Raw genomic sequence first — 144,179 nt, forward strand, 5'->3', positions numbered from 1 at the left:
TCCGTCCGATGCCGGGCTGGGCCGGGGAATAGAGGGCAAAAGGGAAGGATGGGCATTCATCACAAAGCAGCCCGCTCCAGGGCGGACAAGTAAGCGGATTCGCCTCGATGTAGGAAACTACCTGAATGCGTCCTGCGTTCCTTTCCTTCTTTTTCCAAACTATTTACCTACGCAACCGTACGAATTTTATTCTCTTTCGCCAAACGAAAGTCTTGCTACGTTACGTGCTTCCTTCGTTTTCTCGCTCCCGCTACGCATTTCGCTTTCACGCTCTACCTACGTGTCCGTGTTGTACCGCATATATAGGTTAACCTCACTTTTGCGAGAAACCACGACGAAGAGAAATTTGAAAACGCGTCGATGGAGACAAAGTTAGAAATATTATTAATTGATTTAATCTGTAGAATATAAGTGGTAAGTGATCAAGTATGTGATAACTTTGTGGATTTTATTTTATTTTATTTCTTCGATACGATGCGAGTATTTCGTACACGTGGAATAGCACGAATCAACTATTGTACGTAAATTTTATACCAAGACACGAAGTTTTAACTTTAATTAAGCTAGATTTACACAAAGTGGAGTGTGAATTAATAATATTATGAAAATTCGATTATTATATTCGATTTTTCGTTCTCAAAAATATTCTTTCTATTTTTTCTCTTTTTTTTTATATATCAGTGAGATCTTCGTCTTACATTTGCTTGCGTCATCCGTTCTGAAAAATACTTTATACAAGAATAAAAGAAAAATTATTCGAAATATCATACGCTTTCTTTCATTTCTTATTCCCTTCTTCGTATTTTAGAAAAAAATAAATAATACCTAATTATGAATTTATGTAGTGTTATAAATTTTTTATAAAATAGAGGCAGATTAAAATAAAAGTAAATTTTATATATAGATACTTATGCACAAACGTTAACAAGCTTACTTTATAATTAGAATTATTATATATTTTTCAACATTTGTATATATGTAGTAGAAATTTCTTCTGTTTATATATCTAAATATAATTAATAATTACAATACGTTCATTAATATTTATTAACGAACGTAATTCTTATCATAATTAATGTTACATTACTTTTATATAAATAGTACAAAAATATAGACAAGAATATTATCGTAACTGTTTTATTATCGTAACGTAATAAATATTGTTTACATTTTACATATTTGTTTTTATAAAGCTATTTAAAAAATTTGGAAACTATTTTTTTATTTTAATCGAATATCGCGAAATTGCGGGGAAAAAATTGAAATCGGCGAAACAAATGCGCGGAATTGCTCGAAATAAAAATTAAATAATTGTGACGCAATGACACGAACGTAAAGATATCGGTTATATAAGAATTTTTTTAAAGAATTGTAGCGAAGAGGCTCGTCTTCTTTCTACTTTAGTTCGGTCGAGCTACTAGCACCCCGATCCTGCGCCGGCACAACTCTTTCCCGGGCCTACAGACTTCTACTTCGCGTTGGTAGGTTAGATACCTCTTTTTGCTTCATTGTACGTTCGTCAGTACGTTTTTGTGCACATCTTTCCCACTCCCTAGTTCTTCCCTCAAGCCGTCCTCTCTTCAGCTCTCACCCTGTACCTGAGCGCTCGCTTTTTCCTATTTTTTAACATTTTCTTTTCTTCAATGCCTTAAAATGCAAAAATAAACGAGACCTTACGGACCGGCATGGAATTGACCATCCACGAACGTAGCGGTATTTTTTTAAAATTTCCATCGCGTCTTGTAAAAATGAAACTTTTCTCTGGAAATATCTCGTGTAACGAGTAACGTCGAATCAGAGGAAAAAGTTTTTTATCCGAACTTTCTGTAAATTCCGAGAACTATTTATTCGAAAGAATCCATGGACAATAGGAAATCCGCTGGTAGCTCAGAGCCATCGTCTCTGCTTGTTCGGTTATCTTCCTCTTCGTTCCTCGCTCTCTCTCCTTTTCTCTCTCTCTTCCTCTCTCCGTTCTACCCTTCCGCCCTCGCTCTCTCGTTCCCTCAGTCTCGTATTTTCCTTCTCTCTCGTCGTTCGTGGCTTTCGCTCGTGCCGTGACTCTCTTCGTCTTTCCAACGTTAAAATGTAAAATTATTGGTCGATTCGTTAACAAAAAGCTCGCGACTCTTTCTCACGCGAAAAGCCACGAATTCTGAGAATCTAAAGTTTCGCATTAGCGAGGTAAACATTTCCAAAAATTATGTTTTTCGCGACGAATAAAAAGCGTTGAAATTTATGAAAAAACCCGGCAATATCGAACCGTTGGTCAATATATTCCCGATCATTTATCGTCTCTCTCTCTCTCTCTCTCGAACGAGGCCTCCTCCTGCCGTCTCTTATATTCCTCTCGTCTCCCACCAACGCCGTTGCTCCCTCTCTTTTTCCTTCTTGCTCTCCATCCTTTTCCGTCTCGTGTACGCGCGCCCCTAACTCACACCCCACGCACGACTCCTCTTTACCCCAGTCCCTTCCATGCCGCGGCAACTCCACCTCTTTCTCCTCTTCCTCCTCCTCCTCCTCCTCCTCCACCTCCTCCTCCTCCTCCTCCACCTCCCGTGACTCACCCCACGCACACCATCCTTCAGCTCTTTTTCTCTTCGACTCTCTCATTTGCGCGCACACGTTCACTCGCACACTAACTCGCTTCCATTCTCCCACTCCTCCTAGTCGCTTTATTCGTCGTGAAACTTTTTATGTTGTATATGTATATTAAAGGGAACGTATCAACCGCCTTTCCATTAAAGCTGATATCGTCAAATTAAGGGAATCAACGGTACTCGTCGTTGCACTTGCGACTTCCGCTGTTTGAGCAAGTGTAACGAGCGTCTGCGTAAACTTCTCTCGCTCCTCTCGCGTATATTTTTGAACCCTTAAGGGCCAGCAGGTGAAAGTGCCCCGTCGAGCCACCGAGACTTCCTTTCTTTCCTTATCTTTTCTCTCTCCTTCTCTTCTCTCTCTCTCTCTCTCTCTCTCTCTCTCTCTCTCTCTCTCTCTCCTTCGTTTACTCGTTCGCACGCCTCCTCTCCCCTCCCCTCTCCCTCCCCCCTCTCCTTCTCTTTTCCCCGCATCTATCATCTTCTTTCCTGCGTCCTCTTTTTTTCTCCACAATACAAAACATATGTATGATCGAAAATACGAAGAGGACAAGAAAGTTGGCGACTCGTGCCATTCGTTCTCGTCCGATTCGTCCGATTTATTTACTAGATGAGATCATTCTCATTTCTATCTTTTAATTAAAAGCATAATAATCTATATGAATATAAAATTGAACAAAATTTGAAACGAGACTATCGATAAATATTTCGAAAATAATTTTTTTCATTTATCTTACCTTAATTCTATATTTTTTATTTTCTCTTCTGAGTATTACTTGTATATACATATCTTTCCATTAGATATAGTTTCTGCATATCTTAATATTGCATATATGTACTGATAAATTTTTCAAATATGATTTTTATAGAAAGATTTGTAAAATAGCAATTTTGTGATATTTTGAAAATTATTGAATATTTTATAATAATATTTTTAATTCGTTTTAAAAGGATACTGATATTTAAAATTTTTTTTTTTTATATACAATATTTTCGATATTAATTATTATTATTTAATTAAATTTGAATTATTATTTGTAGATTCTTCGAAAACGTTTATTCTATATATATATATATATATATATATATACTGATAATAAAGTTTTCAAGTATGATCGACGATTTCGATGACAAACAGTTTTATATCTTGAAACATTGTAGACAATGCTTAATCTGTCAATGCTTAATTATTATAAATCTATTCTGTAAATTAAATTTTAGAATTAACTTTTCCTTTGAATTGGAATAATTGCATATTATTATTTAAAGACGTGTTCATAGTTTAAATCGTTTCATTATTCATAAAACACACGCATACGTGTACGCATGTATTGTTATTTTAGAATTCTAAAATTTTTAATAAACGTTAAATTGTCGAGCCAGAATCTGTTTAGAAATTCAACGGCATATACTATGTTGATTGTTAGCAATCAACCTAGAATAATAATATTTTGTATGTTTCTTTTCGTTGAAAAACGACTTGAGATTGAGATTTTTTATCTTCAAATAATAATTAAGTGTAATTAAGAGAGAGAAAGAGAGAGAAAAAAAAAATACGCCTGGCAATGAATAAATTGAAAAACATCGTATCGATGACTTTACACGTATAACGTAAAAAAAAAAAAGTGGATTTGTGATACTGTATTAAAAAATGTATAGTTTCATATTGATAATAAATTTAATTCTTTCTTTTCTCTCTCTCTCTCTCTCCCTCTCTCTTTAATAAAATGAAAATTGGAGAAAATTAAATTGTCAATTATATTTTGGCAGATTGTACTTTTTTTTCGATCGTGTTAATGTTTTTTCTCCGTCTATTATATTATTATTCATTTTCGATTTCTGAATCGTACATATGGTACGTCAATTATTACTATATTCAGCATGCGTTGAAACAGCAGCTTATGCAAAGCTTTAATAGTCCACGTAACAATTATATACGTTGAATTAAATAGAATCCTGTTTGCCGACGTTTCGCTACTCCCCACGAATCACGATATATTTTCAATTATATCCATTCAAATAGTGACAAATAATTTATCAATTGTTCTTTCCTTATGATTCTATCATTTTATATTTATTTTATCTTTTATACGTACATATTGTTAGTTTCTCTCGATTCGAAACATTCTGAGAATACCAACAGTAAAAACTCTCTTCGTCTTTCTTATTTATAATTAGTTAAGATACGAATATGAAATGAAAATATTCATTTAAAATAAATAGATATTTGATTCTATGATATTTATATATATATGTGTATATACATATATATATATGTATAAAACGTACTAAATATTGATACAACAAGGAATATTTTAAGTTTAAAGTAAGTATATAAATTTTCTACGAGAATAAAATTATCATTATCCGTTTCATTAAAAATTATATTTTTAACTAAAATAACTGATCGATTTTGCACGTAATGTAACCCTATATATTATCTTCGAACGATGCACGGGGGTGCCTTGAGATTTTCAATTGAATGCGTCACAGGACGTCCTTCTGGTCTTGCCGTACGTTCTCCCTTGCCTATACCGGAGAGACTGTAAAGTTACTGACTCATTAGTCTCGTTGAAATATTTTATAGAATTATATTAGCAAAATTGTCACGAATATTTTCAATGTTATTCGTACGATCGCAACAAGAAGCGTCAATTTAGAGATAAGTTTTTATTTTTATGACAACCGTTAATCTATCATCGGATATTATTCCATATATGTTGTGACAAGAATTTTCCTACAATTCGAACAAACATCGTGACGGAAAATATTTTGTCAGGAAAGCCGCGTCCCGTACAACTAGTAGCGCCATCTAACGTGACTTGTTTGAAATTTTACGTAGTAAGAAAATCCGACAAAACTAATCGATGACAATGTCGTTGATCGATTTTGAATTCAATGTTAACCATCGCGAATATCGATCGTTTTGATGATGCAATTTATACCATTATTTTACCGGCGTGGCACATTGTATATATATATATATATATATATATATATATGATATATTAGGATTAAAGTATATTTCATGTTGTGCTTCGTTCGTTGGTATAAAGGGAATGTCACAATATTAAAGCCTAAATACAAAGCTGCAGTACTCCATGCGCTTATATCTTCGATACTGCGCGCCTCCTCTTTTCTGTTCCCTATTCGATCGACACTCCTATTTCCACTTCCACTTCACTCATTTTAATTTTAACTATAAGTTTTCTACTTTTTCCTTTCCAACGCATCATCGTTAAAAATATTCATTATCTCTGTGCACAAATTATTATTTATAAAAGTTAGTTTTTATTTATAAAAGTTTTAAAAAAAACCAGACCAAATTTGTTAAATCAGAAAATAATCAGAAATGCTTTTAGAAAAGAGATTAAGAAATTTAAAAATAAATCGTTTGAAGTACGAAATAATTACCCGCAATAAAATAAGAAAGATAATATGTTCGCGATTAAATCAACAAAATAATCAATAATGATATCAAGTTGGAAAAATTTCAATTAATCGTATTTTAAGAATATTATATTATCAAAGGAAAGAGAGAGACAGAGAGGGAGACAGAGAGAGACAGACGGATAGACAGACAGACAGAGAGAACGAGAAGTGGAGAAAAAAGTGAGGAGAACAGCGTGGATTGGCTTACATGCCACCTGTAGCACGATGCCAGAATAGCAGGGGAATGCGGTCGACTCGATCGCTGCGATATCGCTTAAAGGTCGGAAGGGATTCATCAATAAAGTTTACTATTTTTCCGATATCGCTTTTCCAATTCTATAAATCGGCGTGTAGAGAAGGTTTGCGTATACGTAGGCGGTCCGGGGCGCGCACGGACGGAAAGAGAGGCCAGTTATGAATGGGCTACGTCGGTTGACGTTAATCTACCACTTCATCTCTCTCATCCAACTCCGTGCTGCTGCTGGTGTAGCACGCACGGCAATCTCACCACTCTCCCGCCAACCAACCCATTTCCAGCCTCCACCCCCGTCCCGTCCGTGCTATCCGTGCCCGTGCTATACGTGTGTGGGTGCGCTGGTACGTGTGTGTGCCGCTTCTCGCGCTCACCCCTGACCAATTGTTTCGTCGGCCAAAGAGAAGAAAAAAAAAAGTGTGCTTCGGGTAGAGAGAACGTGAAGCGCGCGAATGCGAACCTTTGACGAAAAAATGCTTCAGCCATCGCGTTGTATACAACTGGCTGCCTACTAAATTAAATCGCTCGTTTTCGACGCATCCGTCCATTTACGCGCGAACAAAAAGAAGAATAACCAACGAAAGAGAAAGTTTTTTAAAACGAACGATAAAACCACGTGTTTACACCGACACCTATCAACTCGATTAACCTGTTATACGGCCAACTTTCCGTGTAGTGGTTCTGCACTATTTCTGATCGCATAATATGATTACATTTAATGATCTAAGTTATTCTAAGCAATTGTGGATAGAAATAGATAGATGGAGATATTAATTGACGATAAGTTTTTCTTTTCCTTTTTTTTTCTTTTTAATTAATACGCGTAAATAAGGATGCAAATTTTCTCGAATAAAATTATTGTTGTTTATTATTATGTAAAATTATTATTGTTTTAGAAACATGTTTTCGTTTCGAAAATAATTTATTTGTTATTCGTGAAAAAACAAGAAATATGATATATCAAAGTATTACGTTCTAATTTCTAAGATTTTTATAATTTTTCATTTTCATTATTTAAAATTTTATAATTTATTAATTTTTCTATACAATATCAGCAAATGATTCAATGCATATTTCATATGTAAATATCGTACTTGAGAAACAAATCAGTTGATCTAACAAAGTTAATCAATTGATTAGATAAGATTGTTAATTATCATTTAATAATATTAGATTACGATTGTCTGCTATTTTTTTTTCTATTTTTTTCTTCTATATGTATTATATAAAATGCTATAACTATAGAAATTTTATTACTCTGAAAAAATTTTAAAAACAATTAAAAAATTTGCTTTCAGTGCATAGTTAGAAAGGTAAGTATAAGATACTACATAAGATAAGATTAGAAATAAAATTTTAACATATTGATGCGCAAGGAATAATATAATGATATTAATAATAAAAAATAGATAATATAAAAAAGTTTATTGGATACAATATTTAAATTATACAATTGTCAAATTTACAAATATGATTATAAAATGCGAATACATAAAATTTTACATAATAAAAATTTATTTTACATTTCTTATCTTTCCTTTTTTATATTAATCGTTCTTATTCTTTTTCATTTGGCAAATTAACAAAATTTTGCATAAAATAAAAGATATTCAATTATAAAAAGTGCAATTTCTGATGTTTGAAAAAAAGAATTTCATACATATTTTTATATTTATATAATAGCTAATCATACTAATATTAAATATATAAATAAAAATATAGCTGCAACTGGAATGTTAAAATAATACATAGAAATCACATGTAAAATGGTAAATTATTTAAAAAATTATTTTTTCATAAACTATGAAATTAATAAATGGAGTTTGGAATGTATGTATAATTTGACTATTATTTTAATTAGGTATTTCTAGATTTGAATATAATAATAATAATTTCTAATTTCTTTTTTTTTATAAAAAAAATATAATTCTTATTTTGTCAAATTCAAAATATAGATATATTATTTTCACTAGATCTTATTTTAATCTATCAATAAGACTATTTTTCATAAATCATACAATAATAAAAACATAAAAACTTTTAATATTAAATTATTTAATATGAAAAATTTACCAAAAATATAGTGTAGCAAATAATATGTTTAGAAAACATTAAAAAATAATTAAGATGATTATAGGAAATAGAATTTATTTTCTATTATGAATTTAATGTTGTTTTATCATATTTTTTAGCACAAGAATTTGTTTCTGACTTTTTTAAATATTTATAAAATATAAATTTGACCAGAGAAGTTTTGAGCATCATATACCATAAGACTAACAATTTATTTCTAATTTTTCTTAAAAAATAATTTACTATTTGTATATATTAATACAAGTGTATTTAATATAATACAGTGTAAGAAATATATTTTTATGTTTAATATATTACATATTTTTATTTTTCTTAATCACTATAGCATCACGATTTTGATGTTTATTTAAATATAGATTGTAAATCACAACAATTATTATTATTAATATAATATTATTACTCATAAAATCGAAATAAAAATAAAAATGCAAGATATGGAATGTTATAAAGATATAATAAATCTAAAATTTCAGAATATGATACTGATCAAATTAAAGAATTAAAAATAATTATTTACAAAATGATTGTGTTCAATGATTTCAATGACCTTCATATATGATATTACATCTATATATGATCTATTTGTTATATTATTATATTATATATAAATTATATCTAATTTATATATAATTTCATAGACGCACCGTATATTTTTAAAAAAATAGCAAAATGAAAATTTCAAATATCAAATAAAATAAAAATAAGTAGAAGAAAGATTTTAAATAATCTTAATGATCGATATTTATAATAAAATTAAAATAAATCACGGGAAAAACTTTGTCATGGAAAATATCCATCAGAAAAATATAAAAAAATAATTATTATAATCGATTGTTAAGAAAAAATTATTTCGTTCGTCAGATATGAATATACTAAAAAAATAAATTAAGGTTAAAAATTTAGTAATATTAAAAATAAAAAATGATCGAAAAAGATGTTATAAATTAAAAAATACTTTAAAAGAATTTTTAAAAAACACATTAAACAATTAATAAAATCAAATAATAACATTGTTTTGAATAATATTAGAAAATTTTACAAAATATGAAATATAAATAAAATCTTTTGTTCAAATTATTTCTATATAATTAGATTGAATAATTTTCATTGTGAGATTCATTTTTATATACCTACAATGTAGTCTTTATTTTGCAAAACTTTGTACTTTTAGGTTGTAATACATATTACAAGCAAAATATGAGTTTTATACTCATAATAAATGTATTTCACTTATTACATTTTGTGTTTCTTATAAACTAGGATTTTAAACTATAACACGATTTATTAATTATTTTATTTGAATGTAAAAATGAAATTACTCAAAACATTGATCTAACATTATAACAAGGCCATTGAAATCTTTCTTATTTATTATTCAAAATTAATCTACTTAGTATACTTAAAATAACCTACACATGCCAGAATCTAACTCGAATTTATTTCAAATTTTAAAATTATGATTAATACTATTATATAAAATACTTTTCCTAATAAAAATAATTATAATTTTTATAATAAAAGCTTTGCAGCACTTATATTTATGGACGAAATTGTTTAAATGATCTTAATGATATATTTAAAGATCAATGAAATCAATGAAGTTGGACACTTTATAAATATTTTTTTAACTGAATTAAATTTTCATTGAATTATACGATTATTAGAAAAAAAAATTATTTGTTGATATATCAAGAAAAAAAAAAAAAGAACTTATAGAAAAAATATAAAATTATTTAATATAAAATTTTTATATTAATATAATTTAATATAAAATTATAATCAAATTCATTATAAATTTTTGTTTTCAAATCTTATAGAAAATTAAAATTGTAAATTGAAATTTAATTTTAAAATTTTGTTCATTAACAATTTTTGTAAAATTGCAGAATTAATTTCATTAAAATGAGAATATTTTATTACTAAAAATTTGATAAAATCTAAAAAATTAGATTATTTATTCCAAGATATTAATTTGTTTGTTTTTAATAATAAAAATATTATAATAATTTTTACTATAAAAAAATTACTAAAATTTTTATATTTTACCGTTATATATATTTTTATATATTTTCTAGAATTAATTCTTGAATTATTATTCTTAGAATTAGATCTCTTTAATCAATATTTTAACATGTATGATCATTAATATATAAATTAATGATCATATCAAAAATATAATATAAATATAAAAAATGAGAAATTAACTATTTAAATACATTTTTTATAATATAAGAAGAATTTTTTTTTACATTAATTTGATATGTTAAAAAATTCTTGCTTATTTTTCATTATGTAAAATTGCAAGAAAATACTTTTTGAAAAAAAAAAGAAACATTTGAAAAAATAGTTTTGTGTTTATTGTTATTATTATTATTATTTCTAAAAAATCATAATTTTTGATTCTTTAATAAAAATGATAATCAATAATTCAAAAATACAATTAATTAATTACTTAATACTTCTGATAATATTAAAATTAAAACATTATAATTTAAATAATTAAGAAATATTTTAAAATAAATTTTTAAATTATGATAATGTATATTAAACGTACTTAAATATATATAATGATAAATTTATCAATACAAACTATAACATATAATTTTTTCCCAAATATTTATGAATAATAAAATAAAGAAGAATTAAATTTTAAATATATAATTAAAATATACCTATTTTATGTATTCCATTAGATAATTTAGATAAAAACAATATATATAATTTTTTCGAATGTTTCTTTTGCAAATTGAATTTTTTTCCCATCACACATTATGAATTTTTTATTTTTACTCCTTCCATGTCGATGACTTAACATTTTTTAATTCCCGATTTTCTGATAGATCAATTGTTGTTTCGTGTAAAAGTTTATTGCCGTTTTGTTTTGTCTCATAATCAATATTAACTTGTCCATTTTCACAGTAGATTTGTGAGATTTTTCGATTTATATGAAACTTACAACACAGTACGTTAACAATTACTGTGCCACAAATAAAACCCATAATGATGCCTGCGAGTACATCCCACCAGTGGTGTCTATTGTCAACAAGTCTGGTTAATGAGCATACTACGGTCCACATGCACATCAACAATTGTAACCATGGTTTTAGCATAATCGAGCGATCTGGCAAACGGCGCTGTATATAACACTATAACAGAAAAATATTTTTTTTCTAATAAAAAAAAAAGTTTCGAAGAAGAAACCAAACCAGTATTTTTATATCTATTTCCAAAAATATTTTTTTCTAATAAAAAAAAAAAATTTCGAAGAAGAAACCAATGAGTATTTTTATATTTTTATTTCCAAAAATAAAAATAATAATTGCAAAATAATTTTATCTTGCGTTCAAGCAAAAATGAATAAAATACTTTATAATAGAATAAATATATCATCCAAAATGATATTCATGATAAAATAATAAGAGATCATCTAGAAAATATCGAATGTCACATTTAATGTAAATCATACGAGATAACGTACATTTATATAAATATATATATATACTTACTTAGTGACTCATATCATACATACGTGAGATCTGCAAATAATTACTAATAACAAAAAAGTTCTATATATATATATGTGATGTGCAAGTGTTAATTTAAAAAAACTACATGAAAAAACTTTGAAAAGAAAATTGTTTTAATGAGTTGACAATATTATTAATTGTAAAAAAAAGTTATTTTTTTAATTCCCATTATTTTTTATATAAAATTAATTAAACGTTGTTTAATACAAATATTTCAAACTTGATTGAATGATTTCTATTCTATTGAAAACAAAAAATATTCCAGAATCCTTTTTACTATTTCATATTAATAAATATTAAAAATAAACGCATTCGAAATTTTGACAAAATGCAAACAATTAATTTTTATTTTAACAGCGAATTCAAAAAGTTGAATAAAAATGATAAAAAAAATTGTATTAAAACACTTATAAATGTAGATAATATAAAATATGCAAATTGGTATACATATATATATATTTTAAATACTTACTATAATAAAAATAGTTGTATGCATGGAAAGACAAGAATGACCAGATGGAAATGATCTACTAGAATCTAAGATACTCCAGTCTGAAACATTTGTATTTGTACATGTATATTTTTCCACGTATCTGAAACAAAACACAAAGATGACATTAGATAATAATTTATTTTGTAATAATTATTTGCTTTTATTTATAATATATACTTGTATATGATATCATCTCATAATATTTTAAATCTAATTCTTATTATATATATATATATATATATATATATATATATATATATATATATATGTGTGTGTATATAACTTTGTATTGTTATGAAAAAAAAAAATTCTTACCCATCAGTACAATTCTCAGCCTCTCGTGGCTTACAGGTATCCAAAAAGTGCGGCCTTGGTTCGCCAATTACAGTTTTTATAACTTCACATGTAAACAATAAACTAACAGATCCAATTAAAAATTGTCTATACCACAACCATATTTGTTTTGCTCTCGAACCAACATATCCTAATTCAGTTGCATAACTACTTGCAGGATAACATAAAAATTCAGCTATCCACATCTAAAAATAAATGAAATAAAACGTTATTTACATTTTTTAAATTGTATATATTTAAAAACAGAAATATTATCAAAGAATTATGCAATTATGTAATTGCATTTATAATTTGTTATGAGTAATCGATAGTTATGATATAAACGCTTAATATTTTTTTATAAAAATATATTAAAAAATAATTATTATTATCAATTATATGTTTATTGTTTAAAAACAATTTTCATCTTTACGATAATTTATTTTATAAATTTTAATAATGAGATTAATGAAATTCACAATCATATTTTAATTCAGAATCTTTAATTGCGATTATTTTCGCATACGCGGAAATGCAACCGATAAAATAATTTGAATAATTAAATAATTCCTTCACCTCTAAACTATTTTTATTTCCTATTAATTATATTTTATATTTATATTTAATATGTTACTATTATTATTCGTATAAATTATTTACATATCGAGTTATTTACATATTTTCATATATATATATATATATATATATATATATTTAACTCTCATGCTCCATTCAATCCATTGTGATTCGATTTAGTATACGTATAAATAATTACTTAAATCAAAAATAAATATATCTGTTTGATAAATGCCAAAATTTTTTGACAATAAAAAATTCGACGATATAAATTTAGCTTGATTTACATACCACTATAATTGGTATTAAAAGACATCCAAATATTAAAAATGAATTAGAAATTGTATCTCCTTTGAACTTGAAAGAAATTTTTGGATCATTACAATAAAAGCCAATATGTTGTCGCGGAACTGCTCTGAATTCCAATACTCCTAGAAGTACGATAACTGAAATACATAATGAAATACATAAATATAATTAAAAATTAGAAATGACTAGAAAAATAAAAAAATTATAAAGTCTAACAATATGAGAAAATTCCACAGAAAAAATTTTTGATAAACAATTTATAATTTTTCGAAATATATTTTTTATGTAATAAATATACACTTACGAATAATTGCGCGAAAGAAAAGTGATGATAAATTGGATAAATTATATTTAAATTTTAAATATAATACAAAATATAAAATATAAATTAAAATAGATATAAAGATTTAAATATATATTTTTTTTAATTTTAATCATTATTAAAATTATTAGAAATATATTTTTATCATAAATAATATCATAAATAAATAATTTGTTAGAATAACTTGATCATTATTTGCATAATATACGCATAATAAACAAATGTCGTCAAATGAAATTATTCATTTATTCATTAACAATTCTAATTTTAAAATGCTTAGTTTTTTTATTTTTTACAATTCAAATTTATGCATGTATAAATGTTAAATAATATTAATATTTATAATTTCGATGTTATTTTTAATTACAAAAAAAATAAATTTTAATTCGATAAATTTATAATCTAATATTAGAAATTATATAATAATATAGGAATGTAACAGATAGAGATAAGAAATATTACTAATATAAATATTACTAATATAAAATGCAATATATTTTAATTTATTTCAATTATATTTCAATTTTTTTTATTTTTATAAATTGAAAAATTATTTATTACATATTTTTAATTTAGTGTTTTATTTTATCACAGCATCCGCATTATTAATAATCTTTAATTTAAAAAATTATGAAAATCCACGAATATTTTTAATAATCTTTAAAGAAAGAAAAAAAAAAGAAAGAATAATAAAGAATAATTTTTTTATATATGTTTAATTGTATATTTTTTAATTGTATAAATTTAAAAAAATATAATATTTAGAAAATTATTATATAATAAAAAAATTTTGTTGATATTATGATTATAATTTATTCATAATTAAAAGAAATTTTATTATAAAATTTTAAATATTTCAATTGCAAAATTTTAATAAAATAATAATAATAATAATAAAATAAATTTTAAAATATAATCCTTAATTATGTAATTTTTTTTCTTTAATATAAAAATCTTTTTAGATGAATTTTTTTAATATTTTTTAAATATATTTAGATAAATATATTATACATCTTTATGATTTTTAATTTTTACAGTATAGATACAAAGAAATTTTAAACATAAAATCCTTGCCAAATTAAAAGAGAAAATCCTTAATTAGGAAATTCAAAAAATTATAAAATTTTGGGGTGTATTTAGAATACATATTAATTTCTTTTTACAGTTCAAATTCTTTTTTTAATTTAATTTATTATTTGCTAAAACATATTTCAATTATTTATATAATTAGAAATAATAACAAATAATAATAGAAATTATTTCATATATATATAGAAAAACATTGTAATTAAAAAATATTATATAATATTATTATTAAAGTTACATAATTTTTTAAATTTCCTACGAATTTGGAAATCTCTTTCGTAAGTTTTTAAATGTCTATCTAGAAATATATACCTATCTATCTAGAAAAATACACGTATCACGATATGTTTTGTTTTAGTTTCGTTTACTTACTGAGACAATATAAATTTCGTTTAATTAGCAGCATTCGTTTAAAATTTCTCCATCGTGAAGCTACTTTTCTCTCACGTTTACTCTTGTCCATGTTACGCAAATTTGATGAATTAGAATTAGCGTTAAATTTAATGAAAATAAAAAATAAAAAAAAAAAAAGGAAAAATAAGAATAATAGAGAAAGAAGAAATGAATGAATGAACGAAGAAGGGGAAGGGGGGAGGAATAAAGAAAAAGAAGGAAGAGAAATAAGGAAGGATAATAATAGAAGAGGGGGAGAAAATAAAGAGAAAGAAGAAGAGGAATCCTCTCACTCCGAATACCGGTACATTCAATGTCACACACGGTACTGTGCCCTTGTTACGTGAAGCAATACACTAAGTATACATTCAACTGAAACGCATGCGTATAAGAGACGATATTGTATCACTTCTCACGATGATCAAGCAATTGTTCTCTCAATATAAAAATTTAGATGGCAATATAATTGATATTTAAATTATATTTTTTTTGAATTTTTTCTTCTTAAGTTTAATCGATATTAATGTGTAAAAAAAAGAAACGAATACTTTCTTGATAAATTAACAAATTATATCGATATATTGTCAATATACTATATAATTATCGTAGAAAGAAATTGATAAATAAATTTATTAGATAAGATAGAAAAAGAGATACAAACACGTGTACGATAATAATATATCGATTTTTCAACAGATTATTATAGCGTTAATTTTAAAAATCAATTTTTAATACGCATGCATGCTCAACTGGTATGCGTAAATCGTTACGACATCTATGAATCTGTTTTATCATTAGAATAATCAAAGCAATTAATTAATTATTGTATATCGTGAAAAAATTATCACGCAAATATTTCAATAAATAATTCAGATAATTCGATGATAAATTTTTGAGAGAATTTAAAAAGAAAAATTTTAAAATTAATACGTAAACGAAATTATTCTTTCCTTCATATTCCTATCCAGAAAAATCTAATTCTATTTAACCATTCTACATTCCTGCAATTCAAGGATGGATTGAATTAGGTTATTTATTTTTTTTTTTTTTTTTAGATAAAGATGCAGAGGGAGAGTTTACGTCTACGCATTGAATTCACTATTTATGTGAAGTTTTCTTTAAACAGAAAATCCTTGGGGAGGTATTTTTTTCGACAAGTTTAGAACAACTTTTACATCTGGAAAAATAAAACCTATCGTCCGATATATCTATAAGACAAACTTCATTTGAAACGTGTATCTTTGAATACATTATTTCAAAATCATCCATCATGTTAATTAATCTCATTGATCGCTCGGTTCGTTGAAAAAAAATTTTATACATATTTTTTAATAATACAACGCGATTCATTTATTATTGCGACACAGTTCATTAACCACTGTGTGTATATATATATGTATTAAGTTATTTAATGCGACACGCCCGGAAAAATTCTAAGCAGACAGTCGACTCATATAGTATTATATTACATGGTTCGTGGTTTTCTTTCCAGCCAACTCTCGTTGCATGCACGATTCGTTTCTAGCGCGCGTATAATCGGATGATGTATTATATTTAAATATATTAAATATAATAATGTTGACGTATCAGCAATATTATTCTTAATGTTATTTTTCAAAAATAGCATTGTTAATGATAAATTTTAAAAATCGATACAATCGTTTAACGTTCTAATCTATTACCTTAAATAATTAAATGTATAACGAAAAAGAATAATAGAAATGTGTTCAAACCTGATAAAGCGAGGAACACATCGAAAACTAATATCCAACGCGTAGTGTTTTTACAGATACTCATGATCTTTTCAGACACAGTTCGGGTTGTTATTCCGTTTGAATTATCCAAAATATCTTCTAACGTTCCTGTACTGCAACGAGTCAACTGCTCCGTTGACCTCTGCAAAAATATAAACACAATGATATTTTTTTCATGATTATAAATTATATATTCGTTTCATTCGTACATCGAATTGCATACAAAATAATATATAATTTTAAAATTTATCTATTATTTTCGAATATTAAAGAGATAATCGAAAAACATATGGACAAAAAGTTGGTATAATTTTTCATTTTTTAATAATATTGTAACAATTTTTTCTATTGAATTGTACTATACTATATATTCACTATTTTTCAATGTTTATTTCATTATTATTTCAATGAATCTTTAAAATATTTTTATAACGTGACTTTTTTAAAAATTAAACTTTAAAAAGATATATAATTATATATTTTTATATCAAAATAGAATTGTTTCTGTTTGAATTTAAATATTTTAATTTAAACAAAGATTAAAATAAATATTCACTATAAAATATATAAATACGAATAATAAGTTATAAATGAATAAATAAAAAAACCGATAATTGATCAATTTCAGAAATTAATAATTATTCAATATTTATAATTTTTACTTAAAGTTTTTTTTAATTAGTAATAAACTACTCTTAAAAAATAATGAAAAGTTTGTTCAACAGTGACGAATTACAACGAACTACTGAATTTTATGAAAGTATAAAAACAATTAATAATTGTTATCTTCTAGAACATTACTGAACTTAATTGAACAGATGATAACAATTTAAGATATAATCTTTTTGAATACGTATTTGCCTCATATAGCTACGTGTAATGACATGATATGCTGTGTGTAATGAAAATGAAGTTGGATTATTAAATTTACATCAATTCAAATTCATTTAAATACTAATTTACATAATTTTTAATAATTTCAGCTATTAATAACTCTTATTAATAATTATCAATATGGAATACAAATTATATTGATTATTATTAAAAAAAACTTATTTAAATATATCTATAAAAATATAAGAAATATTCAATATATGTTTAATGTTGAAATAAAAAGGAAATAAAATAAGAAATAATGAAGAGAAACATCATGTGAATATAATTATACCTGGGAAATATACACAATATTATACATGATGAGGAAATATTGGATGATCTCATTTATAAAGGAATCTTGATTTTTTTGCATATATTTTCGATTCAGTTTTGTGTGATCTGTATTTTAAAATCTTATTCTACAAACAAAATTTTTTTAAAAAGAAACAAAGATATTTCAGTGAATTTATTTCTTGGAAGTATATATGTATATATATATGATTTAATTTTATGGAATTCATGTCATGTAGGGGAGCTCGTTTTTAAAAGAATATCCAAAAATGTAAGGTTATATTAAATATTCTACTTGTAAATAAAATATAAGGAATTTTTCATCTTAAAAGTTTTTTATAAAAATAAAAAATTTGTTATTTATAATTTTATTCTATATTTAAAAAATTTTTAAAATTATTCAAAATTATTAATTGGAGAAAATTTTTAATTAAATTTTGCAAAGGGAAAAAAAAATATAAGAACATAAAGGGTTATTATTAATTAGGTCGAGGCTTCAAAAACGTCGATTAATGGAACTTGATTGAAAAACATGATAGCACATCCGCATTTTCAAAGGGGAACATAAGCATTTTTTAACCCAACCACTACTATTAAATTAATTAAGAGGAAAAGTGAAACTTAGCAGGCAGGAAAATATTATAGTTTATGATGTACTATTCAATATATTAATGATATATTTAAAATGTATCTTTTTTAAAATTTAACATATTTAAAAACTGTATATATATATTAAATGATATAAAATATATGATGTTATCTTTCTTATATTTTTTCTCATCATACATTTTCAATCTTTTTATCTTAATGAAAATGAAAGGAAAAAAGAGTAAATAAAAAAAATTTTATATAAATACATGACAGCACGAGCCATTAGATTCTAACTTACGAACCTTTATCTTTGAGACAATATTTTATTCCTATATGAAGCACGTTCAGCCGGTCATGAAAATATTCAAACACTGAGACATAATCAATCTTCACGCTTCGTATATTCAATATTCATCAGTAATAATTGTATCAGTAGTAGAAGGAAGTAAACAGATAAAAGTGAAAGATAAAAATTTTATCAATAATACGTTATCAACGTATACAATATACATTGGTTATTAGAAAAAACAAATGACAAATATTTAAGGTAAAAAAATCGATTAAAATCGAAAGATAATCGATAAAAATATCCAATAATATTGGAAATTATTCAAATTAAGAAAAGAGAAAATATTAGGATTATATATTTTATTATCTATTATCTATCTTTTTTGAAAAGTAAGAAGCGATTTATACGTAAGAAATACATAAAGATATATATAAAGAAATAAATAAAACCGTGATAAGATATTCTTTATTGTACATTATAATATATATAATTATGTATAATTATACGATATTTTCAAATCATAAGAATAATTTAAGTCAAAAAAATTTTTTTTAATTTGAAAGAAAAAAATGATTAAAAATAATAATTTGTGTAATAAAATATATCGTTTCCCTCCCCCCTTCTGTTTTGAAAACTTACGAGATATATTTTATTAAAATTATGGTTTTTCATAAATTACAAAGTAAATATCTAACCTCATAGGTTGAAAAAGAAGAAAACGAGACGGATTCGTCATCGTTTAATTTTGATTTAACGAAACATTGATAAATTTTTTATTTTAAAATGATTAACTATATTATTCAAATATTGAAATTATAAAAAACTTTAGGATACAAATATTTGAGAACTTTAGACACTAGAAATATGCAATAACACTATTTTTTTCGAGGAAAATTCAAACGAATTGTTATTTTATATGAATTAAAAATAGAGGATAAAAAATTTATTAAAATCAAAAACTGTCTTTATATACATATATATATGTCTGAAACTAATGACACATTTTATTAAAAAATATGAAAGAACGGTTCAACTCGAAGCAACGGTGGAACACAACTGGCGTATACCTCGTCTTCAATCAACGACTTCCCTTGCAATTAAATGTTCTACCCACCCTCTTGTCCCCACCATGGACCAACCAATGAAAGGATTCGACACGTGTGGTGCGGTTTTCATATGTGCTACAAACGTTATAATACCATTTAATACCACCATCAAGACGAACGATAAGATATCCAAAATATATCCAAAATTGAACGAAATTTGTGCAATTTTATTTAAAATATAACTATAAATATTTAACTTAGATAACATCCATTAAAATATATCTGACAATCAGTTTTCAAACTTTTTGGAATTTAATTTTATTATATTTAAATATGTTACAGACAGAAAGAAAAAAAGTTAAAATTAATAAGTCAATATGTTTAGTATTTCGTGATATTTGTAACGCTCATCATTGAGAATATATTAAATAAAATATAAAATGTATTAAATAAAAATTTGAATGATTAATTAATTTAATTTTCTTTTCATTTGTTCCGAATTATTCGATTATTCTGCATTAAAATATTATTTTTTTAATTTTTTATATAATATGACAAAATGATAATATATTAATTACAATATAATATATAAAAAACTATATATAATATATATAATTTCTACATATAATATATATATATATATATATATAATTTAAAAGTTAATGGTTAACTTATAATAATGTATAAAAAAAAATAAAAAATAATAGCATTTTATAAAAAAAATGAATAAAAATTTATTCATTTTTAATATACATATTAAATTCAAATAAATAATATATAATTCATATAAATTTAAAAATTTTTTTACTTATTATTCCATATTTGTAGTCTTCATGTGCATAAACCTATATACATTTCATATATAAAATGTAAAAATATAATAAATAATAACTTTATATTATAATTGCAAATGAAGAATTATTATTTTTAAATCAATATGATTAATAAAAAATTTTTTGTATTAAAATATGATTAACACATGAATGACATATACATATATATATATATATACCTAGAAACATAAGTTCATTCTTAAGCTATTTAACTTAATGTTTAGTATGGAATGCGGATATTTAAGATTTATAAGGTTACAAGGTTTATAAAGTTTATAGATTTATAGGTTACAGATATACTTACCATAAATAGAAATCAATCGACAATAATCCTAGAAAATGAATCACATATAGTATATCTATAAGGAATTGAGTCATATTGAGTCTGTCAGTATACCAATTTTGGGGGAATTTCTATGAAAAATTCTCAGAATATTCAATACGTGACTTGTTTTTACTTATTTTGTATATTATTTTTTTAAATAGAAATAATTTAATATCTCAAAAAATATCTTATAAAAGAAAACAAAAAAACGTTTTGGATTTTACGAAACGAAAATTAGGATATGTAAGATAGGATACGTAAAAAAATAAATTATACTAATAGTTATGATCTAGAGAACTTCTAAAGAAATGATAATTAAAATTTTAAATACAATAACAATCTATATATTATTTTATTGTTTATTCTGTTATCGTTTTTTTTATATATGAAGATTTATATCCATCAAGTATTTCGAATTTGTTCTTTCTCATCATATTCTTAGCTTATCATAACTTAGCTATCTTAATTCAGCATCAGCATTAATTAATTTAATAATTTCATTAAATATGATAAGAGTCTTTTTTCTCTCTTTTTTCTCTGTAGAAAACTGTATGTATATATTTTTCTTATCTTAAATAGTTTTCAATTATTTTTCTTTAAATATTTTTTTGAAAATATTTATTTATTATAAACAAAGTACATTCATTTTACTTATTTGCAAAATTCTATAAATGTTTAAATATTACTTCATGTATAAATTTTTTTTTCGTCTAATATTGGTAAAATTTATAATATAATAATTTAAACAATATTTATTTTTTTATATTAAATTAATAATATCCGTAATATGAAATATTCTAATATATAAAAATAAAATCTATCTGTACTTTTTAAAGATTTTTCTAAAAAAAAATTAAAATATTGATTATTTTTTATTATTTATTTATTAATTGAAATTAATAATATAATTAATAATAAATGTAATATAATGCGTTTATTGTCAATGATAAAATAACAATAATAAGATTATTTAATATTAGAATATTTTATATGTGTTATCTTAAGGCAATTAATATAATAAACATAGTAAAAATTTTTCATTTATTGAAGTGTAAAAATAATTTAGTAATATTTATAATAAATTTAAATTATTTTAAATATTTTTTATTTATAATTATATAATTTATAATTATAGAATTTATGAAAAATTTAATTTATTACGAATTTTTTATCGATTCCCCTCAATTTTAATGAACTTTTTTTGAATTCTCATCTTATTCTTATTTCTAATGAATTTTTATTTTATATTAATTTTTAATTAACGCGTTTTAATAATTCTTAATCAAAAATATGTTTAATTCTATTATTTTATAAGAGAAATTGATATTTTACAAAAATATTTATATAATTAGAATTGAATTAATTAGAATTAATTAGAGAAAAATATTTCAAGTAACTATTATTTAATAATATTATTAATAATGTTATTTAATAATATTATTTATTTCGAATCCATTTTTTCATTCTCAATAAATTTATTCCAAATTTGTTGCACTGTACTAATTTATTTAAATTGAAAATAAATTATGATATATTTTTTTTAGTTTTACATATTAATATATAAAAATTTTTATAAATATAAAATAAATCTTTTTACATGAGTATTTGCTTTTAAATTATCCTCTATTATCAATTAACATAATTACAAAAATATGTAAAAAAACGAAATATTTTTCTATACGCAATAATATAATATTCAAATATATGTATATGTATATATATAAATATATATATAGAAAAAAATATATATACATAGCAACAGTTAAAAAACAAATCAATTTAAACCTTAATTAATTTTATACATAGTTAAATTCTAACCTGCATTGTCCACGTGTAAAAATTATTTCTTCTAGTGATGAATAGTTTAAAAAAATCTTACTCATGAAATATTACAAATTAACTATATATTTCTAATATTAAAAATCAACATTAATCGTAATAATATAAAAAAAAAAAAAATAACTCATGTATAAATACAATTGACACTCTCAAAACTGTCTCATTGACAGTTCACTGACTAACACTGCTTTAAAATAGCGTCATTGATGATTCAACCACAAAGTTTGGAATAATAGAAAAGATAAATTATTTAAGAGATTTATATATTTATTCTATTTTTAAATACTGTTATAATATAAATGAGTAAAATTTTTAAAAAATATTAATTTTTCAATACTCTTATTTTAAATATTATAAATAAAAGACATATTTTGAAAGGCATATTTTATAAACAAATAAAAAAATAAAGACAAAAATATTTATTAATGATTATATATTTTTTAATAATATTTAAATAACATAATGCATAATATTGATATATAAATATATTTTCATAATATTGATGTATAACGTATTACAATATTTATATACACAATATTTATATATATAGTCTACATATACTATATACGCATTTAATATAATTTAATATAAAAATAAGTTTTGAAATTTAAAATAATGAAAATAATGAAATTATATAAATTTCGTTTTTAAATTTCAAGAATTAGAAATATTTACATAAATATTTTAAATTGTCTTGTAATTTCTTAATTAGTTAAATCAAAAATATTTACTTATGATTCATGATATAAAAACTATTACGAATATTTAAATAATACAGTTACCGGCTTCATAGTCAAGCTTTAACCTTGTTTGATATATCTGATGACAAAGTGATATTATTTAATTAAATTGTGAAAAGAAAGTATAAGAATATAGTAAATTAATTTTATATTACAATATTATATAATTAATAAGATTTTTCTTGCTATATAAAATTTATTAAAAATTTTTTTAAAAAATTAATGTGGGTACTTTTTTATTCATTTTATTTTTATATTCAAAACTAAGTATAATTTATCATCATTTTTATATTCTTTTATCTCTTTTTTCTTTATCTTAAATTTCATTTTAATTCAAATCAATTTATAATGAATATAAAAAACTATAGTAATATTTCTTTACAAAAATTTTAAAATATAAAAAAAATTCTTTAAAAATTATTTTATAAAAATTGCAAACTATATATAAAAAATTCATAAATAATTATTTATATTATATTTTATTTATATATTTTTATTTATAATTATACTTTTTAATTTATAGGTTATTTTTATAATGAATCTTTATGCTGAAATTCAAAAAGTAACACAAATACCTCAAACAGATGAAAATATTGTATTCGTGCGTCGGAAAGATTCTTATGAACAAAATCTAAAATTAAAGAAGATCAAAGTTCCACAAAATGTAAATGTTAGTAATTATATTCTTTTAATATCAATTCAAAATCAAGTTTATTTTTTTTATATATTTTATAATATATTCTAATACCTATATTAATTATATTTCTTTAATGAAAAAAATATAATATTTGCATATTTATGGTTTATATTATGTTATATTATAGCTTAAATGACAATTATATATTGAATAATAATTAAAATAAATTCTCAATAATTCTTCATTAAAATATAAAGTAATTATTCACTAAATATATAAATGAAAAAATATTTAATTATCTTAAATATTATCATTTACAGTTATATGATTTTAATGATACTAATGATAGCAGTCGTGAAATATGTAACACTTTGCCTTCTAAGTATTTATTACATGAAAATGAAATTGCATCCAGTATTAAAGAAGTAAATATAATTTATAAATTTAGAAACTATGATAAATATGTAGGATATGCAAACAGATTTTAATTTATAGGCTAATTATGGTATTAATTATTCAAATGAGTATCTTCAAGATCATTGGAAAATTAGACAAATGGAAGCTAGTTTAAATATTAAATCTAACAATGACTGTAAAAATTCAACTACAGAAATTCATAAGCAAATTACTATATTAAAAACTGATAATAAAAATGATATTGATTGTAAAGATATTGAGGATAAGGAAAATATTTTAAAAGAATGTGGACTTCACAAAAATGCGGTAATTAGAAGCCTTTTAAAAAGCCATATAATATCATTAAATGATTTACAAATACCAAACAATTGTAAAAATATAAAAATTAAGAATACCAATCTGCAGGTCTGTATAAAGAATCATTCTACATTCTATATTTTTACTACAAATATTATAATTAATTTATATTTACACACATAATAGAATCAAAATATTTTTTCATCGAATAATTTATTACAAAAAGATACTATGAAATTAGTTCAATGTCCAGAAGATCCAGAAGTATTTGTTCAATCTTTACAAGTTCATGGTCATATAGATGAAAATAAATATAATGATATTGATTTTTGTGTACCACACATAGGTAAAAAACAAATTGTTACATCACGACAATTTTTTATTAATATGGATGACTCTGATTTTGATTTTATAAAAAAAAATATAGCAGATAAAAAATAAATAAATAATATTAATGTTTAAAAATAATATTTTTTTAACTTTAAAGAAAATAACTTTTATCAAAAGTAAATACTTTAAGACTGTTCATTTCATTACATACATTTCATTAAATTTGATACATTGAATAAGATTAAATTAAAAGAATTTTTAATATTGAATAATATTAAATTAAAAAAGTTTATATTATATTATATGGCTATATTTATAAATTTATTAATTAATATATCAAATAATTTTTTCAAAAACATTTTTTAAATAATGATTACATTTCTTGTTTTTCAAAATAGAAATTTTTTTGCATAAAAAAATTATATCTATGTAATGAGCGATATATTTTTTATATATATTTTAAAAATAAATATATATATATATATATATATATAATCATATCAATTTTTGATTATATAATTTTATAGTATATTTTTAAAAAAATTACATTTGAATAATATATTTTATTTATATATATTTTATTATATTATTTGGCCAAAATTACTACTTGATTAATTAGAAAGTTTTATTTTTTATCTTATCAAAATTCTTCTATTAATTTATTTCTATGATATAATATTTATTGTTATTTATAATTATTTTCTAAATTATGTATTTTTATTTTTATTTTTTTTTGTAGAATTTTTTCTGTTATTAAAATAATTTTCAATATTTCTATAATTAATCCTTTGTTTTAAATTTTTTCCCTGATAAAAATTGTTCAAATATTTGAATAAAATTTATTCAAAAAAGTGTATTATAAATTTATTTAAAACTTATATAATATTTAAAATGCACTTTATTTCATATGAAACATATTTAAATAATTTTTGTAATACGTTAAATAATGTAATAATTGATAAATGTATAATTCACAAATTTAATAATATAATAATAATTAATTAAATTGGTCTATTAAATGAATATCTAAATTACATTTTAAATTATATACTTCAAAATGTATTTAAATTTAAAATATTTATAAAATACATGAAATTGTGTACAAGATGGAGAGAACTTTATTTTTTTTTATTTTGCTGCATATACTGTTATATTTATATTTATTTTTTGCACAATAAAATTTATTATATTATTTTATGAATTTTATTTTTCTTAAAAATTTTTCCGACAATCCTAACAATAATTTCATATATTTCATAAATTTCATTCAAATATAATTTTTTTATAAATAAACGTAGATAAAAATTGTGGATATAAAATATAGATAAAAATAAAACAAAATTTATAAATAATTTTTTTAATATTCATTTAATATTTTATTTAAAAATATATTTCTAAATAAGTATCTTTATATAAAAATATACAAAAAAAGATAAATATATTTTATCATAAATAAATTAATTTAGTATTATTGTTTTGCATAACGTATACATTTTTTTGAACAAAAATAACAATCAAATGGTAATACAGTAGTATCTGATGATTTTATAATATTTGCTATTGTATTTAAACTTAATTTCATAAATTTTCTTACGTAATAATTAAAACATGGATTACCACAGACACAATATTTTGCCTCATCCAAATATTTCACCAATGTGAATGGAATTATGCTTGCATCATACCAACATCTATATAAAGAAAATCAAATTTTTTTTTAAATTTATTTATTAAAAATTTAAACATAAATATATTTTTCTATTGAATTTTCATTATTTTATTAAATAAAAATTAATATAACTATAATTAAAAAAAAATTAAAAATTCATACAGACCTTGTTTTCAGAAATGACTTGGCTGCATATTCAGTTAAACTTGGTATATTTATTGTACATATAGAATATGAATCTGTAGATAGAAATTGATTACTTGATACATCTAATGAAATGAGATGTAAATTTCTCATACTTCCAGGTATGCAATGTAAATTATTTTTCGATATATCTAAATATTTTAAATTATGCAATTTTCCAAGATTTTGAGGTAAACATGATAACATATTTTGACTGGCTTTTAAATTTACAAGACTATCAAGTTTCCCAATTTCATGTGGTAATTTTTGTAATGAATTATTACTTATATCTAATAATTTTAGATTGGATCTAATAGCAACTTGATCTAACCACAACCATTTTAAAGCTCGATCTAGTCGATTTTGTGATAAAATAAGTTCTTGTAGATGTTGTAAAGTGCCTAATTCTTTTGGCAAAGATGAAATCTGATTATTTGATAAATTTAAAATTCTTAAACTCTGAAGTTTTAAAATTTGTCTGTCAAATGATTTTCTATTTAACCCTATTAAATATAATTCTTCAGTTGTTCTTGGAAAACCTTCTAAAGTTGGATATTCAGAAGATTTATTAATTGTTACTTTAACTTTTGGAATAAAAGTCATACATTTTGGATTCAAATTTGAAATAGTAAGAATTGAAGGATTAATTTTTTTAGTTATTCCAAGTTTTAAAGTATGAATGAAACTTTTTAACTGAATTGTATCAGATTGAATAATCAAATCATGAGGTGGTTCAATAAAGCGAATTGTAGCTTTTCCTTCATCAATAAATTTTGTAAATATTTTATCAATGTTATTATCAATCTGAAAAAAAAATTTTTAATTTTTAAATATTTAAATTAGAAAAATATATTTTAAATAATAATATTGCCATTTAAATATAATTTATAATATATATATATATATATATATATATATATATAACAATTATTTACCTTATATTTAGTACCCTGTTTATTTTGTAATGTTTGCCAAAATATATAAATGTCTGTATTTTTTACCGTTTGCCTTCCAATTGCTAGAATGGAACGTTGCGATTTTCTTCTTATTACATTTATTGTAGATAATCTGTTATTTATTTCTATATTACAATGAAGTTTCATTTTGAACAAATTGTAAAGAAAATAAAAAGAACACCTTATTGCTTCAATAAATATACGATATTCATAATATTTCTATATTAACATATTTTTATTAATAATTACATGATACATATTTTAATCAATTTATTATTTATTATTTATTATGATTTAATTAATTTTTGTTAATTATACATTTGATTACTAATTATAATCACTTTACTACTATAGTCATTTTGTAATTATTTTTTAAGTTATAAGAGAATAAAGAAATTATTTTTTCGCGCGCAATAAAAACAAGAAACAACTGATCCAGATAATATATCTCTTACCAACTTAACCTATTAATATTAATATATCAACTATTTTTTTATAAATTTCAATTTCTTTAAAAACAAACAAATAGCAAATTCATTTATATTATTATATTTGATTAAATTTTAAAAAATTTTAAACTTTAAATATGAGCATTAAAATTTTTAACTAATTTTGTATATATTTTTAAATTTTGATATTCAGAATTTGTAAATTAAGTGATTTAAAAATTATTTGCACTTAAAGTTATGAATTTTTAGGTATATATTATAAATTAATGTGATAACGCCATATTGGACTTTTATCCAATCCTGATAATATAAAATATCAAATTTAAATTATTTTTCGAATAATTTAAATCAAATTTCAAATCGTATATTGGTATAATCGAGAGACTGAAAATGATTGAAAAAGAAAATATTTATAATAAATTATCAAATAGTAATCATAATAATCATATATTTATAATAATTTATCATATATTTATAATAATTATTTATTTATAATTATTTATTTATAATTAACTGAATAACTAGTTATAATTGATAAATTAATAATTAACTATTAACTACATAATTAATTGAAATAAATTGATAATATAATAAATTGAATTTTATGCGTACTTTTATTTTTATTATAAATTTATAAATTATTTATTATAAATTTATTATAAATTTAAATTTTTAATAAAATAAAAATTCAATATGGCATCATATAATTCAGAAAAGTCCCTAAAAATGCGAACTTTAGATATAAAAACTTTTAAATTATTTAATTTCAATAATTTAAACTATTATTTTTGGATTCATGTTAAAATTAATAAAAAAGAACTAAAAAATTTTAAACTTTGTTTTTATTATTTAATTTTTAAATTTAAATGTAAATAATATACAAAATATATACAATACGTAAACATATAATATACCTATAATATATAATAAATTTTTTAATATAGTGCTTAAAGGCGGGAAAATAAACACATGGAAATCGTTAAACATTTCTTGAATAGAATAACGAATATAAAAGTTAAATTGTTTACAGTATTTTAAATGTGGATTGAAATGTTATATACAAATTAAGTATGAAAATATATGATTTTAAATAACAAATTTTGATTATATTGTATATTAAGAAGGAATATTTCATATAAAGTGTATTTGTTTATAAATTAAGTCTATAAAAATCTATGAGATTTATATAAAAAATTAATATTTATAATAGAATATAAAACATATAAAAGAAATCTTATATGTGATAAAAAATATGGAATAAATATTCTTTTTTATATTTGTATAGATCTAAATTTTAGAAATTATAATGAATTTTTTAAATAGAACATTATATTCTTTTATAGAAATCAAACTATAAGGTATTGTTTTTTTATTAAATTAGTTATTATTTGCCAAATCTATATATTATTTAATAAGATAAACTTGATTAAAATGTTATATTTTATTTATTTATTAAGTAAATAAAATTTTTGCATGTATATAATATAAATATATAATATAAGTATATAATACAAAAATTTTTTTATATATATTATAACAATTATATGTTTTTTTAGTAATATTTTAAAATAATTCAAACATGATTTAAAATTATCTAAAATTACCATAACAAGAGAAATAGTGGAAATATTTCTACATTTCTAAATTTTTTAAATTTTATTACAATGAAGTCTAATACATCAAAATTTAAACAAACATCTATAATTGATATGTTTTCTCAACAACTTGCTAAAAAAAAGCAAATGAACAATGATGCAACTAATAAAGAAGACATACAAAAATTACAAAATATAAAAACAGAAAATAATATATTGCAAAAATGTGAACAAAATAAAGAAAATCATGATCCAAAAACAGATGAGGAATATTTAGATAAGCACATTGAAAAAAAAGCTAAACTTACAGATGTTAATATATTACCAACACCTCAAATTAAAAATATAAATATATTTCATAATAAATGTGAATATTGTCGTCAAAAATTAAATGAAATAAAATTTTATCCGGGTCATCCGAATGGTGCTGTAGATGAAGAAATTGCTTTGATTGATCCAAAATTATGTTTATTTAATGGAACTGAATCTTTCATACATGAAAGTGATGAACGTCCTCAAAATAAATTGACTTATTTCAGGTAAGATTCCTTTATTTTATGAATAATTTGATATATCTTGTAAAAATTTTATTAATTAATTATAACTTTATTAATTTTAGTGTTTATGATAAAAATGGCCATTTATGTGCTTTTGATACTGGACTTATAGAAAAAAATGTAATGTTATATTTTTCTGGTTATATAAAAGCTATTTATGAAGAAGATGCATCACCAGAGGGTGGAGTACCAACAAAAGATATGGGTCCAATAAATGAGTGGTATGTATCTGGTTTTGATGGAGGAGAACTGGCTCTTATAGGTTTCAATACAGCATTTGCGGAATATATTTTAATGGATCCATCTGAAGAATATGCTCCTTTTATGGATATTGTTAAAGAAAAAATATATATGAGTAAATTGGTTATCGAATTTCTTTTAGATGAAATTAATCCCAGCTACGAGGATTTACTTAATAAATTTCAAGTAATTTGAGAGCATTATTAAAGAATTTTTTAATAATATATTTTATTTCATACTAAAATTATATAATTTTTACAGACAATAGTACCACCTAAAAATATGTCAAAATTTACTGAAGATTCTTTACTAAGACATGCACAATTTATATGTGATCAAGTATTATCATTTGATAATTCTGCTGATTCGGAAGATACACTTCTTATTACAAGTCCTTGTATGCGCGCATTAGCAAATCTTGCAGGCGTTACATTAGGAAAAAGAGTAACTTTCCGTCGAACGCAAAGGGAACAAAAAGTTAGAAAACCTGCTTGGACAAAAGCAACTACTACAAAATTAGTTAGTGATATGTTTGAAAATATATTTACAGATCAGTTAATTAAACATGATGATAAAATAACAATGGTAAGCATTTATTTTTTTTATTTAAAATATAGAATGATTTTTTTAAACAATTGAATTATTGCTGATTATAATATAATTGTAATAAAATATTATAGAAACTATTTTTGTTATATTTTGTATCGTATATATTACATATTTAAAATAATACATATTAAAAATAAGTTTTATGTAATTATATTTTTAGGGACCTAAGAGACAAAGATGTGGAGTATGTGAACATTGTCAACAACCTGATTGTGGTCTCTGTAATGCTTGTAAAGATATGATTAAATTTGGAGGAACTGGAAGAAGTAAGCAAGCTTGCGTTAAAAGAAGATGTCCAAATATGGCTATTCAAGTAAAAATTATTTTTTAATATAATTATTATTTAAATAATTGTATATATATATATATAATATTTTATATTTTTATTTAGGAAGCAGATGATTCTGATCCAGAAAATGAAGATCAATATGAAATTTTAATGGAAAATAAAAAAGTTGAAGAAGAAAAAAGCAAAAAAAAAGATTTTAAAGAACTCAAAAAAGATATTATATGGATAGGAGATCAAATTGCCAATGACAATTTAAAAACATATTATAAATCTGTTATAGTTGGTGATGAAGAAATAGGAATAAATGATTATGTACTTGTAGAACCAAGAAATCCAGCAATTCCATCTCATGTTGCTAAAGTTATTTATATGTGGGAAAATAAAAATGGTATAAAACAATTTCATGCAAATTGGTTGCATAGAGGAAATGATACTATTCTTGGAGAAACATCAGATCCTATAGAACTATTTTTGAGTGATGACTGTGATGATATACCCTTCAAATCTGTCAGATCTAAATGTACTGTTATTTTTAAAGAAATACAAAAAAATTGGAATGAATTAGGTATATATTTAATATTCAATGAAATTTTAAATACGAATATTAAGGTCAAAAATAATATTTTTTATTCTATATTATTTTATGTTATAGGTAATATGGATTTAAATTTTGAGAATGATATAAAAGATCTAGATGGTAAAACATTTTTTTTTCAAAAGCGTTATATACCCGAAACAGCTAGATTTGAAGATCCTGTACCTGATGTAAAATATCTTCATAAAAAAAACAGTTATCGATTTTGTCCTGCATGTACTCGTTTAAACATGTTGGAACAGTTCAATACACCAAAGGTATATAAAATTAATATTGTAATGATAATTTTATTTATATTATAATATTAAAATAAATTTTATTTATAATATTAGGAAAACTGAAATATTATTTTATATTGAAGATTTATAACAATATATTGTATATATATTGTATAGTATATAAAATAATTTTATATTATTTATTTTTTTTATCGGATGAGAGAAAATATACTTAATATTTGTCTAATATTAATTGTCTAATATTAATTATTTTCAATAATTATTCATATTTCATCATTCATCATTTTTATATTTCAAGGTATATGAACGAATAGAAGAAATAAGTAGCAAAGAAGTTATTTATGGTTTAGTAAAGTACAAAGGAGAAGACTATAGAGTTGGAACAACTGTATTTTTGCAACCAGATGTTTTCAATTTTAAATATAAAACTACATATCAAGATGTTTTAAAACTTAAAAAAGAAAATGTAGATGAAGATATGTATCCTGAATTTTATAGAAAATCTTCTGATCATATAAAAGGTTCAAATTTTGATACTCCTGATCCTTTTTGTATAGGATATATAAATAAAATATTTGCCAATACAAATGATATGTTAGTTTCACCTTCTGACATTAATATTATGGTAAATAAGTTATATAGACCAGAAAATACACATAAAAGTTCTACATTAATGGAACAAGCAGATCTAAATATGGTTTATTGGAGTAATGAAGGTATATTATATTTTTTTTATAATATCATACATAATGATATTTTGATACATGTATAAAAATTTTGTAGTATGCAATATCAAATTTATTAAAGTTGTTGGAAAATGCTATCTTACTTATTCTGAGAATTTAAATCAATCTATTGAAGAGTGGATTGCTGCAGGACCATATCGATTTTATTTCAATGAAGCTTATAATGTACAAGAAAAAACATTTGATGAACCACCATATCATGCTATTAGTATTGGTAAATGTGGTAAAAGTAAAGGCAATTTAAAATTTAAAGGGAAAAAAACAGAGGAAAGTGAAAAAAGAGCAATTGTTAATACACCTATTGAATATAAGAAAATATCAGAAAAATTAAAAACATTAGATGTATTTGCTGGTTGTGGTGGTATGTAATTTATTTCATTTTTTATAAAATTTAATGTATTTTTGTATAATTTATTGCATTTTTATTATAATATCAATATAATAAATCAATGATTTCAATATAATAAATCAATATAATAAATTAAGAAAAATAAATATTTTAATTAAATTGTTTTAAAGGGTTATCTGAAGGTTTACATCAAGCTGGTGTAGCTGAAAATCTTTGGGCTATAGAAAAAGAAGAATCTGCTGCTTATGCATATCGATTAAATAATCCTAATGCAACAGTATTTATAGAAGATTGTAATGTATTATTAAAAAAAGTTATGAATGTAAGTATAATTTTTTAATTATAATTTATGCCTTTTTTAGATGAGTATAATTTATATTTAGTTTATATTTAGTTTATATTATATTGTCTTTTTTTAATGATAATATAGTGAATTAATTACATATTTTTTAGGGTGAAACAACAAATGAAATTGGTCAAAAACTTCCACAAAAAGGACAAGTAGAATTATTGTGCGGTGGTCCACCATGTCAAGGTTTTAGTGGCATGAATCGTTTCAATTCTCGTCAATATTCTTTATTCAAGAATTCTCTTGTTGTTTCATATTTGTCATATTGTGATTACTACAGACCTAATTTCTTTATTATGGAAAACGTTCGAAATTTTGTTTCTTTCAAAAGAAGTATGGTTTTAAAATTAACATTAAGATGTCTAATTCGTATGGGTTATCAATGTACATTTGGTATTCTTCAAGCTGGAAATTATGGAATACCTCAAACAAGACGAAGGTTATTTTTATTTTTATTTCAAATATATTCATAACAATTTCATATTTTAAATTTCATTTTATCATGTTATTTAGAATGATAATTCTAGCTGCTGCACCTGGACAAATGCTACCAAAATATCCGGAACCTTCACATGTTTTTAGTAAACGTGCTTGCCAATTAAGTGTATTAGTTGATAATAAAAAGGTAAATACTATATAAAGATAATCATTTATATTTTATACTGTTACATTATTAAATATTTACATAATACATTTATTAAATATTTCAGTATAGCTCAAATTGTAATTGGATAGATTCTGCACCATTTAGGACAATTAGTGTAAAAGATGCAATGTTTGATTTACCGGAAATTAAAAATGGTTGGAATAAGGAAGAAATGTCATATACAAATGAACCAACAACACATTTTCAAAGAAAAGTAATAATTTCATAAAAATATTTAACAGAAAAAATAAAAAATATGTTTATATTTATATAATATAATATATATAATATAATATATTATATATTTTTGTATGAATAGCAATTTCTTTTATCATAATATTTAAATTTAAAAATTTTTTTTTAGATGAGAGGAAAACAGTATCAACCATTATTAAGAGATCATATATGTAAAGAAATGGCACCTCTTGTAGAAGCAAGAATGGCTCATATTCCAATTGCGAGTGGTTCTGATTGGAGGGATTTACCAAATATTGCTGTCAGATTAAGTGATGGTACTTATTGTAAACAATTGTAAGTAAAATATAATTTTCAAAGTTTTTTTAATACTGAAAAACATACTATATTTTTAATACTGAATAACATACTATAAACATTACTATATTTAATTTTTATTCAAGAGAATATACTCATGATGATAAAAAAGCTGGAAGGAGTTCTGTGGGAGCATATCGTGGAGTATGTTGTTGTTGCACTGGAAAATCATGTGATCCTACAGATAGACAATTTAATACTTTAATTCCATGGTGTTTACCACATACGGGAAATCGTCATAATCATTGGGCAGGTTTATATGGTAGATTAGAATGGAATGGATATTTTAGTACAACCATTACAAATCCTGAACCTATGGGAAAACAAGTATATAAAACTATTATTTTAAATTTAAATATTTAATAGGGCTATATAATCTAATTCTATTTACTATATCTTTTTTTTTTGATAAATTTATATTTAAAATATAAATATTAATTTTAATTAAAGTTTATATAAAATGAATAATTTATTTCATTTTCAAGGGTCGTGTATTACATCCAGTACAAACTCGAGTAGTAAGCGTGCGTGAATGTGCTAGGTCTCAAGGATTTCCAGATTCTTTTCGTTTTTACGGCACTATACTCGATAAACATCGACAAATTGGAAATGCAGTTCCTCCACCACTTGGAGTAGCTATTGGTCATGAAATAAGGAATTGTATACAAAACAAAGATATAACTGAAATTGATATAAAAATACAAAATGATTAAAGCTTAATTGATTTAAACTTGGAATAAGTAATAAAAAATAGAAAAAAACATTTAAAAAATTGTATGATGAAATATAGAAAAATATTAAAAATTAAAAAATATTAAATGAATTTAATTATGATTTATTATAATTTATTATTATTAATAATTTAAATATAAAAGTTTTTTTAAATTATTATATAATTATAATTTATTTATTTGTTTAAAATTTCTCATTATATTTTCTTTAATTGTAAATATATTAGCATTAATGTATTCTTAAAAATTTTAATTTTATATTATTTATATGTTTTATATTAAATTTATAATTTTTGTATAAACATTGTTTTTATTATTTTACATAAATATGCTTTTTTTATTTATCTTTTATTATTTCTTTATTATTCATATATTCTTAGTTAATAGTAGTATTAGTAGTTATTAGTTTTAATTTATAGGTAATCTATTTTTTTTTTAAATTCTATTTTAATTATTAATAAAAAATATTTTATCGATAAGTATGACAATAATAAAAAAGTTTCTTGAGTTTGGATATTGAAAGCTTCAATTTATTAAAAGCATAACAAAATATACAAGATATTCAAAGTTACGGATAAAATATCGTATGAAGATAGTTTCTCTTTCGAAGAATTTCGAAGAATTAGTATTTGGAAAATTCATTAATTATTTGTTTTTTATAAAATTTCAGTATTTTTAAACTTGCATCTAGAAGTTTATATAAATTTCTCATCAATTTTAATATAAAATTTTCTTCAATTAATTATTTCTTAACGATTAATGCATCATAGAAATTAATAATGAAAAAATTGAAGATGCCATATTGAAAATTCATTAATTTCTCATTTTCTACTAAAAATTTTGGTATTTTCAAATTTATATTTTGAAATTAAAATTTCAATAAAATTTTCAATTTTTATTTTTATTATTATTATTACAAAATTCTTTTTAATAAATAATTTATTATTAATTAACGCATTATATCGGATTAATTAATAGCATAAGTTTCATTAATTTCTCATTACTATAAAATTTACTTTTAAATATGATTATATATATTTAAAACTTTTTATAGTTTTATATATAAATTTCACTTACAATTTTACTATGATTACTATGATTTAAATAAATAAATTAATTATTTGATATTTAATTATATATTAGAAATTTGCGCTTAAGATTCTATGATAATCGTGTATTATCAATTATATATGAATAAATAATTAATGGAAAAAAATTTTATATTAAAATCAATACAAACAATTTGCTTAAAACTCTTGCAAATTTAGAAATATTGAAATTTTAAGTAAAAAATTATATAATTAATGATTTTTTTATATTTCATCCTTAAAATAGTAAGATATGCTTTTGATCCTTTTCGCACAATAATATCTATAATCTTGTATTCTTGCATATTCTGCTATGCTAGTAACAAATCGAAGCTTCAGATCTAAACCCAGCGTTGATCGAAAATTTTTGAAAAAGAAATGTATTAGATTAATTATAATTTAAAAATTTTTTAAGTGAAAATGTAAAGATGAATAATAAAATTATATGTATGTATTAATTTATTCTTAATTTAAATATAATAAAATATAAATAAAAATAAATAGAAGTGCGATTTATTGAACCATTTTATTTAAAACAATGCTATCGATAATTCATTTTTCGAATTTATTTTTTTACTATTTATTAACTGATTTTTTTTTTCTAAAAGTATCTTTAACAGATGCAATTAATTGACTAATGTCATATTATTTATTTATTTTCATTTCACGAATGACTATTTTAGCTAAATAAAATATATTTTATAAATATATTTATATCTAAATTATATTTAGATAAAATAATAAGTAGAAAAAAGTAAAGTTTAAAAATAATGTAAAAAAATAATAGCATAATTTATTATATTTAAGAATTTTTATTCATAATTCAATTGAAGATAATACTTTTAATTACATTATATCATATAATAATATTCTTTTTATAAATCTTATAAAATTATACGTATTTTATATATATAATTTTCATATATTGTATATCATACATAACAAAATAAATGTATTAAAAAGAATTATTTGTATTGAATTATTTTTCCTTATATTAATTTCATTTTTTTGATTTATTTAAATCTTTTTTGTTATTAATCTGTTTTGATAAAATCAAAATGATAAATTCTTTAATCTGATAAGAGTATAATAATGATAATATAGTATTTCCAGTTTTAATGATGTATAATGAATGATTTATAATTTATTTAGAAAATATGTATTTTATATAAATTTAATATAATGAGAAAATTTTTATAAAAAATCAATAATATTAAAAATTTATTAAAAAATTAAGAAAAAATTACTAAATGAGGTTAGTTTTACATTTAAATAATATTAAATAATTTTTTATTGTAATTCTTTGTAATATACATTAATATTAATATAATTATATTTATATAAATTATAAATTATATTTCTGAAAAATTATTTTAATCATTTTTTTTAAATTCTCTAATACTTTTAGCATTGCAATATTACTTTCACTTTATTCACTTAATCCATATGGTAACAAAAGGTATTATATACGTGAAGAAAAGTTTTTATACAGATATTTTTCCATATAAAAAATTAATAAACAATGGAATTTTCTCAATTAGAAAATATTGTTAATGTCAATTATATGAAAAAATCCAGTGATAACATTCAGTATGGAACAGCTGGTTTTAGAACAAAGTAATTATTTTATTCTTATACAATACAATATCAATAACAATTTCAATATTTTAACATTGAATAATAATTTATATTTAAATTAAGTTTACATTCATTCATTCTTAAATTTATTATTAAATTATATACATATTTTTAATTTTTTTATTAGGGCAGATATTCTAGGACATGTTTTATATAGAATGGGATTATTAGCAGTATTAAGATCTAAAGTTAAAAATGGTAAGTTTAAATATAAAATTTTATATCACAAACTATTTTTATGCTACATGATATTATAAAATACTTTTATTGTTTTATATTTTTCATTATTTTACTTTTAGCATTATTTAATGCTACAAAATTAAATATAAAGATATTTAATTTTTTATAGCTGCAATTGGTTTAATGATTACGGCAAGTCATAATCTTGAATGTGATAATGGTGTAAAACTTATAGATCCAGCTGGTGAAATGTTAGAAGCAACTTGGGAACATATAGCTACTAACTTAGTTAATACAGAAGATTTAAATTTAGTTTCTATGATAAAGCATATTATAAAAGAACAAAATATTGATATGTCTATAAGTGCAACTATAATAACTGGTAGAGATACTAGAAAAAGTAGTCCAGCATTATTAAATGCTGCTATTACAGGAATTCAAGCCTTAAATGGAATTGTAAAAGATTTTGGTATAGTTACAACTCCTCAATTGCATTATCTAGTTGTATGTACTAATACAGATGGTAGTTATGGTATGCCTACATTACATGGTTATTATGTAAAATTATCAGAAGCATTTAAACATATAAGAAAAGATAAAATTAATAATGAGCAGTATGTCGCAGAATTATTATTAGATGCAGCTAATGGTGTTGGAGCTATTGCTACAAAAGAATTTCAAAATTATCTAGGAAAAACAATTGCAATTAATATGTATAATGATGGAAATGGAGAATTAAATTATATGGTATATCTTATTTTTATAATACATTCATTGAAATTAGACATTATAATAACTTATTTAAATTTATTGTAGTGTGGAGCTGATTATGTCAAAGTGCACCAAGCACCACCGGTAAATATTCCTATTAAACCAAATGTTAGATGTGTATCCATAGATGGTGATGCAGACAGAATAATTTATTTTTATCTGGATAAAAATGATAAATTTCATCTTTTGGATGGTGATCGAATAGCAACACTTATTGCCACATATCTTAAAGAACTTTTGCAAGAAAGTCGTTTATCATTTCAAATTGGCTTAGTACAAACAGCATATGCCAATGGTGCTTCTACTGATTACATTTCAAATATATTAGTATGTATATTTCATGTTTTATCGTTTATTTTAAAATTATTTAAAAATTTTATAATAATTAATATTTTTTATATGATATAGATATAAATTTATTATTGTTATATATAATATTAAATTTATATTTATTTTTACAATTTTTTGTTTAGCAAATTCCAGTTTCTTGTGTATCAACTGGTATTAAATATTTACATAATAAAGCATTAGAATTTGATATAGGAATATATTTTGAAGCAAATGGTCATGGGACAGTACTTTTTAAAGAAACTACTATCGAAGCAATTAAGAAAGCTGTTGTAAATTCAAAGTAAGTATTATGAAATTTTTCCTTTTGCATTAAAAAATATATATATATATGTATATATTGTAGACGGTCTATAAAAGAGAAAGCAGCTGCCTCTAAATTAGAAAATATAATAGATATAATTAATCAGACAGTTGGAGATGCTCTTAGTGATTTGTTATTAGTAGAAACAATTTTGCATGCAAAAGGTTGGAATATTATGGAATGGGAAAAAATGTACACAGATTTACCAAATAAACAATTAATGATAAAAGTTAATGATAAAAATGTTATAACAACAACTGATGCAGGAAGACAATGTATAACACCTGAAGGATTACAAGACGAAATTGATAAAGTAATATTACGATATAAAAGAGGACGATCTTTTGTAAGGTAATATATATAATTTTTATTATATAATTATTATTATAATCATATATACAATATTCAAAAAATTTTTTAATAAAATTGATTTAAATATATTATTATTCATAATAAATATTATTCTTAATAAATATTTATTAATAATTTTTTATTTTTATATGATTATTATAATTAAACTTTCAATATTTTTTTATATGTAAGTTTCAATAGTCTTATGTAAAAGATTCAAATATTCAAATAATAATAATTACGATAAAGAATTAATTATAAAAATCTTTATTTTTAGACCATCAGGAACTGAAGATGTAGTACGAATATATGCAGAATGTGAAAATTTATATGATCTTAATAAATTAATTATTGATGTGGCATCATTAGTATACAAATATGCAGGTGGGATTGGACCTAAACCTCAACTTTAATAATAAATAATTTTATATTATTTACATAATATATATATCTATTAACATTTAATTTTTATATATAATAATTATAATTTTTATAAATTTATTATAAATTTACAGAATCTTTACAAAAATGTCTTTTATTAATTTATTAAAAATTACTATATTTTTTATAAAGAAACATTATATAATAAACAATGAATATTCGTAAAGTACAAATATGAAAATTAAGATCATATACTATATATAAAAAATATATGTATATAAAAACCAATTAGTTATTTTTTATTTTCATATCTATTCTTATTAATGTAATGAAATATAATATATAATTATATTAATACCTATTAATAATAATGTAATTTTTTACTTTTATATTTCTATTGCAAAAATAAATATTTTTATTACTAATTTTATTGTAGAGTTTCTTTATAATACAATAAATAATATAATTAATATGTTATTATATATTTTTAATATAAATAAATTAAAAAAATCAATTATTATAATAATTATCTATGAATAAAATAATTTTATTTTGGAAAAATTTCACAAAATGTTAAGCAAAGAATTTAAAAACTATATAAATAAATGGATATATAAATATTTTATAATTATAAATATGATTAGTAATTGAATAAGTATTATATATAAAAATATTTAGATAAGTATTTACTTAGAAAATTTGAAAGATTCTATTGCACCAATAAGATTACGTTAATAAGCATATTATTTTTTTTAGAGAATAAAGCAAAAAAATCCTTTAAATTCAGTATTATTTAAGACTTATTTTTTATTTAAGATTTTTCTTATTTTAATTCTGTCATGAATCTAATCCCACTTTATATGGATACATTGTATTAATATATTTGTAGAACATTTTAAGAAAATTGATTTTAAAGATTAAAACAAATATAAAAATTGAATTTAAAAATATCTATTAATTACTTATCTTTTGAATTATTTATTTATTAAATTATGATCAATTAAAGTTTAAATTATCGAAATTAAATAAAAATAGAATAAAACAATTCTATTCCTGTTACGTTATCTTCTTGTTCCTTATCTTAATCTCAATTTAAATAATTTACATTAATAATATATAAATAATAAGAAATCTCAATTAATATTTTTATATATCAATTTTTTTGTTTGTTCTAATTCCTAGAATCAAATCTTCAAGAATATTCCACGAATATATTAATATACTATATATTAACCTTGGCTTTATTTTAATCTCAATTTCATTTAACGAATATTTTTTGTAAAATATTTTTTTTAATGAAAGAAATTATATATTAAATATTAAATATAAAAAATATTTGTTAATATATGAAAATTTATAGATATGAACAATCTAGAAAAACTTTCTTTCTATTTGAACTTTATTTATTCAATTATATGCAAAGCATACACATAATAATAAATACATTAATTGAATATGATTATATTAGATAAAATTTATATTTTATTAAGTTCGAATGCTATTTTTATATAAATAATTATTTTTAAGAACCATTTTTCTTATTAAAAATCATATCTGTTTAAAAATATTTTGTTTTAACAATCTTAAATAAATTATTTCTCTAAATTAAAAAGTTAATTTAAATTAAAAAAAAAAAAATTTAAATAAAAATTGATTTTTTATATTTAAAAAAGTAAAATCATTTCTTCAATTAAAAATAATATAATAATTAGAAATAATAGATTTTAAGGAAATAATCTATGATGTTTAATTATTACATGTTACAACATCTTTACATGTTTAGCATTTATTATCAAAATAAAAATTTTTTTTCTTCATTTATTTGCATCCTTTTTGTTTTAATGTTGTTGTAAGTATTTTCCTTGAGAGAATAAATCCATTGATTTGAGTACAGGATTGGCTTCTTCATATTATTAGGATTCATACCTCCAATCTGAGTTCATCTCAATGTCCAGTGTCTCGTCATCCAGCTTGTAATCTATCAAAAAGATTATATTATTTGATGCACAATACATTTTTGAAGCTCACATAAATATGAGCATACATATCATCGTCTTACAGTAAATAAATTTTTTTTTATTTATATTTATTCTTTGATATATTGTTCATTATATTCGCATTAATTTAGTCCTAATTCCATCCACTTTATATTGATTATAAATATGAAATAGTAAATGTTCACTGCGATAATTTCTACGTTCAATTCTAACTTTTTAAAATTATTATATATTGTAATTTATTAATAATTAATAATTGATTAAGAATCTGTGGCAAATAATGATATATTATTGAGTCAATTCAAATACAATACGTAATTAAAATAATTAAAATATTCTATTGAAAATATATAGATTAATGAAGAATACAACAACAGCCAATAATTTGTTTTATATATATATATATATATACGTGTATATGATATTTTTGTTATTTATTTTATTGATTTAAAAAATGTTGAAAAAAATTAAAAATTAATTAAACCGATCAAAATAAAGAAATATGAGAAAAATAAAAAAATTTATCGATATAGAGTTTTCGAGACGAAACACGCGTTCGGAATAAAATAAGTTTGACTCGTGCCACGATAACATGTTATTGATATAAATAAAAAAAATAATCGATAATTTGCTAATAACAGATGGAATTAGAATTAACGCGTATTAAATGCTAAAAGCATTCGCCATCGCAGCATCTTCGCAACGGTATTATAATCGACGATTGCAGGAACATTTTTTTCGTAGTTTTTTATTGTAAATTTTCAGCGTCGCAATAACTGATAATTGACAATAATAACGCGCAATAAGCGCGTTCTGTTTTCAACTTTTTTTTTTTTTTTTATAACTTTTTTTTCTTTTTTTTTCTTTTTTTCTTTTTTTTTTTATTTTTTTCTTTTTTTTTTTATTTTTTTCTTTTTTTTTTTTTTTTTTTTTTTTTTGCTTTAACGAGCAAAGAATAAAATGGCGCACGCGTTGAACATACCTTCTGTTTAAATTCAAAGCACCGCCAGTTTTGAGCGCAAACGCAATTTGTAGCACGTTATCCGCAAATCGAAGCTTGCATTATTCACCAGAGTCGCATCTATAGGCCACACGCATAGGTAAGCGACTTGATATCGCCTCTTCAATAATTTGACGTTGATATGCCACCAGGATTAGAGATGCGCTGTATTTACGCGCAATTCGTCGCACAATTCATGATTACGCTGTCTAAGTACAAGTCATGTAGATATACCATCAAAAGTTAAATGACGTTCTGCATTTCTTATGTTTTTCTATTTTTTTAAAAGTTTAATAAGTTTATAAATTTACATATCCTTTTATATACATTTTGAAGCTCCTTAAAATACCATATTGTATATAAAAATAACATGAAATTTTTTTTGCAATTTACTTTACTTGCAATCACTACTTTTTATTTCAATGATCGAGATCAAGAAATTTATAATATATCTTCATAGAAATTTGATGCTATTATTTATTTGAAACACAACAAATAATTCAATTTGTAATAAAAGGCATTTTTACTTATAAGTAGATAGTATGGTGAAAGAATTTTTTCAAAACATAAATTTCATTAAATTTTAACAATAAAAAAATTCGTTATCTTGATGTTACATGAAATTATATATATTTAATACAAAATTTTTGCATATATTTAATTATTATTAAATGACATGAAACTTGTATTATTACTTGTTACTTATTATGTTTAATAACAGTAATATTATAAACACTTGATCTTGATTTAAAATGTATTTGTATTTAATATTGCATGCTCATTAATATATTTGTTTAATGATATATTCAATATCCCTGTACTGAAGTTTGGATAAAAGAAAGAAAGAAAGGAAAAAAGAAAAAAAGAGAAAAAGAGAAAGAGAAAGAAAGAAAGAAGAAAAGGAAGGAGAGAAAGAACAATTTTACAATGCAAAACGTCATTCTAATAACTATCATATGTTTATATCGCGTATAAACGCGCGCTAATAATACCTAGGTTGTTTTTTGTCGAAGAACGAGAGAAAGGAATAAATCATGTTTCAGTTGATCTTGTATATAAATTTCTTCGATGGTCTCCTTTTAATGTATGTATCCATTAGTCGATGTCGCACATTTCAATAAAGAGTAGAAGAAACTTTGGTAAAAAAAATTTATTTAAAAAAGAAATAAAAATGTGATGAATAATCGAAAAGTTAAAAATAAATAAATCTTGATTAATCATTCAGCGTGTAGTAAAAGAATTTGATATAATAGAGATTTTTTGCGAATAATAAGGTTATTTATAAAGAAATTGTAACGAGGAAAATGTACATTGTAAATATTCAAGCTAAGAGACTTAAAGACATATACGTTTGAATTTTATTTTTCATTCCGTTGAGGTACATTGATAAATTCTGCAAACACGTTTCTTTGCTTTATTAATGAACATTTAAAACATTATCCAAGTTCTTACGTGTAAAAAAAAAAAAAGATTATACAGCATTTTTTTTTTGTTTAATAGCCTAAGTCACCATCTTGCTGATGCTAAATATTACAAACTTATAACGAAATCATCTAATCCTACTAAATGTGTAATAATCATGTGACTTAAGATAGATAAAAAGATAAATCATCATCATCACCCATCCATTCAGGATTGGGTTGGGTACCACTATGAGAGAGAGAAAAAGAGTGAGAAAGATAGAGATAGATAGAGAAAAACATTGGAAATATCAGGAAAAAAAACTACGAACACAAATCGCACAAAAAGAATATATATCCACTATCTGCTGGAAAAAATGAACGATATATAAAATTTCTTCTGATTCCACATTACAAAGTTCACTTCAGTCAGGAATTCAATCTTCTTCTTTTTCTTATCTTCAAATAAATCGTAGTTGCTTATTTCATTAATTCATTCATTTATGTTGCTGATTGATGTGCTCCTTATTTCTTACCGTACCTTAAGTTAGTGTGTTAAACGTTAGATCGTATCTATATCGTTATATCATATCTATATCATTATACATAGTATCGTATGTAATGGTATGGACTCTGTATGTCGGACGCAGGGCAGTTCCTAGGTTTTCGATTCCGTAAGCGAATGACCACCACTAAAGAGGCATTTTTTTTTTTTTTTTTTTTTTTTTTTAAGGGAGCCTTTCGCATGCGCTTTAGTATTCGCTTTAGTGTACGCTTTTAGTACCTCGGTGGCATCGCGTCTGCCGGACCTGGGAAGCTAAAAGGTCAAAAAATGAAAAATCGCAGTATTAATTTCTTCATCGCCTTTCGGCGCAACAATAGCTGGAAAGTATAAGATGTAACACTGGTATGCACGAACACCAGTTTTTTACTTTTATATTTTTCATTCTCTTTCTTACACAACGGCAGTGTCGCGTTCACACTGTCGCCTTTTAATATCACACCACGTATATGGATATATACCTGATTTTTTTTTTTTTAACGATTGAACTTCCTCGCAACGCATGTAACACACATTTGCCGAATAACATACAACTTACAGACCTGGCCAAACATTTTTTTTTTTTGAACTCTCAGCTATTTTGTATTTCTTCTACTGTTGATTGATTTAATGAATTACTTTTTTTTTCTTTATTTCATTCATGATACTATCAATGCAAATAAAGATAATATATATATGTATAGAAAGAGATTATCAATATTGAATAATTGTATATAAATTACATAAAAAATTATAATTCATATTTGAAAATTTAATTAATGTACAATCTATCTATATTAAGTAACTTTTCAATACTATTTTTTTTTAAATAATATATATATAATGTTTTAACTACTGTATGTTTAAATTTATTTAAAATTTTAAATAATAAAATGCGTATAAAAAAAAGATAAAAAAAAAATATTTCCTAATATACATTTAATTACAAATAATTTGAAATTCGTTACACGATAATTAGTTAAGCAATTTAAAATACAAATATAAATAATACAATCAGTTATTATTTGAATTGAAGGCAACATATATAAGCAATATGATCTGATATGTATATACATATGCACAGGTCTGGTAAGTTGTCACATGTTTAAAACTATTTTACCGGCACATTCAGCTATTTCTCGCTATTGTCGCAAAAAATTATCGATGACGTTCATGAATTTAAACGTTCATGAATATTTCAGAAGTTTGAACATTCGAAAAAAGAAATTTTCTGAATGATCGTTGAAAATTTGTTCTGCTAGCTGCTTCGATCACTTGCAATTATGTTGACGAAAGGCGCAATAGCAAAATAACGCAACGCAATTTTTTTATAAACAATCAACCCGGACTTCATCTCTCGTTTATAACTCTCGAAACGTAATACGCATTTTTTTTTCGACGTAGAATATTTTTTTTTTTTTTTTTTTTAAGAAAACTAAAAGGCCGATGCGGTTTCGAGGCACAGAGAGATCGATGGCGTGCATCTTCGAAATTCATATCGTTTGTAACGGCGCAGTGTGTCGTAACGCATTACGGTTTATTTTTTCACCATCTCTTTTTCACCGAACCGAGCTGTTCGATTAATCGCAAATATCTCGAATCACGTACACGCTGAATTCGCGGACTTTTACCGCAGAGTACATAAAAGAAGAGAGGTAGCATTAAGCGAAAGTGATTCTTTTTTTTTTTTTCACAAATACGAAATACTAATCTAATAATATTCTTTTATATAATGTTTGAATTTAATTTATCCATTATAACATCATCATATAACCTCCAATTAAAAATAATTTAATGGCTTACTCATTTTTACAAAAGCACATAAGTTTTATAAATCTCCATGAATTTATTGTAATTGTGTTAAAAAAAAAATACTAGTAATTGGATAAAACGTTAATTATTTAACAAAGAAAATTTTAAACTTTATTAAAGTTATTTAAAAATATAGATATTCAATGTCAATGATAACCAATTTGTTTTTCTTCTTTTTTTTCTTTTTGTAGACAATAGAAATAGAAAATTGAAACTTGACGTAATTATTTTCTTTGATAAGATAATTCAAAGACAAAGTTTTCCTTTTTTTCTCTGATTATATAATATATTTACACAATAGTTTTCTAATTTTCATATATGTATCTCATACCTCATTTTGATAACTTAATTTTTGTATGTATATTTTATATGAATATTAAAATATATAAAAAAAAATCTAAAGTCTGTTTCTTGAATTTATAATAAGAAAAGAAATATTAATATATAAATAAATTATAAAGATTCGTATTTCGTCACAAAAATTATTATATTAAGAAACATATTCATAAATACATATTTATAACATATCTATAAATAAAATATATTATTTTAATGTTATGTTGCATTAAAAAAATCAATTAATATACGAGTAACAATCAATAAGTATTCAAATATACGACTACCTCTGTTCTCTTTTACACTCAACACTAGAAAAGTCGCAGAATAATTTATTCATATTTTATCAACAATAAAAATTAATCTTGTACCATTGTATGCACAAATATACGCTCTCTATGATCAAGAAATATTGATTTCGCGCTGAGTGTTACATCTTATACTTTTACAGAAAATGTAGCCTATCTCGATCCGCAAAATATAAATACACTGATATCAGTGTTCAATCAAACCGAATAACGTTGCGCAAAAAGAGCGTGGTCGCCTAAACAACGAACGATTACTCGCATAAGTTAATATTCGCTCTTTAACGCTGTGTGATCAATGTCACTTTGAAAAACGCATTTGGTGTAATAAGTGTAATAAATATTGTTAAATAATAATAATAATAATAAGACTTACCGTCCGCCACCACGTGGAGGACCATATGCATCTGGTCTGTCGTACCCTTCGGTATAGCTGAAATAAAAATTAAATTTATTATGACACAATTAACAACAAATATTAATATATAATAACAAAACAAGTGACTTGCAACTTCAAAAAATGTTAATTTTCTTAATATTAAATTATATTCCAATATAATTTTAAGCAAAATATAAACAAATAATTATTATTAAAAAAATTAAATTTGTACTTTTTTTTTTACATAACTATTATAGTTATAAAATATGTAAAATTATATTTTTATATAAATTGTTTTAATTGCTAATTTATGATATAATTACATATTCTAATTATATAATAATAAATTGAAATAATAATTGAGATATTTTTGTAAAAAGCATTTCTTTTTTGGAGAAAATAAAAATTTATCTGATTTTTTGTTTACAAAATTTAATTCGATTTTATTACTAAATATAATTAAAAATATAATAATTCAAATAGAAAAATAATAATAGATTTTTCCTAAATTTTTTGAAATTTATAGAAAGATAAATTTGTATACGAAGAAGAATATCATAAGATAAAAAAGGATACATACGTGCCATACAAAGCACACATGTGTATACATTTCATATTTTAAAGTATATAATATGTAGCCTAATTTAATAATCTATTAGTATATAGTTAATTTAATAGAAGAAGAATATCATCGGTTATAAAACCATTGAACCATTGAATTGTTATTAAATAATGTTAAATAAATAAATAAATAAATAACGTATTGAATATTTTTTTAATATTAAAATAACAAAGAATATATAAATTCTTCCGTAGTGTTGTTGAATGAAATATAATATGTATTGTATTTGTATTTTTTTTTTGACTTTTAAGGTCATTACTTATCTAAGAATACAATGTTTGAACAACATTAAATATCAACATATTCTTCATTTAACAGCAGAATATAAACAAAATTTTCCGTTATCTATATATGAGCAAAATTTATATATACTTACGATAGAAAATTTATTTTAATAGGCAAAATATTTAATCGATGCGAATATCGATACTATTAATTATATAATTAATTATTATATTATTATAATAAGAAATGACCTTTGAATTTCAGATAAATACGCAATAAAATATTTTACTTTGTTACACATGTATAATTGAAAATATAACTTCTTAGAAAAAATATAATTATAAATTATTCATATTTATTATGATTTTTTAATTACTTTAATAAATATTACTATATATTTCTGAAGTTTCATATTATGAAGTTTAACTTTATGAAATACTATGTGTAACTATGTACATCATGCTTTTATATAATATTTTATATCATGAAATTATAAATAAAAAATAAGTAAAAAAAATAAGCTATTTCATAACAGTATGATTGATTTTATAAAATAAAAATCGATATATAATATTATTTAATATGTAAAACTATTTATTTTAGATAATAAAATGAATTACTTACCCTCCACCAACAGGTGGATATCCACCACTGGGGACAGCACTGCCAGGTCTTCTACTAAACATGTCTGCTTGTGGTCCAGGACCAGTACTATAACTAGGTGCCCCAGTGCTGTAGCTGGGTCCAGTACTCATTGGCCTGTTAAATGGAGGCATATCATTAACAGGGGGACCATCCCTCCTGTCATAGGCCATTGAAGCTCCCTGACTTACCCCCCCGGGCCCACCCATCATATCCCCAGGCCCGCCCGGATAACCCCTGTCATACATAATTGGAATATGTTAACCTATTTTCACTCTATCCTGCATAATGCACCAAAATTTTCTCAAGCATAATTAATTCAAGATATACTATACTTGCAAATTTTAAATTAGTATAAGCATTACAGGTTAGAATAAAAATAAAGTTTCAATTCATAATCGTTATACTATCGTTAAAATGTTTTAAAATGCTGCAAAATATTTATTTTTCTATTATAAATATTTTTTTAAATTGTCAAAATTTATATAAACTTCTCAAATATTAAAAATGTGTTTTTTACACATATAGAATCTTATAAAAAGAAAAGATACTACTAATTGTTAATTCGAATCTTTAATATAATACTTATTATTTTTTTTTAAATTTATTGAATTAGTAAAAATGCAATGAAATAAAATCTAATGTGATAAATAAAATATATTACCAATGACTTTCATCATATCCTACATCTGTGTAACCCGTTCCATACCCAGTAGTGGCAACTGCACCACCACCATTTCTCATAGGCCCAGTTGCAGCTCGATCATAATCATTTCTAGCTGTATAATCAACTGTACGATTTGCACCAAAATTATCTGTACGTCCATAATCCATTGGACCTGGTGCACCTCGATTAAAATCCCCAGTCATTCCACCTCCAACTACTACAAATAACACATTTTTATGTTATTATATTAATATTTATTATTATTATTATTATTATTTGAATAAACTTATTAAATATTTAATATTCAAAAATATCTTTACATTAAAACATTTTACTCATTATTACCATAATCTGTTCTGGCTCCAAAATCTGCAGCGCGACTGTAGTCGGTTCGACCATAATCAGCTGTTCCAGTTGGTCCATATCCTCCAACAGCTCCAGTTGCTGGTCCATATCCTCCTCCCATTCCAGGTGCCGTAGAAGTGTAACCCATTGCCGCGCTTCCCACATTTTGACCATATGCTCCACGATCAGTGTATCCAGTCCCGAAGTCTGCTCCACGTCCACTAAAGTCTCCAGCGCCACGATTGTAATCGGTGTACCCCGTTGCGACGCCACCTGCAGCAGATCCATCGTAACCAACGAGTTGGATCGGAAGAACTGTAAAGCATGCCGAGATATCCAATTTGTATTTTAGTCTGTATTATAAAAATTTATTTATATTATTTATTTTATAATTTATTATTTTCTCATTGTAATTAAATAGTTTATACTAAATTATAAATTAATATAATAATATTAATATTCTTTTATATAAATTTTTAAATATATTTTTAAATATTGAACAATTTCTTATATAATGTTAAAAATTATAATTGCAATGAGAAAATAATTGTATAAAAATAGAATATTATAAAAATAAATACTAACCTCTTCTATCATTGTATGGTCCAGGACGAGCGTCTCTACCACCGTCTCGTCCTCCCCTACCACCTCTCACTGGTCCACCTCTTCTGTCTCCATCCCTGCGTCCTCCTCCTCCGCCACGTGATTTGCCCGTAGATTGTTCCACGTTGATTGTTGCCCCTTTGAAGTTGGAATTGTGAAGAGCTTTGATTGCTGCAGCTGCATCTTCCTCACGTGCCATGTGGACAAACCCATACCGATTCATGACATCGCATTCCGTTACCTCACCAAATCGTAAAAATAATTGTCGCAACTCATCGTTGCGACAATTTTCTGGTAACCGACCCACAAATATTTTTGTCTTTCTCTGTAAAATTGAAATATACAATTAATAATACTTATTGACATATTTCTTTATTTACTAATAATACATGCATTTATAAATACCAATTATTAAAGAAAACGTTACGTTTATATTGTACCTCTAAAATCGACCATACCCCTGTATGCAGAAAGTATGGTGTCTGTTTGAGATTTTATCTTGCTCAAAATTTTTGCTATTGTTACAAAAATCATACGATATAATGATAATGTGATATCATTGAGCTTATATTAAAATTTATATATTATAATTATAAATAATAAGTTATAAAAAATTTTAATAAAATATATAAAAAAAATTACAAAAACACAATACTTTACGTACCTATAAATAAATTGTGCCATTCAATTTATATTAATCATTTTTTTGAAAAAAGTAATATTATACATGAAAAATAAACAATGAGGTCATTAAATAATACAAAATGGAAGACAATTTACTATTAGCATTGTTCTTACCGGTTGATTAGATGAAACCATTTTCTGAAAATAAAAAAATAGTGTAATTAATTATTATCTTATATATATTATCATTACACTATTAAATGATTGTATTTTATATTTACAGTTATTTAAAATTCATTAAATAATAATAGTAATAATTTATGAGAATTGCTTACAATGTATTGTAAAATTTTTTTATATATAATTATATATACAACATATATATGTATAATTATATATATATTGTATATATAATTATATATAATAATATATAAAATATTTATAATTATACATTTATAGATAAAAAGATGTTTTCAATTATATTATGTGTTTTTAATTCTCTAAATATAATAAAATATATACAAATTTATATAATATGTATCATATATATATTATAAGAATATGGAAATTAATCATAAATTTAACATAATAAGATATCCTATATTTATAAATATTAAAAAAAAACTAAACTAATAGTTCGATAGCATAATATTTACAAATTTATGGAATTTTCTTATATATTTTTTCTATGAATGCAATTTTTACCTATGTAAAATAATTCAATTTGCATGATTCTAATAAGTTTGATTCTTATTATTATTATTATTATTATTCCATAAAGAAATAAAGAACTCAAGTTTATAAAAAATACAATGATGATTTATATTCTAGAATAGGATTAAAATTGATCAATTTGCAAAAGTTTATAGCAGGAATATTATATTGATATAAGATAAATAGAACTAAGATATTTGCATTTATTTTTGTTAGATGAACTTATTATTTATTAAAATATAAATATAAATTCTATTTATGAAAATATTGCTAAGAAATAAATAGGATAATGACTTAACAAGCAAAATTCTTACTCTATTAAAATGCAATATGTAATAATTTGAATAATTTAAAAATTAGATACCATAATAGAATATATATTTTATTTCTTTCTAAAAATCTAATGAAAAAAAATTTATTTTTTAATATAATAATATTTCTATATACCACAAAAGAATTTTAGAATATTTTTTGTCTAAATTTATTTAAATTCTACATTGAACAACAGTGAGCTTAAAATATATATTAATAAAATATGATATTTTTTTTTATAATAGATATATTTTTAAAATTCTAAATCTCACTAATTATATTTTTTGAAAAAAATATAATTTAATATTTTAAAAACTCTATATTCTTTTAAAATAATTAATTTTTTAATACATTTCCTTTTCATAAATTATATACATATTTATATTTGTGAAAATTAAAAATTGTAAATTTTGTATTGTGAATTTGTAAATAATTTCCATATTTTTGAAATATTTATATGCAATATATTAAACAATTACAAGTATATTATTGAAAAATATACACATGTATCTTTTTGTCCAAGGAATATAGATTTTCTAATGAATTTTCTATTATTTTTATACTTTATAATAAAAAAAAAAGCAATATTTTGAATTACTTTAAATATTAATATAATAAACTCAATGTATAGTTATAAATCTTTATAAAAAATATCAAATATATATGAAATTGAAATATTTTTAATGAAATATGTCAGTAATATTTTTAATAGATATGTTTATACAAAAATTCTAAATTTCATTAATAATTTTTATGAAACAAATTAATTATAATTTAATATTAAAACTTTATATTTTAAAATATAATTAATTTTTTAATATATTTCATAAATTATATTATATGCATATTTTTTATTTGAACTTAATATTAATATTAATCATAAAAAATAGGAAATAAAAAAAAGAAATTGTAAATATGTATAAGTCCATATATATGCTTTAAAAATTAGTACCTTTTGAAGAAATAGTTACATGTAAGCATTAACATTTCCTTGAAATTTCCTGAAATGAAGAAACTACATTTCAAGAATATTAAAAAAATGCATAAAACTTACATGATCCTTATTAGACAGTTTTTTATTATCTGAGAACAGATCTTAAAATACAAATAAAACAATTTTATATTTTTTCTAATAAAATGAGGAAAGAAGTTGATTTACTAAATTTATTAAACTTCAAATAGCTGAAAAAAGAAATTAAATAAAATTTGAGAAGTTGCATTCCTTTCCGGTAAATGTATAAAAGACGCTTATACATATATTGTTCAAGGCCATAGAAGTTATCAGATTTTATCGATAAAAAGAAAAATAGTCAACTACTTTTTCAATCAATCATAATTATTCTAATAAATTAATACAAATAAATGTGTTACAGATTGAATTTTAAAAACATAGAATTGAAATACGACCTTATAACGGAGAAAAAAAGATATCTAAAAACAACCGGCCCTTGGCGTGCCCTAGTAACTGACGATATGCGAATCTCCTCTCCATTAAGTCGCAAATTCCTCAAAGATACTTTTAATGATCAAATATTTTATTATAATATTACATTAATACTTACATGTGGCTGCGACGTTTTGGCGAAATTAAATTAAAGTAAAAAGGGATAAAACTTTCGTGACGCTATCAGCGAAACGAGATACGAAATGGCGTCAACGATTTCCACCTTGAATACTTTTGACGGCAAGCAATAAGTTTTGTGTTACATACTGCCACCTTTAATTCATTTAACGATAAAGTCACTAGATTATTTAGGTAGATTTTTATGAATATTCTTTTTGGAAACATTGTAAATATTTAATAATATTTAAAAATATTATATCTTGTGTAATATCTAGCGTAAATAAAATTTACACTAATAAAATAAAATTGAATTACAAAAGATTAATATGTAAAGAATTTATATGTGTTCGTAAGACGATTCTTGTAATTTATTATTCTACTGAAAATAAAATTTAAAAATTATATAATATAATTTAGTTGACTTAAACAAGTTTTTCTCTTTAAAAATTTCAAATATTTATTTTATAGAATAATTATAAAAAATTTTTGTAATGAATTATATTATGAATTATATTATGAAATAAATTGAAATAAATTTTTTAAATAAAATTCTGAAAAATTAAAATTAATTCATATTTATAAAATTTAAAAAATAAAATTTCGAAGAATATTTTATACAATTGTATCAAATAAATACTTAATAACATTAAATTAAATTTATTTGAATTAATAGATTAATTTTAATTAATTTGACATAAAAAATAATATGAATTGTATTTTGTTGACACGTGTGTATAATTCTTCATTTACAATACAAAAAAGTGCAAATTTAATTAGAAATGAATTTTTGGATTATTTTAAAAAAGATTTGGAGCATACTTTTATTCGATCAAGTCCTGTTATTTCATTTAATGATCATACAATTGCATTTGTTAATGCTGGCATGAATCAAGTATGTTTTATAAAATAATATTTTTTATAAATATTCATTGAAAAATTAATATTACTGTAATATATTAATTATATTATTCTTATGAATGAAAAATTTTAACTATATATTTTTACAATATCATTTATATTGATTTTATTAATTTTTTTTTTAGTTTAAAGGGATTTTTTTAAATTATTATAATTCACCTGCAATGAAAGTTACAAATTCCCAAAAATGTATAAGAATTAGTGGAAAACACAATGATTTAAATATAGTTGGAAATGATAGTTATCATCATACATTTTTTGAAATGTTAGGAAATTGGTCTTTTGGAAGTTATTTTAAAGTATGTTTTTAAAAATATTTTAACATATTTCATTATTTTTAGTTTTTAATTTAAACTATAATAATAAATATAGATTTATATATAGGAAGAAGCTTGTCGTTATGCTTGGAATTTATTAACAAAACATTATGGTATTAAGGAGGAATTTTTATATGTAACATACTTTAATGGAGATGAAAAATTAGAATTAAAACCTGATTTAGAATGTAAAGAAATTTGGTTAAATATTGGAGTTAAGAAAGATAAAATTTTACCATTTGGATTACAAGAGAATTTTTGGGAAATGGGTATTTCAGGACCATGTGGACCATGTACTGAAATACATGTAGATCATACGAAACAATTGAAAAATCGATGTATGCAAATTAACAAAGGATACAAAGATCTCACAGAATTGTGGAATATAGTTTTTATACAATATGAACGGTATATTAATTTAAAAAAATTGTTATTTTCATATTTTGAAATAAATATATGAATATTTATATTAATATATTATTTTATATAGAATAAATATTTAATATTTTAAATATGAATTTTTTTTTTTTATTTTATATTTTATATATTTTTTTTACTTTAGGTTGCCAAGTGGTGCAATAATACCTCTATCAAAACATTATGTTGATACAGGCATGGGATTTGAAAGATTAGTTGCAGTATTACAAGAGAAACAATCCAATTATGATACAGATGTTTTCCAACCATTTTTTAAAGCTATTCAAAAATACACAAAAGCACCAGAATATAAAGGCACATTTTGTAATACTGTTGTGAATACTTTTGACACGCAGAATACTCTTGATAGTGGATATAGAATTTTGGCAGATCATAGCAGAATGATTACTGTATCATTAGCAGATGGAGTAATACCAGAACAAAGGTAAAATTATTCTGTAGTTATAAGTAACATATTATTTATATACATATTATTATATATATAATTTATATATAATATATTATTATATACATAATGATAATATATAATTGTAATTTCAGCAATAAACTTAGAAAAATAATAAGAAAATCAATTGATGTAAGTGAAAAAATATTTAAAAAAGAGAAAATACTTTCTGAATTATCTTATATTGTAGTAGAAACTTTAGGTAATATTTATCCAGAATTGCAGAATAATATAAAAAAGGTATTATACAACAAAATATAGTATGGATATTTATATTATTATATTAATAAATTTAAAATTTATTTTCTTGCATATATCTTATTATATAATATAATTGAAATTAGGTACAAAAAATAATAGAACATGAAGAAGAATTATATAAAAGATTAAAATATACTTCTAGTAAACAATGGATACAACTTATTAAAACGTATCCTCAATTGAGCTCAATTACTGAATGGTTATCTCCTGGTCTTAGAGATGGATATAAATATCTTCAAAACATACATAATGATTTGTATGTATAATTTATAATTTATAAATATGCAGGATTTATATTAAATAAAAAAATTGTTTTTTTTTTGTTATTAGATTAAACCATGAAATTTAGATTAAATTATTAAACTAAATTAGACTATTTTTTCTTCTAAATTTTATACACAATTATAGAATTTTTTTTTATTAAATGATTATTATCTATCTTTTTGGCTTTAATTATAATAAATTATAATTAATTATAATAAACATGAATTTAGACGAATATGTGAATATCAGAAACAAAGTATTAATTAATCAAACGAATTTGATTTTTTGCTCATATTTTTATCATATTTTTATTTAGCTTTCAATATATTTAGATTTATAATTCAATAGTTAAGAAAATTTTTTTTATAAAAGTTTTGATTTTATGAATTTTTAATAATGTTGTACTTAAATTAATTTTTTATTAGCTATCATAAAATTATTAAATAAATATCATATGCAATTCATATGCAAAATGGTCCAACTTTGATAAGAAAATCTTGAGCTTTTGAATAATTTTGATATTATCAAATTTAATTATTTGAAAATTTAAAAAAAGCAATTTTTTTAGATAAAATTTTACATATTAAAATATACATGTTGTGTAATATATTGTTTATTTCATAGAAAAGTAACTAAAGTATTACCAGGAAGTGTCTCCTTTAAATTGTATGATACATATGGATTAAATATAGAAACAATAAAAGAATTAGCAGAAATTGAATGTTTATATTTCGATGAAGAAGCTTTTTATGAAGAATTAGAGAATCTGAAGAATCAATCAAGAATTGGTCTTGAAAAGAGTGATTTAATAGATATTAAAAAATCGTTAGAAATACTTGAAAAAAATTATGTACCTAAAACTGATGACAGTTTTAAATATAAATATGTTCTTAATGGAAATAGTTATGAGTTTCCTAAAATTGAAAGTAAAATCCTAGCATTAATTATAAATGGTAAAAATTATCATTGATTTAATAATATTGTTTAAATATAGTGGAAGAATACACAATTTGTTTGCTATAGATAATATAATATTAAACAAAACGAATGAAACAAATAATGATATATGTACAATAATTAATAAGAAAGTTGCAAATTACAATACAGAATCAAATAAAGATGAAATAGGAATTATATTGGATAAAACAGTCTGTTATTCATCAGAAGGTGGTCAAATATCGGATAAAGGTTTTATTTATATACAAAATTTGATTTTTAACATAAATAATGTGAAGAAAATTAATGGATACGTAATACATTATGGAAAATTTTCACATGTTTATTTAAAGTAAGTTTTAATTTTAATTTAATTTTAATTTATATTTATTATAATATAATATTATAATTATATATTATATTTATTAATATAATATAAAAAATCTAAAGGAATTTATTACATACAGAAAAGACATTGAGAAATTAAAAATTGGAGATAATTGTTTAGTTTGTATTGAACCCAAATTTCGTATAGAAACAATGCAACATCATACTGCAACACATTTATTACATGCAATAATACAACAGAAAATGCAAGCAGTTTATTTACGTCATTCTCTTGTTCTCCCATATGGTTTAAAGTGTCAATTTAATTCATTTGGAGAAAAACTTTCTTTTAAACAATTGAAAGAAATTGAAGAATTTATAAATACTATTATCACAGCTAATGTTCCAGTTACTACAAAAGTATTAAATGCCATGGAATTATTAGCAGAAGATTCTGTAACATTAATACCAGGACAGATTTGTCCTTATAAAGACATTAGAATTATAGAAATTAATTTCTCTGACTTGAAATCGAAGTAAGTATTTTTTAAGAAATAATATTAGAAAATTATACATTCTACAAGTATCTTTTTTTTTTAATATTTTTTTTTATTTTATAAAATTGAATATTTTTTTAGAGAAACATGTTGCGGTACGCACATACTGAAAACAGCAGAACTAGAATATTTTTGTTTTCTTAATTATTCCTCAAAAGGAGCATCAAATTTTATTCTTAAAGCAATTGTAGGATCACTTGCAAAAACTGCTAAAATGGCAGGTAAAAATATGCAGTATAAAATTTTGGATTTAGAAAATAAATTGAAAAATGGAAAAATTACATGTGAAACATTTAAAACAATTAGTAAAGAGATGGAGAATGAATTAAAAAATGTAAATACACTAATACCATATTTTATTAAAGAAGAATGTTTAACAAAATTAAAAGATTTAAATAAAATTACTCATATACAAAAAAAACAATAAAAAAAAGTAAGTATTGATATTGGTTTTTTTTTAATAAAATAACGATAATATTGAAATATTAATTATTTTCAATTTTATAATAAACATAACATTACGTATAATTTATTCATTACAGATATTCAAAGAAATAAAAAAATATGATTGAGACATTGAATATAATCTGATCTGTATAAACAGGTTTGTTTATTTTTTCTTTTTACTTTTTAAAACATTATTTCAAAAATTTTTTATTTTTTATTATTATAATTTAATTATAATAATAATTTTTTAATATTAATAATGTAAAAATAATGTAATGTAATTATATATGTATATAATAATGTAATGTATTTATATTTAATATATACTTTATTATTATTTTGATAAAACAATATATTATTTATATAATTATATTATTATATTATTTATATTATTTATATATTAATTATATTTGCATTTTTTAAAATTATATTTATCTAAATATTATTTCATATATATATTCATAATTAAATAGATATTATTAATTATAATTTAACTGAGAAAAATTAACTTGAACATTTAATTAAATTTATATTTCTATTTTTCAATAAAAATTTCAAATATACTTACATGAATCTGCATAAAAATTTTTTTTCTTATTTATTATCATTGATATATAAACTTTATGTCATAAAAGAAATTGAAATAATATAATACAATAGAACAACATAAATTATTACAACAATATAAATATTACATGTCAATATTATACATTAATAATTTAGAAATTTTAAATCATTAATAATTATAATTTAGTTTTTACATTCAAATTTTAATAATTTATATTTATTATAGAAATTTCAATTTTTTTTATTTTAGACATAAACTTTATAAGTTTTCAAAAATTGTTTAAATAATATATAATAATAAAATATATTATAAAATTAGAAATATTGTTAATAATTTATCAATTATTCTTATTATTAATTAAAAAAAATTAGAAATCTGTTTTATAAAATGATATATATATGAATGTATTAATATTAATTTTATATAGCCATTATATAATAAAAATTCTTTTTATTATATTATTATATATATTTTTATATTAATAATTATATATATATATATATAGATTCATTATTCATTATTCGTTATTTTTTTACATGATTATTATAAAAGAGTGTCAATGCATTCCATTGCTGTTTATGTAATAATATATGTGGTCTTTTTTGCTGTATATATGTTATTGCTTCTTCTGGAGTCCATTGATTCTTCTAGATATACATTATAATATAAAATATTCAATATTTTATTGAAGAATATTGTACAAAAATTTTTTAAAAAATTTAATTCATATATCTTCAATTATCTTACCATCATTAAATAACATCCAACTAATGTTGCACTACGTGTTCTCCCTGCTTTACAGTGTACATAAACACTTTTAGGATGATAACTTTTATCAGAATTAATAGAATTATTTAATGTATTTGCATTACGAAATTTATTGATAAAATTTACACCAAGATGTAACTTTTCTTGTGAAGGTGATTCAAAAATATCTGTTACAGATAATTGTAAAAATTCTATATTATTTTTATTCCATTCCTAGAAAATGTATAATATTAAGCAGTTAAATATTGTTTACTGATTTTGATATTTTAATATAGTTATTAAAAACTTTTATTTACATAATGATAATTTCAATATATATACCTTTTCATTGGAAAACAACCGTAATTCATAATCTTCATTCATTGAAACAACAGCTTGAACATTTTCTTCAACTATTAACTAAAATAAATAACTAAAATTTATAGATCTTATTTTTCCGAACGTTTTTTTAAATTTAAATTATATATGTATATATTTCTTAAATTTTTCTTAAATATTTATTATTTATTTCTGAAGTTTGAAAATTAATTATTAAGATTATTTAAAATTATATACCTGTTTTGTCATACTTCGAAATGGTAAAGCACCTAATATAACAGTTTCGTCAATTCTATCATACCAATTTCTCGATGAAATTTTTTCCATTAATATATTATAAACTAATGTTGGATAAAATGTCACCCTTGCAAACATTGCTGTTAATTTTAATTGATTAAAAATAATTATTATAATTTAAAATATATATTATTTAATGAAATAATAATAAATCAATTCTAATATAATATATGTATTACAACTTTCATTCAATAATTAAATTCAATAAATGAAATAATTCTATTAAAAATATTTTTTCATCAATGCCCTTGTCGAAAAACTTACAAACTGTTGTAACATTGTAGAAAGTTCCTTAAGTGAAAGTAAGATAATTATATATACGAAGAAGGGACTGTACATTAGATACATAACATAACGGTACATAATGTTACGATATAACAAATTTATAAAATTAAAAAATCTAAATAAGATAATATAATTTATATTAATTTACAATTAATTTTGAAAATTTCTTTGAAAAAATTACACAATTATATAAAAAGATATATATAATATAGATATAATACGAAGATAATTTATCCGTTAAAAATAAATTTTTTTTTTTAATTACGATAATATACATATTATTGGAATATGTATATACATTTGATATGATTTATGGTTTATTTTTTTAATATTTTAATATATAATAAAATAATTGTATAATATCTCTAACACTATTTTTACTAATTATTATTTAACATAATATTTTGGATATTTCAATTTACTTTTTTAAATTTCTCAGATTTATTCTATTAAGATTTATTATATCATATATAAACAAAAAAATATGTATAAACAAATTTAATAATATATGATACCTATGTATTCTGTATTGAATTTCATCTTGTTGATAATAGCGGTAATAAATCTTCATCTAAGCAATAATAACCTAATTCTCCTTTTCTGAATAAAGAGAGAAAATATTCTGCTGCAAATCTTAAATCTGGTTTTATAATTTTTTTACCATCATAATTCTTAATTTTTAAAGTTTTTTTCGATTTTGCTGCAATGTATATAAGAACATCTGATACATTATCAGATGGTTTTGTTAATCCTAATTTTTTTACATATTCAAATCGTTTATGTTTATTTAACCAAAATAATAAAAAATCTGCAAGTAGTTCTGGCCCTATTAAATGATCTTGCATACAACTAGCTAATGCTAACTTCAATCCTGTATTTATATCATTTATTTTAGGAATTAAAATTCCAGGTGTATCTAAAACATAAATATTTGGATTTTCTGATATTTTAACTCTTGTTGATACAGATCGTGTAACACCAGCAATACCACCAACTTGTACAGCACTACTTTTATGCAGGATATTACTTCTTAATCGATTGATTAATGATGATTTTCCTACATTTGGAATACCTATAATCATCATTTGAAATGAAGATTCCTCTGATCTATTATATCGATTTGATTTTTTAATTAATTTTTGTGCTAAAGGTATTAATTCTCTAACACCTTCACATTTTACATTTTTAAAATTAGTAAATAATATATTATATAATCCCTTTTTATTTAAACTTTCTATTATAGAATCCTTAAATCTCATATCACTTAAATCTATTTTATTTAATATAAAAATATGAGGTTTCAATCCAGTTAAAACATTGTTAAAATCTGCATAATGTCCAGAAATAGGAATTCTTGCATCATGAACTTCAATGATACAATCTACATTTTTTAACTGATGCTGCATTTGTTTTAATCCTTTACCCATATGTCCAGGAAACCATCTTAATATATCTGTATTTGTTAGATGAAAAGTATCACGAAATTTGGGTGCTACATTACCTAGACTCATTTTTTTGATATAATTTTAATTTATATATTCCTTTTGGAAATTTTCCTGAAATAATATTTTTATCATACAATATTTTTAATTAGTTGATAAATATATAATACATGTCAAATTTTTTAATAAATATATTTACCATTTACAATTTAATTTATATATACATATATATAAAATATATATTTATATAATATATATTTTAAATATGTACATTTAAAATATTGATATGATAAAAAATTAATAATTACCTTTCACAAATTCTATTCCGAATATATCATAATAATAATAAATAGTTTTGAATACTACCAACCTTATCATTCTTCATATGCTTAGATATATTTTTCATTTACGAAAATATTCAAAATGATTGTATATTAAATTTTTAAAATTAAACATATTAAAATGAAGAGAAAGTTATTTAGAGACTGATATAATAAAATAAAACATATGACTACGATATAATAATAAATATTTTATAATAAATGGATAATTAAATGCGTTAAATTTTGTTTAAATTTTGTTTTGCTTAATATCTTTTATTTTTATGAAAATATATTAATATATTCTTATTTTCTATAAATATATATATAAATAAAATATATAACATACATGTTTGTATATTATGTACATTGTAAATTAACTAAAGTTGATTATATAAAATTGTAAATATTAAAAAAAAACTTAAAAACTTTTTTTTTAAATTTAAATTTTTTTTAATTATGTAGTTAATGAAGTAAATTTTTTAAATGTTTTGTAATTTCTTATATTGAATTAGTTTTATATGATTATATGTATACATTATTAAAAAATAAATAATAATAAATTAATTATTTTATTAATGATTTTAAATAAAAATTTGTATATAATAATATATTAATAGTAAATTTATATACAATAGTGAAAGTAATTAAATTATGAAAAAGAAGAAATTGTATTTTTTACAATAGATTTTAAATATGTAAATAAAATTCAATTCAATAAAAGTTTTAATTCAATCATTAGAATCATTTTTTTGCATCGTGATAAATAAATATTTTATAAAATTTCGAGAAAATGCGGAGCATCAAAACTAGTAATTTCATTGACGATTTGTATCTAAAATCTATGTATTGTATATTTATGGATCTAATAATAAAATCCCTAGAAAAAATACTATATAGCATTAATAGAAATGTAATATTCAGATTTATTATTATTATTATTATTATTATTATATATTATTATTAATATTTATTATATAAGTAATAAATATATATATAATAAAATCATATAAAAAATATGTATTAAATAAAAACTAGATAAATTTATTTAGTGAATTGTATGTATAATATACTAGAATGCGAATTTCATTCTAAATCTCAATTTATATTTAAATAATTAGATACGAAATTTATAAATATAAATTAAATATAATTTAAAATATAAATTATTATTTATAATTAAGATTTATAATTAATAATTAAGATAATTTATAATCTATAATTAATTTAAATAGATCAATATTTTTAAATTAACTATTTTTGTTTCTAGATTATTTTAACGATGATACGAACTTGACATAAAAACTTGGCATAAAGTTTCGTTCACGATTGCGCACAAAGTTGGTTCGCGGTCGTGCAAGAGTCCACATGAGCCTGTTGCCAGTTATTGATCCTGACACGATTAAACAACACTGCATTGCTGTCAACTACGAAAACAATTCTGATCACGCAGCATTTATAAAAACGTGGCGATAAATTGTTACGGTAACGTGTGCGCCTACATTTACACAAAGTACTATGATATCGAAATGTGCTGTAGTGCCTCTTCGACGTCATCGTTGTTCTGTCAAAATGTAGAAGTTTCGTAAGACTCGAAATATCGATGAGTGACACTTGTACCATTTGTACGGAAAGATGTCATCGGTAGTTTTTTGCGGAAAAAGAAACTTTTAAATAAAACATATTGAAAATTCTTATTACTAAGAAATTTGTAATTTTTTGTTAAACGCATTTTTTAAAAACTACGTATTTTGACTTGGAACTCTAAGAAGAGTTGAATTTGTATTGCTGCTGCACATGTGATCCTTTAGGTGTTATCTTCGATTCGTAATGAAGAAGTTTACAATTAAAGGCGTGCTTGACGGTTTCCGATCGTCGGTACCGCAACCCGTCAAACCCGATCAAGAAATCGTCGAAAATTTACGGCCGGAACATTTTCAAGTAAAGAAGGTCAGTGACAATAACATATTATTAATTTCAAGTTACATACATAAATAGACTTTCAATTATCTTATTTAAGATGTATGAAAGTAATTTGCGTATGTTATGTACTTTCAATTTATAATATTACTTTCTTTTGAAATTTATATTTCTAGTTTATAATTGGAATGACCCAATTAAAAAATATTAATTGCATTCTGCGATCTATTTTGAGGTTTATCTTTTACATATTTTAGCATGGTTATATGATTTATATATAACTATGAAATTAATATATTAATTAGATACATATTATTACATGTAAATTATTAATATATAATTATATCGTAATAAAGTAAAATCATCGATATATTATATTATCATCGTAAAAGTTTATGCCATGATACTGCTGCTATTAATAATATATAGAAACATTTGAAAATAATTATAAATAAGATATTATAAAAAAGATATTGTAAAAATAATTAAAAGTAAAAAGATTTAATTATACATATTTAATATATCTTAAATACATACGAAATTGTAATTATTATTTTAAAGTTAATATAATATTGTTGGTAAGCAATATCTTTTTAAATATTTTTTGATATATCCATTTTCGATGAATAATATTGAATATAGAGTATACACGTTGAGAATTAATGTATATATATATATATATATATATATATATATATATACGAAAGATTAATTAACATATATTTCTGATTTAAATATAGTTAAATTAAATTATGACAAATATCATGAAAATGTAAATTAATTGTGAGAAAATTGAATATAAATTAAATTGTAAAAGAAAATTATTCAAATTATAATTATATAATAAATAAACGAAGGAATAAAATCTATGTAGAAATCTGTATAAAAATATTTTTTTATGAATGCCAATTGAAATTTTTTTTTAAAATATACAAGTTGTCAAATTACTTCGAATATGTTTTAAAATTTTAAATCGATTTTTAAATCAATTCCGATTTTAATTGTTCCAAAAAAAGATTTATATAAATTTAAATAAAAGAATTAATTATTATTTTTAATTTTTTCAAAACTTTACATTTAATATATGTATTAAACATTTAATCGATTAATATCTTTAATATTCTAAATAAAAGAAGATTACTATATTATATACGAAAGAAACATGCACTTTTATGATGCATATCTGATATCGATAGTTTATCCTAAGTATATGTATATTATATATCATCAAGCTAACATTTGTGGATCGCGTATCAACATGACATAGGAAAATACGAATATTATTTTAAAATTGTTTAAATCTAACGATGAAAATTAATTCGAATTTTTTGACAATAACGTATTAACATTATTTTAACAGCATTTTTTATTTTAAAAACATAAAATACGTAATAATTATTTACTATATAAATATATTTGTATTTTTAATATTTTCTAGAGAAAAAAAGTTTGAAGATTTAACCTAATTTCTTAAAATTTTTTTATTAATTATTTATTTAATGTGTATAGATATAAATCAGAACATAGTTCAAAAACATTGTTTTTAATATAAATTTATAAATATGAAACAACAATTAGGAATATAAAACTCAAAATTCACAATAATTGTGCATAACGCTATCAATAAATAATCTTAACATTTTAATTCATTGGATATTCAATAATAAATTTGCTATTTTTAAAAAGAAAAAAAGCTCGAAATGTAAAACTTTTAAAAGATGTAAAAATATTATTATTTATATAAATTATATTATAAATAAAATATTGTTTATATTTATAATAAATTTTTACATGATATATATAAAATTTTTTTATCTTTTAAATTTGTTCCATAAAGAATATGATTAAAGTATAGATTTTTCCACCACTTTGAGTGATTCTGGCTATTTTTCTAAAAATATTAATACACAATATGTGAACGCAATTTATTGTTTTATAATTCAAATTCATATTCAAATTATTATTTTTCCAGCATTTCTATCAATTACATTTTTTATTTCGCGATTAATTCAAAGTATAAAGCGATATTTAAACTACATGCAACAAACATGGCAAAATGCGCGCATAAAAGAGGTTACTTTTAATGGAAGTGAGTGCAGGCCGGGATTCGACACAGCTGTGTCGATAGCAATATCGAAACGAATTTCTCTATCTTCTATGTCATGCGTATCGGTTTATGCACCTTTAAAAACAATTATGTCACCTATATAAACCGATATAAACTGTTATTGGCAAAATGAAATTTCGACTCGCGTTTCAAGATACATAATAATAATCTATTATAATGTGATACATATGATATAAAATAAAATGTTAATATCTCTCAATATTCTTTGCTATTCGTGAACTGTATTGATTATATCTGTGATTACATAGATATTTAGTAGCGTAATTATAATAATATTAAATTATTGAACAGATTTTTAACAGACGTGGACGAATATTTTTTTTTTTTATAATAAAAATATATAAAGGAATCTTTAAATATTAATATAAAAAAACTCTTGAAAAATTTTAATTGTTTAATAAAGAATTTTTTTTTATTTAAAAGATTTATTTAAAAGATACGTAGAATATCAAAATTTCTTATCTCTTTATATACTTTGGTTATAAACATATAATGAATTTTTAAAATGTAAAAATGTGCCGTTTCGCATAATTATATTAATGTGTTGTTTCAGCAACATGAAAGCAAATGTTAACTCCTGAAAAATGCTTATTTAACAGGATTTTAATATTCAAGTTTTAATTATTTTTTAAATATATTTCTGGTTTATCGTCGAAAAATTAAAATTGTATATGTATTATTGATAACATGTATATATATATATATAATATATTTATTGACAAAAAACCAAAGTAGATTAATATAAAATTTATTAAATACTTGCCAAGAATGATTTATTTAAAAGTTATAATTTTTTCATTACTAAAAAACTTTATAAAATTAATTTTCTATTTAAATTTCAAGATATTTATTTTCACGTTTAAAATTTTCTAATTATAATTTCTACGAATCATTAATTAAATGGATATTATGCAGATTGAAAAAAAGTATATAATTATAAATTTCCTTTTAAAAAAATGATGGAAAACACAATTAATATTGCAAAAAAATCTATTTATCTGGAAAATCCTTTTTAATCCTCTAGATATATATAAACATTATAAAGTTGAATTTTTAATTAAATTCTATTTTTATATACGTAGGTATATTTCAATGGAGTATTAAGATAAAAATAAACACCTTGTAAAAAAGTTGATCTCGATATTTAAATATGTTACCGATCAAATGAAATGTAAAAAAATGTTTTATCGTTAAACGTTATTTGTAAGCAAGTAAAAATGTACGATAATTATATTCACTATAACATATTGCATTTCCTCGATTAGATTACAGATTAAGCTAGTTTCAATTGCGTGACTCTTTTTGCTTGGCACGCTTCAAGTCTTAAATAATAATGTTAATTTTTACATTTAAAAAAAAAAAAGTTTAATCAATATAATTTTTAAATACTTAATTAATACTTAAAATTCTATATGTTTTTTATATTTCATCAAATATTTATATACTTTTATTTATAATTGTAAATGAATACAGCAGCAATTTAATTATTATCGATAAAAATGCGAACAAATATTTCATAGGAAAAGAATAATGTTGTAACGCGATAAACGACGCGAAATCGGCGATTCACTTATTACAAATACTTACTTAAATACGATTTTATGATTCATTGCACGCTGAAACGCGTAAAAGTATGTTACAAACTTGTTACATATACTTTTTACCGCGTACAAGTACTTGAACTCGATGAAATCTCAAAGAGAGGAAAAAAAATCTTCGATTATTATCGTAATTTAATGCGATGTTGTCGACGTTTAACGATATCTTTAGTAACGCTTGATTATCACACTTAATAAAGAATTTAATTGATACTTACATCGATCATTATGTGTATCTTTGTCACATTCTAAGATATTCATTCTTAGAATAAATCGATTTTACATCTGTGAATTATCTCGTCGTATTTCATATTAAAGTTAACACAAGAATGTTGTTTGGACAAAAGTAAATCAATTACTCGACAGACGTTCTATGCAAAAATAATAATTAATTAAAAATCGTGGAAATATATTTTCGATAAAAAAAAAAAAGAAACTCGAGAAACTTGATTCGTCTATCTTCGATTTCTTTTCGAATCGCTGACACTCGCGTGACGTCGCTTCGGCATTTTTATTACCGCGTATCAATTTATATACACTAGTTATATATATACATAGATATATCGGATGCTTAAAGTTGGCTACTCTGCTGCGTGGCCGCAACACTGTAACGCGCAACTGTCGGAAATTGACCAGCGACCACCTCCGGAAAGTTGAAATCGGGCGGTAAGGCGGGCAGCGTTCATAAGTTTCGTATTGCTGTATTTTAACCTACTTCTCCGTTCCCGGTGAAATGGAACGAGGGCAGTTTTCATGACCAGTGGAAAGGCAGTAGTGCTGCATCAGAATCGATTTTAACATATATCTGTCTTTTAGGGCGTCAAATTAATCCTAACTCCACTTTCCGTCCCAAATTTCTTCTTTCTTTATCTTCTCTCCCATGGATATATCCTTTTATCCCTCTCGTACTCCCATATTTTGTATCACGCTTGTCCATCGATCACGTGTACTTGGATGAAAAGATACGCGATATAATTTGTCAAATTAATTGGAATAATTTTGTACGAAGAGAAATATATTTCTTTTTACAGTGTTGCCATTATTCCTCTTTGAATATATATATACACGTATATATTACGTAACGTAGAAATAAACTAAACTTTGTTTTTTCTAAAGTAAGATAAAATTACGTACGAAAGACACGGTGGTGGTAAATTTATAAATTTCTATCCAAGCTTTGCTTTGGACTTTGTTTCTCTGAAGAGAAATTACTGCCACGGGCAATATTCATTTGTAAAGAATCTGTCTCGCGGTCGTAAAGATACGTCTAGAAAATCTTTCTTAAATATTCCGCACAATAGAGCATTTTATTATCAGAGCATCCTAATTACACCCAACTTATCTCCACTTTTTTATCAAAGCTTTGTCCTTTCTTTTTTTACACTCAACCAAATCTCCATTATTTTTCCCTTCCAAATTTCTAAATTTGATTTGGAATCGAATTATTACTTATAAATTAATCCAATTTTTTAAAATCGTCAAAAATGTTAAATCAAAGTGTCTTTTTCTTATTACTTTTTACTTTTTAAATATTTGGGGCGTTATTATTCTCGGTAAACATTAAGCAGAGGAACGAATACCAATTATGCACGCTATTTAACAAACGGAGCAATGCTTGATACGCGGTTATATTTATCGCCCCGGAAAATAGAAAATGAGATATACGGTGCATAATACCGTCAACTTCTTCGCGTGCAGTATTGACAGCAGTGAAATAACGAATACCCCCTTGCTGTTATATATATATATATAACGATTGTCAGATTAATAAATAGACGTTGAAATTATGATATACCAGTTAAACGAATAACGCGAAATAATATTAATAAATTAATAACTTGATTATAAATATTCTGGAAATATTGGAAGGAAGAAAAATTTGTTGTTGGACAATTTTTATTTAAATATAGAAATTAGGAGGGATAGAATTAAGATTGATTGAAATTGTTGGCGCAAATATAGTTGCACATATTGAAAGCTGAGAGGAACAATGATATCTTTTGCCTTACATCGTTTGTTCCGCGGCCCTTGTCGGGTTGAATAGACTTTCAGCTGACTGAAGCAGGAAATGAAACAAACGCTTTTATGTTTCAGACGTTCAGGCATGGGTTTCCACATCAGCCGACAGCGGTGGCATTCGATCCGATTCAAAGGCTTCTCGCTATTGGCACTAAATCGGGATCTCTCAGAATGTATCCTTTTTTTAAACATTAATTTTTAGATCAGGTGTACGAATAATAATCTCTCTCTTCGAAAGAATTGAAGAAAGAAATTTTCTTCCGATGCATCTTCCGTTCCACGCGACTCGATCCACGAGTTTCATCGATCTCTTCGATCAGATTTCAGAGGAAACGTTTCATTCGAATGGATCAATCGACGTGTTCACGGCTCGTGTGTTCTTTCACGTGGCTGCTTTTATTGGCCTATTCCGACTAAAGAGTTATCAGGTGGCGAATGCTCATCACAGCTCGATAAGCTTCCCAGTTGCCTAGTATCGAGCCAGTTGCGACAAAGTAACTACTTTCATCCGAACGATGCGCTTTATTGCTCGATAAAATCTGACGAAGAATGGGGAAAATCGATGCTCGTGCGCCAGAAGTAAAATATTATATAATTCGAGCCACGATTCTGTTCAATGTTTCCTTAATTAAAAGAAAACAGTTTGGGCCGGCCGGGCGTGGACGCGCACGTGAAACACGAGGGATGCACAGCCGTGATACAATTGCAGTTCTTAATCAACGAGGGAGCGCTGGTTTCAGCCACCGCGGACGACACGTTGCATCTATGGAATTTTCGCCAGAAAATACCGCAGGTTGTGCAGAGTCTAAAGTTCCAGAGAGAAAGGTAAAAGTTTTCAGTAAACGTGTCTATTCTTTTTAATCGACGATACTAATTCGTTCATCTTTTTCCATAATGAAAAAATGTAATGAAACTCGACAAGTTTTTAAAAAAGTATTATAATGTAGTTGTAACGTATTCTGTATATTTGGAACAGAATAACGTGCATTCACCTACCGTTGCAAAGTAAATGGCTGTACGTTGGTACGGAACGAGGGAACATTCACGTGCTCCATATCGAAACGTTTGTCCTCTCCGGATACGTAATTAATTGGAACAAGGCTATCGAAGTGTGAGTATGGAAAAATATATAGTGAATGTATAATAATTATAATTGTAATTGTAACAATTGTGTTATACGTATACATATACGTAGAAGGGAACAGCGCGAGCAACACACATTTTTCAATTTGTAATTTTGAAGCTACTACTTTGTTATACTTTGGATAAATTTGAGGAAATTTTTAATAAATTGTTAGAAGAGGCAATGTGCGTTTCGAATTGAAAGAATTAAAATTAATTGTATATATATATATATATATTTAAATTTCTTTCACAATGATGATTTTTAAATCATTTGTAATAAGAGAAATAATATATTTAAATTTTACGATTTTAAAATTTATTGAAAGAAGAAGTTAAAAAGATATAGAATTCGGTATGCTTTCGAAAAAGATGAGTGAGATTGGAATTAAGGAGTTTGATTTGTAATCATAAGTACGTGGTATTATTATAGAATGTGTGAATATGTACAATGTGTGAATGTATGGAGGGAAACATTAATCCGGTAGAGCAATATCTGTATATAGGATCAATTTTAAAAAGCAAAAAGGGGGTTTAAATATTAAAGCGGATTAAACTTAAATTCTTTTCTAATGGGAGGAAAAGTGATCAAGAAAGTGATCAAAAGAGTAACGAATAATCTTCAACAAAGATACTACTTGGTAAAGAAAAATGTTTCAATTGGGTTTTTCTTGATTGAGCCAAGAAGGATGGGAAATAATGTTATGTTTCAAATCAAAAGAATTAAAAGCAATATTATTTTAAATGTAAAATCTCTGATTGATGTATCTTGATTCCAAATGATTCAAAGTATCCTGTAATTAATTATTTATGACGTTGATTAATAACTTTTTCAGTTTCATCCATTCTTCCTTGAGATTTTTACTTCAATAATGGAACAGATATTACAGCTTTCTTGATATCACAAAAAAATTGTTACAGATATATTATAGAATATTTCTATAATTTCTCTACTCCTTTTCTTTTTCTTTTTTTTCTCTCTCTCTTCATTTCAGGATTTTACAGAAGATAACATGTATTATTATTATTATTATTATTATTATTATTATTATTATTATGTATACGTTTACGCATTAAGCACAAGCACAGCTTTCATTGTATTTTGTGCATCATATTTTAATTTCTTGTTTCGATCCTTTTATTTTCTATTTTTTTTCTTCTCTCTCGTGTTGTTGTAATAGATTACATATTTGTACCATGTAAGCAGCATATCAACAGATTATCGTTTTGGAAAGAGATATTCCAAAGACATACGGAGAGAAGCCAAGCTTAAAACGAAATCAAGTATTTTTCCAAAAAAAAAAAGAGCATTATTCGTGCGCAATAATTGGTGATGAAAAAATGATTTCGAGTACTTTTTTCTTTTTTTTTTTTTTCGTATGCTCGAGTATGCGAACACTATACACACGTTCATACAACAGCTTACATTACTTACAATTACACGTACACGCACACGTATATATAATATATGTATATATATTTTCCAGATCTAGAAAGACCCATCCTGGTGCTGTAGTACACTTGAGTGATAATCCTTTAGATTTGAGCAAGGTACGCGTGTTTTTTGAGTACGTTTTATTTTGCATTATTCTCCATCCTTACCATGACGTCATACCTTACATTTTTTAATATATTAATATTGTCGAATTGTCGAGACGAAATATCATGATGTTAGGATATATGTATATATATGTATATATTTTATATATATATGTATATGTATATTCTCAAGATTCATTTCAACATTTTTTTACAATAAATCCTAATCTTTTAGGGTGTTGATTGTAACAAGACTGAGAAGTGTGTGCTTGCATGTTGTGTGTGTGCATGCGTGCATGCTGTTGTTACTGTCGTACAAAAATGATTTTAACGAAATTATTTCTTTCTCCGATAGAAATCGTTTAATTTGTTACTAATATATGTGTTACGCAGATGGAAAAGTAATGGGATAAATTTTTACATTTTTCAATTATCAAATGTGTTGTAAAATATTATATATACGAGGAAGATGCAGATGGATGGAAATTTAAATTTCGACGATATTTATTTTAAGATTAATTCTATAATTAAAGTAACTTCTTTTTATAATCCCATTACATTTATATCGCTTTAACAATGCATAATGGTGTTGCGTTAGTCACAGAATATGTAAAGAGCTTAATAAAAGTTTATCTCGCAATCATGATCACTCATCTTTTTATACATTTTACACTCAAGCTCATCATATTATAATATAATTATATATCGGAATTAATATATGTATATACATATGTATATTATGTAAATTGGACTGGTTTTTATTTTTTAACGTTATATAATAAAATTTCCGTATCTCGTCTCATCATTTTTATGCAAACGCATTTTTCGTGTTTATTTCACACGAATAATTTAAGGGATGATTTAAGAGGAAAAATGAGAATAGAATAGAAAAATTTTTTGGTTAATTATTTTTTTTTAATCGAAGATATACACGAAAATATATTCATAGGTATCGATAAATTTCTCTACGATATGAACGAATGTAGAGAAAGAAGGAGATTAACGTATCGAATCCAACGTACGAACGGCAGTTTAATTCGTATACATATATATATATATATATATATTTAGAAAAAAGGACTACGATTTAAAGATATTTTTTTTTCTTTTTACGAAACTGGTAAAATTTCTTCGATTAATCGACACGAATAAACTCGAAGCAAAGGATTAAGATAATTTTTGAAATAAATTTAAAGTAATATAAACTCGTTATTAATGATAAGATTAAAACTCGATAAAGTCGTATTGAAATTAAGAAAAACTTTTAACCGCTATAATTCCGAAGATAGTGTTTCCCGATCAATGGACGAAAGGCCGTTAGAAGCGCCAAACTTTGCTCTTTAAAACGCCTTTTCATTTATCTCGATACGAGCTCCCGTTCCCGAGATATCGTCGCATAAAGAGAAGGTAATTTTTAATCATTTAAAACCTTAAAACCCGACCTCAACTCGTTTATTAAAATTACGAGAAATTCGGATCGCTGTAACTTTAAAGGCAGAGATTCCCGGCCAATGGACGAGAGTTCGTTAGAACCGCGGAACTTTGTCCTTTAAAACGCTTGTTCATTTGTCTCGATACGATTTTCGGTTGCCGAGATATCTTGGCGCGAAGAAAAGAGTGATTTTTCGATCGTTCGTTGCTGCTTACACGGATCTTTCGCTCGCGTCCATTCCAACCGCGGACAAACGACAGGCTCGCGTAGTACTCGGATATAGAAATATAGGTCAGTGGATTCAGCGGGCCCATTCGTAATCTTTACACCGTCTTAAGCATTGCGGGCACTTCGGGTCTTTATCTTTATCTCGGTGGCCGATTGGGATATCGGGATGGAACAAAAACCGACTTCAATGGCATGATATTTTTTTTTTTATTTCTATTGAATGAATCCTGGAATAGAACGGACAATGTCTGATATCTCGTAATCGTATCTAGAGAATCTGATATATATTGAGAGGAAAAAAGAGAGATGATATACACGTATATTATTAATCATTTACAAAAAAATAATAATAATAATATATTTTTCTCGATTATTAATATTAATATTTTCGAGTAAAATAAATTCTTCCACGCGATTCCGTTTTAAATTTAAATTTCAATTGAAAATGGAATTTTAATTTTATACGAATCGTAAAATCGATAGGAAATATAAGAACGGCGTTGAATTATTTTTTTCGAAGATATTCCATTCGTACTCGGATGTCCATTTATATATATATATATATATATATATATATATTATCCATAATTTACAATTCATATTAATTAAATACAATTCAACACAAGTAACAATTTCAAAGAGGTCATCAATTTGTTGCATTTAAAATAATATTAAATTTTGTGACTCATTCCGCACTACATATTTTCATATTTGTTCTTGTTGTGTGTACGTAATTTGTATTATATTATTATATAATTATATCGATGTATATTATGATAAACGAGACTTTATTATATTAAAATTAATATATTACATGTAATATTTCTCGTTAGAATAGGATATATATTTCGCAAGATAAAATTATATCACCTTATCCGACATGGATAATCCGTCCTCTTTTTCTTTTTTTTTTTTTTAATCATCCATTCAATCTTTGATTTCAGATGCTGATAGGATACGAGTCGGGGCAAATAGTTTTCTGGGACTTGAAGACGAAAAACGCGGATTACAGATGCCAGAGCGACGTGCCTTTAAGATCGATATCTTGGCACCACGAGGGTAAACAGTTTATGTGCAGCCATACCGACGGATCTCTGTCAACATGGACGGTGCGTCAGTTGAAACCGACGAATGTAACGCATCCGCACGGTGAGAAATTTTCTCTTTTTATTTATTTATTCATCTTTCCTTTTACGTTACTTCGATTATTACGAAGAATGTTTCGATTACGTAAATTAAACCGAGTAAACTGTGACTAATACAAGAGAAAGAAGCGAATGAAAAGTTTTTAAAATGTTATATGCATTGTACTTTTTATCTTTAACATTTCGTTACAGCGAAAACTACTAAAGATGGCGAGCCAGAGCCTTGTAAGCCGATACAGAAGGTTGAGTGGAAGCTGTCAAGATCGGGGTAAGATTCTTCTATTTTCCACCGTTATTTTGCCACCGGTAATAAAAATATCTAAGAAATCCACTGCTCTGATCAATTTAGGGAGGCGTACGTTATATTTTCCGGTGGCTTGGCGTACGACACAACTGGCCGAACTCCAAGTATAACAGTGATACATGGGAAAACTACTACCGTACTAGAAATGGAACACAATGTGATAGACTTTATAACGCTCTGCGAAAATCCATGGACCAGTGGTAAATATATCAATTTCTTTCAAATCTTCGATATAATGTTTGTTTTGTTAGATTTAACATTTCTCATACTATCAAATTGTATTATAAAAGTAACCAAATAATTATTTATTCGTAATTCTGATTTTTCCTCAATTCACAAATCCTCGTTAACGTCCGTTTTTCCACAGATTATCAAGATCCATACGCTGTAGTGGTTCTGCTACAAAACGACTTGGTTGTGATAGATTTACTAACTCCCGGATTCCCGTGTTTCGAAAACCCGTATCCAATGGACATACACGAGTCGCCCGTCACGTGTTGCGCGTATTTCGCGGATTGTCCGTCGGACTTGGTGCCGGCGTTTTATTCGGTTGGGTCCAAGTCTCAGAAAAAGACGGGATTCAGCGAGAAGGATTGGCCAATATCTGGCGGGGAGTGGAGCTCGAGCTCCAGCGGTTACAATGAAATTATTTTGACCGGGTAAGAAGAGTTTTAAGAAAACGAGGTTTCTAAAGAACAATTTCATCTCGGTTAAAATTTATTCTTGCCCGAGAGAAAATACGAGAGAGAGAAATATTTAGATTCCCAATGGAAGATTGAACCATGTTATTAATATTTTCCTTTCTTCCAGGCACGCCGATGGAAGTATAAAATTTTGGGACGCGTCAGCAGGCACGTTACAAGTTCTTTACAAATTAAAGACGGCGAAACTTTTCGAGAAGGGTAGAACGCGTAGCTTAGATTCGGAGGAGGATCCGTTAGCGATACAACTAATCTTCCTTTGCCCCGAGAGCCGGAAATTAGCTATTGCGGGGAGCGGAAGGCACGTTGTCTTGTTCAAATTCAAGAAAGTAGAGAGTATGTCCGAGGTAGTGGTAAGTAATTAATTTTCTTCTTTCTTTTATTCAACATTTCGTTCCTATACTATTTTTTAACAATTGTTTATTTTTTAACAATTCACAATTTAAATAATAATAAAACGTAATACCAGAACGATGATAATAATTATAATTCTCATTTCAGACTTTGGATATATCGCTGACGGCCGAACCGGTTAAGGAAGTGGAAAGTTCATCCGATCACGATTCTCCGGCTGGCGGCAACACTTCAGGGAGCAGCGAGTCGAAGAATAATGAATCGAGCCAATCGCTGAAAATTAAGACTGGTTTGCAGAAAAGGGCCGCGGGTTTCCAAGCGACCCTGGTCTGCTTGACGGTTACCAACAGCGGAGAACAAGCTGAGAACATAACTGCTCTCAGTTTGAACTCTTCCTACGGTTTGTAAGTATTTAAAAATTGATAAATATATATATTGGGTTGGCAACTAAGTAATTGCGGATTTTTTTTAGAAAATCAAAGACAATTTTTTCATGGAAATAACTTTATTCTGTAATGTGTTGCCCATTTTGATCAATGACCTTTTGTTATCTTTCAGGCAGCATCATAATCCCACGTTCATAAAACTTGTGGTTTTTATTAGCAAAAAACTGAATCAGATATGATTTGATATCATCATCATTAATTTTTACCATTCAAGGAGTTTTGTAAAGATCGAAACAAAAAGTAATCGGATGGTGCAAGGTCAGGACTATATAGTGGATGTGGCAAAATATCCCAACCAAGCTCCAATAATTTTTGCCGAGTGACAAAAGATGCGTGTGGCCTTGCATTGTCATGATGGAATACAACACCTTTTCGATTTGTCAATTCGGGCCGCTTTTCTTCAACCGCATTGTTTAATTTCGTTAGTTGTTCAACGTAGACGACAGAATTGATCGTTCGGTTGGGTGGTAAGAATTCAAAATAGACAATTCCTTCGTAATCCCACCAAACTGATAACGAAACCTTCTTTCGACGAATACCAGTTTTTGATGTTGTTCGAGCTGGTTCACGGCCTGCTCCACCATCTTTTCCGCTTGATATCGTTGTAAACAACCCATTTTTCATTGCCAGTTCTCAGTCGTTTTAAAAATGGATCATTTTCATTACGTTTCTTTAGCAAATCGCAGCTGTTAATGCGTTGCGTTAAACGCTTTTCTTTCAGTTCGTGAGGAACCCATGTATCGAGTTTTTGAACATAGCCAAGTTATTTTAAGCGGTTTTCAATACATGTACGCGATACATGAAGCTTCTCTGCAATCTCACGAGTACTGTGACGATCCGAATCGATTATCGCTTTGATTAGGTCGTCATCAACTTCAACTGGACGACTAGAGCGTTTTTCATCTTCGAATGAAAAATCACCAGAACGAAATTTGTCGAACCAATTTTGACACTGCCGTTCTTTTAAGGCTTCGTCGCCATAAACAGCACGTAACTTTTTGCGAGTTTTTCCCTTTGCGAAAATAAAAAAGCAAAATATGACGATAATGTTCCTTTTGATTTTCCATTTTTCAACGAACGTCAAACGAAAACTACGTAACCGATCAAAAAACTTTTTTTACCGATTGACAGCTGAATTGCCAACTATCGAATAACAAAATGTGTTCTACATTTGGACTACGCCAGCAAACCTAAAAATTCAACTAAAGCCATCTATGAGTGAAATCCGCAATTACTTAGTTGCCAACCCAATACAATCGTGTTTAGTATTTTCAAAGACGAATTTATTTTGTGTTGCACAGAATGGCTTACGGGAACGAGTGCGGCATAGTGATAATAGACATTGTCCAGAAGATCTCTTTGATCGTGTTGAACACGGGCGACATAGGTGGTAACGTGGATCTGTGCCAACGGGTGCTGCGCAGCCCGAAACGTCAGGACGAGTTGAAACGGGATAACGAGGACAAAGCGAGGAGTCCTAGCACAGATCAGGTAAAATGTACCTCTTTATTAGACGGAAATTGTTTTCGAATATTTCTTTAATCGTCTCCCCCTTTCTCATTCCCCTTCAACCTTATCCGGCGAGGATAATTTTGAAAATTTGAACATTTATAATTATTATTATTATTATTATTATTATTATTATCATCATTATTATTATTATGCATTTCTACGCTTTTTTCTCTAGACTACTTATATCAAATTATTAATGATCTATATATATATATTTAATATTGCATGATTGTAAAGAAAATTATTACCGATCATTTGAATGTTGGTGATTTTAATTAAATTTTGTAATTACAAAAATTCTCCTTTCTCTTGTAAATATTCGAAAACTTCAGTTCTCGATTAATGATCGATAAGCTTTTTTTTTTTTTTATCGAAGCTACTCGATTAAAAAAAGTAGAATTTGTCGAAATAGCTTTCAGATTATATGATTATATATAATCGATTTTCCCACGATCGATTCCTAGAAAATAAAGACCGATAATACCAAAAAAAAAAAAAAGAAAAAAATTATTTGATTCGTCAAAAGTTAATATAATTTATTTATAATAGTGATTTATAAGATGGAATTGAATAATAAACGACTTTTGGCAAAAATGATAATATTAACAATACGCCTAATGATATATCGATAAGCCGAATGACCCGACTAATTTTCTAATCGAATAAAAATAACGTAGACGGTGTCGTGATTATTACACCCTGCTGTATAACAACGTTTAAAACGTATAATAATTCTAAAATCATTTGTATAAAGTTGAAAATATCAAATTTGAAATTTTCTTTTCGTCGTTCTTTTTTTTTTTTCTCTCTTTATTTTCTTATATCTCATAATTGTCATGCGTTATTTTAATTCATATGATGCTTCTAACTAAACTAACCCATCGTTTCTAAATAGAAATTCTAAATAGTTAAGTAAGTATATAATTATCATATATTACTTCCCAAGTAAATTCCAAGCAGAAAATTGTCTTGTACGATTCGTTGGATATTTTTTGAAAGATTTAAACATTTGTAATTTCTTTTTTTTTTTCTGAAAAAGATTTTCGATGATGATAAATTTTATCAACAATTAATAATAATAAATTATATTTTTCAACGAGTAATTATTATAATCGAACGAAAGTTAAGAAAAATAATGTTGAATCTTGAATTGGGGAAATTATAATTTGGAAGAAAACGATTAAATTATTTTCTGCTTGGAATCTTAGAGATATTAAAATTTAGCAGAGAAACATACGAAATTACACGTCAATTGTTGAATTTATTAATTAGTAACAAACGAGAATATTATCGGCTAACTAGTGGTCAAACTTGTCATTTTCCACGTGCCGAGAGAATTGAAGTTTGTGATTCGCTTTTCGATTCAAGTCGACTTACTGTCGTTACTCGCATCGATCCACTCCGACCGATTTATTTCTACCAACGCGTTCTACCACACTTTTAACGGTCACTTTCGTACACGCGCACGCGCACACTATTTATTTCACAAAGATAAAGAAAACGACGATTCTCTTCATCGTATTCACGCTTATTATTGCATTTAATGTTTAGCCAACTATGTGTCTACCCACGTTGAAACAAGTAAGAGCAAATAATATTTTTTTTAAAGAAACAGCTAGACAATTTTATTCTCGTTTGATATGCGATATATTTGTTATTGTTTTTTATTGCGAGAAAATGAGCGAGAAAAGTTCGAGAGAAGTAGGTAGTTAACTGGTAGTAGATAATTTTTTTTTTTTTTTAGCTTTCAATCGTATTTAGAGAATTCGATCGATGTTTGAATACAGTAGTTAATTAACGTGAAACACGATGATGATAAATTAGTTTCCAACTAAGATCCGATTAATCGTAATACATTATATCGTAATATCCCTTGTGTAAAAAATTTACACGTTTGATCCATTCACAGAAACTTTTTGGTGTGCATGTACGTCGATACGAATATGAATTAAACGTACAACGCATGAAACCGATATTGAATATGCAAAATCGTTCCTTTTCTTTTTCTTTTTTTTTTTTCAAATATCTCGTCTCGAAAATCAAAGATGTTTCGATTTGGATAGAACCGTATCCTTTCAAGCATTTTATATATTTGCACGTTTTGCAAATACGTATTGTTGCACACATGTTGAGGATTCTTTTTTTTTTTTTATTCATGTATTATATAATCGTGCTTGTTCAAATATGTGTTCTGTTGCAAGATTTATTTATCAAAAGTGAAAAACAGAAGAAGCGTTTTTAGAGAGAGATATAAATAATTTTAATATTAATTCGAGGCTGCGTGTAAAATTCATTTGTGTTATATATATTCTTTTTTTGGATTTTTGAAAAGTTGTTCATCTTGTGTCTGTAAATTTTTTGCATAAAAAGTATTCTATCAGTCATTTGAAAATTTAATTCGATATTTAAACAAATATAATTTATACATGCAATATAAAACTTTTGCATTGCAAAATTATTGCTAAAAATGATCGTCACGTATATTTCTTAGCTATTTTTTTAATTACAAATCTTTCTTCTTGTAACGTAATGAAAAATGTAATCTGTATTTATTTTGCTTATATTTAGTATTTTTGAATCACAATAGAATATATATATATATATATATATATATATATAAAAATTTTCAAGTGACTTACTTGTAATTTGACAACGAGTAGCAAAGCAATTGCAAACATTTCGAGTATTTTCATCGATCATCGAGATATCATCCTGCATCACATTATTTTTATTTAAATTTGACAGCTTTGTAAGATTTTTTTAAAAAAAGTCAATGTAAGCGATTATTTTTAGTGATATCTGATTTTATTTTAAAGTAAAAGTACACATATATATATATATATATATATAGTAATATGAAAATTTATAACGAGAAGTTACGAAATGTTTCAGCTACAAGCGTATATCGCCACCGTAAATGAGACCGTTAATCAAGTAATGACGATTATAGCAGGTGATTTGAAATAATAAAATAAAGAGTATATCAGTAAAATAAAGAGTAAAAAGTCGAAGCATTCTATAGAATTCTTAAAAGATTAGATATTTTAATTTTACTTGATCAATGCGAGCAAGAATTCTTTTAGAATGTTTTTGTACAACTTGCTTGTAACAAGTATACTATAGAATATGCCGCAGCCATATTTGATTGATAGACACGCTAGATATTTTATGAAAAAAATTAGACGTTGTTATTTTTCAAATAATATCGGTAATATAGGTTTATTCCTGCTATTTCAAATGATTTATTAAAAAATTAATCTGCTATAATTCATTTGGGTAAAAAAAAAAAGAAAAAGAAATATATATACGTGCAAGATTTCTTCCTTCCGTTCAAATGTACGTAAAGCGAATATGAACGAAGGGGTATACCATTAAAGTTGCTTAATAATTCAAAAACTATGAAAGATAGAATTTCCTCGCTGTGAGAAGAACCTTTTTCTCCTTCGGATAAAAGTTGGCACGTGAAAAGCTTCGCATCTTTCGTATCTTTTCCTTTTACCGAGATATTCGCGATATCGCGGCTTTAATAATATAAAATTCGTCCACACGCGCCTCGTTAGATGTCGATTGAAATCTTGCACGATTTTTATCTTTAGAATTTTACGTTGAAGTATTTTTATCGCGTTAATTAATAACGGAAGAAATTAAACTTGAATAATAATATCGCTGTATTCATGTTTATCGACTCGTTTCAATAATATTTGGTAAGTTTTTATAAATTATGAATTGAAAAGAAAAAATTGTAGACACCCTCTATGGTATATATATATACGTGCTCTTAAAACGTGGTTACCTTCTGTTTCTCTCGAATAGGTTCGTTTTATATCCGTTGTTGTCGAGCAAGCGTTGCTGTCGCTAACGATAAATTACGGAGAAGAGAATTCGAATGTTAAGAAAGTGAATTGGATGTGAAATATGATATTCGAATTTCCAAAAATACTGTTTTATATCAAGATATACATATATTAGTTTCTATGAGCATCTTAGGTTTTATTCATCGAAATCCAATTTATCGGATTATATATCTTCTCTTGTCTGCACTCTTCATTCTCAACATTTGTCGATAAACTGCGTCGTCCATTTTGGGAAGTGACAAGTGATTGACCATGCGTTTGCGATATTTTCTTCGTTTGATGGTTAAAAAGCTTGAACATTATTTTTCCTTTTCTTTTTTTTTTTTAATATATTCACAATTAAACTCATAGATAAACATACGAGTAGTAGCGTGTTAACAAATTATATTACATGTATATATATATATAACTTGCTTAATTTGACGAGGTACGGCGCTGTGTACATGGCGATAAGAAGCGTTGCCAAACACTCGAACGATATGTTGCAACACTGTTGCGCGTGTATACATATATATGTATATATATATATACATATATATATACATATGCGTAAGGTGCTTTTAGAATTAGAATTAAAAAGGAAAAATGTTGACGTTTATTATTTAATACACGAAAAATTAATTTCACTGTGCAAAATCCAACATGGTTAATGATCCGTCAGACTCGTGGGGACACTGGCGCGGAATCTGAAGGATTATTAGGAATGGTGGCCGACAGGGACGGCCAACATTCTCAGAAATGTCCGCCGCCTCGCGGCAGCGAATATCAAACTGGGAGCAATAACGATAAGGGGACCGCGGAGGAATCTGTGATTGAGATGAATAAATCTGCGGTTAACGAGGAAGAATCATGCGCTAAGAATCATCACGGTTGGAAAGGATTCAATCTGAAGAGGCAGCTCAGCAAGGTTGATTTGAAAATAAAAAGTACTTTCTCGCCGGCTTTGCTCACGTCTCAGAATGGGGTACTTGTATGCTTTTTCGTATTCTTCCATACTCTCTCTCCTTCTTTTTTTTTTTTTATCTATTCCCTATCTAGATACTGTTTATTTCTTTTCGTTCAAATTTCTATATAAATTTTCAATACTCTGAATTTATGTATTTCATATAAAATTATAACTTTTCTATCGCATCTCGCTCTCCTTTTTTCGCTTTTTCGTTCGAAATATTAAAAAGAAGAAAAAACATAGAAAGATTATCATTAATAACGTTGTTTCTTCGTACGAAGAAAATTAGGATACGGGCTACTAATACCAGAGGATGAAAAAAAGTATATACAAGTACCCCATTGTTAACAGGTAGGCAGTGATACTAGCAGTCAGAAATCTTGCGTTTTTTACTGTAACGTGAACGAAAACGCGAGTTCGTTGTCTCCAGTTGAGAGTATCGTGTCGGAATCATCATTGTCGCCCGAGGACTCGTTGTCGGAGCGCGGGGAAAGCCCGACGGGCGAGGATACAGGGAAGAGGAAGAGTCGGGAGGAGGGAGCGAGGATGAGGGCGGTGGTGGCGATCGACGCCGCACAGGCAGATAGGAACAGATGGATCGGCAGGGGGGAGAGAGAGGCTCCCCCCGCGGACGGAGGAGGAGGAGGAGGAGGAGGAGGTGGTGTGGCCCGCCCGGTTAATTTGACGTTGGCCGAGTGCCAAGAGTCGAGGCCCCCTATATTGAAGAAGATCGTGAAGATGAGGCAGGCGAAAAGGGAGGGTCGTTTGTTGTCGGTGCCGAATTTAAAATTTGCGAAAAATGATCCGACCATGATTTGTGACCTAAGATGCGAGGAAACGAACACGGCCCCCGAATCTTTCACCTACAATCTAATAAGAAGATTCAGTAAGTGTTTACAATTAGAGAGTAGTGAAGAGAGTTTGTGTTTTTGTGCCCATATGTGTGTGCGTGCGTGCGTGCGCGCGTGTGTGCGTGCGTGTACGCATTTAGAGATGTGACCACGTGTGTAGAGTTTTTTATTAACACGAGAATGGAGAGTACGTGCGTGTTTTTCTAGAATTGTGCCAATTCGAGTGATTGAATTGATTTGATTTCCTCGTTTCAAACTAACAACATTTTCTTTCAATAACGTAACGTCGTTGCGTTCTCGCTGCCAACTGACTTCTTCGATCGAAAAGAAAGAAAGAAAGAAAGAAAGAAAGAAACGGATCCGTCCTCTCTGCGATGCCTCGTTCATCGTGCATAAACACGTGTATTTCTACAAAAAAAAAAAAAAGAAAGAAAATTAGATCAATTGCATAGAAAAAGCTGTGCCACGTTTCGACAATGCTTCTACCTTTTTTCTTTTTTTCGATTTTAAAAGAAGGCCTAGGATGCTCGTAGATTCGTGTAAAATAAACTTTTTAGAGGTAATACAACTATTGATATCGAGATGTATATACGTGTACATATATTATACGTATATATATATACACGTATATATGTGTATATATATATATATATATATATATATATATATATATATATATATATATATATACGTAAACGAATTAAGCTTTGGCCAAAATAACCGTTGGAATCAAAGGTTTATGTGAAACGTTTTTACTTACATTCTGCTCGTTTCGTGAAAAAACTACGAATCCAATCGCGTTTTTTGCTTTTTCTCTACTCTCCTCTACTTTCGCTCTTTATTTCTCGCGCGTACTTTATTGCGACTGTTGTGTTCCATCTTCTCGATTCTCTTCGCTTATTCGATTCGCGCGAACAAAAAAAAAAAAGAGGAAGATAAATTTAGGTCGTTCAATTTAAAAAAATTGAAAAGATTCGTAAAAATTTATTTATTATATTCGACTCACATAAATCTGAGGATGAGACGCGCACGTAAAAAAAAAAAAAAAAAAAAGAAGCAGCTTGCAAGAACAAAGCCAATTGCGATATTATTAGATCCCCAAGCTTTCTCTTTTGTATTTGATTAGAATAACATTTGTATTTGTGCATGACTAATATATATGCAAACGTTAACACTATATATATATATATATATTCATATGTGTGTATATATATATATAGGACTAATGTTATCTAGTTTTTTTTTATTTGTTAACTGCTGCACATGAAGAAACTAGTAGAACCCTTCATTTCCCGCGGAGCATGTATCATCTATCAGCGACAGTTCGATTTATTTTTTTTCCTCCAGGAATTTTCGAACGATACATTCGAAAATCGATAGAATTTTCGTTCGTTCTTAAGTATACGTGCATATATATATAAACGTATAGTTGGATCGATCATTTTGATCATCCCCCCTCTCTCTTTCCCCCTCTCGCATAAATCATTAATATCACAGGATCGAACAACGATGTATGTAAAGATCTACCCAAATCTGTATTTTCTGGTATTCGATTCAATATAATTTGAACGAGCAATTTTTAAGATACGAAACGGTATATAAATACATAGAACGACGCGGAAATGGTGAGTTTAGATAAATTAAAAATTTCTTTGAACGATGGATAAAAAGTACAAAAAAGAAAAAAAAGAAGAGGTTATGTGGAATAGAAATTTTTTTCTCCCCCGATCCGTTGGTAAATGTAGAGTCTGATATAATAGTCAGTCAATCAGTTTCATTCGATATATATATACACACACGTATACAAGAAGGAATTTTGAGCAGGGGAGTGGAGGAACAAGAGTGCAGACTCGTCGTTTATTTTATCTCGCATTTTCATTGAATTCGGATAGGATTGTACTGAAAGAGGGTGGCTACGTTTTAAATTTCAAGCTCGATTTTCAAGCTCGTTTCGAAAGCTTTTCCTTTCTTTTTTTTTTTTTTTTTCCGTGGCTACTTCGAAGAAGAATTTCATTCTCATAAAATTAACGCCGCGTACTCCAATTAATTACCAGAGTTTAGAACAGTCGAAAAAATACGTACGTATTGTGTAATTTTTTTTTTTAAGAGTTGCAGTATAGAGAATAAGAAGGAAGAAGAGATCGATTGGTAAGAGGCGATCGAATCTGATGTATCGACGGAGCAGAGAGTTTATATACATATATATATAAATTATATTGCGACATTTTTCATTAATGCACATTTATACAGCTTGTATCCCATACGCCTTGTTCGTTCTACTAGAAAGATTATTTGGTTTTTTTTTTTTTTTTTTTTTTGTTACAAGCATATATATATATATATATCTGTATACCCATATTACGAGTATTTGGAATGCGTAGTTTACGTACGTATATATATATTGAAACTATACATATTCGCATATGTTTTTTTTTTTTTCGATGCCCATCATTTTGTGTGAATTTCCGTATTTCGATTTGTATAAATATATATATATATCCCACCCCTCCCTCCATTTTTAACGGTATTATTATTATCATTATTATTATTATTATCATTATTATTATTGATATTATTATTATTATTATTATTATTAATATTATTATTATTATTATTATAATATATTTACACACATACACTCTTCCTCTCCCCCGAGTTTGTCAAAGATTTGTTTCAAGAATTCTCCTTCGAATGTAACCGTGACCGACATATTACATTATAAATTCGATTCTTTCTTCTGATTTGAAAAAGAAAAAAAAAAAAAACAAAAAAAAGAACTCGCAAAAAAATTTACCCTCTGAGCGATAAAAATCAATCTACTAATTAAAATGTGAAGAGAAATTCTACTTTGACGCTTTTTCAGGTTCAAATCAGTTTTGCGGTCTTCCCCGACAGCAAGGTTGATTCAGGTAAAAGAAAAAAAAAAAAAAAAAAGGTTTTTCACATTTTGACAGTTGTCCGATCACCGAGAGAAAAGTTATTATTATTATACTTGTTCATTTGATAAAGAAGAAGAAGAAGAAAAAAAAAAAAAAAATTTGTAAAAACGGAAAATTTTTCAAACGGGATATATCGAATGATATTCGAGGCCGATAAAGCAAACGCGCCTCCTTCTTTCTTTCTCAACTATCTGTGCTATCTAACTGCGAGCTCCGTTTTTATTCACGCCGATATTAACCGATATTTTTCAACATTTTTTTTTTTTTTTTAACCTTTTTCATTCCAATACGTACGTATTGCCAAAGCTGAATCAAAATGTATTTCTTATCGACCGATGGTACGGAGACGATCGAAATTCCGTGTAAACAAAAAAAAAGTAAAACTCGAGTAATTTATCTCTCTGAGCATTTTTTTTTATTCGAAATCTCCTCCACTATCAATCGAGGGAAATAAATTTTCGTTCAGCCGATATTATTGGCGATACGTGGATACATTTTCATATATGTACACACATATACATGTATATATATAAGTATAATGTAAGAATCGTATGTACACATATGTATACTTTCCATACTTAATGATATGTGTATGTATTACTTTTTTTTCTTTTTTTTTTTTTTTTTGAAAATACGATATCACACAGGATTCGTTAACGATTCAACATACCTTTCTCTCGGTAAAACATCGCTTTTCAAAGCTTCTCGATATGTTTTTTTAATAATTTGCACGCTATAGCAATAGTAATAATAATAACACGAATGGTTACGGCATCAATCAATGACAACAGGGCGTGAAATTATAAAAAAAAAAAAAAAAAAAAGAAAATATCATCGTGTCATTTTTTTTTTCTTTTCTTCCTTTCTTTCTTTCTTTCTTTCGTTCTTTCTTTCTTTCTCCCAAATAACATCATTGCATCATCAAGTATACGTCCGCATAATATACTTTATCGTTTGTCGTTCCTTGTCGTTTTTTTTCTCCCCCCCCCTTTTTTTTTCTTTTTTTACCAGACATTGACTGACTGCTATAAAGGACTCTGCATAATATGTGCCGATATTCCACATAGCAAATCTTATAAGATAATCATCGATGCGAAGAAAATAGAATATCTTTCGTCACGTATATTTTTCCTCATTAATCGTTTCGTTCTTTTATTTAGCCTCGACAGATAGGAGGGAATCCTTGTTGCGAATCTTCACTTCGAAACGATCGATATAATTTGGATCAGATTGGACGAAATTGAGTTGGAAAAGAAGGAATAATTTTTTTTATTTTCGTTTTTTTTCTTTTTTTCTTTTTTTCTTTTCTTTTTTTCGTTTGGAATATCATTATATTATTGAACGAAAAATATTATGGATAAATCGATATACGTATCGATTAATATTTTTTTATTCTTCTATCAACTTGTTGAAAATATGCGTTCGTTATAAAAGAATAGGATTTAAGTCGAATAAACAGAGTGGAAAAAGTCGTCGTGTTGCGACGATTCTGATTTCGTTTTATCAAAATTGTTGATCAAAATTTCTTTATTAGAATTTTTAGATTACGTGGAACCCACAGGTATATATATATATATTATATAAAAAAAAAAATATTCTTCTAATATCAACGTAATTTTAAATCAACTTTCCTTTCTTTCTCTTTCTCTCTGTATCTTACCGCTATTCTTTAAAAGCGGAATTATATATAATAGTAGAGATAAGACAAAGCAAATTTCTCGCACCAACGTTGCCAGATTAGTTTCTAAGACCTTTTCCTTTTCTTTTCTTTTCTTTTCTTTTCCTTTCTTTTCTTTTCTTTTCTTTTCTCTGAATGAAAAAACAAAAATTGAACTAAACCTTATCTTTTTAGCACGTTCGATTTGAAGGAATTAAATGAAAAGAAAAAAAATGAGAATATTACCTGGAAGAATAACGATTATTAATTATCGTAATAATATTACAAGGAAGTAGTGCGTAAGAAGGCGATATATTTCTTTTCTTTTTTTTCTCTCTCTCTCTCTCGAAGCGGAGAAACGGGGATACGCAAGACTGCTGTCATTATATTTTCTTCTGATCTGTCGATGATTTGTAGATGAACGGGATGTGCGTGTTGGCGGTAACGCGAAGAGGTACAATGGTCGTTGGTGGTAGTGGTGGTGGTGGTTGCGGTGAGAGATGTGACAACGCCGATAGTAATAGCCCATGTAGCCCGTGCGGCGACGGCGGTTCCGATAGCGAAAGTAGCGCCGCGGGCGGCGCGTGCACTAGCCCTCGATCGGGCGTTCGGAATACCGTGGTAAATGCCGGTTGCGACGACGATGTCGTCGCCACTACTTCGAATGCGAGTTCTCGCAAATCCCTTACGGTCGAGCCACGTCAATCTCGTGCTCAGGGTATAAGAAAGCTCCAGAAGTGTCTGAGCACCACTACCAACCATTATGAGCTGGATTCTTCCTCGTTGAACAACTTTCCAACGGCTTCGTTGATCCCTAGCCACCGTAGCGGCGAGATGCGAAGCTATTCGTCCACCGCTCCGCAACCTTCTTTCAACTACCAGAATATTCTCTCCAACACCAGACAGTATAACAGTTTCGGTAGTATTATTTCGATGAATTATCATTATTAATATATCTCTATCTATCTATATATATACGTATTGCTATATACATATATACGTATAAACAATACAAACACACACGTACACAGATATATATATATATATACTTATTTATTTATCAGAGATCAACGAATCTACTCTTCTCTGAACCGCTTTTTTTCCACGTTTCGTTCTTCCTTTGATTTCAATCATTGTTAATAGAGCGATTCTTCTTATAGATAGGTACTTCGATACGATTAATGGAGACCAGCGTTTTTCTCTCGTTCTCTCTTAGAAAGACCACGTGTCGGGAAAAGAAAGAAATTTTCTTTTTTTTTCTATTAAGGTTGGTCTTCGTTATCGTGCCTCTTTTTTCGCTATCTTACGTTTTCAATTAAATACTGTCTGGTCTTTTTTCTTGCTGACACGATGTGTGGATTGTTATAATTACACTCTGGGCAGACTTTATTATATCTGCATCGCATCTCTTTTCTCTCTCTCTCTCTCTCTTTATTCTTTTCTTTCTCCTAAAGATTTGTTCGCTCTCTCGCTCTCTCTCTCTCTCTCTCAAAGAAAAAACCACATACACACACATGCGAAACGGCACATTCCAACTTCTCTCAACTTTGCGTGCGATTTTCTAATTCTCTTCTCACTCTCTGCACTCACTACGATGAAAGATATTCTTCCGCGCTCTCTCTCTCTCTCTCTCTCTCTCTCTCTCTCTCTCTCTCTCTCTCTCTCTCTCTCTCTCTCTCTCTCTCTCCGCCATTTTTCCATTCTACTTTCCGCCTATTCTATTCGGTTGGCTTTCTTCCCTCTCTTTCTTCTCTCCTCTCCTTTTCTTTTTTCTCTGATAAATGTTGCCTAATTAATAAAACGGATTGAATTCGTTTCTTCCGCTCGGTGTTTACACTATTACATACCAATACGAAACATCTATCGAACATGCACAGGATGTTGATAAAGAAGTTGAATTTAATAATAATAATAATAATAATAATTAATTTACGAATTATTTCGAAGAAAAAAAAACTTTTATTAAAATCTTGTGCATATTATAAACGGGTATATAACTGTATGTATTCTGAATATATCTTCAAAAAAAGGGATGTCGCAGAATGCCTTTTTTTTTTAAACTGCACACTACAAAGTGTTCTTGCTACTAAAGATTTTTTCTTTTTTTTTTTCTCCTTCCTCCCTTCTCTTCCCTTCCCTTTTATTTGTTTCGCGTATTATTATTTCAAAAATTTACGTTTTGGATGAAAAAGAAAATAGGCCAACGCGTTCCAGATTGCGTTATAATTTCGTTGTCGAGATTTCAATTTCTCATGGACGACAATTGCAATGAATATTATGCAGAGGCGAGAATTTTGTTCCAACGACATTTCCTTTTTTTTTTTTTGTCGATTATTAACCAGAATTGGATCTTCCTTTTTCGATTGCAATGGACAAATTGAACCGAATAAATTTGTAATAAAAAACTGATCTGAAATAAATTTCAATCTTTTAAAAAACGTATTTTATCGAGTTACGATTTTTAACATTTTGGGCGAAAGGAAGATGAAATTTTTAACGGAGGATAATTAAACATGGAACGTGTAATTTTCGCGTCGTTATTCGCTTTTGATTCACCGATCTCTCGATTAATGCAACGATTATACAATAACTAATTATTTCCTTTTTTTATATACATATATATATATATATTATTATTATTTTTATCCTTTCATTTTTCGTTGGCATTCTAATTCTGCGACAGAAAAGATACTTGATGAATGTTGAAACGAATGGAAGATATGTTACTCTGAACTGTCTTATATATATATATATATATATATATATATCAAAAGAGAGATATATATATATACACACACTCTAGTCGTGATCTAGTTGTTGTTGTTGTTGCTATCGCTTGTTATTATTATTATTGTTGTTTATATATTTATACCGCTATCTCACGTCACATCAAAGAAAATTTTCTTCTTCTTTGTTTTCTTCTTCTTTTTTCTTTTCTCTTTCTTTCTCATACCTTCGATCCGATCTGTCGATCTCTTTTTCGAATCGAATTATTGCGATTATTTGTTGATTTATTTATTATTAAAAATTATGGTTAAAAATTATCGTATATCGGGGGATGTATCGTACTGTGAAAATAAATATAAATATATAGGTGTTGCATGCTCGTCGTCGTCGTCGTCGTCGTCGTTCATTTCGAATGTAATAATCCTTCTCTCTCTTTTTTTTCTCTCTCTCTCTCTTTCTTTCTAACCAACAATCACGGTATTTTAATTTTCCATTTATTCTCGGGATTGCTGGCCGGGTAGACAAATATGACAGTTCGTTTCAACGGTCAAGGAGCTCGAGCATGTCGTCGCTCGAGAACATCACCACCGAGACCATCAGCTGCCTTACATTCGCAGATTCCTACACGAAAAAGAGCGGTACGTTTCCACCATTTCACTTTTATCTCTTCTTCTTCTTTTTCATTTATATATATATATATATCCTCTTTTCGTCAATCAAGATACCAGCCCCGTGCCAACGCTTTGGATCGGTACCTCTTTAGGATCTATACAAACGGTGATATTTAACACGCCGCCTCGTGGAGAACGACACGCGCATCCGGTCGTTGTTTCTACGTGCAGTAAGTGAATTTTAACAATTTTTATTTCGTTTCTATCTGTTTTTTTATTTAAATTTTTATCAAAAGAATTAAAGCGAAAAAATTAATTATTATGCATATTATTCGTGTTTGTTTTATATATTTTATTATTGTAATTAGTATAAAAAATTAACTTAAATTTTAAATATTTTAAAATAATGATTTAATAAATATTTATATATTAATATATTTATATATATATATATATAAATTTATATATATTTAAATTTTAAAAGATATATATTTAAAATTTTTAAAGTGAAAAAATTAATTATTATGCATATTATTCGTGTTTGTTTTATATATTTTGTTATTGTAATTAGTATAAAAAGTTAACTTTAAATTTTAAATATTTTAAAATAATTATTAAATATATATATAATATAATATATATAATATATATATATATAATATTATTATAATAAATATTTATATATTAATATATTTATATATATATAAATTTATATATATTTAAATTTTAAAAGAATTAAAGTAAAAAAATTAATTATTATGCATATTATTCATGTTTCTTTATATATTTTATTATTGTAATTAGTATAAAAAATTAACTTAAATTTTAGGTGCTTTTCAATTTTTTTTAAATATTTTAAAATAATGATTTAATAAATATTTATATATTAATATATTTATATATATATATATTTATGAATATAAAATATATATTTATATATATATAATTATTTGTAAATTAATATATGGATATTGAATTAAATTTTTTATTTATATATATAAATTTATATATATTTAAATTTTAAAAGAATTAAAGTGAAAAAATTAATTATTATGCATATTATTCATGTTTGTTTATATATGATTATTAATATATATATATATATATATATATATATATATATATATTATATATTATACATATAATTAGTATAAAAAATTGACTTAAATTTTAGGTTTTTAATTTTTTAATTTTTTTTAAATATTTTAAAATAATGATTTAATAAATATTTATATATTTATATATATATAATTATTTATAAATTAATATATGGATATTGAATTAAATTTTTTATTTATATATATATATATATATATATATTTAAATAGATAAATAGATCTAGCAATTTATCGGTAATATTCTTAAATTTTGACAAAGATGTACATATGAAACGTTAATCACTTTCTCCTCTCCCCTCTCTCCCTCCCTCTATATTTTTCACAGACGGATCAACGTTCAAGTTGAAAGGATGCATTCTGTCTATGTCATTCCTGGATTGTAACGGTGCCCTGATCCCGTATTCCTACGAATCTTGGAAAGATGACAGTATGGAAAGCAAAGAGCGCAACAGTACGTAGATAATTACGCGTATGATTTATGGTATAGAAAAGTTGAGAGCTCGAGTCTTCTCTGTGGACACAATGGGGATTGGGGGGGAGGCTGGATGGGTGCAGGAGCGAAACGATAAAACTGCCTTTGTGTTTCGCAGGGAGTCAAGGTAAATGTGCGAACAGCCGAATGTCACCGTCGATGAATACGCAAGCAGGTACGGGGGACGGGTTCGAAGATCGTCAATTTGTCGTATTGGCGTCTGAGAAGCAGGCGAGGGTCGTTGCGTTGCCGTCTCAGAATTGTTTGTACAGGCAACAACTGGCCGAAACTCATATCGTGATCAAAGCAGAGATTACCACTCTAAAAGGTCCGTAACCGTAATTATTTTTACGTTTCTTTTACCGTTGTGTACACAAAATTTTGCCCTCGTCGTTGTCTCGTAGGAGAAACGAATGATTAAAAACAGGGATTATTCGATTTTCAAAGGGACATAATTGTTTTTGATATTTCTCATTGTTGCAAAGTTTTATCTTCTCGATCGATTCGTCGAAGGAATAATCATCGTGTGATAAAAATAGAGATTATTAGATTTTGAAAGGTCCATATTTTTAATTATTTTTTATCATATAAAATTTTTTTCTTCCATCGATTCGTCGATTCTGAATCTTTCCAAAATAAAATTAAAAAATTAAAAAAAATAAAATTAATATTCGTAAATCGTTATTTTTACATTTCTTATTATACAAAATTTTATTTTCTCAGTTTCGATCGATTCTGAATCTTTCCAACGAAATAAATTTGTAAAGAAATACGTGATGAAAATAGAAATTACGATTTTAAAAGATTCATAATTATTTTTATATTTTTTATCATATAAAATTTTTTCTTCCATCAATTTTCGATTCGTCGAGTCTTTGAATCTTTCCAACGAAGAAATTTATTAAAATTAAAAAATTAAAAAATAAAATTAATATTCGTAAATCGTTATTTTTACATTTCTTACTATACAAAATTTTATTTTCTCAGTTTCGATCTGAATCTTTCCAACGAAATAAATTTGTAAAGAAATACATGATTAAAGTAGAGATTACGATTTTAAAAGGTTCATAATTATTTTTAATATTTCTTATCATATAAAATTTTTTCTTTGAATCGATTCGTCGAATCTGAATCTTTTCGATGAAAGATAAAATTAAAAAATAAAATTAATATCCGTAATTATTTTTACATTTTTTACTATACAAAATTTTATCTTCTTAGTTTCGATCGATTCGTCTGAATCTTTTCAACAAAAGGTAAAATTAAAAAATTAAAAAATAAAATTGTAAGGAATACGTGATCAAAGCAGAAATTACGACTTTAAAAGGTCCATATCCATAATTATTTTTACATTTCTTACTATACAAAATTTTATCTTCTTCGTTTCGATCGATTCATCGAAGGAACATGTGATAAAAACAGAGATTATTCAATTTTAAAAGGTCCATAATTATTTTTATATTTCTCATGATATAAAATTTTTTCTTTCATCAATTTTCGATCAATTCGTCAGATCTGAATCTTTCCAACGAAATAAATTTGTAAAGGTATACGTATATCAAAGCAAAGATTACGACTTTAAAAGATCCATAATTATTTTTATATTTCTCATTATATAAAACTTTTTCTTCGATCAATTTTCGTCGAGTCTAAATGTTTCCAACGAAAGTTAAAATTAAAAAATAAAATTAATATCCGTAATTATTTTTACATTTCTTACCATACAAAATTTTATCCTCTCAGTTTCGATCGATTTTGAATCTTTCCAACGAAATAAATTTGTAAAGAAATACGCGATGAAAATAGAGATTACGATTGTAAAAAATCCATAATTATTTTTAATATTTCTTATTCCATAATATTTTTAATATTTCTATATAAATAATAAATGTTTTCTTCCATCAATTTTCGATCGGATCTGAATCTTTTCAATGAAATAAATTTAATAAATAAAGGAATACGTGCGATCGTAAAGCAAAGATCTTTAAGCACTTTCAAATTTTTTCTTCGATCAATTTTCGATCTGATCTGAATCTTTCCAACGAAATAAATTTGTAAAGAAATACGTGATCAAAGCAAAGCTTTAGGCATTTTAAAATTTTTTCTTCGATCAATTTTCGATCTGATCTGAATCTTTCCAACGAAATAAATTTGTAAAGGAATAAAGAAAAATTTCTAAAAGTTTAGGCACTTCAAAAATTTTTTCTTCGATCAATTTTATAAAATTTCGTCTGTTGGAGCGTCTTTTCGTTCTATTTTCAGATAACGTGTGCCTCGTTTGTTACGTTTCGAATGGTCACATAGCCACGTACAGTTTGCCAAGCCTGAGGCTACTTATAGACGTCGATTTTCTACCGCTTATAGATTTGAGGTAAGAATAACAATTATAATTCGAAAACAATTTTGCTTTTTTGCGGCGAAATAACGATTACAATTGCACATGGTATATAATGCACTATAACATGCCACCGCAACTTTTCTTCTTAATACAGCAACACTTTACGATATTATTATATACTGTTTATATTGAACGGTAGCGTAAAACTTATTTTATAAAATTCTTCTTCTTGGCTAATACTTTTAATTCGATCATTCTCGTATAATAAATTATTATAGCGATTAATTAAAAAAAAAGGAAAAGATAACGATTTTGTGTAGACAATGCACGTGTAAAAGCGCTTTCTAATTCTTAATTTCTTTAAAAATTTAACTCCGATCATATTTTTACAATCCTCTCTGTCGATATTAATTAACAAACTTTGTATATAATTTTTGCTATTATTCGAGAAATGTTGTAATTTTAATCCAATTAAAAATTGCTACAAAGAATGAAAAGAAATATAGGTAAGATTATTAAAAATAAACGTATATTAATTCTTCCTCCAAGTTGTATATAAATTCGATGTCACTGATATAACATTTAAATCTTTTTATAGAAAAATCATTGTTTCGAAAGTGGTAAATTTTTAAAAATTAATTTCGATTCATTTCTATTTCACTTTAATTATTGTTTTTACTAAAAAGAAAAAATTATATCGCTTATTTCCTATAAGATCAAAAAATAGAAAATTTTTATTTTGAACTTGACAACAATTTAAAAAAAATTTCAGATATAATTCTGCTCCTAATAAATAAATAAATAAATAATATGAATTTAAACATTCGTTGTTCCATCGTATAGCGTTATGCACCATGTAGCTGATTGAATGTTGATTAGACATCTTACATTTGATATAATTAAATAATTAATTATGACTAGTGATATTAATTTTACCAACATTTATAATAGCATGTAATTTCTTTTACTATCTAATCATATATACATACGTACATATGTATATACACGTACATGTGTATATATATTCGTTAACCCTTAATACACTTATATATAGCATGCCTCGCTGTAGAGATTCTTCGTACAAAGCACAATTCTATATTCGCACTTCTTTATATCTTCCACATAGTTGAGAAAATAATTTTCAAATTGCTACTGTTTCGATCAATTGGAATTATTCGTTTTTCAAAAATGATTTCTTATCGATCGCATCTTCTTCAACTTTTATACTTTTTTTTCATCTAATAGTAATATTTGTTGTACCATTTATAGTGAATAATATAAATATTCATATCCTGATTAACGTGTCAATTTTATTAAATTAAGCAATTCTTTAATTTCGTGAAAGTATGAATAAAGTATCCTTATGTAGCCTGTTGCTAGTATAAAAAAAAATGTATATTTTAAAATAGAAATTCCTAGAGATATTTGCTACTTTTTTTCTTTTCTTTTTTACAAAAAAGTCTCTTTAGTTAGTAGAAAATTTAATCGTCACTCCTTTCTCGATAATTACATCACATTTTTTTTTATTTATCATCTCAACGTAAATTGTAGAATAATAGATACACGTGTAAGTATTTGTAACATGTATAACACTTTTGGATTAATATTCCATTAAATTTTGATGTCGAGTTTCCAGGAAATTTTTAATTAACATATCATCTGGTATATTAATAATAAATAATATCGAGCAAAGAAAAATTCGAAATTTTTTTCTCGACAAATTAACCAAAATTAATCAAACTTTTTTAATTAACCAGAATATGAATATTGTGGAGATTCGCTATATTTAATTTTTTTAAATATTAGATTTTTAGCAACAACTTTTTAGCTTCTAAACGATGCATTAATTTTACATTATTTTTTTCTACTTTTATTTGGAAAGAAAAAAAAAGAAACTGGGATCAAGTGGAATATATTATTTTGTATCGAAAAGTATATATATATATCTGAAAGAAAAACTCGATGTTTTAAGGGTTAATGCTAATTAATGCAAAATCTTTTTACTCGTGTATGGCTTAACGCTCACTTTTCTCCTGTCTCTGTAATCTCTAACAGTTTTCAGACTACAAAACATGGCATTGTAGACCCCATGTTGTCCATATGGGGTCATCAACTCTTTGTTAATGGCGATACCGATCAGTAAGTGATCTATAAAATACACTTTTCACGATAATTGTATTTTATATATACGATACGCAATGCCTAAGCGCGTATTTATCCACCTATCGATCCCTCCTCCGTTTACTTCTATCTATCTTTTTTTTCAATTAACTTAATCAACTTTCGTTATTCCCTTTTATCGACAAGAAAAGCTTTACATTCTTTTTTTTTTCTCAAGTCCCCACGTACAAAACCCCTTATATATATATTCGTATACGTATAAATGAAAAATGACTCGAGACTCGATCGATAACGAGGCCCCCTGTCTTTTTTACAGAATTGCAAAAACGCTTTGCTTCAGCAACAGAGGCCACGGTTTGTACCTCTCCTCGCCTACCGAGATCCAAAAGTTTTCCGTTTCCAGTCAATTTTGGTAACGAACGATTCATTTCCATCTATCTCTTCTGTGGAAATAAATTTTTCACCTTTCTTCGTTTATTTCTCTCAGCGGCGAATTAACCGAGATGATGGGGGACTTGTTCATCGGCCACGACATGCCCGAACCGCCCAAAGAGAGCTTCTTCAAAGGCCTGTTCGGCGGAGGATCGCGGAGCCTCGACAGGGAAGAATTATGTGAGTGACGTAGAAAAAAAGAAAAAAAAAAAGAGAAAGAAAGAAAGAATAAAAATTAATTTACCGACGGATGATATTGCAGTCGGCGAGTCGAGCGGTCGAGCATCCCGCACCGTGGCGAAACACATCCCCGGCCCGAACGCGGGGGCCGAGAGCCTTCGCGAGCGCGTGACAACGGCCACGGGCGAGGTGAACCTCGCCCATCAAATGGTGCTGGAACGCGGCGAGAAGCTGTCGCAGTTGGAGGACAGAACGGCGCGGATGATGTCGGAGGCCGAGAGCTTCTCTCAGTCCGCCCACGGATTGATGCTCAAATACAAGGACAAGAAATGGTACCAGCTATGAGGACATCGAGGATCGAGTCAACCGAATCGATTGTATCGTTATCTAGCGTTCACGTTTCTCACCTGTCAGCTCTGTCTGTATTAAAGTATCGATCGTATATGGAAGGATACGAAGGATAAAATCGCGAACTACTTTACCGACACGCACACACAGGAAACATGATATAAGAAAAAAGGGGATGCGAGTGAAGTTGAATGCATGCGTGAATGCGTGTTTCGAGAAAGAAAGGAGAAAAAGGAAACATAATAATGAGATACTTTTACAAGCAGGTATATATACACGCGCACATCTTTCAACAAAGAATATTCAAAAAAAAAGAACAAAAAAAGAATCGTATATACACGTATAACACAGATTATAAGATTAAATATATATATATATATATAATACTTGTACGTAAAAAGCGAAGAGACGAACGATACGCACGTTAAAAAGAACACGGATAAAAAGAGAAATCCAGGGATGATCGCTATATTCGGGGTAAAATTATTATAGCGCATATACATAGTATAAGATATAAAGGAAACCAAGTACTATCTTAGGCAGACATAGGATTCAACTACGTGCGAGTCAATATACACACAATTATGTGACAAATTCGCCTTTTAATCGCTGTATCTGTCAATCCATTCGGATCCCTCCTGCAACGCGAACGATGAGATAAAGTAGTAAAAAAAAGAAAAAGAAAAAGAATCAAGTTGTTCCGAATGTATTGACAATAAATAAAGGTATATATTAAATTGATTGATAATAGCGCATCGAGTAAAAGTTGAATGCGGTGTATAATATATGATTTACCCACGATGTACTTGTTATTATTATCTCGAGATCGAGATAAACCTGTCCCCATCGTTGATAAACCATATATTAGTTGTTATTAATCGTAGTTATCGCTAGATACGCTGTGTACATAAAGGATAAACAAAAATGCAGTAGAGAGAGAGAGAGAGAGAGAAAAATATTATACATGTTGAGACAAAGAGCTGTTTGTATAATACAACGTGTTGTAAGTTACGCGCTAGTTCAGCGTCGATGATGAATTCAATTGAATTTATGGTTATATACGATGAACAAGGGGAAGAAGATTAACCGCTACTAACGTAATTTTAAAAAAAAAAAAAATTATACGTAGATTAGATTAATTTAAACCGTTGTATGCGCCGTGCGTAAGTTCGTGGTAAGTTCATTTGAATTTATCCGGGATTCTGAATCGTCGTAAACCGCTTCCATAGCAATAATTGTATAGTTGATGTTAATGGTACTAAATCACCCGCATAACAAAAAAAAAAAAAAAAAACTTATATCATATATATATATATATATATATATATATAACGTGTCTCTGCAGAGAATTAATTAGAAATTCTTCGAGTTCGGGTCGAACAAACTATATACTTGATAATATAATTTCCCTCGGACAATATATACGTAAGTAGAGGTAAACAACCGAAGATACCTTTTGTCACGGGACGTATTTACTTATCGAGTGATTAATATTACCGTAAGGTCCACGTGCAACGTGCTGGACTTGCTCGAACATCGTTAATGTAATATCCATATAGGAAAAGTTTTTCGAATTTTGGGATTGTGATAATACATTACATATATATATATATATATACACACACATACACATACACACACAAGTGTAACGAACACAAGAGAACCGAGAATTAATTCCACTTCGATTCGTTTAACTTTATTATTATAAACCAGTACCGTTATCTTTTCTCCCGACAGCTTTTATCGTCTTGATAGTCTCGATAGTCTTCGAAATCCAGCAACTCGATACGCCACAGATTTTCTCAGATATAAAATAAACGAAAAAAAAGAAAAAAAAACAAAAAATAAAAAAAATCAAAAAAAGTAACCGCTAATCGTGTGATTATAAATATATATATATATATAAACGGGAAACTACTACTACTACTACTACTACTACTACTACTACTAATACTAATACTAATACTATTACTACTACACTATCACTATTACTATTACTACTACTACTACTACTATTATTATTATACAAGAATATCCTATAAAAGAAGAAGAAGAAAAAGAAACCAATAGTGTATTACGCGGATAAAAATATCCTTCTCGGATCTTTTGTGAAAGTGAGAAAAAGTTGTTTACCGCTCTAAAGATAGAATAGTAGTTAAATGTATAATAGTTGCAGAAACAAGAAACAAGAGATACATTATTACTTAAGTGTTTGATAATATAACATATTCTAACACTTGTTGTATAAAGACTATCGTTTAGGTGATTCTGAATTATTTATCATATCAAACAGGTTGACATATGTTTGAAAATAATTTATTGTTGTAATAAATGATGAAGTAATTTAAAAAAAACTAGATACGATACGAACGATAAACTATATATATATATATATATATATATATATATATATATATAAAGATAATTATTGTTTGGAGATTATAAATGCATTATCCAAAATTTTAACTCCTATATTTCGTTTCGCTTCACCGTGTCGAGTAAACGCGGAACAGGAGATCATAATAAGCGAGAGAGATTTATCGTACGCTCGATCGAAGAAATTATTTTTCATACACGCACGCGCAGTTTTATCCGGTTGTTGAAAGTTGCTTCGTCTCTTTAACATCGTCGTTCGATTTAATTAGAAATTCTTTTCGTTACATAAGAAACTCCTTCTCTTCTCTAGTTCGATGAAAAAGAGGATACAAACGTTGCTTTTGCGAATTTATTTTTTCCATCTATTATCATTATTATTGTTATTAATTTCAACAAATCGTTATAATCCATCGTGTTATAATTATACATACATACATACATATATATATATATATATCTCTCCGAGAATTTTCATTTTCGCACGAACGTACGGCCAAATATTTTCCAACGTATATAATTCTGTACCGTTCTTGTCGCCGACCGTGTAACGCGTTCGAACGACCGTGCGTTTAGACCTACCTCTTCCCCCTCCACTCTCCGCTCTCTTCTATCCTCCTTCGTATCGAATGTTCATCACGTCTATTCTGTCTCTAAATATCCTATTTCGACGCTGTGGCCTGAAAAATCTGTAAATCTAATATTGTACATGAAATTTTGTCCTTTAGAATGCAGCGAAATAATCTAATACTCTCGATTTATACTATTACTAATCTAGTACAATTCTTATTTTTCAAGAAATATAATATACCATGTTATTGTAAAAGTACTGCCTCGAGGACAGACTGTATCTTGGCTCCGATTAATAAATGAGTTTGAACCAAACCAAACTGTTTTTTTCCTTTAAAATAATTTTTTTTTTTTTTAGAAATTTAAGAAATTTACTTAAGTTGTTGTTCTCATCTCTCTCTCTCTCTCTCTCTCTCTCTCTCTCTCGATTTTAATTTCGATAGAATAAAAGATAGTTCGAAAGAGATTACATCGTTATCGCGATACTATTTTTTTTCATTCTTTTATTATTGAGATTATTTAACGCAACAAAAAAAAAAGAACCCATAAATTTTTGAATTTTTTTTTTTCTACAATAAACGTTATAAGATAAAATATCGCGCGGATTTTTCGATTGGAGAAATAGAGTGATAAGGGACCGATTAATAATGCGGAAAATTAGGCCGATTATATTCGAGGATCAAAGTTTTAAATCGGAGAACGATTACTGTTATTGACACCGGCCAAGGTAATTAAATTAATTTTTGCCCGCGCTGCCCGCAGTTAGGATAGGCATCGGCCTGGAATAATGCAGATCCGCCGGGCTTTTTGTTTTCTTTCTCCTTTTTTTATTCCACGGCGATAAAGGCGGTAGGCTCTCAACCACACCCGCCGCGCACACTTCTCATTTCCAATTTAAAAATAATGAGAATTTACCGCGAATAGGCGCCGCTGTCGCGTACAGATACTCATCGAGTTCTGAGCTCGCTCGTGGGAAGTGGAATGAATTGAAAAAAATTCAATTTAGCCTCACTGTACCGCGCTCTCTTTCTCTTCCTCCTCTTCCTCCTTTCCTCCTCTTCCACTCCCTCTTTTCTTTCTTCTTTAAGAAAAATTATGAAAAAATAAAAATATCTCGAAAAATTTCACTCAATCTCGTTCGATAATACAAAGAAATATCGTTTAACAATTTATATAATTCGATATTACGATATAAAATAAGAGAGAAAGAGAGAGAGAGAATTTTTTAAGACATTCGTTAATTCGTAATTGATCGGTGTTTGTTCACGGGAAGCCGTGAAAGAGCAATATCCTTCCGAGTGGTGGAGGTATTCGACGTCGGTTGGAGCAAGAAGAATCTTTGGAATCGCGATCCTTCCCCCTCCTCCCTCAAATAACAATCGAAACGCGGTAAGGTGGCGAAGCGTCGGCGGGCGGGGAGGAAGAAACGTGCGAGGAGGGGCCGGGAGGAGCGATAGTCTGCCTCGAGTGCGCGTAGCAATAAAATGTAAATGCGCGGCAATCGGCGGCCAATATCGAGAGAGTCGCCTTTTTCCAACCTACTTTTCCGTTTACGCTTTGGATCGGTGGTAACAGTGAGCAAGACGGTGGTGCAGAACGAGCGAGAGAAACCGAAAAGGGCCCGCGGGGCTTCGCTGCGTCATTTGCATGAGTAACGGTGCAACCGAGAGGTTAGGGTAGCGAGACGAGTAATTTATAGTCAATAATTCTTGGCGAAGCAATTTTCGCATCGAGCGCAACGTTTCCTCCGGAACGAGCAAGGAGAAATAGGGGAAGGGCGGGGACTCGGGACACGGGGGGGTGAGGAAGAGGGTGGCGGCAGGAAATGAGGCGGAATGTTAAATAGCTGCCTTGGTACCTTCCCTCTACCCTGTCATCTCAGGTAGCTGTTAAACTGCACGTGGCAATTATTTGCGATACGTCTATCTTTTCAACATTCCCTTCAATTTTCGCTTCCACGTCAATTTCTTATCCCCCCCCTTTTTTTTATATTTCTTCGCGTCACGAGAATTTTCCTCGCGTTCCATCTGATCATGCATATTTCATTTATTTTTTGCCAAACAACTACGTTGCGATAAGTGCTATGTAAAAAAAAAAAAAGGAAAAAAAGAATAATCAGAGTCGTGTTAAAATAAAAGAATGCTTCTATTTTCTTTATGCGTACAGAATCAGCGTTATATCGTACAAATCAAAAGATGAAATTAAGTACGAAAAGAAATTCGCTTCTTGTTTAATATTTGTATATCAAATGAACTTCATGGGATAATGTATAAAAATAGTTTTTGAATATTTCTTTCATTATCTCGATAAATATCAATATAATCGAAACTAGAACTATAGGTTAGAAGCTACATTATCGACGGAATACATTTCGGCCAGAAATTAAAACGAACCGACGATTTTACAGTAACTAACGCCATCTCGCGTTTGGATCGCGGAAGCTTCGACTCGTTACTAGCATAGCAGAATGTGCGAGGAGGTATTCGTGACGTCATCGAAAATGATAAGAAAAAACGTGCCACTATTTTTAGTTATACGGTTCCTAATATCTCTTACTATTTCTATTATATATGTATATATATACACGTTACATTGAAAATTATTTAATCATTAGTTTTTTTATTAAAAATTTATGCACTTTTAGATTCCCATCTTAAAGATAGAACTTTAGCCAAGTTTCTCGCGTCAATCTTCAGCCAATTTTAACTATCTTTTTCGATTAATTATTAACAATTAACGTCAATTTGCAAATGCTTCTTTCATTAATTTATTACTATTATAGAATTTATTTCTAAATATGAATACATGGATATGTAACGTTGTTTCCTCTTCTATTTTCACGTACAATTTTTTCGTACATTTTGTTTATTACTCGATCTCGAAACGTGTGTTCGTATACGAGATACTTTTTACGACAATCGTTAATAAATAATTAATGGAAAAGAATTTCTCGTTAAAATCGATACGAGAAATTTGTTAAAAGTCTTAGCTTTAAGATGCAAGCTTAAAAGTGCTGAAATTTTAAATAAAAATGAATTTTCAATATGGCGTTTTCGATGTATCGATTCCTATGACGAATTAATTATTAATAAATAATTAACAGAAAAAGATTTTCTGTTAAAATTGATACGAGAAACTTGTTAGAGGTTCCAATTTTAAGATATGATCTTAAAAGTATCGAAATTTTAAGTAGAAAACGATTAATTAATGAATTTTTTATGTAAAATGGTGGAAGATGCTCTCTATCCTTCTCGCGCAATGTTGCTCTCCTTCTCTGTGACGTCACGAATACCTCCTCGCACATTCTGCTACGCTAGTAACGAGTCGAAGCTTCCGCGATCCAAACGCGAGATGGCGTTGATCCCAAAAATTTTTCTTTATTTAATTCACGAATAAAACGTATCCCATTGAAAATAACGTGCTCAAAGAAAGAAAAAAAAATATATATATATATATATTTTTCTCATTATTCCAAATATCGTATATACACATATTATCTATCCATGTCGCTTTTTTTAGATTTCTTTAATACACAAAAATCGGGAAAAAGTTTTGCCACTTTCGTCTCAATTATACTTCCCTGTTCCAAATTTTCCAATATTCCGATTTCGGAGAAAATACATTTCAGAAAGAGAAAAGAAACAAAATTTCCTCGATATTTTTATTCCGAGAAGAAAAATACGGCGAGTATTTATATTACAATCGATTCAACTGTACGCGTATTTTAATGCCTCCGACGAGTCTAAAAGTCTTCTAACCTGCGCGCTACGTCACATTCGAAATTCACTTTCGTGCGAAGTCCATCGAAATCCAGCAAGAAGATACTTCTCAACGTTAACGCGAGAAATATTTACAATTACGTTACGATCCTCGTGTTCACATTTACAGAAGGGAATATGAATGCAACGAACGAAATACACCCGAGAGACGACTTTTCACACTTTTATTTAGCCAGCCACCGGCGGTTCACTTACCGGCGGTGAAAAGTTTAAGCCCGGTGAAGATTACCCGGGGCAACATAAACCGATACCGACGACATAAAGGTGCACACCCGATATTAGATATCAAGGCATCCGCCTTAGCTTTCATCCACCATCGAGTGTCCCACCGAGGGCTATCAAACTGATAGAATATGTTCCACGTTATCCCCCTATATACGTATATATATATATCGATATACCCATCTACGCGATTATCATACGTAGAACGGTTTATTTAAAGTAGCTTTTATCGCTACGGGTTTAGCTTACTTTTAGCCCGAATTTAGCCGGGAACATCGCACCTATCGCTATTTCCTCTCGTTTTCTGTTTTTCATTTTGTTCACTGGGAAGAAAAAAACCATTTTTGAAAAAAGTAAAAAAATTAGGCGCACGATATAATTATCGTTATATCTTATCACGATAAGGGATACGTAGTTACATTAATGTAATTTTCAGCTTTGTTAATTACGCTTTCAGTAATTCAGATTTCTTTTAATGTCGGCCGAGATATCGATACACGCGGGTTTCGGACCGCAAGTGTATACACATCGCTCGGCGATATTCTTAATGTGCCCTCATAAAAAGATCTACTAACTTTTTTTTACTTAACCACAGATAAGATATTATTGAACGCTCTCTAGACGTTTTAGAACTGAACGCTTTTGTTCGTTTCTTAATATATATATATATATATATATATATATATATATATATATATAAGATACAAAAAATAGGAAAAGAAAAGGACAAATATAATTCCTCGCCATTTTATTGCTCGAGGAAATTGTTCAGGTGACGAGTGGATAGCAACGAATTTATATCGATCGTCGAGCAACTCGACGCATCTCCAATAAAAGAAATTACAATTATCACTGCAAAGAAAGATCGGTCTATCAACGATTCAATTGCATGAATTTAACGAGTAACCAGAATTTTAAAAAAAAAGAAGGAGCGTGTAATTAAGAGCGCGTTATAAATTTGTGGAAAGAGGAGGGAGAGAGAGAAGGATTATATTTGTAAAGGTAAAGTAAATTGGGCGAATCGTCGTGAAAGATCGATCGCGTTGTGAGCGCAGGTTTTTCAAACAAAACGCGAGGCAGGCCGGGGGCTTGAACCTATCATTTCCCTGTTCATTATAACAATTACCTGGTGATAGAAGGATGGCGAGGGGGGAATCCGGTGAAAATAATGATTGAAAATAACAGGAATCGCGTAAACGTGCAATCACGTGCACCGTCGAAGGATAGACCGTCGAGGGTCTGTCGGAAATGATCACAGATTTCAGGGCAGTGTGATCATCCGGCTCGAAGACAAGCATTACGTTAATGACCTCCATTATCCCCAGATTATAGAATTATAACGCTGTTGCAATAAATTATTCGCCCTGCCGCGATCATTCTCCCCCCCCCCTCCCTTCCTTCTCAATCTACTTTACATCGACGCGAAGAAATTTAAATAAATCACGCATAATCGGTCCCCATTCCGTACTCCACCGGTCAATTTACCGATCGAGTTAAGAGATATATGTATAAATAATAAGGGTGTACACGCATAAGCGCGAGACGCGACGATTTGAAACCGATTCGTTTCGGTGTCGTGGAAGCGAAAACGAGTATTTTCCGAGGCGATCGCGTGTCGAACAAGTTTCGCGAGGAGGATCGAAATCTTTTTTTCGAAGGAGCATTGAAAATAATCGGCCCGTGATTCTTTGGTTGGAAATTCGCCGAGCGTGTGCACGCCAGGAGGGGAACAAAGAGATTAAAAACCTAGTTACAGGTACCCCGGGGCGAGGAAAAAAAGCGTTTCGAACTCGATCTCGCGATATCGCGCCGTATCGGTTTCCTCTCCCTTCGCTCGAATACACAACTAACTCCGCTCGAATCAATTCCTCTCCTTCGTTCACGCTCGTTTGCGCCAAGGTATTTCCGTTGTGTGCACAACACAATTTATTTCATCCTGTGTGAACGCATCTCGCGATTACGATTCGTGAGCCGTGTACGATCGATTACCGCGCGTGAAACAGGGAAAAATGGAATTGGAATTGGAACGGGGCGCTGAGGTTCGGAATTATTTGGAAATAAGGATGTAATACGGATACCTCTTCCCCTGTCTCGCGTTTACACGTAGCCCGGAGGCCATAAATAAGCTGGCACGGTGTTGGACACGGCCGCTCGCGCACCGGGAAAACTTGACTAATTGCGAGAAACATCTCTGACATCCCTTCCTTTCCGTCCAGATATCCTTTCCGTGTCCGTTACAAGCTCTCTCCCCTCCACTCACTATCGCTCTGTCTCTCTCTCTCTTTCACTCGAATACCGTTCGTTCCATCTTCCATTCCACACTCCCTTCCTAATCGTTCGTTTCCTTTTCTTCTTTTTCTTCTCAAACAAACGTTTATCGAATTATTGAAACGTTCGAATTCGTTAATTTAACTCGTCGGTACGAATTCGTTAATTTATCGTCGGTAAGCGAATGTCGGTAAGTCGCGTTCCTTCGATACAGCGCTAGTTCCTACGTACTACTGTTCCTACTGTGGAGGATACGCTGGACGGCAGAGGGGCAAGAAGGGTCCTTCGCTAGGACTGGCTATCTTCACTTCGCAGACGACTTCACTTTATTGACACGGCACTCTATACTGTGGTGGAACCATCTATAATTCGAATATACGTAAAAGTTATTTTCATTTATAAAGTTTTTCGAAACACGTACATTAATATTATCTTAATTACTCGAATACAAAGTTTATAAATTAAACTATTGTGCAACGAATTGTAATTAGTATATGCGACAAATAAAATGAAAAATGTGCGCGTGAAAAATAGGCGTTTCTTTCCAAATTGACCAATCGGATTCCTTCCGCGAGACTTGTTTCCGCCAGTGAACAGTACGACGTTAAGCGCGTAGTCGATAAACTCGTTCGTTGGACGAGAATACACGTACATATTCCGACAGCTAACCTCGCTCCTAGCCAAGTTTTCATAATTTATTCGAGTATTCACGATTTCCTCGCTTCTACTATTTTTCTTCGACTCTGTTGACAGTAATTACTTTATCGAACGGACTAAACGCAAAACTAGCGATAAACGCAATTGCCTCTATTAAGTACCAACGATAGCCACTAGACTCGACTCGTCGTCGAGTATACCGTACGACTAAATTAATCGTGGAAAACGGTTCGAGATGGCGCGGCGGCGAATGTTGCGCCAACTTGGTCAACATTCTATAGTCGGATGATCGTTGTAATATCTCGCGGCACGAACGAGCTATTATTGTGGTCGTGCTGGGACGACAGCGGCCCTTTAAAAGACACCGATTAATCTTCTTTTTCAACGACCACCACCTTTCTTCTTGTCGCCGACCGGTTAACCAGGGAGAGATGTCGGTCGGCTCTCGAAGGCCAACAGTTTCGAAGCAGCTGCGCAATTACGCGGATAATACACCGCTTTCGCCCGGAGGAAAAAAAATTCTACCCGCTTGCCGCCATTTCGATTGCGAGATCGAAACTCGTTTCCAAAATTTTCGACCCGATTTTCGACCAAAAAAAAAAAAAAAAAAAATTTATTGCTCGATCATCGAAATTTCGAAATTTTAAAAAGAGTTCGACTCGGGGGAAAAGGAGGAGACGCGGGTTTCTTCTTCGGTCGAAGGTCGGTCATTTTTCTGGCGCCAAACTATTCGTCGTAATTCGTTCGAAGCACCCTTCGGCGAGTCTCTTTCGCCGACGTCCAATGCCTTCCGTGACACACCGCATCGCCGGAAGGAAACTCTCGACAAGCCACTCGCCTCGCTTCCAGACCCACTCTTTCTTGTCGCGCCTCGCCGTTTTACTGGACGCAAACTGACGGGATAGGAAGCGACGACTCGATAGGCTCCTAAAGATAGGCTTTTCTTCTCTTTTCTCTAAAAACAAGATTTTTTTTTCCTCTTCAAAACGAGAAGAAAGAAAGAGAGAAGATGACAAGGATCATAGTTTTAAAAGTTGACGGTAACGAGTCTGATCGTTCGCCACAATACGTTATCGTTTTGAAAAGAGGAGAATAGACGAGAAGAAGTAGCCCGTCCATAAATCACTCAAAGGGCAATCGAGATCAGCCTGGGACCCGACGCAACGTGCTCCTGCGTCGCTCTCCGTCCTTCTCTCTCTCTCTTCCCTCCTCCTCCTCCTCGAGCGAGAAAGCGCTTTCTCATTCGACCGTAAAATTACCAACCATCGCTCGTTCCGTCTCTTTACGACTCATTCTCGGAATATCCTCTTGCTTACTTTCAAAATAGTACGCGAGTTCGTTTTTTTCTCTCTTTTCAAATTTCTTCCTCCGTCCCTTCCTCTCTCTTCCTTGCCCATTATTTATTAGATCGATTAAAAGGAGGGAGGGAAAAAGAAAAGCACGTATCGTTGGAAGTAATATGTATGAGAAATAAGTTTCGATATATTTTTCATTTCAATAGGATTACCGAACAGGATTACGTAACGTATATTGGAATAACAATGGATAAAATCAACAAGTGAACGTTTTGAGGGTTTCGAGAAAAAATGAGCAGAGAAAATATCGTTTCCAAGTACAAATCAATTATTGGATGAAATGAATTCGTCGTTTACATTACATTGTCGTTTTCTTCTTACATGGATCGGGGAAAAAACAAATGAATTTGAATTTTTCCTTTATCGTAGAGAACAATGATAATTAATATTAATAATAATAATAATAATAATAATAATAATAATAATAATAATAATAATAATAATCGCAATACAGTGGTAATTATATATACATATGTATATACACATATACAGGTTACATATGCGCGTACACAAATATGCATATATGTATACACACGTATATACGCGTACAAGATGTAGAAGAAAATAAATCTATTTACAACTAAATATCTCCGATCGATTCGTTATATCTTCTCGATGATGTATCATATCGATCACGTTATACACGTTTTTATTATTCGTAACGCTACTTAATCATCGATCGATCGCTTAAAACTTTGGTTAAAAATATATATATATATATATAGACGCGATATATCCCAACTGGTCAATCAAGGATTCCGTTTCATTCGATTCGCGCGCCTCTCGCGACAAGTTTCGCAACTTTATTTATTTGTTTATTCATTCGTCCCTTTCCTTCTTTCACTTTTTTTTTCCTTTTCTTTTTTTTCTTAATTATTATTATTAAATTTCATCCTCTATGAACGTATCTATGAACAAATGTACAATAGTTACAATAAAAGTTTAGCGACGAATATTATTATATTATTGATCCGTAAATAGTAGTAAAACACATAGACTCGAGCGTTCCGCGACAACGATTGGTACGATTGTTACGATTGGTAGACCGCGTTCCGTAGACCGGAATTTACGGCGCCCGTTCCTCCGTTTCTCTCCGTCCGCGCTGTGCGCGCGCACAAGAGTTATCTTCGCCTCTCGGGCTTGGAACGCGAAACGACGCCGGAAAAGAACCGCAAATTTACGATCGGAACGTTTCGTTACCTTACACAGATATTACATCGCAGAACGTTTATTCTTTACACTTTGTACTATTTCTCAGTATCTCGAACGTTTCCACGTTTCACGTTCCAAATAAGTCCGAATCGGGTGGATACAATTGTCATCGTGATATTAATAAGAAATATCCTTGGAGAGGAGGGGGGAGGTGATATTAAAAATAATTAATCCGTCGAATCGAACGATCGCGTCGCTGTATATATATACGTATAGATAAATTCTAGGATCACGCGTACACCGTAACTGTAGCGGAAGCGCAGTTGTATCTCACTCATGCACGTGCTTTCTCACTCGAAAATCACAGTTGAACATTGGTTTTTATTTTTTATACTCTTTTCCCCCCGCTCTTTCTTTCCTTTACCCGTCGAAATTAAGCTAAATCGGAGATTTTCTCTACCGGAAACGTTCGTCGTCAAGGGGAATAGGAAAATGATATATATATATACACACAAATATATCTCGAGGAAACGTGTCGGTCGATGTAAACAACAAAACGTAAGCGTAAGGATCACGGTGGCGAGCGAACGTGACGTTCGAGATATGCAAGCGGTCGAAGAAAGGAAGGTGGTAAAAGACCGCGATCCCCCCCCCTCCCAAGCAGCCGTCGTTATTTTCGGATCCGCGCGGAATCACAGTGAAAAGCGCGCGTTTTTCGAACGGAATAACCGCGATCCTTTTACCAACTTCTATCTCTACGACGAGAGAATGGAAAGAGAGATAAAGGAAGAGACAAGGTATAAGAAGGAATCGAAACGTACGTATCCGCGCGTGGATCACAGTCGACGAGACGATCGATATCCGGCGGTTTGGCCGTGAACTACTCATTGAGGCAGGCCGGAAGCGGCGCCGAGCCTCGGCGGGGCGGCGTACAAGGAGTAAGGGGAGAAGTAGGGTGGCAAGGCCGGGGCCGCGTGGGGGTGCGGCGGGGGGAGGGGCAGAGCCAAGGACGACAGAGACGGGGCCAAGAGCGGCGACGGTTTCCCGTACGGGTGGTAACGGGCGGTCGCGAGCGGGCTCAGAGGTGGCGTTGGGTAAGTCCTGGCGAACAGGGGATGCGCGGCGGGCAGGCCGACGGGGGGCGAGAGCAGGGAGAGGGCCGGCCCCGAGGGGTCGGCGCCCGTCCCCCCCCCGCCCACGCTCGTGTGACTCCTCAAATGTTGCAGCAACTCGTCGGACGTGGAGAACCTTTTCCCGCAATACGCCGTGTCCCCGGCTATCCAGTTGCACACGTAAGGGAGTTGGGAGACGGCCGCCAAAGCGGCAAGTTGCGCGTGAGCGTACGCCGCGACACCCAACGCTCCGTAACCCGTTGTCGTCGCACCACTGCCACCACCACCACCACCTCCACTTCCACCACCACTTCCACCACCACCACTACCACCACCACCAGCACCACTACCGTTCCCCTTGTGATCGCACTGCGCGCATCCAGCGGGGCAGGAGGAGGCGCCCCCCAATTTCCCGCCGCCGGCCAAACTCGCCGAGCTCGCGAGCAAATGAGAGTTCAACTGGCAACCGGTGCAATACGGATCCCTGCAGACAGGCATCAGCCCCGCCGCCTCGGCCGCCCCCGATCCCGCGCTCTTCAACCTCGCGTAGCTCAGATACGGATTGCCCACCAAACCGTTCTTCAACGCGGCGTGCTGGTGCGATATCAAGGAGCCGGCCGTCGCGTCGATCGGTAACTGGGGGCTGAAGCCCAGGTAACCGGCCGAGGAGCAGGAGAGGCCCGGTTTGAACGTGCCCAGTGGAAGATCCTTGATGGACGGGTCGGCGACGGCGAGGACACCCGCGGGGCTGTAGGACGACGGCTTCGCCTGTAGCGACGGGCTGCCGGCCACCGCCGGCTGCGAGCAAGAGTTGGACGAGGAAGAGCACGTGGACGAGGAGGAGGAGGAGGAGGAGGAGGACGAGTCGACGACGAGTTGATTCCTCGAGGCTGGCGACTCGCGCGCCCCGTCGCCGTTCGGCGTCCCCGTTTTCCTCCCCTGTTGGTGAGGGGTGATCGCTCGCACGGAACACCCGCTCTGATTGCTCGAGCATCGCTTGCTCCCGGGCGTCCTCGAGCGGCCGGATATCGAGTGAGCGGACGAGGACCGCTGTTGCTCGTCCGGGCTCGACGCTTTCTCCGACAGGCACGACTCGTACGGCTTGAAGTTGGCCGCCTTGCTCGACTCGGCCGTGGACGACGACGACGAGGAGGAGGAGGAGGAGGAGGAGGCGGCCACGATCCCCGGCGACGATTTCTCGCGCTCTCGTTGATCCGTCGTCGACTTGCACGACTTGCTGTTGCCGCTCGTAGCCTTGTCCAACGAGCCCAGCAACGATTTGTTGGACGGCGTGTCCGCTCCTATTTGACTGCATGTCTGGGCGAGCAGCGCGAGCGGGCTCTTCTTCGCGTCCAGCTGCAAACGAAAAACGACACGTGTCGATAAATCGGAGATCGGTTAACGCTTAACGTGATTAGATATCGAGAAACGCCTACGTTTTCCCACTAACTCTCCTATAATTCGTCTTTCGAATTAATTCTATATATATATATATTTATTTCCTCTAATAAATTTTCACTTATTTTTCCATATTTCTTTTTTTATGTTGCCCAAAAATAGGAATGCAATTACCTTAGTCTTTTCTTTTTAAGAATTTGTTTATTTTAAAAATATAGAAAATTGTTGTAAGAGGAAGGAATAAAAGCTCTTTCGAATTAATTCTTGTTCGAGCTAACTAATATACTTATTTCAATAAATTTTGACTTATTTTTCCATATTCTCTTCATCCTTTTTGTTGTATATTTGTTAAAGGATCGAAGAGGAAAGAATGAAAGCTCTTTCGAATTAATTCTTACCGCGTTCGAGCTAACTAATATACTTATTTCAATAAATTTTTGACTTATTTTTCTATATTCTCTTCATTCTTTTTAAATTTTTTTTTTCGTTGCCCAGTTAACAGAAATAGGAATTACCTTAGTCTTTCCTTTTTAAGAATTTGTTTATTTTAAAAATATAGAAAATTGTTGTATATTTGTTAAAGGGTCGAAGAGGAAGGAATAAAATTTCAATAAATTTTGACTTATTTTTCCATATTCTCTTCATCCTTTTTAAATTTCTTTTTTTTATGTTGTCCAGTTAACAGAAATAGAAATTACCTTAGTCTTTCCTTTTTAAGAATTTGTTAACGTATTTTAAAAATATAGAACAAGAAAATTGTTATATATTTGTTAAAGGGTCGAAGAGGAAGGAATAAAAGCTCTTTCGAATTAATTCTTGCCGCGTTCGAGCTAACTAATATATTTATTCTCTTCATCCTTTTTAAATTTCTTTTTTTTTATGTTGCCCAGTTAACAGAAATAGGAATTACCTTAGTCTTTCCTTTTTAAGAATTTGTTTATTTTAAAGATATAGAAAATTGTTGTATATTTGTTAAAGGGTCGAAGAGGAAGGAATAAAAGCTCTTTCGAATTAATTCTTGCCGCGTTCGAGCTAACTAATATATTTATTTCCTCTAATAAATTTTGACTTATTTTTCCATATTCTTTTTTTTTTCGTTGCCCAGTTAACAGAAATAGGAATGCAATTACCTTAGTCTTTTTAAGAATTTGTTTATTTTAAAAATATAGAAAATTGTTGTATATTTGTTAAAGGGTCGAACGAGGAAAGCTTGATCAAGTTGTTAAAGGAGAGAGAATTAAAATGGCTGTTTACGGGCGCGTAAGGTAGAGGACGGTGGCCAATTAATAAGCGGTCGTGGAGAGCGAGCGCGAGAATTGAATACCGGTTGAGCCGTTTTCCCTTCCAAGTGGCTAGAGATGATGCAGTCGGTGCAATTAGCGTATAGAGGGACGATATTTCTCGCGGTTTGATACGCGGCCGATCGAACAGATGTTCGCCGTAATTAAAACGCAACGTTCGCAACAGCTAAATACCCGCCGGGTTTACGGTTGCTTTTGCTAATGGCTCCACGCCGACAGATATTAATGCCACGAATTGCAACAGGCTATTACGGCATTACGGAGCTGTATGTTAATCGCTCCCTCGGACAACTTAACGGAACGCGCCAACGCTCGATCGCGATATCGCCATGTGTTTTTATCGTTAACCTTAATTTATGGATTCATCGTTCGAAATTTCCCTTTTAACAGCCATCGCGGAGAATAGATAGAACGTATAAACGCGTCCTTAAAATCTTTTAAACGTTATTTCCATTTTTAAAACTCGAATTTTCGTGGATAACGAATGATCGTTCAAAATTAACTCTTGAAAGTCTTTTTACACGAACGCTTAACCGCTGATGAGATAAAAAAGAAAGTCGAAAAATAAATTACTCTTATTTTCGAATACTCGGGTTCGAATAAAATTAATAATCCCCAATGGGCGTCGAGACTGTCGTCGCGTAAAATTTCATAGAAATGGGATATACTGTTGCTCCGATTAAATAATTGCAAGTCCCGATTCGCGGCCGCTTAACCGGATAGCATACTGCCAATTACTTGTTGCTTTTTACTCGTGATACCAATTGAAACATAATACGCATGCTCTTTGCCCGTGCACTCGAGGGAATGCACGGTAATATCTATAACGAATCGTTTCTTTGGAAAATCGTTTCGTTGAAAGTTACGCTTGATCGTTATTCTAATCGAGTTACATTTTGTATACGAAGAGAAACGGGATGTGGAGGAAAAATCGAGTGGAATAAAATAATAAAAGAAAAGGTTTAAGGCTTATTATCGCTTAAACGCGTATTCAGAATGTTCTCGCTCGTAACTCGCGTAAGAGAGAGAGAGAGAGAAGAAACAAGGGACGAGCAAAATGTTTCGTTCATTTTTTAACGCGAACGCGCTCTCCGTCTATCTCTTTCTCCCTCGATCCTCCGAGCATTGTATTACCGAATCGTGTTTTGATTTATGACGCTCGTAAATCAGCGAACGTTGAAGCAGAAACTTTGCCAGCACTCGCTGTCCTCAAAATAGTTTACAGGAGTTAAAGCATAAGACGTGAAATGCATTCCCGTCGCGATTAACGAGAAGTCGACAACCAGAATTAACGAACCGTCGAAACTATCCTTCTTCGTCGTGTTCATTTTACGTCCGCTCGATCGTAATGCGAATTTCACGCCTCGACTCGCGATATATCCCCATTTTCGATCCTTTATATTTTATAACTCGTCTCGTTTGCGCCATTTATCGATATTTCTCTCTCTCTCTCTTTCTCTCTTTTCTTCCTCAAATTAAACTTGATCGATATCGTTTATCGCGTCGATCACCGTCATCGATTTGAAACGAAATTCCGAACATCACATATAAGGAATATTAAGACACGCGTTCAATTGGATTATCATTATTATTATTTACGTATTTTTTTTGTACGATACGATTAACCGTATAATAATTATGATACGATATTCGTATCGGATGGGAGAAAAAAAATGGAGAAAAAAGAAATTAGGGAAATACGACACTAACCGTAGTAGGTAAAGGCGTAAGATATTCCGGACGGAGGTACTGATTTGCGCTAGAAGTCAGCATCTTCGAAGGAGAATGTTCGCCTTCTTCCTGTTCACGAGTATATAAATATATATATTTATGTATACACATATATATATATATACATATATATATGTATATATGTATATATATATTTTCTTTGGAACGAATAATAACACTGTGATCACTCGCGACGATGGAACACAAAGGAGAAGCGGAGGGGAAACGAGCAAAGGCTCGAAAAAAACACGTTCTCTTTCTTGTTGTATTCGTCAAGGTGAAACGAGGAAAGTACACGTAAACGAAGCCATCTCGATTCTAAAGCGATATATTCCAGCGTGTACACCACTGTCCCGTTCGACACACGAGAGGGAACACAACGGAACACGGAAAAATATATGGAAATGAAAAAAAAAACGAAATAAAGAGGATACCGTGTGCTCACGCGCGACACGGCACACGATACATTCTCTTACCACGACCGGCTTCGAATCGCGACTGAGTCGCATCGCTTACTGTTCCCTCGACCGAGCCTCCCTGCGGCCCCCTCCTCTTCCCCTCCCCACCACTATACCACCAACACACTCTATCGATGACCGTTCAGCTGACTTACCCCGCCACACCATGCTCCCCCGGGAAAGCTTACCCCTTCGCCGCTCTGTCGGTACATCCTAGTTTCTCCCACCATCAACCATTTCGGATTTTCTAGCGATGAAAGTGATACGCTCTCGTGGGAGAGGGGGAAAAAAAAAGTAAATAAATAAAATAAAAGAAGGAAGTAAAAACAATTCTTTTTTTCGTTAACGTTCGTATCGAATGAACATTTCGATTCAAATCCATCGTCTCGCGTTTCGCGTTTCCTTTTCCTTTCGCGTCGATCGATCACAAATACGCGCTCATTTTTTTTCTTTACGATTCCATCCAAATAATCCACTCTCTTTCTTTCCTCTTGTTAATATCGTACTTTCGAATACTCGAATAGTCGAAATTCGGTGATCGAACATTTGTTTTTTCCACTCGGACTCGAAGCCATCGCTACTAGTGCCGAAGGATTCCCCACTCCCCTAGCGAGAGGTATCGAGAGGTATATACGACGGCGACAAGGACAGAGCGAATAGGAAGAAGAAGAAGAAGGCGAGCAAGCGATAGGAAGGAAAGAGAAGGAAGGTGACGCGGAGATAGCGGTGGTGCGGCGATGGTGGCGATGGTGGCGGTAGCGTTCGCGACACGGTGGTCGTTGTCGGTTCGCGCTTTGCCGACACTTTTGCCGGGTGCAACCGACCCGACCAACGACGTGTCAACTCGTGCAAGGTGCCCCCCACACGACAACCACTTCCACCTACCCCGCCCCCTCCCCCATTCTCCCACTCGCTTCCCTCCTCTTCTTTCTACCCTCTTCCTTCTCTCGCCAACCGATCCTTTATACACTACCTCTTACACACCGCGTTCGCATTTTTTTTTCCTTCGTTCGTTCGAGAAGAAGATGACCCACCGCTACGATTCGAAAAACCGATTTATATAAATATTTCTATGTTAAAAAAAAATACTTTTTACGAAATTATTTGTAAATAACTTTCCCTATTCTCTCTCTCTTTCTCTTTCTTCTCGTAACAATAAATTATAATATACAAAGCTTTAGGATACGGTTGGTAAATTAGCAGTGTTAATCCGACATGTTACGATTGTTCTCTTGGTATTTCAAGTTTGAACAGGTCTTTAAACTTGCAGAGTAGTAGTGTATACCAGAGAATAATAATTTGCTAAACTCTCTCCTCTCTCCCTCTCCCTCTCCCTCCCTTTATGGTTTTATTAAAGTTTCAAGTAAGAAACTAAGGGAAACTAACTAAACAGGTAACTAAAATCTCTGCCTTTTGCTGGCTGCTATAAAATATTGGAAACTGTAAAAAGACGTGATGCTCTTTGTAAATATTTATTGCCATACTTTCTTTTGACGTACAAATGAGGAAAATATTAGTGTTAAATTCCGGTATAGTATACTCGGCGACGATATACATTTAGATTTATACTTTTCATATTTTCGATTCTAGTTCGAAAAAATTTACGAGGAAATTGGAAATAAAAATTCGTCTTAAAAATCGAATTTCGAATAATGAAAATTATTATTTTTATTTTTTCGTGAAACGCGAGAAAAAAATATCTGGAAGGATGTAGAGTGTTGAAAAAATTAACACGACAATTTTTTTTTTTCCGCAGCTCGGGTTTCTCGAAACGAAATTTATTACGTTGCATTAATAATTTTTATTTACACGGGGATACACACGCACGTCAAAGCGTTCGTTGGCAATGATAACTAGATTCCACCGCTTGATTTATTACCCGCGATTTTATTCCATTCATTTAATTACAACGGGTAAACAATTCGTTTAGATTTATGATCGTTTTCAAGCACCTACTTACTTACGCATAAAACTTTATACCCAAGAGTCATAAGCAAATCTATAATCTAAAATTACGAGTTTTACGACTTTGCGAAATTAAAAATTCTAAATTCTATTTCAATATATTCGTTTCCTTTCACGAATATACATATATATATATATTTAATTTTCGACGAAAAGGTTTAAGGCTTAAACTGTTCTCTCGGATAATGGGGAAATACGACTACGAGCTTATCTTTTGTTCCCCTCTCTGTATTATATGAAATTATATATATATTTATATATATATATATATATATGTATAAATGTTTTTTTTATATACATATATTTTCAAGAAAAAAGACGAAATCGAATCGGGGGGAGGGGGGGGGGGGAAGGTGTCGTAAAAACGACACGGGCATAAGTCTTGAAAAGACTTTTTCATTTGTAAGCCACAGTAATAAATGTCAATAGTGGCGTTCAATGGAATTAAACGAAACGTTCCCGATTGAAAGATGAATACCGAGGCGGGTAATTAAGTAATACAAGTTATAAGCTCGACCCTTGGTAATTCTATTAAAGCGCCAAATTTACAGCTTTACGACAGCTATAAAAAATAATTTTCCTTTGCAACGATCTTATCCCCGAACGCTGTCACGTCCCCCCGAACGATTACCACGCTATTTGCGGTGAAAGTATAAATGTTTCAAAATCTCGAACGTTACACTACTTGCATAAAATAAAATATTGCACGCAAGTGTACAGTTTCGAAACGAGAAAATTATGAAATAAATATCATATATATATACACGTAACGAGGATAAACTTTCCTTCCTTCTTATCTTCGTTTCGTTTGGGAAAAAGAAAAAAACTATTGTAAAACGCGTGTACGAATATATTACTTCAATGTTAAGTATCTATTCGATCCTATAATATGAAATAAAAATTCGATCTCGAGATACGTATATTTTTATTCGAGAGATAACGGAGAAAGAAAAGAGCGATAAACTTTTAAAATATTATTAACGTACGCGTATATGTATATTATATTCGTAGAAGATTGGTTCCGAATAAATTTAACGCAAATACGTTTTAAATGCATACGTAACACCGGGTCGAATGCATATTGTAGCGATTAATGAATTTGGCTGAAATAGATTGAGGTGGTAATGGAACTGGTATATGTTCACGGACGTGGATGGGTTCCGTGCTGCATCGAAATGCATATCAATTGTTTCATGGAAATTCGAGTGTTACTTCCCTTCATTACTATTCACAGAATTATACCGATTGTACCCGCGTACGTACATGTGCAATGCAGACAAGTTGATTTACATAATTCGTATCGATCACGAAATTGCGCGTTATTAGGTGAGTTAATTTGATCTGTCCGTTTTCAAACCTGATTTCCCGTCGATCGATTTTTACAATCTCGACGACAAAATGCCCAAAATGATAAAATAAAAAACCCGTTTCATCCGTTCTCGATCGATAGAAAAAAAAAAAAATTATCATCCACGATACATCGCACACAATATTTCCACGCGATTGTGAAAAAAGTCGTGAGTTTGTTGATTCGTCCGACGGAAAGGAAGAAGGCAGAAGGATAATTATTACCCTCCGCCAAACCACGTATCCTCTAACTAGCGCTAATAACGCCGCTAATGCCCTTCCGTGGAAACTGCTCGCATCCGATACGCACCGCACTTCTCCGCAAAGATAAACCACGCACGCTCGCTCCCCCTTTTTCTTTTCGATCTATAAAACGAGCTTCTTCATCACCTTTTTTTCCCTTCTCTCTTTTTTCCCCCCTCGGCCAAAGTTTCGTCGTGATTTCTCACGCGTGCGTCTAGGAAGGCTAGGAAGCTAGGAACGGATAATCACCGTCCGCTCGCCGCGCATCGATCAGCCAAAACGTAAACGCGATTAGTATAACGTACAGCTAATGAACTAATCCCGCCACGTCCTCGGCGAGCACGAACCTATCCCGTGCACGATGTCTCCGTATATTTTCTCTCCCTCTCTCTTCCTCTTCCACCGTCCTTTTTTTCCCCCTCCCCTCTCCCCGCTCCCCACTCCTCGCCCGTCCGTGGTCGAGAAACGAGCGCGTTATTTATGACTAGCCCGTTACAACTTTGCTCGCGCATTCTGCGCAAGGTCTGTGGAGGAAAATCGACAGCTGTCGCTTCGTTCGCCACCTCCGTATATCCATCTTCTTTCCCACTCTCTTTCGCTCTATTCTTTTCTCCCTTTTTCTTCTGTATATGTACGTATATATATATATATATATTATACGATCTCTTCTACTTTCTTTGTCTCCGATTTTACCGTATACCTTTTGTAAATGCAAATCCTGTAAATATGGTATCGAGAAAATTTCTCTTTCTTTCTTTCTTTCTTACGACGACGAAAATCTCATTGGATTAAATTTCGAAAGATCGAAACGAAGGAATGAAATATTGGGAAAAGGATCGAAAGAGGATCGGAATCGGAGTGTGCTATGGATTTTGGTGGAAAGATGGCACGTTAAGCGTCACTTACGCGGATATTGGAATAGGCGCGCACGCGTCCATCGGGGCGACCTATACTTAGAATCGCGGTTGTATCGGTGCAAAAGGCGTTATTTATGTCCTCTTTGTCGGGCCATCGATAACCCGGCGCAGAGAAGTGTGGCGTGGCCTAGTGCAGCCCGTGTCGGTGTATATACGCACATAAATAATGCGAGCGCAATTTCCCATGTAATTGATGGGGTACCCCTCCCCGCCCCCCATCTTCCTACGTCCCCTCCCCTTTCGTCCCCATAATGGCGAGCGAACCGAGAACCGGGATGTTGGCCACAGAGCAGCACCCTGTGGGGCGTAAACTCGACAATGCCTTCGTCACGCCGCGCATTGTTTGCCACTGGCGAGAGTTCACTCTCGGCCTTGATTTACCGTCCCGAGTTCGCTGCTCGCCGGCCCCGCAAACACCGTGTACCCAAATTTCCCTCCAAAGATCCTTCCTTCCATCCATCCATCCATCCCCTCCTCCCTTCGTCCTCAAAGATGCCTCAACTTTTGCCCATTATATATAAATTCCACCATATTTCGATACAATATTTCTTCTTGACGATCGTTGGATCAATCGTACGATACGAAACAGTTGTCAACTAAGTTACGAAAAGTAGAGGAATGCTATGAAGTGGATTGCTGGAACGTGTCGATCGATTTCATCAACCACGTTCACCGCGAATTATGAAGTTTCGTTTTATTTTCGAATCCTAGGGATTTTTTATTCGACTCAGGTAACTTCTTCTTTTCGTCCAGAGATATAGTTTTACGAAATTTTTTAGTGCGAATCCTAGGGATTTTTCGTTTGACTCAAGTAACTTCTTTTCGTCCAGAGATGTAGTTCGTTTTACGAAATTTTTTAAGGCGAATCCTAGGGATTTTTCGTTCGATTCGGGTAACTTCATTGTCTTCTTTTCGTCCAGAGATATAGTTTTACGAAATTTTTTAGGGCGAATCCTACGGATTTTCGTTCGATTCGGGTAACTTCTTTTCGTCCAGAAATATAGTTCGTTTTACGAAATTTTTTAGAGCGAATCTTAGGAATTTTTCGTTCGATTCGGATAACTTCATCGCCTTCTCTTCGTCCAGAGATATAATTCGTTTTACGAAATTTTTTAGGGCGAATTCTAAGGATTTTTCGTTCAACTCAGATAACTTCTTTTCGAAAGATGTAGTTCGTTTTACGAAATTTTCTAAGGATTTTTCGTTCGACTCGGATAACTTCCTCTTTTCGTCCAAAGATATAGTTTTACGAAATTTTTTAGGGCGAATTCTAGGGATTTTTCGTTCGACTCGGGTAACTTTATCACCTTCTTTTCATCTAGAGATATAGTTGAAATTTTCTAAGGTGAATCCTAGAGATTTTTCGTTTGATTCGGGTAACTTCTTTTCGTCCAGAGATATAGTTCGTTTTACGAAATTTTTTAGAGCGAATCTTAGGAATTTTTCGTTCGACTCGGATAACTTCATCGCCTTCTCTTCGTCCAAAGATATTCGTTTTACGAAATTTTCTAGGGATTTTTCGTTCACCTCGGGTAACTTCTTCTTTTCGTCCAGAGATATAGTTTTACGAAATTTTTTAGAGCGAATCCTAAGGATTTTTCGTTCGACTCGGGTAACTTCTTTTCGTCCAGAGATATAGTTTTACGAAATCTTCTAAGACGAATCCTAGGGATTTTTCGTTTGATTCGGATAACTTCATCGACTTCTTTTCGTCCAGAGATATAATTCGTTTTACGAAATTTTCTAGGGATTTTTCGTTCGCCTCGGGTAACTTCTTTTCGTCCAGAGATATAGTTTTACGAAATTTTTTAGGGCGAATCCTAAAGATTTTTCGTTCGCCTTGGGTAACTTTTTCTTTTCGTCCAGAGATATAGTTTTACGAAATTTTCTAAGACGAATCCTAGGAATTTTCGTTCGACTCGGGTAACTTTATCGCCTTCTTTTCGATATAATTCGTACTCATGGATAATTTATCGGACGATTTACGGGAGTGGAAGGGGGAGAGTGAAATTGACGAAGAGAAAGAAAGAAATATATATATGTGTATAGCGTACGTTGTCTCGTTAATACGTGGCGTCGTGTTGGCAATCGGATCAAACGTTAAGCCAGTCGAGACAGGCAGACTAGATTAGGAAGGGTTAACCAACGTAGCGGTGATTTAAATCAATGACGGCGGCACATCTGCTGGCAGAGATTAATGATTAGACGCACGAGAACGAAGCCTGAAACTCGGCGCTTTCAGAGATCGGACAGATTAGAAACTAATTTAACGAGCTGCTTTCATCGTGCGATCCAATATTCATCTCGATCCCTTTTAACCGTATCGCGCTGATATATCCATATATCGGTTATGTCGATTGATCGATATTTCTTCTTCGCTCCTTCACCATGAAAACCCCCCCGTAGAATTTTCATTCACTGTAAAAAAATACGAGAGAGTTTGAAAAAAGTTTCCTCCTTTTTTCCTCTTTCTTTCCTCGATCCACACGCGACGATCGATCTCGATAACATCTCGAAACGAAATACGAAATATTAATCCTCGCGGCTCGATCGTTCGACCTCCCCTTTCCATTATACACACGCGTATATATAAACACGTACGTACGTATAAATATATACACAATATGGTCGAACATTACAAGCGTCGCTAATTCGTGTTAAAAACGGGAGGCCTGGAAGATCGAGTTTCGTGTATCGGGGAATAAAACGGCTCGTTTAGCGTTTAGAAGTTTGAGATTCGTGGGTTGGTCACTTACCTTTCCCCCCTCCTACTCCTCCTCCCCCTACTCCTCCTCCTCCCGCTGCGAAACACTAACGAGGAACGCACATAGATTGGGGAGAACGGTTAGCGGAGTTAGCGGCCGCGGCTACTTTATTTACGCCGTACACATGTCGACACGAACGACTGTCCTATGTGTACAGTAGCATTGGCTGGTAACCGGCTATACAAACATTATCCGTACAGTTGGTATTTATGGATGGGCCCGCCGCGTTCACAATCTTAGTTTATTCATCGCTAAACTGACATCACCTCTGTCAGTCGAAACCCTCGAGCTACCGTACCATTTATCTAAGGAAACAACTTTAACCACTTAACGCTTTCGGATACGGAACATGATCGCTTTGTATCTCGTCCATGGAGGCTGTTTCGCGCCGATAAATAATTTAACATCGCGTCCAATATCCAATATATATATATATATATATATTTTACCCGTGAGAAGAAAACATTTCACTTTTGTATCACTTTTTCTTTTTTGGAAGAAAAAAAAGCACTCGTCCGCGTTGAAATACAAATTTCTCCTTTTTCGAGATAAAACATCGAAGGAAAAAGAAAAAGGAAAAAATATAAAATTACTTCGATAAATATCCCCCTTTTGTGTCGGGGGATACAAAAGCATCGTAGAGTCCATCCGATGCCTTCACGCCCATCTTTCGGAATGATCGGCACTCGAATATTTCATACTGACGTTTTTAACATTAACTCTATTCGTCAAGGCCTGCGCCATCGAATGGCGGTGGCATTCAGCCGTGCGACACTCGTGTATACACTCGCCTTTTAGCCTTCTCTCTTGCGGCCTTGCACGCTGTGACGAACAGCTGTTCGATTTCGGACACGGTCATTACGCGTATATATATATATATATATATATATATATATATATATTCCCCGTCACTCTTTGTCGCGAGAAAGAATGGATTGTTTAGACAGCCTTCGTTTCCGCTATCTTTCCTCGCCACGAGACGGTTCTCTAAACTTTCTCTTCCTTCTCTCTCCTCTTTCGCTCGAATTACATTACGGATCGATGCACGCGCAGCGCGCAGATATTCGTTCGTATTTATCGACAACGAGGTTAGGGACGGGAGCCCAGTCGACGTTTGTCCACGTTTGCGTTACATCCTCGGCGAATGGGAGGGATTTTTTTCGAGAAAACGACCCGAAGATATCACGAGGTAGCGTTCTTGCGAGAATACTAACAGGATAAAAGGAGGTTCGAGTATGGACGTTCGAGACTGCGAATTATCGTCGGTATAGTAGGGTCCCCCGGAACCGACAGTTTTGTAAAAAGCTTTCGTGAGTTTAGCAGCGTCGTAACTCGGAGTTTGTCGCCGACAGCGTTTCTACCGTGGGACAGGAGACAAGCGAACCGTGTATACGTACACGCACACATATGTATATACACTGTATATATATGTATATATATATATATACTATATAGAGGATAGTATAGGCGAGAGGTAGAGTGGTTCGGAGACGCGAAGATAAAGCGGGAAGGGCGAAAGAGACGCCCTCGGTGAAATTACAGCCTCGTAACTCCGGGTAAGCGGGAAAGAGCGTATGTGACAGCGGGCGGACAGGCGAACGGGCGAGCCGGCCGACCTACCGCGCATGCTTTCCCGGAGTTTTATAGCCATCAAGGGGGGTGTTTCAGCCCCGACTAGCTGCCGTTGCCTTACGGGGTTGCACGGCGTTACACGGTTCCCGCATTCTCGTAAACAACTCGGCCAGACGCGCTTATCACATTCTCGCGATACGCAGCCAAACTATACCCTCGTTCCTTCGATCCTAACCTAATAAAAATTCTCCAACTTCCGGTAGAGATTTTACAAAATTAATAATTCGAATCTCGAATTATCGAGAGCGACAATTTCTCCTTCCTTTTTTCCTACGTCAGTCAGTTTATAGAGGATTCGAGGTAATAATTTTCGAGACCGTCCCTCGAATATCGGCGGCGAGCAAACAATTGACCGAGCCGTGTCTAATTGCCGCTGATGATTTCTAAACTGCCCGTCATCTCGCGGCTAATAAATGGATACGGCCGATCCCTTTAAGCGACTACGAGATCCGCTCGTTATTATTTCCGTCCAAGACCCGGCATTATATAAAAGCCCGGTCCAATTTACTTTCAGCCGGCGCCAGGGAAACAACTCTTGGTCGCCACTTTCGTCAAATTCCGCCGCCCATAACCGGCCATCGTAAAGCCTACGATTTCCTCTTTCCTCTCTCTCTCTCTCTTCCTTCCCCTCTTCTTATAATCGATCCAACGAACTCGAAAAGGAACATATACATTTCGATAAAAATTTTTTCGAAAAGCGTGGAAGAGAAGAAGTGTGGGGAATAATAGAAAGGAGGTGGAAGGAAAGGGCGCGTTAGCCGCGGTTCACGTCGTCGTGCGTCACGCATCGTTAGTGCCGCGACGCCGTTATGAGACGTTTACGATAAGATACGTCGCACCTTTCGCCCCTCCAAGATTTACGGTGTATCAACCCCGAAGAAACGTTTCCATCCGCGATAACCGATCTCTCTCCATTTCCATTCCTCTCTTTAATCTAAACGAATCATTCCTTAATTCTGAGAGGTCGAATTTTTTCTAATTGGCTGAAAGTTGTTATTACGATCGCGTGGAACAATGGCGGGGAGGGGAATGGAACGGTGGCCGATTCCGGTGCGTTATCCCGCGGAATTAACGACTCGCCTTGACACTAATGCGCCGCGGCGAGGCCTCGCCGATTGTTCGTGACACTGGCATGCACACGTGTTATGACTCAGGAATGATAACCGATGATTTATCCGTGACAGGGTGCAGGTACCGCGGATGGATTATCGTCCCGATTGCAAAGTATGAAATAATTAGGGGAGAGGAGAGTCGGCCATCCATCATCGAGGCGAACGATGGCCGCTTGTCAGCCGCCCGCCCATTTATCACCGCTAGCCCCGGCCATCACCCTCTTCCTATTCCCATCGCATCGCCCCCCTCCCCTCCCCTCGATGTCCCATTGTTCGTATATCGGACGTAACCGTCCGTTACCGCTAATTACCTCCTGCCCCTCCCGCCCAAGATTACGCGGCCCAGGTATCAAACGTATTAACGGCGCGCGCGTATCGCTCGCCTCCCCCCTCCGCCGCTCTCGGTCGGTCGTTGCCTTACCGACCGAGCAACGACTCCATTAACCGCTGTTTACTCGCTGCTACCAAAGATCTCGGCTATCGGTCAACCGTACCTGTACGTTTATTAAATAGGAACGGATGCTGCTCGTGCCAATCCTTCTCGATTTCGTTTCTTTTCCCCAGATTCGTTTCGGGAGTGATAAATGCGCGGACGGGAGGAGAGGGGTAGCGATCGATAGCAAGGGGAGAGAGAAGGAGAAAGCCCCCTCGTGTATTTACGACTCGACGTAAAAACCCCATTGTTACGGGAGTGACGGCTTGTCCAAACACTCTTAAGTATTTGACTTTCCTTCGTCGAGGCTTGCTTTGACCTGTTCCGGTTTACGCGCTCGGTTACACGCACAATGAAACGGAGAGAAAACGGTTCCCTTTACACCGAAACTTGGTGTATTTTCCTCTTCCCTTTCCAATAATTCTCTTTATGGGGGGGGATAAAGGGGAAGATCGGTGAAAATTTTCGGCGAAGGCTTTTCTCGCTCCCCCCCCCCCCCCTCTCTTCTCTTCGTTTCGAGGCGAAGGAAAAGTTTACGGGGCCCCGCCGGAATTGCCCTTCTCTCCCTCCATTCGAGCAAGTTTCGAGGGTAAGCCAATATTTCACGAAAGGAGCGGAACCAAGATTGAGGCCGGGAAGGCCGCTGACCACAGAGAAGATAAATTTGTTCCGCAATTGAGACGGGCGTGCCGTAGTAAATCTTGTCTATTAGGTATCTCTTCTTCCCTTCGACCGCAGGTATAAAACTATAAATCGAGATTGGGGCGACGCGCGCGTATTGAACTTGACCGCGAAAAATTACGGAGGATCGATTTCTTACGCTTTTCCCTTCCCGTTTAATCCTTTTTAACGTTTGCATCAGGAATCGTTTCGTTTCTTCTTCTCTTTCGCATTATCTACACTGTAATACACGCTTATAATATAATGTAATTCCAAATATTGGGTTAATTTCGTCTCCCTTCATATTTCTCAATCTTAAGCGGTCGTTCTACCTTGGTCGTTAACGTTTCTTGTTGCGGTCGATTTCGACGGGATTAAATTGGAAGACCGAATGCGTGATTAAAGAGTATTTACATTTATTTTGCTGCTCGATAAACGGCTTAATAAGCGTTAATGCTTGGTGCGCAAAAAAAGAAGGATCGAGGCGATGTCATCGTGAGCGAGAGAGGGAGAGTGTGCGTTTAGGTTACGCAACGACGCGTACGAAGCCATACGTACACGCGCGGAGCGTTTACTTCTGTCGGTTCTTAGAGAGCGCGATACGTACGCACTGTTCGCCCGTTCGTTGGCATTCTGAATCATTCCTCGATTCCCCGAGTTGGCCGCGGACGCGTGTTGGGAATGATACATTATTTCCCATGCGAATGTTTCTTTGCTGCGTAATGGGCGATAAATAACATAAATTAATGCCTTATTCCAGACATGTCGGTTATTTATGCCCCGGAATAACTTTATCCCGACGCGTGATTACCGGCAGGCACGCAGCCCTGCGTTTCACTCCCCTCCCCGCCACGAGCATCTTTCTCTCTCTCTCTCTCCGCGTTGCTCCTCCTCCAATATCCATATCCCTAAGCGAGCGCGCCTAGGAACTTTCCAAACTTTCCGCAGTTTCCTATTCTCGTGGTTGTTTCGCTCGGTCGATAAGTCGAAACGTTGAAAATGGTCGAAAATCGTCGCGCGGGGGGATTAAGATGGAGGAGGGGGAGGGGGAGGGTCGGCCACAAATTCCTATTACATCCTCATCGGTCAGAGCACGGAATACCAGGGAATCGTTTCGGCCGCTGGAACACGTAATAAACGCGCGAGCGGTTGGCAATAAATAATCGCGGCTTACGAACCGAGGCCGGAGAATGTAGGCGAATCTCTGCTTTCCGTATATTCCGTGGCGAAACGGCCGAGTTACGGGGCGGAGATGTTGAAACGCGATAACGCGAAACGTTCCTCTACGACGAGTAAACGACGTGTAAAAAAAACGCGGCGGATGCTTTTTCATCTCTCTCTCTCTAGAGCGAGAAGGGAAGGAGAAAAAAAATTCGTCGCGGTTTCCTCGGAGAGTGGAAGGAAAATGTGGTCCGAATCACCGACCGAGCGGAACAAATACGGATAATTTTAATTAAATCGATCCGATCGATGACACGGTCGAGGAAAATTCTTCCCGTCGGAATGTCGAGCAATTTTTCAATCGGGCGCAATTAAGGAAGAACGCGCGTTTCGCGTGTGTGACGAGATTGATATAATTATTCGCGCGTCGATCGATCGATTCCGATAAACTTATTTCGCCCGCAACGAACGAGTTGGGGCGAATAAAACGTCTGCGCTCGCGAGATAAAAAAATAAGATATCTCGCGTGTCGTAAAATTTACGAACGAGAGAATAGCGTGGAATATTTATTGGAACCGTGAAACGATTTCGAGAGGACTGTTGGAATTACGTTTGAAAATATCAAGTTGAAAGTTGATCGGGGATCGCTTCAGATGGCGGTAAATACGTGGTTATCGCGTAGTCGGTAAAGCCGTTATCTTTCTTTACCGTGATTCTTTCGCGAGAATCGCGAATAACAGAATCGTTCGGCAAAAATCCATCCATCCTTTCCGTTTCTTCGTCGAATTTTCAAAAGAACACTTTACACTTTTATACGTCGGATCAGTATCACCGCGTTATCGTTACTACCACGAACAATCACAGTAACGCGAGGAAACGCGAAAAACGCGTGACGCGATATAATTAGTTGACGCGGCCGATAGGGGGACGAGTTTACGGGATAGCGTCCACTCTCCTGGATTCAAAGTTACGTCGAGGAATCTCTCTCCGTGGAAGGAGATTGCTCGGTGAATTATGGACTCGACGGGGGTAACGTCGCCGGCGCAACATTAATTGGTTCTATCGCCGAAACGAACACATGTCGGATTACTCGTCTCGCTCGGTCGCTACATATACATACGTCAGGCGGCAGCACTGTCGACAAAGAGGAAGAGAAGAAGAAGCGGAGGAGAAGGAGAAGGAGGAGAAGGAAGGAAGAAAAAGGAAGAGCGACAGCGGCGAAAGAAAGAGAGAAGTGGGACGAGAAAAAGGAAGAACGAGATCGGGACAAGTCTGTCCTTTCATTAATCAGCGATTAAGCCTCTGGCCTCGGCCTTTATGAATTATTATGATACCACATCTCACGACATCGCCATCAGTCACGACTCGTCGTGTATCTCGGTAACTATCTCCGGGGCCGCCTGGCAGACGGGTTTACATTTATCACCGTCATCTTTTCAGCATGCTTGATTTATCTTCTCCGCATTATCATCTGGCACTTTGACATTTTGTTTGAATGGATAAGAGCGGCTAATGTCGTTTCGTCTCGGGACCGAATATACATACGTATATATATATATATATATACATGTAAGTATACGTTATATACAGCGCATGCGCACGCGCGAAAATCTATCCACCTATTTCGAATACAACGCCCGTGGAGTCGACACGGTCTTTCAAGTTTAGTCTCGGAAAGAAACGATATTCTCCCCGAATCCATCAATTACAATTTTGAAATACGCGTAAATACAAATTGCGAGAAATTCTTGGAAAGAGAAAATCCATATTAAATAGAAAATAAATGGATTTATCATTTAGTCGTGCGTGTATTCAGAAACAATGTTTTCTTCATCCATCACCAGTCAACGTAGCGGTAAAGCCCATTAATCACAACTAATGTGCCGCCTAGACGCGTGCAGTTATTAATGCTTTTTCTTACCGCGGTTAATACCGCGCCTTCCTCCGTATCGATAATATCGTTCAACCACGTGCAAATATCGATAACGATCGCTCGCCTTTTTTTTTTCTTTTCCTCTATACACATATTTAAACATTGTGGAAAAATATTTTCTACATAATAAATAACGAACGGAGAAACGATCAACGCGTCTTCCATCGTTTCACCATGTATCTCGTTCACGAATCGGATCGGATAATTCGCGAATAAAGTTAACGATGATTTTAAGGCAAGGTATATATATATATATATACATATATATATAAAATACACCGCTTTCACGTACCCGATTCGTATTTACGCGCCGTTCTATTTTACGTTTCAAGATTTTCTTCGTGCCAATCTCCGATAAATCTGTCGGCATTAATAATCGTAAGTGTAAGTTACGGGCGGGCGAATGGGCCGATAAACCTACCGAGAAGTTAACGTCGAGAGAGAGAGAGAGGTAGACAGAAGGCCCGCAAGGATTAATGCTAATCAAGAATAAATTATAATCGTGCCAACACCCCTCCCCTCTTCGTTCGACGTTCGGCCAGGGAGAGAGAGAGAGAGAGAGAGAGAAAGGGAAGGGCTTTAATTTATTGGACGACCGAAAAGACATTGCGCGTAAGCGCATAACTTGCGTTTATCAGGATCCGGCCATTTACTCCTGAAACATATTACCGGTTTATCTGCACGCCCGATAGCTATTTTATTTTAGGGCCGTTTATCGTATACCGTCCCGGAATATATGTTTAAAATATATATATATATATATATATATATATATACATACGTTTATACCGGTGAAAAACACCGGTTGGTTGTAGGCAAGTCCTGTCCTGCCTGTTTTCGCGCTAGCGACATCCGCGTTTCTGCCTCGTCCTGTTACAACGACACGACGACATCGATACCGAATTACGCTCCTTTTCCAAATCTCTCCCCCCCCCTCTCTCTCTCTCTTTCCTTATCTCGTCCAATGACACCGTTGGCAAATATTCGCGGGCGAAAGAGTGATTTATCGCCCGTTGTATATCTCTTCGCCTCTCTCTCTCTCTCTTTTCCTCCTCCCCGGAGATCGCGAGGGAGATTCTCGTCGATAACTCATCGAGAATAACGTTATCCCCCTAGTTATCGTATTTACAAAGCGTTCTAGTATTCGTTACCTGCTCGTGCAAATCGGGTAAATTTTTTTGAAAAATATCCTCGACGATAGGGATTCGTCGTAAAAACGCGTAGGTTATTTGGAGGAGAGAGGGGAAGGAGAAACGGGAGTCGGATCGGTGGTACAACAACACAGAAAAGGAAGAAGAGGAGGAGGAGGAGGAAAAAGTGGAGAGGAAGAAGAGGAGAGAAGACGGAGCGGACGCTTATTTACTCAAGCCGCGGGTTGATGTATGGTCCGCTGCTGGACGTTGTCGGTGCCTTTCATTCGACCGCCTCTTGCGGAGACAAGAGATAACCTCGCCTCTGATCAACGACTCTCCACGGCACTCTCTAAAGGCCCCTCGCTACATGATCCAAGCATGGGGCTGGCATGAATCTCGGGCCATACGCGGCGCGAGCGTGGGGCCCCGGGCGCGGATCGTGTAACGGAGAATCCCAACATCGTCCTCTCCCCCTCTTCTTCCCTCCTTTTTCGCCCGTCTCACCGCTGACGCGATAATTAAACGCCATTTATTCTTGTTCTTAGCCCGAACGAAATTATTAGAATAATCGAAATCGAGTGTAACTTTTTGAAATTTCTCACAAAATTATTGGGTTGGCAACTATTTGCGGATTTCAGTTGAATTTTTAGGTTTGCTGGCGTAGTCCAAATGTAAAACACATTTTGTTATTCGATAGTTGGCAATTCAGCTGTCAATCGGTAAAAAAAGTTTTTTGATCGGTTGCGTAGTTTTCGTTGAAAAATGGAAAATCAAAAGGAACATTATCGTCGTATTTTGCTTTTTTATTTTCGCAAAGGGAAAAACGCATCGCAAGCTCGCAAAAAGTTACGCGCTATTTATGGCGACGAAGCCTTAAAAGAACGGCAGTGTCAAAATTGGTTCGACAAATTTCGTTCTGGAGATTTTTCACTCGAAGACGAAAAACGCTCTGGTCGTACAGTTGAAGTTGACGACGACCTAATCGAAGCGATAATCGATTCGGATCGTCACAGTACAACTCGTGAGATTGCAGAGAAGCTTCGTGTATCGCGTACATGCATCGAAAACCACTTAAAACAACTTGGCTGTGTTCAAAAACTCGATACATGGGTTCCTCGCGAACTGAAAGAAAAGCGTTTAACGCGACGCATTAACAGCTGCGATTTGCTAAAGAAACGTAATGAAAATGATCCATTTTTAAAACGACCGAGAACTGGCGATGAAAAATGGGTTGTTTACAACGATATCAAGCGGAAAAGATGGTGGAGCAGGCCACGTGAACCAGCTCGAACAACGTCAAAAGCTGGTATTCGTCGAAAGAAGGTTTTGTTATCAGTTTGGTGGGATTACGAAGGAATTCTATTTTGAATTCTTACCACCCAACCGAACGATCAATTCTGTCGTCTACGTCGAACAACTAACGAAATTAAACAACGCGGTTGAAGAAAAGCGGCCCGAATTGACAAATCGAAAAGGTGTTGTATTCCATCGTGACGATGCAAGGCCACGCATTTTTGGTCACTCGGCAAAAATTATTGGAGCTTGGTTGGGATGTTTTGCCACATCCACCATATAGTCCTGACCTTGCACCATCCGATTACTTTTTGTTTCGATCTTTACAAAACTCCTGGAATGGTAAAAATTTCAATAACGATGATGATATCAAATCGTACCTGATTCAGTTTTTTGCAAATAAAAACCACAAGTTTTATGAACGTGGGATTATGATGCTGCCTGAAAGATGGCAAAAGGTGATTGATCAAAATGGGCAACGCATTACGGAATAAAGTTATTTAGTTCCATGAAAAAAATTGTCTTTGATTTTCTAAAAAAAATCCGCAATTACTTAGTTGCCAATATATTCGAGGCTGGTAGAATTATCGAATAATGCGCGCCCACGGGGATATACGTGAATTAAGCGACTGTTATTGGCCAACGAAACGCCTATATATATATATATATATATATGTACGCTTGTTAACACGGCTGCTTACGGTAAGATTACGCGGCGTAACCCGAAGCGAACGAAATAACGAGGATTTTCACGTTTCTTCGTACACGAGTAATTTTTTTTTTTTCAAATTCAAGATTTTATTGTACATAATTTGAATAAGCGGCTTCTGATACACGCTGGAAGCTCGAAAGAAAAGGTAAAGTGATTCGAATTCGAAAGATCGTGGAAAAAATACAGATCGAATATTTGCGAATATTTTAAAATATCGCTTCGAATCTTGCGAAGCGTGGAATAATATGTCGTGGTTAGTTTTATCTCGAATTCGACACTCGTGAGGATAGAAATATTATTTTCCAAGTTCATGAAAGCACGTAAGTAAGTGAATAAGCTTCAAGATTATCAACAATCTTATCAAAAATTACAATGTCTTCAATAATTTCGTTAATTTTAACAATTTATTTAAATAACATTTTTAACAGACTCTCAATTCTTTTAATTTACTTAATTTCTTATTCAATTTTTATCTCCATAATAATATTCTCTATATATTCAATAAATTCATTATTAATTTTAATAACACTAATTGTTTTTCTAAGTAAAATATAACTACCAGTTATATTTTCTTATTTTATTTCATTAATTAATGAACCATTAAAATTAAAAATAAAAACAATAAAAACTATTTAACAAATTCGACAAATTTTCTCTCTCGAAGCGTTAATACTTTTTCCATCTCGAATTCGACAGTCGATAGAAATATTATTTTCCAAGTTCATGAAAGCACGTAAATAAATAAATTAGAGAATAATAAATAAATAATAATAAATAATAACAATAAATTCAAGATTATTAACGAAGAGTTATCTCCATTCATTGACAAATTGGAGCGATAGAAACAGAGACGATGAAAACAGTAATGTAAAAAGAAGTAGAATGTAAAACTATTTAACAAATTCGACAAATTTTCTCTCTCGAAGCGTTAATACAAGTTCATGAAAGCACAAGTAAGTAAGTAAGTAAATTAGCTTCATTTATTAACGAAGAATTATCTCCACTCTCCATAGAAGTAGAATATAAAGCTATTCTAAATTTCCTCTCTTCGATACGCTCTGGAATATCCTAAGAAATTCACGGAACGAGAAACCGTTGGAAAAAGGGCCGAATGTCGAGGTGTTCTAACGCGAGATCGTGGTTAGGGAAGTACGCGGTGCAGAGGAATAATAACGCGAGCGATGCAACGCGAGAGAGAGAGAGAGAAAATACGGGGCCGAGTGGAAATCTGGACGGCTAGGAGAGGAGTTGTGGAATTGTGGACGCGGTAACAATGGAAACGGTGGCCGGCCGAATTCCAGCGTGCGAGCATACCAATTTTCCACCCATCCGTGGAAATGCGAATCTTTCGAATCTCCTCTCCTCTCCTCTCCTCTCCGCGGTTTCCTTTCCGATCCTTCATCCGAATCCCTTGGAAGAATGTCGGCCAATTAACCTTGAAGGAGGAGAAAGAAGCCTAGCCTCTCCTCCTTCTCCTCCTCCTCCTCCTTCTTTGTGAGGCTAGAAAGCGGCGAATCGTGAATTTCAAGCGTATACGCAGGGGTGGCGGCGACGACGAATCCTTTTGGCGGCGTGGCGACAGGGAGGGGAGGAGGAAGAAGCGGTTCCGATGAACAGAGAACCGCATTGTTTGTCGCGGAAGGCATTCCCCGCTGTCGGCTGTCACCGGAAACATTCATTACGCCGCGTCGCCTGCTAGGAATCGCTAATGCATTCGACCACTATCTCTAACCTTCTTCCCCAATTCGCGAGGATCCCTCTCTCTCTCTCTCTCCATTTCCAATTTTCACCAAGCGATTTCAAAAAAAGAGAGGAGAAGCCTTCGTGGGAAGAGCACCGAGGTTTATAGGTTCCGGGAACGAAGGGTTGAAGGGAAAGATGATGAGGAGGGAAGGGTTTCCGCGGCCGACCGGTTGTTACTCGGCCGGTAAGTATAGAGAGCGGCGCGAGGGGGGGAGGGAGTGCACACATCGGTACCGAGTGTGTAATTTGAGGGTAATTCCGCGAGTCGTATAACCCGTAGGTAATGCCCGCAGGCGGATCGAGTGGATCGAGCCCGGTGCTCGTTTCGTTTAATTGGTCGTTGCCCGGTTTACGAGGTTTCAACCTCGTAGGAGATGTTGCGCCAACAACCACCCTCTCCTCCGATTCGTCTCCTTCCATCCTGAGGAAGGAGAGAATCGAATCCTACGAGAGGGTTTGATATCGGTAGCCGAGACGGAGCTGAATGCTCGCTCTGGAGTAAATCAGGATGAAGCGGCGTGGAGGAGGAGCGCGTAATGGCCGCATTAAGTGAATAACTCACGGTCGCGGTGTCAGGCTTGCGGGCCGCGAGCCGTCCGAACCGTTAGGGGTGATAGCGGCGGCGACTTTGCGCCGTTAAGAGGCCGGCCGTTGATGCATCGCCAGCCTAATTTCGCCCACCACCACTGCCCCTGTCTCCCGTCGAAACGTGTATATTCGAGCGCCTTTCCCCCTCCACGTCGATCGAGACGCGCGTAAATTCGAAGGAGCGAGCGAGAGAGAGAGAGAGAGAGAGAGAGGGAATAAGGCGTCAACAGCGGAGATATAATTCGATGGCGAAACGACGGCCGGTTCACGGTTCGGTTGCTGCTCGCCTTCCTTTCCTCGTCGCTTCGGATCTCGCGTTCTTAGAATTAGTGACACGGAAAACATGGCAGTTGGACGGCGCGAGGAGAGACAGCGATATACCAGGAAAACAGGCGTAAGAGCGCAGGAACCGAGGAATATATTTATAGCCGCCTCGAGCTATTAAGATAATTTATCGGGGCCATTACCGAACAAACGAGAGCATTAATCTATTCTAGCTTCATAAAGAGAACTTGGTCGACGATTTTGTAGCCTGCGCGCCAAACGAGCACTTCGGAGTAAATTGATGGATCCCCCTGACCTGGCTGAGGACCCTCCGTAAATTGCTCGTAAATTTTTATTTATTCCGCCGCAAATAAAACTCGGAGATGAAGGGTGAGAAGGAACGAGAGATGGAGGAGGAAGGGAGGAGGTTTGCCGTTCGCCTCGCTAGGTGGCACTTTGATTTCCCGTATCGCGACTCTGTATATATATATATATTCCCCCCCTCCCTCTTAATGGCATCGCCGATTTTCCACCGTGTCGTAATTTCTGATTCTCCTTTTTCGCGTTTCTTCCTCCTCCCGCTCGTAATTTCGAATCGGGAGAGGAGAGCGAAGCGACGTCTACATCTGGACGGCGTGACACGGGCTGCCTACTCGCGGCCGGCTCCGCATTGATCAAAGCGGCAATTACTGTCATCGCGATATTACTCGTTCGAAGACGTTCTCTTCGTAACTCGTCGCAACTCGATGCAACCTCGGTTATCGCTTTTCTATCCGGGCAATTTTTCACGTTCTCGCTCGTTTATGATTTGTCGACTTTGGATTTCCAATACTATATATTATAAATTCCGTTTCGAAGAAGGGGGAAAACTTTTGCTCGATCGATAACGTTTTACCGACCGAGCGTCCCTTCTTCTTCCAATTATCGATTAATTCGGTCGAATACAATTTCGTATCGTCCCGGATACGAATTATTTCCGCGCGGACGAGGACCGCGTTTGAGAGGCACTGGCGTCGACGACGCGTTCCTTCGAAATAATTCGTTCCCCGGTTGAATTACGAGCGAAATACCCGGACGACTGCGGAATGGCGATTCTTACAAATTCATGACACGGAAGACCGATAGCGTTGACCGATTCAATTACATTCCGATCGTGCATATAATGAAATTTAAATATTCCCCGACTCTTTTATCTTCGTCTCGCCGGACGAATAATCGTTTAAATTTTCCCCTAATTCTTATATTAAATACATACACATATATATATATATATAACGAAAAGTTTCTTTCCTTCTCGTAAAAAAAAGGCGAGCAATTTGGCGGGATAATTTCTCTCTCTCGGTTAGAATTTCAAAGGAGACGCGGAAGGGAGGAGGAGAAATTTGATAGGGTAAGATGGTAGCCGGTGACACGAGGCGATAAATCGAACGCGTCTCCCTCTCCCCGGAGGGGAAAACTCGTAGCCGGTCAATAAACGTCAGAGAAGGGAGGAAGCGGGGCGGGGTTTAGTTATGGTGCGGTTTCGTGAAATTCTTAGCGGGATAAGGTTGAAAGCTGCTTCTAATAATGGTACAGTCGCTCGGGGGTCAAACACGTAAAAACAGGGCGAAGATTTATGGCTCACCACGCTTCGCTCAGCGTGATGCTGCGGATAAAGAGTGGAACAGCCGGAAAGGGAGAACGGATCAGCGCCTCGAGACAGCGCGCTCTAAAATTCCAAACGATCCTGATCGATTTTCCCCCTCCAACTTTCGCGATAAAAAGTGCATACACATCTCGAAGGAAGGAAGGAAGGAAGGATTTCGTCCAGTTTCCACGAAAATTCCACGACCTTGCACTGGATATCCTGCCGAGTGGATACCTGGAGGTCGCGTGGGAGGTCTTTGTTCGAGAAAGGAAGAAAAGGAAAATGTAGGAATCGTGGAATTTGGATTAAAAATTATCGCGTATACAAAGTTTGGTTGGATAAATAAAGGAGGTCTCCTCGGCGAGAGAGAGGACTCCATCTATTTTCGCCTCCCCGTTCCGAGCAGAAGCGGGATGATTTATGCGGAGCGAGTGCCGCGTCTCCACGCTGCGGGAGAATTCTCGCTTTCAGCTCTGCACCCAGCCGTGTCGCCGGGGTGGCAGAGTGTGGCATTGCCTTCACTCTCTCCCGGTCCTCCCTCGACGTCGCCCTCAGCGCTGCGATGCATCTTTCTTGGATGACGCGCGACTCCCTCCTCCTCTTTCTCTCGCTCGTTCGAGAGAGGAGGCTAATCATAGAGCGACGAAAGGACGAGTGTTAACTTTCGATCGCGGGTTATGGAGTAATAATAACAACGGATGGAATGGATCGGACACGGTGGATACACGTATCGGGGAAAGAAAGCCGGTTCGAATTATCCCGGAGCAGGCAACAAAGGCGCGTGTTTCGCTTCTTCACTCGGCCCCCATTTATCTCCGCGTTTGACACATCTATCAGCGCACAATGCTCCCGAAACCTTCGCAATCAACCACGCCTCGATATTCAAAAAAGCGAAGAATATTCGTCAAATAATTGCGATCGTGGTGGAAAAATGTTGATACTCTCTGCGAGAGAGGCGACGAGTATTACTGCGAGAAGGGGAAGAAAGGAGGAAAGAGAGGGTGAGTGGAGAAAGAAATAATGGAAGGAAAGGTGTCGGTAAATTAACGATTGCAGAGGTTGCCTTGGGTCAAAGCGAGCCGCTAAGCCATGGAATCGTCATTATCGCTCTCACGAGCGGTGACGCTGATAGATGCCACCTCTAAATGATGATGGATGGCTCGTATAACTGTCGCAATACACGGCTACCCAATGAGCTTCGTATCTTGATTTACTGCCTGTCCCTTCTCCCATTTTGCAATTCCACGTATATATATATCTGCAAGTATGCCAATCGCTATTATCGCCGCATCTTTCTTGATTCGCAACACCGCGAATGTAACCAAGGATTTCTCGCCCCGATCCGCAATTCTTGCTTCCAATCTTATCCATCGATATCCTTTTTTCTCTTCTCTAGATAACAATTGTTTTAAGCTCCTCCACGAATATATAGAATTTTTGAAATTCTTCGAGAAGAGATTAGAATTAGAACGGCAATCTGAATTTATAGATCAATATTCATAATCTTGAATTATGATTTCGAGATATTGTGATTTATTATTTCAGAATTAATATTTTTTATTTCTTCGAATTCTTTGATTCAATAGAAATTCCTCTATTAAATTCGTTTGTCTTAGTATCTTTAGGATTTACGGTTACTTAATTACCAATAATTTTTATTATTACTTAATTACCAATAATTTAGAAAATCATATTTATTATTAACAATTTTCTTAGGAACTTGTTTTACAATTCTTCGAACAATATTGAATGTTTTCAAATTCATTTTTTTAATGACAGAATCTTCTTTATATAGCAACAGGATTTCATGGTTTATGCGTATTAATTGGATCAATTTCTATTCATTTTTCTAATACATATAATATAAATTTTAGCTATTTGATATCGACATTTTGTTGATGTAATTTGATTATTTTATTCATTTATTTATTAATTTAAAATAATAATTCTTCTTTTAATTTATAATTAAAAGTCTCGTGATCCACGTATCGCGTGCGGATGGCCCTCCTTCTCGTTCATCGCCGTGATGCATAAGCCTCCATAATGGTAGATGGCTGAATCAACGCCTCGTCATTAACAGCTTGTCACCAATCTATTGGGTTGGCAACTAAGTAATTGCGAATTTTTTTTAGAAAATCAAAGACAATTTTTTCATGGAACTAAACAACTTTATTCCGTAATGCGTTGCCCATTTTGATCAATGACCTTTTGCCATCTTTCAGGCAGCATCATAATCCTACGTTCATAAAACTTGTGGTTTTTATTAGCAAAAAACTGAATCAGGTACGATTCGATATCATCATCGTTATTGAAATTTTTACCATTCGAGGAGTTTCGTAAAGATCGAAACGAAAAGTAATCGGATGGTGCAAGGTCAGGACTATAGGTGGATGTGGCAAAACATCCCAACCAAGCTCCAATAATTTTTGCCGAGTGACCAAAGATGCGTGTGGCCTTGCATCGTCACGATGGAATACAACACCTTTTCGATTTGTCAATTCGGGCCGCTTTTCTTCAACCGCATTGTTTAATTTCGTTAGTTGTTCGATGTAGACGACAGAATTGATCGTTCGGTTGGGTGGTAAGAATTCAAAATAGACAATTCCTTCGTAATCCCACCAAACTGATAACAAAACCTTCTTTCGACGAATACCAGCTTTTGACGTTGTTCGAGCTGGTTCACGTGGCCTGCTCCACCATCTTTTCCGCTTGATATCGTTGTAAACAACCCATTTTTCATCGCCA

The 144,179-nt window shown here is 30.0% G+C and overlaps 11 protein-coding genes across 37 annotated transcripts; 5 read left to right on the forward strand and 6 right to left on the reverse strand.

Moving 5' to 3' along the window:
* Positions 1-11,156: 11,156 nt before the first annotated feature.
* On the reverse strand, positions 11,157-23,302 carry LOC727078 (phospholipid phosphatase 3). Of its 6 annotated transcripts, XM_016914626.2 has the most exons (7): positions 19,909-19,969; positions 19,227-19,318; positions 17,146-17,308; positions 13,594-13,748; positions 12,709-12,932; positions 12,373-12,493; positions 11,157-11,519 (listed from the first exon to the last, which is right to left on the reverse strand). In XM_016914626.2, exons 3-7 carry the CDS (start codon positions 17,207-17,209, stop codon positions 11,160-11,162), a joined length of 924 nt encoding a protein of 307 aa, XP_016770115.1. In that variant the 5' UTR covers positions 17,210-17,308; positions 19,227-19,318; positions 19,909-19,969; the 3' UTR covers positions 11,157-11,159. The 6 variants fall into 6 exon arrangements, with proteins under 6 accessions (XP_016770115.1, XP_006569722.1, XP_026299100.1 ...); XM_006569659.3 differs by lacking the exons at positions 19,227-19,318; positions 19,909-19,969 and adding an exon at positions 23,236-23,302; XM_026443315.1 differs by lacking the exon at positions 19,227-19,318 and having other exon boundaries at positions 19,909-19,930.
* Positions 23,303-23,982: 680 nt separating this feature from the next.
* LOC113219045 lies at positions 23,983-25,928 on the forward strand. 3 transcript variants are annotated; one of them, XM_026443343.1, is made up of 5 exons: positions 23,983-24,131; positions 24,520-24,666; positions 24,954-25,058; positions 25,129-25,455; positions 25,534-25,928. In XM_026443343.1, exons 2-5 carry the CDS (start codon positions 24,532-24,534, stop codon positions 25,786-25,788), a joined length of 822 nt encoding a protein of 273 aa, XP_026299128.1. In that variant the 5' UTR covers positions 23,983-24,131; positions 24,520-24,531; the 3' UTR covers positions 25,789-25,928. The 3 variants fall into 3 exon arrangements, with proteins under 3 accessions (XP_026299128.1, XP_026299126.1, XP_026299127.1); XM_026443341.1 differs by having other exon boundaries at positions 23,983-24,114; XM_026443342.1 differs by lacking the exon at positions 23,983-24,131 and adding an exon at positions 24,171-24,220.
* A 1,195-nt stretch (positions 25,929-27,123) lies between these two features.
* LOC725461 (leucine-rich repeat protein 1) lies at positions 27,124-28,733 on the reverse strand. The gene is made up of 3 exons (XM_026443340.1): positions 28,465-28,733; positions 27,513-28,333; positions 27,124-27,368 (listed from the first exon to the last, which is right to left on the reverse strand). The coding sequence occupies exons 1-3, from the start codon at positions 28,630-28,632 to the stop codon at positions 27,146-27,148; spliced, it is 1,212 nt and encodes a 403-aa protein (XP_026299125.1). The 5' UTR covers positions 28,633-28,733; the 3' UTR covers positions 27,124-27,145.
* A 1,865-nt stretch (positions 28,734-30,598) lies between these two features.
* Positions 30,599-36,470, forward strand: Dnmt1a (DNA methyltransferase 1a). Of its 3 annotated transcripts, none has more exon segments than NM_001171051.1 (15): positions 30,599-31,068; positions 31,149-31,512; positions 31,588-31,911; positions 32,096-32,248; positions 32,327-32,789; positions 32,877-33,076; positions 33,357-33,774; positions 33,842-34,165; positions 34,324-34,475; positions 34,607-34,941; positions 35,016-35,127; positions 35,213-35,362; positions 35,513-35,679; positions 35,787-36,027; positions 36,186-36,413. In NM_001171051.1, coding segments are annotated over 15 exon segments (4,101 nt in total).
* A 2,258-nt stretch (positions 36,471-38,728) lies between these two features.
* LOC725539 (phosphoacetylglucosamine mutase) lies at positions 38,729-41,557 on the forward strand. Its single transcript, XM_026443330.1, has 8 exons — positions 38,729-38,774; positions 38,928-39,136; positions 39,285-39,355; positions 39,507-40,084; positions 40,154-40,435; positions 40,582-40,739; positions 40,803-41,111; positions 41,389-41,557. The coding sequence occupies exons 2-8, from the start codon at positions 39,042-39,044 to the stop codon at positions 41,522-41,524; spliced, it is 1,629 nt and encodes a 542-aa protein (XP_026299115.1). The 5' UTR covers positions 38,729-38,774; positions 38,928-39,041; the 3' UTR covers positions 41,525-41,557.
* A 1,739-nt stretch (positions 41,558-43,296) lies between these two features.
* On the reverse strand, positions 43,297-55,735 carry LOC409486 (RNA-binding protein 4.1). 9 transcript variants are annotated; one of them, XM_026443164.1, is made up of 9 exons: positions 55,579-55,714; positions 54,969-55,017; positions 53,165-53,188; positions 52,349-52,691; positions 51,764-52,078; positions 51,416-51,635; positions 50,734-50,988; positions 49,260-49,316; positions 46,667-46,706 (listed from the first exon to the last, which is right to left on the reverse strand). In XM_026443164.1, exons 3-9 carry the CDS (start codon positions 53,183-53,185, stop codon positions 46,667-46,669), a joined length of 1,251 nt encoding a protein of 416 aa, XP_026298949.1. In that variant the 5' UTR covers positions 53,186-53,188; positions 54,969-55,017; positions 55,579-55,714. The 9 variants fall into 9 exon arrangements, with proteins under 9 accessions (XP_006569727.1, XP_026298950.1, XP_006569731.1 ...); XM_006569664.3 differs by lacking the exons at positions 46,667-46,706; positions 54,969-55,017 and adding an exon at positions 43,297-43,470 and having other exon boundaries at positions 55,579-55,735; XM_026443165.1 differs by lacking the exons at positions 46,667-46,706; positions 54,969-55,017 and adding an exon at positions 43,297-43,470 and having other exon boundaries at positions 50,734-50,868; positions 55,579-55,734.
* Positions 55,736-56,264: 529 nt separating this feature from the next.
* On the forward strand, positions 56,265-61,313 carry LOC551243 (alanine--tRNA ligase, mitochondrial). Its single transcript, XM_006569692.3, is given in 11 exon segments — positions 56,265-56,472; positions 56,624-56,797; positions 56,883-57,223; positions 57,378-57,677; positions 57,794-57,938; positions 58,043-58,215; positions 58,848-59,176; positions 59,247-59,511; positions 59,627-60,022; positions 60,125-60,470; positions 61,308-61,313. Coding segments are annotated over 11 exon segments (2,661 nt in total). The 5' UTR covers positions 56,265-56,286.
* Positions 61,314-61,497: 184 nt separating this feature from the next.
* Positions 61,498-64,284, reverse strand: LOC410177 (phosphatidylglycerophosphatase and protein-tyrosine phosphatase 1). 3 transcript variants are annotated; one of them, XM_006569676.3, is made up of 5 exons: positions 64,228-64,284; positions 62,382-62,521; positions 62,148-62,225; positions 61,806-62,039; positions 61,498-61,705 (listed from the first exon to the last, which is right to left on the reverse strand). In XM_006569676.3, the coding sequence occupies exons 1-5, from the start codon at positions 64,235-64,237 to the stop codon at positions 61,583-61,585; spliced, it is 585 nt and encodes a 194-aa protein (XP_006569739.2). In that variant the 5' UTR covers positions 64,238-64,284; the 3' UTR covers positions 61,498-61,582. The 3 variants fall into 3 exon arrangements, with proteins under 3 accessions (XP_006569739.2, XP_006569738.2, XP_016769959.2); XM_006569675.3 differs by lacking the exon at positions 64,228-64,284 and adding an exon at positions 63,242-63,376; XM_016914470.2 differs by lacking the exon at positions 64,228-64,284 and adding an exon at positions 62,706-62,862.
* On the reverse strand, positions 63,256-64,563 carry LOC102655141 (mitochondrial GTPase 1). Its single transcript, XM_016914468.2, has 2 exons — positions 64,477-64,563; positions 63,256-64,282 (listed from the first exon to the last, which is right to left on the reverse strand). The coding sequence occupies exon 2, from the start codon at positions 64,235-64,237 to the stop codon at positions 63,263-63,265; it is 975 nt and encodes a 324-aa protein (XP_016769957.1). The 5' UTR covers positions 64,238-64,282; positions 64,477-64,563; the 3' UTR covers positions 63,256-63,262.
* Positions 64,564-65,816: 1,253 nt separating this feature from the next.
* On the forward strand, positions 65,817-103,152 carry LOC408267 (syntaxin-binding protein 5). 8 transcript variants are annotated; one of them, XM_006569677.3, is made up of 23 exons: positions 65,817-66,438; positions 72,229-72,326; positions 72,796-72,978; positions 73,130-73,264; positions 74,763-74,826; positions 77,419-77,623; positions 77,812-77,887; positions 77,969-78,123; positions 78,291-78,582; positions 78,734-78,977; positions 79,126-79,382; positions 80,726-80,915; positions 85,452-85,754; positions 86,088-86,622; positions 94,423-94,548; positions 94,632-94,751; positions 95,965-96,090; positions 96,230-96,439; positions 98,374-98,482; positions 100,505-100,588; positions 100,887-100,982; positions 101,058-101,182; positions 101,265-103,152. In XM_006569677.3, exons 1-23 carry the CDS (start codon positions 66,319-66,321, stop codon positions 101,525-101,527), a joined length of 4,116 nt encoding a protein of 1,371 aa, XP_006569740.2. In that variant the 5' UTR covers positions 65,817-66,318; the 3' UTR covers positions 101,528-103,152. The 8 variants fall into 8 exon arrangements, with proteins under 8 accessions (XP_006569740.2, XP_006569741.2, XP_006569742.2 ...); XM_006569678.3 differs by having other exon boundaries at positions 94,432-94,548; XM_016914467.2 differs by lacking the exon at positions 86,088-86,622 and adding an exon at positions 89,451-89,496 and having other exon boundaries at positions 65,818-66,438; positions 85,452-85,697; positions 94,432-94,548.
* A 10,416-nt stretch (positions 103,153-113,568) lies between these two features.
* Positions 113,569-119,970, reverse strand: LOC409921 (zinc finger protein Elbow). The gene is made up of 3 exons (XM_026443206.1): positions 119,626-119,970; positions 119,428-119,517; positions 113,569-116,374 (listed from the first exon to the last, which is right to left on the reverse strand). Exons 2-3 carry the CDS (start codon positions 119,488-119,490, stop codon positions 114,791-114,793), a joined length of 1,647 nt encoding a protein of 548 aa, XP_026298991.1. The 5' UTR covers positions 119,491-119,517; positions 119,626-119,970; the 3' UTR covers positions 113,569-114,790.
* Between the last annotated feature and the right edge of the window lie 24,209 nt (positions 119,971-144,179).

Source organism: Apis mellifera, linkage group LG10 (assembly GCF_003254395.2).
Source record: "Apis mellifera strain DH4 linkage group LG10, Amel_HAv3.1, whole genome shotgun sequence".
Classification (NCBI taxonomy): domain Eukaryota; kingdom Metazoa; phylum Arthropoda; class Insecta; order Hymenoptera; family Apidae; genus Apis; species Apis mellifera.

Excerpts from the sequence above, each read along its gene's own strand:
- LOC727078 (XM_006569659.3), bottom strand. Across the intron at positions 13,749-17,145 it reads TGTGTTCCTCGCTTTATCAG|TTATCGTACTTCTAGGAGTA; the intron begins GTTTGAACACAT and ends TATGTATTTCAG. Across the intron at positions 11,520-12,372 it reads ATACAACTATTTTTATTATA|TGTTATATACAGCGCCGTTT; the intron begins GTAAGTATTTAA and ends TTTCTGTTATAG.
- LOC410177 (XM_006569675.3), bottom strand. The coding sequence starts at position 63,266 with ATGAAATTCAATACAGAATACATAG. Across the intron at positions 62,522-63,241 it reads ATTCAATACAGAATACATAG|CAATGTTTGCAAGGGTGACA; the intron begins GTATCATATATT and ends TAAAATTAACAG. Across the intron at positions 61,706-61,805 it reads TTGGATGTTATTTAATGATG|AAGAATCAATGGACTCCAGA; the intron begins GTAAGATAATTG and ends ATGTATATCTAG.
- Dnmt1a (XM_006569640.3), top strand. Across the intron at positions 33,775-33,841 it reads GGTTTATTGGAGTAATGAAG|TATGCAATATCAAATTTATT; the intron begins GTATATTATATT and ends AAAATTTTGTAG. Across the intron at positions 34,166-34,323 it reads TGTATTTGCTGGTTGTGGTG|GGTTATCTGAAGGTTTACAT; the intron begins GTATGTAATTTA and ends ATTGTTTTAAAG.
- LOC409486 (XM_026443163.1), bottom strand. The coding sequence starts at position 53,185 with ATGGTTTCATCTAATCAACCG. Across the intron at positions 52,692-53,164 it reads TGGTTTCATCTAATCAACCG|AGAAAGACAAAAATATTTGT; the intron begins GTAAGAACAATG and ends TCAATTTTACAG. Across the intron at positions 50,989-51,415 it reads GGATATGATGAAAGTCATTG|GGGTTATCCGGGCGGGCCTG; the intron begins GTAATATATTTT and ends TATGTATGACAG.
- LOC725461 (XM_026443340.1), bottom strand. The coding sequence starts at position 28,632 with ATGAAACTTCATTGTAATATAGAAATAAATAACAGATTATCTACAATA. Across the intron at positions 28,334-28,464 it reads AACAGGGTACTAAATATAAG|ATTGATAATAACATTGATAA; the intron begins GTAAATAATTGT and ends TTTTTTTTTCAG. Across the intron at positions 27,369-27,512 it reads AAGTCATTTCTGAAAACAAG|ATGTTGGTATGATGCAAGCA; the intron begins GTCTGTATGAAT and ends TTCTTTATATAG.
- LOC725539 (XM_026443330.1), top strand. The coding sequence starts at position 39,042 with ATGGAATTTTCTCAATTAGAAAATATTGTTAATGTCAATTATATGAAA. Across the intron at positions 40,085-40,153 it reads ATGGAGAATTAAATTATATG|TGTGGAGCTGATTATGTCAA; the intron begins GTATATCTTATT and ends AATTTATTGTAG. Across the intron at positions 41,112-41,388 it reads AGAGGACGATCTTTTGTAAG|ACCATCAGGAACTGAAGATG; the intron begins GTAATATATATA and ends CTTTATTTTTAG.
- LOC102655141 (XM_016914468.2), bottom strand. The coding sequence starts at position 64,237 with ATGAGTCTAGGTAATGTAGCACCCAAATTTCGTGATACTTTTCATCTA.
- LOC408267 (XM_006569677.3), top strand. The coding sequence starts at position 66,319 with ATGAAGAAGTTTACAATTAAAGGCGTGCTTGACGGTTTCCGATCGTCG. Across the intron at positions 86,623-94,422 it reads CAATCTAATAAGAAGATTCA|GCCGGGTAGACAAATATGAC; the intron begins GTAAGTGTTTAC and ends TCGGGATTGCTG. Across the intron at positions 94,752-95,964 it reads GGTCGTTGTTTCTACGTGCA|ACGGATCAACGTTCAAGTTG; the intron begins GTAAGTGAATTT and ends TATTTTTCACAG.
- LOC113219045 (XM_026443343.1), top strand. The coding sequence starts at position 24,532 with ATGAATCTTTATGCTGAAATTCAAAAAGTAACACAAATACCTCAAACA. Across the intron at positions 25,059-25,128 it reads TTGCATCCAGTATTAAAGAA|GCTAATTATGGTATTAATTA; the intron begins GTAAATATAATT and ends TTTAATTTATAG. Across the intron at positions 25,456-25,533 it reads TTAAGAATACCAATCTGCAG|AATCAAAATATTTTTTCATC; the intron begins GTCTGTATAAAG and ends CACACATAATAG.
- LOC409921 (XM_026443206.1), bottom strand. The coding sequence starts at position 119,490 with ATGCTGACTTCTAGCGCAAATCAGTACCTCCGTCCGGAATATCTTACG. Across the intron at positions 116,375-119,427 it reads TTACGCCTTTACCTACTACG|CTGGACGCGAAGAAGAGCCC; the intron begins GTTAGTGTCGTA and ends TTTCGTTTGCAG.